Source organism: Epinephelus fuscoguttatus, linkage group LG4 (assembly GCF_011397635.1).
Source record: "Epinephelus fuscoguttatus linkage group LG4, E.fuscoguttatus.final_Chr_v1".
In the NCBI taxonomy this organism is placed as follows: Eukaryota; Metazoa; Chordata; class Actinopteri; order Perciformes; family Serranidae; genus Epinephelus; species Epinephelus fuscoguttatus.
This window is the reverse complement of record NC_064755.1, coordinates 13,383,046-13,484,312: the sequence shown is the minus strand read 5'-3', so window position 1 is coordinate 13,484,312 and position 101,267 is coordinate 13,383,046. Positions and strand designations below refer to the sequence as shown.

Below are 101,267 nucleotides of genomic sequence, written 5' to 3'. Positions count from 1 at the left end.
ACGTTTAATTCAGCGTGCCTTCTTTGAGGGAAAACTTCTAAAAGGATTAATACTTTTCATGTCCAGTTTGTGAATGTTTGTGAATCATGTGTACAGTGCTGAGAGAGGAGGGAGAGGCGGACTGTCAAGCTGAATCGGCACCCTGCGCTCTCTTCTCAAGGAAACCCAACACTCCAGGCCACTGAGACCAATGCTGAGAATGCCAAACACTCAGCAATACATATTCTTACAATTTTGTGGGTTCTCAGCGTGGCAGTGTGATATAAACAGTTGCAGGTTTCAACATGAAGCTATTAAATCTCGTAACTCTCTCAGGGCTGTTGGTCTTCTTGTTTATCTTGAAAGAGGAGATGGCAACTTGCTTTGATTGCTGCACTCTCAACTCTTTTAATCTTCCTAATACCACCGCTGAACGTGGCTGTGGCAAACTTTCTGACGAGCCGAATTGATTTCAGTCTGTCTGAAATGGCTTATAGGCCACCATTAGATGTAGGAGGAATGTAATTCAAATGAATGACATGGATTATTAACTTCAGAGAGATTATGAGCCTGTGGATAACCCATCAACACTGAATAAAACGCTGAACCAAATGCCACTAGAAGTGTTGGCATGGGGGGGGGGGTCGTTATTAGCCAAAATGTGAAAGTCTGTCATGAGCTTATGCTGGTTTATGTAAAGAATTTCCATCAAATCAGTGTGGTGAGGTGTTTTTTTTTTTATTAAAACATAAAAATGTAAACATATACAGTAAATATACATCTGATTAGGTTCAAGTGTTTGACACATTTGACAAACATTTACCACTGAAGACACATTACCATTTGAGATGAATTTCAATGGGCAGCTTGTTTAAACTTTATCTCTTCTACTAAAAAAAAAAGGTGTGTAAGCACCTGTGTAGTCACTCTTTTCACATCTTTGTCTTTAGGAACAGTGCCATCTGCTGTTACAGAGGTAGAGGGGAGGGACCACACACGTGCACACACACTCACACGAAGTGTGATCCTCACTACAACTCACTGCAATGCAGTATAAAAACACCTCCGAGTTGCTCATCTCAGCAGCAACGTCATTTGTCTTCGGGACTAGAGGAGCCAAGTTTATGTCACTTCTCTCTGGATAAATCGGCCCCAACTGTGAAGCCAATTAGCTCTCAGTTTAGACCACTAAATCTCATGCAATGTTGAACTGAGTGATCATACATTAGGACCAATTTGTGAACACCCAACAGATGAAATGTATTGTTGCCACAGGCCTCATGCTGTCCATCAAAACTAACAAAAATTGATTTAAAGTGGAGCTCTATGATGTTTTTTTTATAATCAATATACTGTTACTACATCCATTTATATGTTAACATGTGGTGAAAACACGATAAAAGTCACATTTAGCATGGCTGCTAATACAGTTAGGTCACATATGTCTAATTGCCCGTGCTGTTTCCATCCAGCTTCATCACTTTAGTAAACAAAACTGCTTTCACATTTACATTATTTTCTCCGTTGGTGGCATTTTCACTCTGTACCAGCGAGTTAAAAAAAACTTCACAAACGCGACACTACATCCTCCGTTAAGCCGTAGCTCGAACGTGCGTGCGGGGAGTTACAGGTCGCAGCTTTGAGGGAAAACTGGAATACTTGCAGCAGCAGCGGCTGATGTCATGATGTCATAAAACTCTGTCACCAGAACCACACCCGGGAGGCTTGAAATGATAATTGCAGCAGCTGCTTTGGTGAGCCACTGAATCCAGTCCTTTTTCAGTGAGACGTATTCACATCGCATGTTGCTTTGGAAGGTGCAAAAATAACAAGGCTCACCAACTGCATACCAGTGTCTCCTCTCATTTAAAATACTTTTTGCACCTCTACTGTAAGTGCTTTAATGCCACCACATTATGTTGACCCCATTTTTAATGAATGGGGCCTATGTGCTACTTCATCAAATCTCCTCTCCTCTAATCAGTTCCTGGAAAAAACAACAACAAAGAATTATAACTTTTGCATAATTATTAAAATAAATGAGCTCTGTTAGTTTGAATGCCTTGAGGATGCGATGTGGTGCATCTCTATCCTTCAGTGTTTTGAGGTGAGAGTTAGGGTGGAGGAGACACGGAAGATCTGAGGCAGCATGTTGCTCAACTGGTAGAACATCTCCTCTGAGATACTCTGTCAATACAGAAAAAACACACACAGACACAGGCAGGATTAGTGAGCAGCAAGGGACTGAGATTTGTGCAGCTCTAATGTGGGAAAAAAAACCCTTTTGTATGCACATATTCAGTCCACGCTGTGACAATGGAAGGCATCCAATGAAACCTTTTTTTAAACCCAGCTGAAATTGTGCCCATGACAACAAAACATACATCTGGACTGTTTGTGTACAGCCAAGTGTTAACAGCCCCTGCAGTGCCCTTTGGTTCAACATCACAAGGACTTTTTTTCTCCCCTAAGGGGAACAGTAGTCGAGATGCTGAAATAATGTGAGCTCCAGCAGCTGTGATTTTAACAGGGGAAACATACCGTGTCATTCTAAGGATCGCCACCCATCAAATAAGAATGTTAAGTATTAATCTTTAAGCATTTGCGCATCATTCATCCACACACAAACACAGAGCATATATTTAGCCACCGTGTCTCTTTGAGGCACAGAAAACAATGTTGTTTCAGAGGTGCTATTTTGAATGGTGCCTGAGCACGTAGCTGACAGGAAACCAATACAGTCGGAGTCCTTTGATGCCGCTGGTTTTTATCATCTTAACCTGTCAACATGAGATCCTGCTATAAGCTCTGCTGCCTTCCCGACAAACCACAAAAGCTATAGGTATACAACATCCAGCTAAGCCCAAAATAAGATAACAGTTAAGCTTCATCCAGCGCTGAGGTCAAAACTGCCTGAGAGTATGACAGAAAACCTTCGCTTCGAAGCTCAACCTTGAACATTTTTCCTCATTAACTTTTACCTTAAAATAAGGTTAGACCTGATATCCAAGTAAGTTCAAGATAACGCCTCAGTGTTGAAAAGCCATACGTTAATCCCACTGCTTATCGCAAAATTATATGGCTGAGTCTCTGAGCTTTCTTTTTTTATCACAGCAGTGTAAACACTGGTCAAGAGAGCCTAAAGCTCTATAATCTATCATTTATGGCATGCTTTTCAAACACTCGCTCTTCTCCGCCTGCATTCAAAGCGATGTAGTGCAAGGCCAGGTGTGCCTTTTGTGAGGTTGTGTATATGCAAGGCCTTGAGTATACATGTCTGTGTATAGAGATTTGCTGGCGAGCAATCGCTCAAAGGATAATTGTGTGTCGCCTGAGCTAAGAGTTGAGAAATAAAAAGTATAAATAGTTCATTCTGTTCTCACCTTCGGCACTAGAAACTGGACTGTCCGTGATATTCCGCCATCCCATGAGGCCATCTCCATCATGAAGCCTGCAAATAAAACAGATCGAAAGTACTTCACATACCAAATATCTATCTGTCCATGTGTCCAGTGTGTTTTGTAATTGCATTATTCTGTGTATCTTACTTCCCTTAACCCAGACTGTCTTCCTCTTAAACCAGAGAGCAACTGTTTAAACCAATCAATATGAATGTTTTGCTTCTTAGTTACAACATATTACTTTTTTTGATCAGCTTTGCATTATGGAAACTATACAATACAATCAGTGTTAAGTCTCTCTCTTTAAAGTAGTATTTCAGCCACAAAAATAAACCTTGCTCTTTGACTTTGAGGGAATGAAAACACGTGTCGTTTTAAAACTCAGTAGACTTGGGCTTGACAGATCTTTTTGGAAAAACTGCATCTCACTGCAAGTAGGCCCGTCACAATAACTAGCTTTGTTGGATGTCATACTGTCCGTGAAATATTGTGATAAAAGCTATTATTGTCATTTTAATAACATTTCATGCCACTGATATGATAATATAATGGCATATTAATGCAAGTACACCCTTTCAAAGAGCAATGAACTTTTAATTTGATCAGAAATGGCAGCAAAACATATTCCAGCATAGTTTTCTTTCTGTTTATTTGATTTAGGTGCTGTGAAAAATCGCTTAGGCGCTGCCTCGAGATCTCATAATGGTCTGGAAAACCCTGCTATTTATTCTGGCATCATGCTGGCAAAAATGTTGGTGCTATGCTCATGAAAACAAACACGCATGCAAACACAAGTGCAATGACCCTCGATCATTTTTGCTGACCTCAATAAGTCGATAATGTAATTATCATGACAGACCTAATCACAAATCATGATATTTACCTATGGGTGGTCACCTATGACAATATACAGAATACACAGCAAAATTGGGACAGTACAAAATACCTTTTAAATGACTGTTTTAACAGTGTTGGTGTGTGTTGGGGGTGGAATAATAGCTCAAAAAATAATGTCTTAACTTGAAATAATTTCAAACGTCCATCTTACCTTTGACACATTTGAATACCAGTTCGGCTCTCTTAAGACACCAAGGTATGGTCATCTCCTGCAGAGATGACAAGAGAACTGAGCACACTGAATTGTTTTGTTAGTTTGCATTCAAAAAAATGTTCAGCAAAAGTAGTTCAGAGTATAATATACTTGTTAGTTTGTTGACATGAAGATTGATTTTGCTATACTGGCAGCTTTTCATATACCTTGGAAGAGAGAAATTTACATTAAAGCTATTCAGTTATTCGTTCATGTATGTTTTTTTTTTTTTTAAATCTTTCCCATGCTGTGTATTACATCACATACATCTTTTGTTTGTGATTTTCCAATATATGTGCATGTGTTTTCTGTGTGTTTAAAAAAAAAAAAAAAAAAAAAAAAGGGCCAAGCAATCTGTGTTGGTGGTGTTGCACCTGTGTCATATTAACTGTTTAAATTGTGATACATTACACATACCTACTTAGGGAGTCTGAGTCCTACGCAGGTATGCAAATTAGATACTGTATATATTACCGATTAACTAGGTCACACGCAAAGTCTCCTGTCAGGTGACTGAATGTGCACACAGAATGTTTAAGTGAAGCATTGACACTTCTCATCTCCCTTCAGTTTTGAGTGCGTTTGTTCCCATGCTGCTGCACACAGTGACCTCAGCAGGCGGTCATCTCTGCAGTCAACTTTTACTCACAGCGTCAGATAGGTAGAGCCACAGTCACACACACACACACACACACACACATATAGCCTTACTCCCAGTTAAAAATGTGTTACACCCATGCCAAGTCACCGAGCTGGATCCATGAACCGGAGGCAGGGGTGTCGTCGTGGCCCATGTTTAGACCCGCGTCAACTGCGTCACCCACTAACCTTTTTGCCCTGGAGATAAACCGTGTAGGCTGGAGCAATGGGTGTTTGACGCATAAACAACAGGATAGTACACTCAATAGTTTTTTTATTATGACTGAGGCTGATACCAGTGCAGGGCTGGTGGTTGCCGTTCACAGGAGCAGTTAAGGCAGCTGTGGTCTTTGCCGAGCAATTGAGGTGACATAACAGTTGTCAAAACTGTGTAAATGTCACTGTCTGGACCCTGGCACTCTAAATTGGTTGACAGAGTTTTTAATTTCCTGTCTGCAAACTCTTTAAACATGTATTATAGTGTTATTAAGCAATTCTTCTGTGTCCCTTTTCCCCTTAAACTCTTACAAACTCATGGGAAAAAAGAATAACATCTAAAAATAAGAAAACGAGGCACAGCCCTGTTGTGTTTTGATTACAGTCTGCAGTTCATCTAGACAAACTTTGGCAGTCGTTTTCAACGCCAAAACACAAGAATAGGCTTGTACAAACAGGCAGCATCTCCACTAAAAGATGAAAAGATCACAGATGGGAGGTTCTGATGGAACCAGAAGCTATCAATTAAAGTTCCTCTGGTTCCTGAGGCTTCAAAGTTAGATGTCTTCAGTTATGTAAACAAAGACTCTTGATTAGACATGAGAAGAAAAATTGCACTGGGCATGTTGTGGCATGAGTGCACTGCAGACAGAGGCTTGATGAGAATTTACTTCCCATCTTCTGGGATTCTCAGTTAATTAAGTTTAATTTTGAATAGCTGAAGAACTAAGACAGAGCTGCTATTCAGGTTTGAAGAAAATCCCAATTCCATTATTTTTCAACAGGCCGAATTATCCAACATCCACCCTATTGTGACCGGATATTTGCCTAACCTCTGTTTGATTCAGGTTCAGTTCATCGTTCACTGAAAGCTGTCTCTGTTACTCTCCCCTACTGTGTGAGTACAGAGTGCCGCTGTACATATACTCAGAGTAAACAGAGGAGTTCACGACTCTCTACTTTGGCCTCCTGCTTTTAAACCTGGGAAATGTTAAGTTGTAGGCTGAGTTAACAGCCAGTGCCTGACAAGCCAGACCGCAGCTGAGGATGCAGTGCATAAACAGGGAGGAAGGTGTGACAGTGCCATCAGTTAGCGCCACAGAAACTTGTGTGGCCAGTAAGTTTTCTTCACCTTCAACCACAAACAATCACACACTACTGTGGCTTAACACTGAAGCACAAGACCAATGATGATGGTTCAAATGCTGAGTGTACCCCCTGAAGTGTTGTTGAGCAACAAGAATTCCATATCAGCGCCTAGGGTGACTGTCTGCAGCCAAACCTGCCCCTTGAACTCTGGGGAGGTCACCAACCTAAGCACAGGCCTGTCAGCGCTTAAGTTAGTTTGCAGTCATACTACTATCGCTTGGAATGACAGAAAGCTGGAAGTTTAGTTTACTATTAATCCAGGAGCAGGGATAGATACAGAGACAAGACAGGGTAAGTACAACAATGTTTAGTCTATTACATGAACAGAAAGGAAAAATAGCTAAGAACACCACAACTTGGTGTCACTCAGTAGGGACTTTAGCTAATAGACGGGCCCCAGGTGCTCTTGAAATTATTCTACAAAACAAATGTGTTTATTTCTAGCTCTCTTAAGATGTATCCTTGAAACTAGTTCCCTGAGCTATCTAAAGAATTATCCTCTTTGCTACCACCAGGGTCCTCTGAAAAGTATGTGGCAATGCAAGAGAGGCTTCAGAACAACTAAAGAGGGCAATACAAGGATCAAGTTCAATCTGAATATCAATACCAGGAGAAGGTAAGCTGACAAAAAGAGACAATCTTGGGCCAAAACCAAAAGGTATAACCTAGGATACCTTTTGCGGTGTTACGTCTGTAATAGATGCCAAATGCGTTTATCCATTATTTTTAACTACTGATTTACACCATTAAATCATTATTATTATCGGCTAACTATTTCAACAGTTTATCCATTACCTCTAGCGAACTGTTTAGATGTTTCTGCTCTCTTGCCAACTTTCCATGCACTCTGAGTCACAATACGTTGCATTTAGGTGTCACAGTTGGCTGAATGTGTGGTTATATCTTTTGAATCAAGTTGTTCTTTCTAAAACCCCTAGGGGACAAACGCCCCTGACTGGGAATCACTACACTAATACCACTTTTCCACCAAAATAAGCACATGTACGCTATCTTTTTAAACACAAGTAAACCTGCTAAAACTAGGTTATAGACTCCTTTCCCATTGCGGACAAGTATGTCTTTCTGTGTATGATTTTTTTTTTTTCGCATGTCACGCTCAATGTCACAGACAGGCATGAAAACAGGTTAGTAAAACGTAGAAAGCAGCATGAGGCTTGTGAAAACTTTTGAGTGGTTAGTTATTTTCATACCTCTCTTACTCACTCAGTCTCTCTCTCAAACTCAATGCAGACTAATCTAGAACGATGTGTGAGCACTGCTTGGGCAGAGATGGACGGTATGATGTGGAGGCACGTCATTGCATCTCACTGGATAAGGGGCTGAAGTGCATTCACTCAGCGCATTGCAGCCAATTTTCCCCAGTGGCCACTCACAGTATTGCAGCAACAAAAAAACAAAAAAGCATTTTCTCCAGGGACCACCACTGTAAAAGAGCCGTAAAACCTCAAACTGCAAACAAGGTCAATTATGAAGCTTTCTATGAGGGGTGTGCATCACTAGTTTCATCATGATACAGTATCATATTAATTCTTGGGACAACGACACAATATTTGTCACTATATCAAAGTCTGCTTTCTATAATAAATTTTTGATCAATGGAGGTTTTAGATTTGTAAAACCTTCCTCAAGCTAAGAAAAGTAATTTAAAAATCTGTGACATCATCACAATGTAAAGTCTATGAGCTGAGCAGTAAATAGCGAGCAAGCCAGAAGAGGAAGCACTATTGTGTATACTGGGTCTCATTCATGAAATGTTAGTAAATCTGTGTGTAGATTTGCACATAAAAGCCTACTCTACTAAAAACCTACTCCAGATTCAGGAACGCTGCGGGAAACTCAGATTTGATCGCAAACACGTGTGTATTATCATGAATGTCAATCCATCGTAAAGTGACAGCGCACTCCCGGTAATCAGCAATAAGCATAAATCCCCACCCATGAATATCCAATGACCACCATATAAGGAGGTGTAGGTGCATCAGGTCGACCTGTCAGTCATGGCGCAAAGAAAGAAAGAGAGAGAGAAAGAAAAAATAATTTGTCCGAAGCTGAGATCAAAATAATTTTGGGTGAAGTGGACTTAAGAAAAAACATTTTATTTTCTTCAGTTAGTAGTGGTGTGACAGGGACAAGCAAAGCGAAGGCCTGGAGGGAGGTAACAGAGGCTGTTAATGTTGTGTCCGTAGTACAAAGAACCATGTCAGAGGTGAAGCGTAAATGGTTTGATATGAAACTGGAGGCAAAGAAACACATAAGCACACACAAAAAAAATACAGCGGTCACCAAACAAACAGAAGATTCATTTGTGGGGTTTTGAATGAAGTGGGAACGGGAAACCAGAGATGTTTTGTGCGTAATGGATAAACTCTAAATCAGTGATGGCTGTCGGAATGTAGAGCTAATTAACATTTATTTTAAAAAATGATACGGATAACATATAACCTACAGCAGTTTTGTGTGCATCATCTTTAAATTATTTGAATCTTAATGGCCTAAAGCTCTGTTTAATACAACGTAAATGAAACATTTTTCAAATCAGATTTATTCATTCAAAAGATCGAAAAGCCACAAAACAAAACAAAACAAAACAAAACAAAACAAAAAAAACGTGTTGTCTCAAATAATTCTTTCAGCTGGCGCGTGCTCCTTCGTGGCTCCACCACCTGCTGCCCCTGCTGAACCCAGGCACCGAGGCCAAAGAGGCTGTGATCCGGCTGTCCTTACGGATATTTTTATTATCATCATTCAACATGTAGAAAGAAGGTGTAATCTATTGAGTCGATTTACATAGATAATTCACAATCATGAACCTAATCTGGATCTTGAACCTGCTAATTGCCAACTAATTTAACTAAATTTGTTATATTTTTAATATTTTGTCATGTTTAGATTACGTGTTTCAAAGGCATCTGTGTATTGTGTACATAACAGAGCGCAATACGAGTTAAAATTGTAATTTCCAATAGTGACAAGCAGTATTTATGTGATTTACTAAATTTACAAAAGCACTACGAGTGGTCAGGAGCAGGAGTAGATTTTGTTAGTAGCTACTAAAATATTGATGAATGCGGACATGCACGTAAATTTCCGTCTGCAAACAGTTTACACACAAATTCCTTCTGCTCATATTTCATGAATGAGACCCACTGTGTGTAAGCAAACCCAGAAGCTAGAAACTTTTTTGGCGTATGGACCAGGAGAGCAATTCCACCGCAATAAACAGACACCATCTTGCAATCCAGTATCTAGTTATTATTAAAATCTATGATAAATACCTGTGACTACTGCAGAGTCATTGAATGCGTGTGTGAATGCTGATTGTGCCATTTTCCGTTACATTAAAAAGACAAATGTTAGCTGATTTTTTGTGCAGTGAAAAAGTGAATTAAGTAACTAGGGTACCCTAAATTTAATTAATTTTGTACGCACTGAAGGTAATTGTAGGACCATTTAATACAGAGCTATTTGGCAGTAATTGACTTTTGTAATCTGTTCAGGTCAAGTGTTTGGTAGCCAAACAAATGCACTGTCCAACTCAAATATTTACCTCTTTATGTACTGTACTTTCTCCCTGACTATACTTCAACAGGAGATATCAGATTGACATTTGACACTGTTTTTGGAGCTGTACAAAGTTGTCTTGTTAACTTGTGTAGTTTGGGAGAAGGGGAAAGACAGAACTGTGGGAGCTGACTCGCTTTATGTTTGTTGAACAAACACGGGGATACTGACTTTTCAAACTGGGTTTATTTTTTCCTTTGAAGTAGGTATCATATTACATCCTTGTAATTCTTATGATGTGTGTGAGTATGTGTGGAGTCTGGTGGAAAAAGAATGTGCACGTAACATCGGCTGACAGTGCTCTCGGCGACTCTTACCTCTGACATGTCGTGGACCAGCAGCAGAGGGACGGTGACGGTGGTGACGTCATGTGTGCAGCAGACCTTCAGGATGTTTCTCAAGCCCATTATGGCCGGGTCCCGGGCCGTGATATTCCCTGAACGCACATTGTCATCCACACAAAGGTGGAAGACAACATGGACCTCTGACAGGTTGGAGTGCCGGGAGATGTAAAACTCACCTTGAAGGAGACGCAGCAGGTACAGTGTGTTATATTAAGAAAACAGTATTCATTATATGTGTGGTCGAATAAGAATACTCACTAAAACTGTGATTATTTTGCTCTATTAATCTGAACAAGAGTCTGTGTGCAAAATATAGTGACATCCATTACCTGGTAAGATGTTAGATGGATTTCTTTCAACATTTTTGCTCTTATCGTCCCCTCCATTCCTCGGAATCTCTGTAAGCATATACATTAAACATACAATAAAAACCAGAATGTAAAAAGCTTGATCAAAATATCTCATAAGGACACTTCATGGCTATGGCAGCTGGACTTTCCTTGAAAGGCTCGTAACCTAGAAAGAATGTTTCTATATACAGCTCTACTCTACAAACCACTCAACATGCTGTGATAAGGATCTGGACAGTCTCCGTCAATGCAGCAGCAGTAATGTAAAGTGTCTTCTACTTCCTGACTATTTAATCCCCGTCTCATACTGCTGGCATGTTGCTCACATTCTCCTACTCTGTGGAATGCTTTGCAGTGTATAGTTTCTTACTGCAACCCTGTTACAGTCATGTATGCTCTTTATTCTGTTGAAGAGAGCTTGAATTTTACACTGTACTCTGTTCCTGTTGACAAAATCAGAGCTACACTGTGCAGGTGCTCTTCTCGTCTTGCTAAATATCAAACTGGGTAAATTAGAGAATAACGTAGTACAACTACTCGTAGTTTCGTGTTTTTGTGACACTGCTAAACAGGGCCGTGGATAACATAATTAGTGAAGCATTTTGTAATGCATAGCTGGCTAAAAAAAGACTAATCAGTTTTCTTCAGCAGCATCTGTGTCCAGGCTTTTGATTCTCTGGTGAAATGTACGTCCAGGATGATTCATGGAAGCCACAGTCTCACCAGTCTTGCCTTTCTCTTTCTAATCCTCTTTGAATATTTGGTCTACATTAAAGCCGTAACGGAGCAGCCAAAAAGACTAACCAGGCTGTTCTTTCTGCTTGCTGCTCCGCTGGGCTCTGGCATACAGCACCACCTGCTGCACCTCGTCCAGCTGCTCCTCCAGACAGGGAAAGTGGAAGTCTGTACACTCCTTCGCCACAGTTGCAAAGTCTGCAACATAGAATAGGCCAGTGATGTAATGATGCATGAAGCCAAAGTTAAAATCCAGCCAGGGCTTATCTCTGTAATTATGTCACTATACTGTACTCCAACTCTTTAAAAAAAAATCCAAAGTAAGAGGTGAATGGTGTGCTCTGGTATTTGAATAAACCATTAAAACGGGGGTGAAAGAACAGTGTTATTCTCACAGTAAAGAGTCACAAGTGGGGCCACGAAATTAAACTTCACAGGTGCAAAAATCTGACAGAGCACTACTGCCAAACACAAAGTCTTATCTTTCTACAAAACAACAAGGTTGTTCAAGTGACAACATCTCCGTTTAGATCACTAAAAAATTCCCCTGACCTCTCTTGATGCCACTGTAGGAGTTGACCCTGTTGTCAACTAGCAACACCAGACCACAGAGCGAGGACGAGTAGAGTGAAAGTGCAGTCTGCAACCGCCTTAGTTTTGCTCCACCGCTGCCGTGCCGCCGGTGCTTACAGAAGTCCAACACGTCTGCCCGGACCAGCCGCAGGTTGTGCATCGTCTTCAGCTGTGCTCCTGATCACAAAAGATTTATAACATATACAGTATATTCAATAAATGCACTAAAGTACTGGCACACATTAATCAGAAATAATCAGTTAACATCTGTACTGTGTCAAAATGTTTTATGATCACAGTTACTGATGTTTTAACTGACACAAAACTGTACAAATATCTGGAGAGCATGTGAGAAGACAAGCACCTAAGTGTATGGTGAAACTCTCCTCCAGCTGAGGCTGCTCCTCAAACATCCTGGCTCCAGAATCTGCCAGCTCCGACAGCTGGCTGGGCTGCACCTTAATCTCCTCACTGGAAATCAATCACGCAAACGAATCAATCAGTAAAGATATCTATCAAAAACAGCACATCTGGTGAGTGTTTTATAGGTTCAAAGACAGAACTGACAGTAACAGAAGAGTTTTTATCACATGCAAGCAGACACAATATTTAACTATTTTCTAAAACGATTTTCATACTCAAGACATTCACATTTTTTTTTAAAAGAAGCCACCTGCTCATTTTGACGCAGTTTTTTGTGGCTTCTTCTTGGACAATAAATATCATAAAACAAGAAATAATGCAGTACCTATGTGATTATACAAGTCTCAGGCCTTAAGTCTCAAAAACTAAGAAACAATATCAAAGGAATCAAAAATACAACCTGATTCTTTTATGGCTACAGCTTTAAAAATGCATATTTACAAAGTGTTCAAAGTGCTGATGTGGAAGTACAAAGTTCCACCCACACATAACAAGATAATGATATTCATCATTAAGAAAAAAAATGATGCAGGGTCAGCACACTGTCTGAGAAGCTCTTAGCATACAGGTCCTGGTGGTATCTGTGTTTTGATGAAATATCCAATATATGCAGAGGGAGGGTAGGACCTGAATTTAAACCACCACTCTGCGGGTCCACATTACTGTTAACTACGATTATTTTTTCCCCCCCAACTCTTCTCCCAAGATGCCAGTCATAACTGATGCTACAAAGCTGACATCAGTCAAACTAAGATGAGTTTTTGACCTCTTGTAATCACTTCAATTTCTATGTAAATGGAGTCTGCACTTCAAAGGGCCGGCAGACGCGTCGGGTTTTGGATTAGAGCTGCAGCGCAAGTGCAGCTGTTGAGATCCTGTTAGTTAAGGGTTAGTTCGACCTCTTGTTAAGACTCAGTGAGACTTTTTCCAGAGTGAAATTCACAAACAGGGATGTTTAAAGGAGCAGTGCGTAGGATTTAGTGGCATCTAGCTGTAAGAACTGTGGATTGCAACTTGCTGAAACGTATTCAAAGTGCTAAATGTGAACTCCTCCTTCAATGTTTATCATTTAGGCTTTTTTTTTTTTTTTTTTTTTTTTTTTTAGCAGGAGCTGAATTATCCACAGATGTCTCTTCCTGTAACTACAGAGGCCGACGCAAAAATGCCCCCTATCTAGAGCCAGTGTTTGTTATGCATTCTGGGCTGCTGTAGAAACATGGTGGTGCTATATGGCATGCTCCATGGATCCACTGCCTGTGCAGATATAAATGGCTCACTTAGGGTAATGAAAACATTATGATTCTTTTTTTCAGGGGATTTTACACCAAAGAAAACCTACTGATTACTATACATTCCATTTCTGCCAATATGTCCCCCTAAATCCTACACCCTGGACCTTTAAAGCATTTCATTTTGTCAATTTTGCTTAGATCCCTCTTTAAATCACCCTGTGAGGCCAGTGTTTTAATATTCACTCTACTTCCATGCTAAATCACAGTACTTAAGCTGAACTTTAACTTCACAGCCCAGACAAGCCAAAGCCTCTGCACCAAAGCCACACTGTCAGTGATTAAAGATCAAAAAGTGCCGTTCTGTCGATGCCTTTTCACAATACCGCTCGGAGCTGCTGCATCTGTACATTGCTTTCATCCGTGTCTGCAATGCAGCTTTTCTTTTTCTACCTAACAAGAGTAAGCAGTTACACACCTGACTCCAGCCTTCATTATCTTGCATTGACTATTGCTTTACCCCGAGATCTGACAGAGTAATTCACACAACTGAAAGAGCCTACTCAGGTACATATGGGTATAAAGTAAGTCTGGAGATAGCAGCTGTGCATATTGTGCTTCAGTATACAGACAAATAAAAAATGTTAACAGTCTGAGTATACAGACAAACACATATAGGCAAACTCACTTAATTTGGCTGCTGTTGGTGGATTTCTGCAGGTCCTGGTGTAGTTTGATGACCCACTCCTGATACTCGTGCTTTTGAATACCGGTCACTTGCTTCAGCTCACTGGCCCACTTGTTCTCCAACACCTGCTCAAAGAAGACAAAGTCAAACACTGAGGAACTTAAATATAACAACAACATATTCTGGCTGGGCAGGCGAGGGCAAATCTGAATTTGTAAATGGAAAAAATTCACTAACTGGATCTCCTGATATGTCTGCAGTGAGATGATAACTTTGTACTGGGATCAAGGTGGACCTGCTTTTAACACTACTATAGAGCATCCCAAGTTTTTTTTTTTTTTTTTTTTTACCTGCTGAGCATCAAAGTGTTGAGAGGCAACTGTATTTACATCCTGGTCACTCAAAGTATTCCCCAGCTCATGCATCACTTTGTCCATCTCAGCTGCTTGCCTGCCAGATGGAAAAAGAGATACTATATCACCCATATTGATGACAGGTGACTGAAATATCGGTCCAACACAAACTGAGAAAACCAAAGGATGGATGGCTTAAGAAAAAGACGAGACTAAAAAGGCAAAAGTGAAAAAGTTCTCCATTTAGCTTCCAGTGTAAACTGAAACTTAGCAATCAGAACTAAAATGTGAAGATCAGCAGTGCAAGGAAATATCTAAAAAAGCAAAGAGTAAAGTTAGTGTCAAAGCCCAGAAACCACCGAGAGACAAAGACACATTCATCTGCTGATCACAAACAGATATTCCAATCTGTACAGGCTATATTTATACAAAAACATCTGTTAACTATCAGCACAAAAGGCCTAAAACAAAGAGTGTATTGGGCACATGTCTTCCTCTATTTTACGGATCTCAAATGACAAATAAAAACAAGTGAAATGCAGTGATCACACTGTAAATATCCCCTTTAAAAAAGTCAATGTGAACTTAAAGTGGACCAGAACCACTATGCAACAATGCACTTTTTTTTCTTACATCTTGGTCCAGACCAAATGAACCAAACCAAAATATGAAGAAAATATGTGCAGGAAACCCGCAGGCAATGATCCCTAACACCAACCTCTCCTGCAGCTTCTTGATCTCCATGTCTCTCTCACTGATGAGCTCAGAGATGCTGACAAAGTAGTTGTGCTCCAGGTTGAGAAGAGTGTCTGAAGCAGGGGAGTGGATGAGCTCGTGGTAAACACCAGCGAAGTCCTCATCCCAACTGGGTTCTTCGGGTCGAGCGTGCTCCAGCGTAGTCTGAAACAGTCATGGAAGAAAGAAAAGAACTCTTTTAAACTGGTAATTGCAAGTGGAATACAACAAACCATGCTGTGCGTTCTACAGAGGTGTAATGAATTATTTTTTTGGTCTAAATTAACAAGATTATTATCTCATGAATCCATGAATACCATGAAAAACATTTCTCATAATTATAAGATAATTTTCTCATTCATTCAGAAAAAAACAGGGCAAATATGCAAATATGTTTTCCCCCACTAAATAGTCTCTCTTTTTTTTTGGCTCTGCCCTTATTTGATAACACAAGTGAAGGGTGACAGGAGAGGGGGAGAGGGAGGGGGTGACATGCAGCTAAGGATCCCAGGTTGGAATTGATCCCAGGCTACTGCAGGACACAGCCTTAATATATGGAGTCCACGCTCTACCAGGTGAGCGAATGGGCACCCCATTATATTCTCGTTGACGCACTTTCATAGCGTTCCACATGGTATGGTTTGCTTCACTTTATCAAATGGAATCTGTCATTGTGGGTGATGGTGACCTGCTGCACATGCTGATAATAAAAGTGACCAGTGAGATGCTGACTTTCAGTCGAAAGTGCCGAAACTAAATTTCCCGTGGCCACAGGAAGTCAAAAGAGGAAGTGCAAATGAAACGTCAACACATTCTGAATGTTTTGCTCAGCTCAGTAAACCAGGTCAGTTAAGTACCCCGTCCATAATTAGTAAAGCAACAGAACAGTATTAGAATCTGAAACTCCTCTATTTATACGGGCTCAGGAATCTTCAGGCCACAAACACGACGGATACTGGAAAGCTTCCATGTGTATTTTTGTGTGACTGCAATAAAATGCAAACGGGTAGCTGGTTCTGTGCAGTAGGTCGGGGGGGGGGGGATTCACGACACGAGCTGAGGCGGTCCTTGTCTTTTTATAAACACCTGGGCAAGTGACAGCAGGGTATAGACTCCTGGACTCCCAATGATCTACCTGAGACATTAACTATCAAAGAAAAGTGTGGGTGAGAAGACTTAGTTTAATTAGAAAATAAAAAAAAATGTCATCATCCTGTTTTGTATTGGTCCATAATATAAAAGTGATGACCCACTCTCACATCTGTGCAACTGCCACCACATATTGGATCTTTGGGAAGAAAAGCATCAAAGTGTAACCGAGTGCAATGGAGAGACATTACGCGCAGCACGCAGGCTTATGTAATGAGATTTTTTTTCACAGGAACTCATGAATAATCAATTTGCAGATGCACTGCACTACTTCTGTTGAAATTACTTTAATGATCCATGACTGCCCCGAAGTGAGCGGGAGCACTCAAGGACACTCCTGAAATATTGCTCATCTTTGCACATTCCTGCCTAGCTCTTTCATTTAAACAGTTACACTGTGTACATATTTCTAAATAGTATTTTTTGTTATTTTAATTGCATTGACTTCTTGTTTTGTATTTTTGCTTCTTGTCTACACAAAACCTATTTGGCAATAAAGCGGACCCTGATTCTGCTGTGATACTACAGAAACATGGAGTAGTGGATATACGATCAGGGTGGGCTGAGCAGCCAGTTTCTGAAATTAACCTAACTGACACCTGCCAAGAATAAAACATGCTGTCCTCATTATTAATAGACCTTTTTCACAGAAATATCTTGCTAAAGCTTTTTTAGAAATGTGTGTACAGACTCAAATATAATCATGATATAAAACATCATTTTTGAAGTATAGAGAAGTTAAGACATTCTTGAAGTCTTTGAGTTTCTTAATAACTGTGAAAATCATGTAAGGCGTTTTTTGTAATAGACAGTAATTCTAAAATGGATATTTAAATGTAACACGTTGAGGACACTGATTAGTCACAGGGGCTTGAAACAAACAGGCTCTTTTTCAGTTGTGGTGTTATCCTCCAAACTAATGATATCTTACCAATAGTTATTATTTTTAGTCCATAACAGTTACAACTTTGTGTAAATTCAGTGACTGCACATAATTTACTCATGCAAAAAAAGGGTATTCAGCTTTAACTTTAGCTTTAACAGGCACCATGGCAACCATTTCCATCATAATCATGGGCAATGTGGTTAAATTCGAATAAATGACTCACTGAATCTGTCAATAGCGACCCATGATTACACTATGGACACTGATACAAGAGCTTGTGTTCTAAGCAACTAATATCTATTTAAAAAAAAAAAAAAAAAAAACTAAAAAAAAAAGCCAGTGTTTAGGCATAGTGACATACTAAAATGTTTCATCACCTCCACGTAAGACCTGGTCCACGCATTTGTGAGCTGGTTTACATCTACATCTCCCGCTGTGAGTCTTTGCAGGGCCAGCTCTGCCTCTCTGTCATAATCCAGGATGGTCTCACTCTCAATAAAGTTGAGAAGGGAGGCTTTTAGCTCTGCAAGAGGAAATGTGCACACACAGCAAAAACCAGTCATTTATAATATGTCTACTCCATCTGTTTACCAGTAGCAGCATGCTGACGATACCATCTCTTTCACAGCAAGACATGTAGAGAGAGATTATTTGAATAGAGTCATTTTAAACCAACAGAATCTGATGTTTCTTGTCCAGCTGTGTAGATTTGGTTGGAAAATGTTTAGAGGGTGTTGTTACCGAGTAGTTACAGGGTCCCATAAAAAACACCAAAAATAATGATAATAACCATTTTGCATTATGCTGGGGTTTTTTTGCACAAGTTTTAGGGAATTTAAATCCACAGTAATATGCCTAATTAAAGACAAATTATGTTGAAATTACCACTTGAAAGAATACAGCACTAAAGTGAGAAGTTAAAGATACCATTTAAGCAGTCACAAGTGATCAATTTAGCGTCTGTTCTATTCAATTCTGGTGCGTTTTGTAAGAGGACACGGTGATAAATATTGTCACTTGCAAATAAGAATACTGATCATTTTCAATGATTCGTTTAGGTGATATTGCTATCAATGGAGCCTGGCTGGAGAGATTCCTGCCATATCAAATTAAGGCCACTGACAAGTCTCCCCATTCAAATGCTTGTGTTCAAGCTATACAGTATAAGGCTAGTGTCTGCAAATAATGTCTTTGTTTCATTCTTTTACCCAGAGCGGCAATCTCACCATTTTCAATGTAGCAGGGTATTTTGTGTAGCAGCATCAGGCGTCCATGGAGGTCACTGATGTTCTCCTGAACAGGAAACCTCAGAGGCACTTTGAGGACACAGTTGTGTCTCCCTGCCTTAAACTCAAACACAAACTCCTTCTCAGCAGCACTGCTCGCTTTGCCTTTGGTCTTCTTCATGGCTGCTGCTGCTGCTGCTGCTGCTGCTGAAAAATAAGGGACAACGGTGTGAATGACTGTCTGAAAGTGTAATGGTTTATTATTACGTCAACAACCTAAAAAGCAATATGTAAAAAGGGAAGTCTATCATCAGCACAGACATGCCTGTTAGCACCATTCTCACTGTCATGTCAGTGTTAACCAACAGAGAAAACAGCGTTCCTGAACAGTACAAACAACAACACTGCTTCATCACTTCTTTATAAACGGTTGCTATCAAATGGCAAGTGTTTTCCAGTTGCTAGAATCAATATGTTCAATAGCTTATCACTACTAAGTCTCAGTTAACGTTTACCCTGTTATGTACATTTAGCTCCATGCTAGCTAACAGTGTAGCTAACGTTAGGTACAAAGCTTAAAATAATAAAAGCCAGACACTCTGTCGTGGAGATGCCTAGCTGAACATGGCTGTTTGTTTTGTTTTGGTGAACATATAAATCTTAGAAGAGGCAGATTTACCTGAGAATGAATGAATATGGTGTTTCCTGTGGCACAGACAACGCTGCTGTTTGGCTCAGTCAGCTGACTGCATCAGGATGTAGCGGTGTGACGGCAGAAGCACTTTCGCGACACCGAGGCTGGTCTGTGAATAATTATGTATTTAGCTGAGCATCAGAACTGCTAAAATATGTGTCTGAAAGATTGATAATGTGGAAAATCGTATATGTTTTTAATTGTATTGTTCGTTTTAACGTACAAAACAGATTTACAGATTGACGAATCTAATGACCCAAAACTAAATTTACGAGAGCGTTTTGTTTTTCCTTTGGCGCTACCGCCCCCTGCTGGTTAAAGATGAGCAAAACAGTACCGTCTTCGTTTTTAAAAAATATTAATGATTTGGTCCATTACCGCCACCAGTTGGCGTGGAGTGTGGATCAGAACCTATAGTATTTACAATGAATACATTTATAAAAGTAAAAAAATAAAGATAAAAACGTATATCTTGCACAACCAAAGAATTTCTGTACAGAGCATCAGAAAGTGTCTTAGGGACGCTCATCTACACGCTCATCATCCTCAGTTGTGAGGCTGGTTGGTTGTACTGCCAAATTAACGGGGAAAAAAGCCTTGGAGGCAGCTTGTGACAGTGAAATGAACATTCAGTTCACAGGCAACAGCTCTGGTGAACATTCCTGCAGTCAGCATGACAACGACGCGCTCCCTTAAAACTTGTGACATCTGTGTCATTGGGTTGTGTGATCAAACTGCACATTTTAGAGCGGCCTTTTATTGTGACCATCCAGACGTATATTTGTGTAATAATGATGCTGTGTAATCCACATGTTGATATATTACACCTGTGTTTACTAACACAGATTTTTACAAATTTGTGACCACAAATTGAGAGAAATATACCTATTGAGTGCATAAAAAATCTTAGATCTTTAACGTAAACCTGTGAAAAATGGCAGCAAAAACAATACTGTTGTGTTATAATTTTTGTACAGTGTACTTTATAAGAACCTCAGTTTATTAGATGCATATTTGCCAAATCAATTAAGCTGAATCTTTTTTATTTTTGAACTTATTTTTATTCTTCACACATAAACATATAACTGCCATACATACATACATACATACATACATACATACATCAAATACCTCACCTTTTTGTATCCGTCTTTTTTCTTTTTTCTAATATATTTATCTTCAACACCTCATCGACCTAAAATGTAATTAAAGATAGTTAAAGTTTTTTGTTTTTTTTTTTTTAATTTGTACTCACTTATTTTATGTTCTATTTATTTGTTTGTTTAACAGGATATCTATACTCTAATAAGTACAAGCAACAACTGAAAGCTATTTAAGTAAATTAACACTGGCTGTGTACTATATTTTACTGTCTTAGTGATAGCCACAGTCTCGCACTGACTACTACACAATCTAACAAAATATGAACGTGCGAAGTGACAAAGAAAAGCTTCCTACATCTACAATCCTTCCCATGTGTAAAAGTTTAACAACACCAATATTTATGAATCGAGTCAAAATTGTGTTTAAGTTTAAGTCTTTATTTGTCATATAAACAACAGTTACAGAAGAGCAGTCTTTGGCAATGAAATTCTTGTTCTCAGGCTCCCTCCAACAATGCTACCAGGTAACTAGGTATGTATAAAAAGAAAAAATAACAATAAGCAAGTAAAAATGAGAATCCTAAATATGAGACATATCGTCATAAAATTCAAACGATTATATAAATATAATAATAAAATACCACAATACTCCAAGATAATTGTTTTAAAAATGTTTTTTTTACTGGATATATCTGTCTTCTTGGCCATGTGCGTGCGTACGCGCGTATAACATGGTGTATCCGTGCACGCTCATAAACGCGTGCGTGTGTTTTCTTCAAGTTTGAGTAGGTAAGGGAACGTGTAAAAAGTATCACTGCTACGTACATCCAGATAACCCTTCTTTTAAAAAACTTAAAATGAAATACCACGTAATCCGTGCAGATCTTAAACGTTTAACCACGATGCAATAAATAGGTGGATTATATTATATTTATTGACTTCACGAGTTTTAATTAACACGCTCTTGTTTTTTAAGACGCTTTTGAGGCGGTGTGAGAACTTGCAGACCCTCCCTGCGACGATTGAACCGTCCCGTCATACCTAGCGTGGCCAACGGCTCTCTCCACCGAATGCTGCTCTCTCATTGAATTACCGCACTCAGCCTGTTCAGCTCGATTTAGTCATATAATTTGGAGCAAACCAGGTCGGACCGGCTCATTAAATACCTGCTATCTGACACACACTTCCCCGGCCTTCTGTTTGTCTGACTGCGGCGATTGGGCGTGCTTTCCTGGGCTCGCTGGCTGGGTTTGGTCGGGGAGGCAGGGGGAAGTACGGAGCTGGTCCCGAGTGATGATGGAGCTAGAGTCGGCCAGTACCAGAGGCGAACTGGGAGCTGTGGGTGACTCGCTGCAGCCACAGACTCCCAGCAGGCACGAAAAGAGTCTTGGGCTGCTCACGACTAAGTTTGTGACTTTACTACAAGAGGCGAAAGACGGAGTACTGGATCTGAAAGCGGTGAGCATGCAGCCTGGAGTCTTTGTTGTTAGCTAGCACATGTCATTCTGAGCCTGCCCGCTGTCGTTAGGTTACATGCACTTTCGCTAGCCTGCTTGTTAGCCTAGCCTAGCTGTGTGACAGGCTAATTTGAATGAGTGCTACTCTTTGCTTATAGCTTTGTAGTTTCTATTCACCTCGGTTACTTTCAAACCTCCGCTTAAACGTCGCGTCTTGGTGTTTTGGCGTTTCTCAGAGGGGAGCAAAGTGAGGTTACAAACAGAACTTTGAGGACACTGGTTAACTTTTACAGACTCTGCCCCCTGCAGATTCAAAGTTTAAAAAGTGGGTCAGCTTTTGTCGTTCCCTTATGAGCTAACGCTGCTGCATCTTCACACATGAACAATTTTTTTCTGATTGATAACGTCTTTGTCACTTAACGACATACGTGCACTCAGTTTCCAATACGCACTCAGAAGCATATACTTTTAACGTCAAGGCTAACTAGTAATGTTAGCTGTGCTCTCCAACACAGCCTAGGCCACCATCCCCTTAATGAGCTGCTCAGATGTCACATTAACACTCCACAAAACTATCGTCCTACTTCCTAAGCAGCCTGTTACTGTCAGAGCCACTGAAGTCACTTTCAGAAGTAAACTTTTAATAAGATGAATTGACATTTGGATTAACAAGCCTGGAATTCAGATACCATAAAATGGGGGTAACCTCCAAACCCAGACCTCTCAAAGCATGTTTTCATATTGGAATATAAATAGAGAAAAAATGCCAGCCATGTTTTTTTTTAGTCAACCACAACCAGTGAGCCAGATGGCAGCTTGAGCAGCCAAGCATTACTTTGTATAACAGAAAAGCTTATTTGTCACATTGACCTCAATGACCTGCCAGACAGAGTGCCTTCATAGCCACTGTCATTCACGTTGGCATCGTTTGTCTTTCTCTGTTTCTCTTCCATTCTCACCAATCCTTAAAAACACACTGCATTTTTCAATAATGACTCCATCTGACTTTAAAGAGTTGCATGAATCCTAGACAGAGAAAGAATAACTTAGCGCTTGTGCTCTATCATCAGATGTGAGCTCATTTGTTTGGTGATCGGTGTGATTCATCTGTTATGACACATCTTTTAGACTCTGTAAAGTTTGTTTTATAAAGAGCTGTTGTTTAAATGTGTATTGTCCTTATCGAAGACCGAAACTCTGCTTTGACTATCCATCTTGACACTGCTGGAAAGAGAAAAACACAACTAATGACATCCGGTGTGTTTCCCACAGCCGTATTGAACTGGGAATCCTTACATTTGTTTTGCATGAGCCATTTATGACATTATTTTATGTGAACTGTGAAATGAAAGGCCTTATGATTTATTAGCTGTCATTTAGTGGGTCTGTGACTGCATTGCATCCACAGGGCCTGGTGACAAAGCCTTTACTTATCAGCACCAGACATATGGTTATCATTAGTTTGTTATACACTAAGAGGTCGGGCTGGGAAGGAAGTCAAAATGACAATGTTGTACCCTACGACGGGTGGTTGCAGGGAACTCAACCTGTTGGCACAGATACAGCCATCTGCCTTTGTCTGTGTTGTTAGCTATGAGCCTTTTAAAGGACGTGGCAGTGATCTTTTGTATTTTTTATTATGTTTGTTTTTTGTCATTCAGGCTGCAGACACTTTGGCAGTGCGGCAGAAACGACGTATCTACGATATCACTAATGTGTTGGAGGGAATTGGACTGATAGAGAAGAAGTCCAAGAACAGCATCCAATGGAAGTAAGTATACTGTTAATTTTTTATTCCCCAGAGGTGGAAAAACTCTCCCTTCATTTAAAAAAAAAAAAAAAAAACCCAACTAAATAAGTGCCAATTTTGCTGCCTAAATGAATCACTCTATCTACATTTTGCTTCATCATAAGGCAAATGTTTGTCATTTTAAAAATTCTCCACAATTTGCACGTCATTAACTAATTAAATTAATATTTTGGAGTTTGTCCTGACCTGGCATGGCCTTCATCACCGAAATGAGAGGGCTGAACCATCTGAAACCATGTGTCTTTCAAGCACTCGCACCAATCCTCCCCATCACTTCCACTTTGTCATATAGCTCTTGCTTATCGTAGCCACAGAGAAATGGCTGAGAAACTGAATCATCTGAGGATCACAGCACTACTTGGAGATGTCACCTTATCCTTGTATGCACTTATTCTTGGTTTGTGTGTAAATGTATGTGTCAAACATGCTTATGAATCAATGACTAAATATCTCAGTCATAACAATAGAGAAATTACTGTTGAGTAGGAGAGTTTGAAGCCATGTGAAAGTAATTAGAATATCAGTTTGCGTGACATGTTCTCATTTTGGTGATAGAACTGACCACAGACAATGCATGTTGTGTTTGTCATCTTCCTGTACTTATTTGACAATCAAAAAGTTCTTGTCACTGTATAATCATTTAGTAACGACACTATAACAAAATGGCCTCAACAATAAAAGAACACTCGACTACAGCACGTGTGCAGCTGCATCGCCTTGGAGAACTTAATATATGAGATTTGGAAGAATGTCTGTCTGTCTGTCTGTCTGTCTATCTATCTATCTATCTATCTATCTATATCAATGGTATTCAGCATCACTTCGAGAAAATACTGTTGTGGAACTTGTTGAACCTCTTCATTTATAAACGCAGCAATAAAGAAAACATCATTTCAAGTGGTGTTGTAATCACATCACATCTGTCATGAACAGTGTTCCCTGTCAACGCAGCTGTACTCCTGATATATCAGTTTTGTCCAAGCTCTAATGGAAACCAGGCTGATCAGTAGCCAAGAAAAAGTGAATGAGAATGAATCTCTGGAGCTCTATTAATAATAAAGCACGGTGTTAATGAAAAACAGCATGAATGCTCTTTGTCTGCAGACTGCACATAACCATATTTTGTATTTGTCTTTGTATTACAGGGGTGTAGGTCCAGGATGTAACACCAGAGAGATAGCAGATAAGCTAATTGATCTGAAGGCTGAGCTCGATGATCTGGCTCTCAGGGAAAACGAGCTGGACCAGCAGAGGGTCTGGGTCCAACAGAGCATCAAGAATGTCACAGACGACTCTAACAACAGCCCATATCCTTCATTGCACAGTGTGTTTATGTGTGTGTTATAGCTGGGAATAGTTTCTTTCAGAGATGCATCCCATGGTCAGTGCTGATTTAATGTGGCAGTTTCATCAGCCATGAATTCATTCTGTTACATTTCAAACTACTAGCTCCTCCTTAAAAGACTTGTTCGTCAAGAAAACCCTTGTGACATCACTAGGGTGATTTTGTCAGACATGATCATGCTTCTCCAGAGCCCTAGAAGACTTTCATGTGCTGTTTTCATAAGTTGAGTAGTACTCCTCATGACTCGTAAACTTGTCTTGACGAGGAAAATTGTTGAGTTTTCCCTTTTATGTCCAATGATTTGAGTAGAGCTGTGGCAGCTATATCAAATTAATATGTAGGCTCATACATGTTGCCCAGACTTCACTATTCCTGTACAGGACAGACTGCCTGAGCAACAAGGACAACAGTGTCAAACTGTTTTGCAAACATGCCGTGATTAATTACTTAGATAAACTCATCGTTATATGCTTTATGAAAAGCACTCATTTTCAGTATTTAGATATGTGCATATGACATTCAGTGGCAGAGAGCAGCAGTATACACAGTGACACAGCAGTGAGACATAACCAGTCTCAACACCATTTAGTTTCAGAATTGGAATTCTTGAATCTGGCATTTTTTGAGCTTGACGAATCCCAGAGACAGGATAGCTCTGCCTCTGCTGTTACAACTTGACTATCTCTTCTTTTAATGTGTCTCTTTTGATTCCCCTTTTATTAAATTATGCAATGTGATGTTAGTGGAGTACCCTATTAATTAATCTCAGTATTCAGTAAGCCAACATATCCTCGGTGGTTAACCAACCATCCTGAATATTATAGGGCTTTTGCTAAAGACTCCACAGTCAGTCAGTCATGTGTAATACCAGTGTATAAAGTTGCATTATTGAAATGTTTGTCATTGAAGTTGGACCCTTAACACATTCATACTATGGCATATGTTAAACATGAAGACCTCTGTGGAGCTTTCAAAGGTAATTGTTTCAGATGCTCAGTTGTTAGACATTTTCTTTTCCTGTAACACTCACATTGACCGTCTCAGGCTGCATTCACACTAATACGTTTTTGTTTTAAAATGTGTAACTATTGCTATGTTTAAGCCTAGTATCCACACTACTCTGGAAGTATTTGATGCTATGATGTGCAGTCGTGTGTGCCAGTAGGTGTGCTCGCGATTAATGGTGCTGCTTGCAGTTGTGCAGATGGGTATATGGGTGGGAACTGGATACTGTCGAAAGCGCTACTGTGCAGATTGTGGCTTCCTTTATCTAATTAAGCAACCAACCGCAAAGTACTCAATCTGCTTCCTGTTTACATTGGTAAGCACGTGCCCAGTGTACGTGAATGTTTATGTGATACGTGTTTTCAGGCACAGAGATTAATTCTGAGACAGTGCTAAAAGGCTTATGTATATGTAGATCGTTTCAGTTCTTAACCGCTGTTGAAAGAAAAACCTGTTGGCATGGATGTGGCCTCAAACACAGTGTTTTGCCTGTCCTTCTTCCGTAGGTGACACACTCCTAGCAATCCGTGCCCCCATTGGCACACAGCTAGAGGTCCCCATACCAGAAGCTGTAAGTCATGTTTGTGGTTTGTTCATTTTTTTTATGCTCATGAGGTACAGTTTTCGTTTTGTCTCGCGTCTCAGACCAGGTTAATGTGTTTTTCTCAAGGTCCTTAATGGACAGAGGAAATACCAGATCCGTCTGAAGAGTTCATCTGGTCCTATTGAGGTTTTGCTGGTCAATAAGGACCCGTCCAGTGCCTCTCCTGTTGTTTTGCCCGTCCCTCCTCCAGATGACATCCTTCAAAACCTCCCTGCACCAGCACCTACCTCTCAGCTGCCCACTGCTGCCTCCCAGGTCCACACAGACATCAGCTTTCTCTATGCAATCGACTGTTCATGTATTTGATCTGTTTACCGTAAGAGAGTGGAGGTTCAGACATCTGTCTTTATTGAAACAGCTATGAGGAGTAGAAAAAGACATTGATGCCAAGACGTCAATATTTCTCAGTTTTCTTCATTGAGATGGCAGTTATATTTTAAATAGCGTTAATTAATGCTTAATCACCATGGAAAAATGATTCAAACACTGAGATCTGCTTTTATACACCTTACAAATTTTATTTTTCTCTCTTTTATCTTTCCACCCTCCAGGTCTCTAAAGCAGCTCCAGCAACGCCTACAAAACCTGCTCCTGCCATAACGTCAGTGACAGCAGCCAGCCAGACGGCCTCAGTGACAGGTACCAACAATTGCACCCACAAGACTGCAAAAGGCAGTTCTTAATGTTATAAAAACGTCTACATTTTACCTTTTATTGTTATATTTTACACAGTTGTGCTGTATGGTAACGCCATGGACCAACATTATTTTTATCACACTTTTTCAGTTTCAGAAGTGACGAGCACCACGCCACTCACCCCAACAACAGATACGCCTGCTACAGTTACTCAGCAACTACAGTCCTCTGCCTCGTTGGATGGATCTGCGTCCTCCTCTGTCTCTGCAGTATTTGAACCAATTAAATCAGATCCCTCTGAATGTGAGTTTTGCACGTTATGATGACTAATATTTAACTTCTGTGTTCAGTCTGACATATTGGTTATAAACCTTTTTTTTTTTTTTTTTTTTTTTTTTTTTTAAACACTTATTTTTATGCAAGGCTATGCGACATACAACAAGGACATTTTCAGTATTTTTATATTTAAAGATATCTTATCCAGGTGAGGTTGGGACTTTATAAAAACATAGTCACCAGGTGCCAGACAGTGAGCAGCATGGATCCAAGAGGAAACAACAAAATCACAGACACAGTGCCAGAAAAATGCAAATATATAGAACAACAGTGAATCTGTGGTTGGCTTTCACTTCCAGTGGCGATGTTACGAACTGTAACCGATAAATCCTGCACAGTATACCTTTAACTGTGAAGTAGTGACTGAGTGTATAGCTGAACTGTTTGCTGTGGTTTTCTTCTAGTGCTGGACTTTCCCAAAGAGCTCTCTGAAATGTTTGATCCAACAAAAGGTATAACTCCTCTAATTTATTACTTTTATAACATGTTTAGTTTTGTCCATTGATTTTGCAGTAGTTTCCTGTGTACCCCTTTCTCAGTGTCCTGCCGACTGATGGTTCTTTATTCTTTCTCTGACAGAGATCATGAGTGGAGACCTTTTGGAGGACTTGATGTCATCAGAAGGTGGGTTTGTTTGGACAGAGAAGAAAATGACAATTACAGAAAACAAAAAAATGTGAATTGATCATGTATGAAATGTATAACAGAAATTATTGCCCCTTTTTGCATCCTGCAAGTCTAATCAATTTCTCTGTCTGTTTCAACCCCAGTGTTTTCGCCTCTGCTCCGTCTGTCCCCTCCACCCAGCGACCACGACTACATATACAACCTGGACGAGACAGAAGGCCTTTGCGACCTCTTTGACGTCCCCATTCTCAATCTCTGACCTCAGAGATTCTTTTCAGAGCGGGATACAGTTTCCCAAACATGCTAATCTACCTTCATTTTCTCCAAGTTGTCCCCCTCACTGACAGTGAAGGTGAGAAGAGGTGCAGGAAAGCCGATATGATCCGATGAGCGTTCAAGGACACCTCTGCACTGACACGGTGAGCTCAAGCTGAGCTCAGTCAGACAGTAGCTCGACGTGCGGCCTCGTGAAGAAACCCAGGCGAGAACAAAACCTTTTACTTACTGCTTTTCCAAGGAAACCAACAAATAATTATTTTTTTAGATTGTCACGTAAACACGTAAAGCGTTGTTTGTGTGTCGGCTTACCCGTGTGCTTGTGAGCGAATGTGAGTAGACACACTTTACACAAGTGTGCCTGTGCGTCTGCGTGTGCGCTTGAGTTTTGTATTGAACGCTCTCTTAACTTGAGTCAGATGTCTCCAGGAGATAAAAGAGAAACCCATTTCCTATCAGGTAAAGAGTCATGGCAGACTAAACAGAGCATAGCCTTTGTCACCCGGCAACTGCTCACGCATGGCTTGAATGCGTCCAAACACAGCTGGTTAAATATTATGCACTGTCCTCAATGTACATAGAGAATATATATTTTGTATTACCAGCACACAAGACTATTGTGAAATATGAACTACATTTTTAACGCAGGCAGGGCGACAGTTTTGCAAGCAAGCAAAGGTTCCAGACTCAAATGATCACGCTATATGTATGATGTGCTTTGTTTTGAATCATGGGAATTTATCTCAATTAAACCTCCCAGTGTTGGAAGTGTTTTTGTGAACCAGTTAGGGAAAGAGGATCTTGATGTTGAGTTAGTGAAGCCAATAAACTTTGTGACGTAAAGAGCCAAGGACCAAAACAATGCAGGGTTAGGTGGGTGGGTCGGGGTTGTTTTAGAATTCTGCCTTTTTACATAAACACTTTTTAGGTCAACAAAGAGCTTTGAAAGTAAAATGTCTCCTCTAACTGGTTAAGATTGGCACTTCTATACCGACAGGTTTGATGAGGAAAAAAAATAGGCTTGCTTTCAGTTTCATTTTGCCTCTGGACTTTTGAACTTTGCAGATTTTTATTGGCTCTGATTAATATACAACTTTATTGGAGTACGTCAGAGAAATAGCTTTTTCCCCCCTTTCCAAAATAAGTTCTGTGGCGATTGTATTTCACGTATTATGTATGTATATGAATACCATTGTACTCAGTTCATTTGTATGTAAAAGGACATGTATGTATTTTTACTGATGCAGTGAATATAGTCACCACGTCATGGAAAACACTCCTGTTTTTGCTTGTATCTGTATATTTGGCACAGATCCCTATTAAGTTGTTTTATTCCGATGTTCTTCCTGTTTCTTGTAAATGAAATACTGCCTATCACTCTGAATTTAATATCGCAACTCTAATCATTTTCTCTGTGCAGGGGACAGTCGAGCAGCAGCTCAGGATGAGTTGTTTACTCGTCAGATTGTTAAAGTACTATATCGACATTATTCATATTTCTATTGCTTCTTCTTTTTGTGTGATAATGTCCTGTTTTGCCCTGGATGACGTGTATGTATGTACAGTATGTACTGTTTATATCCCTCTCTACCGCTTGTATAGAATAGCATTTATTTTTTATACCTGATAGATATATTATTACTGCTACTAATTTGGGGCTACACTTCATCATGTTTTTGGAATTCATCCACAGAAACCTTCCGCTTTACTGATGCATCCTGTCTCATTGTTGCACTTTACATCACTGTGGACAGATCGGTCGCTACTCATCCTCTGCTGATCAGTAGCCAGTCATAGTGTTTGGACAGTGTTGTGAGTTTGCCTAATTCTTTATTAGAGCAGCCAGGGAGTTCAGCAGTACTGGGTTGAATGAATTGTGTCTGTGTGTGATGGCGTGTGAGACTCAAACCCACAGACTGTTTTTAAGAGCATCACCATTGCTAAGCTGTAGTTGCATCAAATGAAACAAAATAAAAACTTTGGTATTCTTTGTGTATTGCGTGGTGTCCAATTTAAGTAATATGTTTCATTGCTGGTGTGTGTCAGGCAGGGTTTCGTATCATTGTATCCCGTTGCAGTAAATTCAGTTTAGAATTGTGAAATGGCGTTCAGATGCGTTAATGTGAGCCAGGGCTATTAATTATTTTAAAGGAAATGTTATCACTTGGTGAAGTCATTACTGGCTTACGTGTACATAAAAGAAAAGGTGCAGATATAACAATGTGACAACAGTTTAACTTGTGTAGCTTGCTTTGTGGTGCTGATAATTAAAACTGTTAAAGGTGAAGATAAGATTCTGAGCTTAGGGTGTACTATCCCTTAAACTCCACTGGTCAACATATAGCCAAGTCATCTGTTAAATTACACACAACAAACAGTGGATGTCTATATAACTCATGACAAAATCTGAGTTATATTATACGTTTTAAAGTTTCAGGTCTATTCTGAGTGTTCTGATAGTGTCGGTGTAGATGGAAGGGACACACACATGTACCCCTCAATATTTAGAACGTGCATTTGACCCCACCAGCAATAAAAATGTGAAAGGAGCAGATGACTTTGACATAATTTAAGATGTTTACCCCCTAAATTGGAATCTTAAGTATTGCCAATATTGGCAGAGGATCCCCAGACCCCCTGTTTTATATGTGTTCCCCCCCTAATGAAACCTGCACCCTTGCCTGATGGCCTCTGGGTTAAAGGTGCTGACCATGTGCACTAATTGCTAATTCCAACTTCCCCTGTTTGATTCCAATGTTGCATTCCCTATCTCTTCCTCCCTTCATTTCCTGTAGCTCTGCAATCTCATACTTCTATGACTACAAATCTACAGAGCAATGCAGCAATGTCTTTTGTACTCAGTGCAGTAATGTTGTCAGTGGTTGGTGCAATAAGCCACCAGGACACCCAGCTGACCATGTAGTTACAACAGGCCCGCACTGAAGTACCAGTGAAAAGTGTGTACAATATGAAAAAAACTCCTGGAGACTGAAGGGACAGCAGGGGGCGGCTGTAACCAGCCGTACCCGACCCGGAACTTTGATTTACTTCATCTATTACTTCTTGGAAATTTGAAGAAAAACTGGTCTAGCTCAGCGTAAGCAGCAAAAGCATTTCCACAACTGATATAATTTGTCTTTCAAAGTAAAAGCGCTGTATCATTCGAGGAATAAAATAATTTATTGGCTGCCTTAAAAGTAACATTCTGAAGGGGTTGGAGGTCAAATCTTACATGGGCGCATATAAGTGGAATAAATACAATAAATTAAATAAATAGCGACATTGAATATATCCTTAAAAAAAGATTTTTTTTTTATTTTAACACTTGCCAGTACGGGTTTTATTTTGAAAGTCATAACCGGAAAACGGTTAGCTAAATATAGCTAGCTTGCGTCAAACCCTCAACTGAACGACTCCAGCCAACCCGGAACTTTTAAGTCAACTAATCATTCCTGAAAACTTATTGCAAGGAGTTTCCCCCTGTTTTTCCGAGTAGTTCAAATGTTACTTTAAGCAAAGTCACTGCTACGGACTGAGTTAGCTCCTTCTGAGGGGAAAGAGACAGCTGCAAATGTTTCTCGCTCCGACTGCGGCGGTTGCTGTGGGACAGTAGCACTCGACTTGTCTTTTCAAACCAGGTAGGAACCAGGCAGAGAAAAAGCTGTGCAGCTGATTCTCACATTTCGCAACTTTGTCCTTTATCTTTTCACAAAGTTCTGGCAAATAGTCGTATCTGTTATGAGGTAGGACCAGTTTTACCTTTGCTTGCATTCATGCGTTTACCTCTAACTAAGTTACAGTTAGCTTCAACTTAGTTTGGTGGTTCACTTACACAGCAGCACATGACACTGTTAAAATCAGTGTTCAGATGCACTTAAGTGTGTAAGTTGTGTAAATCAACTGTATCATTGTAATAAATAGGTTAACATTTCATACTATATAAAAATGTGTATGTTATATGAACATTTTGATGATGATGAAGATAATCCCAGTAGTAGTGTTAGTCTTTGTCTATTGTTATTTCTGCATTTGAGATAAACTAAGTTTTGTGTGTGTGTGTGTGTGTGTGTGTGTGAGTGTGAGAGAGGTACCCTGTCAGGTTAGGAATGTCAGGCAGCTGAGAGCTTCCCCCTTTCTCACACTCTGTCACACACACGCACGCACACACGCACGCACGCACACACACACACACACACACACACACACACACACACACACACACACAGAGTCTTTCACAGACCAGTCTGGTCTGTCAGTCCAGGGGGTCTGAGACACACCAGTGAGTCAGCCGGCTAACAAAAGGTCTGGGCGTGCTGGTGGTTTTAAGCTTAATGAATCAAAGTGCTCATAGAGGAGTACGGGCACTGACAGCTGCTGGACACGGTGGACATTTTAATCATCACACTTATGTAAAGTCTAGGTTTTTAAACCAGTCTTGTTGTTTTGCCATGGAGGGGAAACAATCTATTTTATTTTCTCACTTGTTTACAGTAGCCTAGAGTGTGACACCTATGCACTGATGCCTACATGTGGTTTCTTTGTACAGTAGCTATCATAATTTCCCATCACTGAAATGACATTACTACACTAACAACTGGTCATGACTGTGTTATTATCAGTCTCTTAACAAGAGGCTTCTGTGTGTCTTGGTAATAATTTATATTATATTCTCTTAGAATAAATAAAATACATGTGTTACATATTAAAGGGATATTTTGAAGTAGGGTTGTATGGGGTATTTATTCATAGACAGCATATTACATACAGTAGTAGTAGCAGGCTGAAGTCCGACATTGAAGTTAAGCAATGTACTGCTGTGGATGAATCGACAACAAAACATATTTTAGCCACTGAAAAAAATGAATGTCAGTATAAGTGTACGCTTTATTTAGAATATTTTCACTGCTTTACTTAAAGGTCAGACAGTGATTTCCAACTGGAAAATGAAGCTGTTATATTGCTCTCTTCAGAGCCAGACTCCACTGAGAAAAACAGTGAATGACACAGGAGCTGGTGGTCTACCGCTGCCTCAAACAGTTTTATCGTTTTTTTGTTGTTGTTTTTTTATTGTGTGACTTTGGCATTTAAAAGGGTTGGTTCGGATTCACCAAAGTCACACATTAACACAAACAAACTAAGTGATTAAGGCAGTGGTAAACAAGCAGCTCCCATTTTTAGGGAGCTAAAATTGCTGTTCTTGTCAATTGAATCTGGTGACTTTGACAAGAGCATAGATGGGGAACTGAAGCTGTTAAAGGCTTCCGTGTCACACTGGGATGTCTGATGGAAAGGCAGAGTGGTGAAATGGTCAATATACTGACACTTAAACTGATATTGATTATTTTGTTTGTTTGTTTGTTTGTTTGTTTTTTTAAAGTGGGACTGTTTTAAGGGGCTAAATTAGGTTTTGTTGCTGACCTCCATCCACAGTAATACATTGCTTAGCTTCCAAGTCAGACTCCAGCTTGCTTCTCCAAAGTGGGGGCGTGACAACTGACATCAGGCTCTATGTAATACACTGATTATGGGTAAGTACCCCATACAAGCCCACTTCAAAAAATCCAAACTATCCCAAACTATTAATGACAGATTAATCGATAGTGAAAATGATAATTAGTTGCAGACCCTCTGTTTTTATTAATCTGACAGCTATTTAATTGATTATTTGTTTTATCGTTTGGTCTGTAAAATGTCAGAAAATGTGAAAAAATGCCCACCGGAGCCCAAAGTGGCGCCTTTAAGATTCATTGCCTTGTCCAAACGGAGAAATAAAACCAAATATATTCCATTTACTATCATAGAAACTAAGAAAAACAGCAAACATTTACAGTTGAGAAAACTGAACCTATATATAGAGTAGTGCACTGACACCTTAACTTCACTTCTGTGTAAAAGCAGACAGACACAGACAGCACAGGAGGAGTTTCAGCTTCCCCTCACCTAATTTAGGGGACATCGCAAACATGCATCGACAGGCACAGACATGGATAGACGCACTCACTGCAGCGGTTAACCGCTATGAATACTGTGATGAAAACCTCCCTTCACCCTTCTGCTGAAACATCAAACTGTTTTAACATTTTTAATGACCAGCATCCTCTCTGTTGACACTCACAGAGTGAGTTTGACAGTATTTAGAATGGAATGATAAAAATGTGTTTCTATACCTTTAAAATTACTTCTATATTTACATTCTGGCTGATGATGTTGTTGTTTAGAAGAAACTGGACATGATTTTGACCGAGTTTTAAATGTTTTAACATCTTATTTGCCATCTCATTAGTATTCCAGATCGATATTAAACCAATTTGATGCGCCAGATTTCAACACCTTCTGAGCTTGATTTGTTTTGTACTCGAGTAAATGAGCTGAGGCTCAAAGCACTATCTTAAGTTTATTTGTCTTATTGTTGCAATGAAGGGGAAATGTGAGTGCAGGCTGAGCAGTATCCAGCTTTAAAGGAGGCCTGAAGCGTGTACAGACAGGTCACGATGAATGTAGACTAATAGTGCTTCACTGTGAGGCAGTGAAATACAAGCTGCTGGCAGTCTTCACTGAATTTTTAGCTCTTTCCATTGCCCTTCTGAACAAACATCAACTCAAGTGTTCTTTTCAGCAAGTGTTAATGGCTTCATTAGTTATATTTCTGTACAATATAATTCAATGAGTGAGTGCACTAGAGACTGTGTGTGGTGGATACACACATCTCAATTTAGTCTGCAGTTCAGGAAACACGGTACTTATGCTTGTATTCAGAGTGTCTTTCTTGTAGAAAGTGAAAGTGTGATATGAGACATTAAATGATCTAGAATTCTGATGATAGTATCATGGAATAGTAGCTGTTGTTCCTGTTTTTCAAGACAATTTTCATAAATTATTAGACTCGATAGAAGTTGTGTAAATTCAGCGGTAATGTCTCTGTAAACCTCATCTGAAAGCACCAATAGTCATGCACGAAAACATTGTTGAGAAATCATGTTATTTAGTTAAAAACTTCTCAATAACATGTAGCCTAATATTTATAACCAAATAAACAACAATCAAAGTTCTAGTTTGGGACAACAACGCTAAGAGTCTACAGCCATGCTCACATCTCTGAGAGGCTGTATTAAGGCATAGCGGTACTTCAAGCTAGCTAGCATGATAACATTCTCACAATAAAGTGTAATTGTGTAAGTTATGTTTAGCAAGTATGTTTACCATGTTTGCCACCTCAAGTGAATCTGTTAGCATGATAACATTTGCCTATTAGTAGCATTTTGTCATTAACCAAAGTATTGGACAAATTAAAACGTCAACCCTTATTATTATCTGCAAACCATGAATGTTGTTTTGCTCTCATGTTTCACAGGTTTAAGTTAAAGAGATCTTTGACTCATTTCTCTAGATCTGATCTAAGAGGGTTTTTTTTTGCATGCAGTAGGTAGATTTCTCCTAAATGTTTGTGAGAACTTCTCCTTTTCCAAGATAATCCATCCACCTGACAGGTGTGACATATCAAGATACTGATTAAACAACAGCATTACTATACTTATGTGCCTTTGGATGGTCACAATAAGAGGCTGCTCTAAAATGTGCAGTTTGGTCACACAACACAATGACATGTATGTCACAGGTTTTGGGGAAGTGTGCCATTGGCATGCTGACTGCAGGAATGTCCAGCAGAGCTGCTGCCCGTAAGCCAAGTGTTTTTTTCCACAATCACAAGCCGTCTTTAATGTCTTGTCAGTGAGTCTGGCAGTACATCCAACTGGCCTCACAACCAAAGACCACATGTAGCCACACCAGCTCGGGACCTCCACACCCAGTGTCTTCACCTGCAAGATCATCTTAGACCAGCCACATGAACGGCTGATGCAGCAGTTGATTTGCACAACCTAAAAAATGGATGGATTATCTTGGAAATGGAGAACTGCTCACTGACAGTGATTTAAACAAATTTGAGAGAAATATTGAGTGCATGAAAAAGTCTTAGATCTTTAACTTAAACCTGTGACGTATGGTTAAAAAAAATTGTTGCATTTAATTTTTTGTTAAGTGTGCAAAAAATGTACAGTCCATCTAGTAGATTTTGAGATATTTCAGTCTGGACCAGAGTGGTGGAGGCCTAACAGAACGACCAATATAATTTGCTTCAGTGTTCAGTTTTCCAGCCTTTTCGTTAACTGGTTTTAATAAGTTGTAAGAGTCAGACTCATACAGATCACCAAATCACTTCATTCCCAATACAACATCCTAAAATGCAACTGTTGTAAAAGCCATGAGTTTTACAGTGTACATTTCAATAATAATACCCACCTGTGAGGAATTGTTTTAACAAAACAAAGCTGCCTCTCCTTTCACTCTTTGTAGTGCAACCAAAGCAATAATTTGTGTTCCTGGTTTCACATTCATCATTATACAGCTCAGACAGATACTCATCTTAAAACCCACAGGCAGTCTTTGTTGTTGCAGAGACATGACATGCCATTACCCCGAGTTTGGCCTTGAATTTGCTGACTCATAAGCCGCCCCAGAACAAATCTACATTCACGTCCAAATCTCTTTGAGATTAAGGTTGCAAACTCCTGTTGTTATTTGTTGGAGGGAAGTTGACCTTCAGCACCAGCGCCAGTGTAATGATTTCAGCACCTCAGGGTTCCATTGCCGTTTAGTCCATGTAAGTTATCCAAAAACAAACCTGATGTGATTGTATTTGCATATTCTTGTGAAAATCAGCAGAACTACAGCCTCGGCCGATGCTGCTGTAGAAAGATAGTCCACCCCGTTTTCATTCTTCCTTTAAAGACCTTCTTTATCAGGAAAGTTGCTGCCTCAGGGCGAGTGAGGTGAGTAGACACTGAAGGCGTGTGGTTGTTTTGACAGAGGAAGGCCCTTTGCTTTGAAACCTGCCATAAACTGTGAGCGCTCTTTTTTCAGACTGGAGTGATGGTATGTGAACTATCCAAGAGATGAAGCAGAGGGTGGGGGTTATTAATCACACTGAACACAAGCAGGCACAAGCTCGACCTATTTTCTTTCAGCGAGAGCTCATGAATGTACAGAAGAATTTAGGTCCAACTGTATTGTTTCCATGTGCTGAGAGCGAGGGAGAGAGACGGAGAAGGGCACGGGAGGGGGGAGGGTTGGAAGCACAACTGCTTCTTCTGTATCCTCTGGGAATGCTGTCTGAAGGCTGAGGAGGAAGTGTGTATGGTGATGTGTGAGTGAACTGGAAAGGGAGGAAGGAGTGAACGGTTTGTAGTGCGTGTTTAGACAGTGTTTATGCTTCTCAGCTTTACTCAGTGCACTGTAAATACACATTGAAAGAGGAACACAGTGTTCTACAACTTCATATTGAAAATGATAGTTGCATGAGTCATTCATGAAACAACTGGGCTCGGTGGTCCACCTTACAGAGAGACTGCTTTCAGGTCGATTAGCGCTCACGTTATCATGTTTTGAAATCACTGCTTTAATATTCAGTTTGACACGACAGCAGTGGCCTACGAGAAACGTCTCTAATGTCAAAACTAAAATCTTTGAACTGAACAGAATGACTCTTCCGTTTTTCTTTTGCCCAAGTTAAGACTATGCCTGCATTTTTTTTACCTAAGTTTTCACTTTGTTGAAACAGGACAGTAAACCTTATTTGGTTTGTTCACTGGTTTTATTTGTCTTTACTCATTGTTTATTACAGGTCCTTCTGGTACTCCCCTCAGGTGGCAAAGATCATGACACGTTGATTCAAGGGTTACATTGATTAAACTTCCCTCTGTCTTACCAGCACCCAGATCTCCCTGCTCATCTCTCAGCTCAAATCGATTTTTGCTGGCTCAATGGCTGTTGCTTGAAGTACAGATTGTACTTCCATATTTTCGTATGCCAGCCAACGCGGACACAAAGAGTATAGAAGTGGATCGAGAGAGAGAGACTCCTCTCAAAGTCAGACCGAACTCAGACCAAACAGTAAAACTAGGCAGTGCTGACCAAATACAAACCAAGATTCTGTTACTGTATTACCTATGTCTCCAGAAACATATTTTAGTGCACTGTTTGGCTGTAATACAAGAATTTGTGAACGGAAGTGGGTGCCATACTGTTTCCGGTGTTGTAAAAAACAGAGGTTGAAAAAACTGAGATCTGTGAACCAAGATTCTGTTACTGTGTTGCCTATTTCCCACCTAAAATGTCTCCAGAAACATAGTTTAGTGCACTATTTGGTTGTAATATGAGAATTTGTGAACAGGAAGTGGTCACTGTACTGTTTGCTCTATTGTAAATATAGAGGCTGAAAAAACTGAGATCAAATGGTAAAACTAGGCAGTGCTGACAAAATATGAGCATCTGTTACTGTGTTGCCTGTTTCTCACCTAAAATGTTTTAGAAACATATTTTAGTGCACTGTTCAACTGCGATTCAAGATAGTTTTTACCAGCTGGTAGCCATATTGTTTCCTGTGAAAAAATGGACAAGCTTGCATTAAGTCATCCACCAGCAGGAGTGCTTCTGGTTACAGTGCGGCAAAGTGCATTCTAGTGGTTGTAGGTTTTCTGCCTCTTGAGCAAAAGCAAATGCCACAGCCCTTTTTCTCTGTTTTCTCTGGTATATATTTGTGCCTCGTTTTATGACATTTACCATTTTTCGAGCAGTGAAAAACTTCTTCAAGGAAAGTATTGTATGTGACATGAGATGAGGTACTCTATTTTAACACTTCTATCTCTTTTATTATCAACAGCCAGAGAGTGGTGGAGTGAAGAGGTGCCAACATGCCTCAACAAAAGGACATAGTGAAGATAGCCATCCAGATGCCTGGGGCCTACCCCCAGCTCATACAACTGGACCAGGTAAAGCACACACAAACACTTCAAAATGGTATATTATTATAGAGCCTTGGGTGTCAGCCTGTTCTTTTTGCTCAAGTTAGCTGCTCTATGCTCTGATAGTGAACCACCATGAGAATTTCTTGTCCTTAGTTGAGCTTCTTTGGGTTGCACTTCCTCTTCAACCACCTTGCTGATCGTGTTCAACTCAAACACCACAGCAGTGACCTCAACCCTAACCCTGAAAGGATGTTCAGATATATGACAGAAGTTAATGTGAGTTTAACAGGTAGTGATACCAGGGCGTGAATGTTAGCTCAGGTGCTCTGTGATCTGAGAACTTTGTGGGGTTAGTTAGAAAAATTTTTGCAGCCACAGCTGTATCTTAAAACTTTTCAGTTTGGTGATGATCATCAGTCTATCACTACACACGAGAGCCTTATTCACTGACGTGTCACTTCAAGCTGAGACACACACAAGTGTTGTAGTCTGTGTGAGGTTTATTTTTAAGTATTGTTCTGTGTCTTGAAATATTTTTGTTTCACATGCTCCTGCTCAAGCTGCCATCTCCTAAGTTGATCTCTGACCACAAGACTGCTTGTCTGAGTGCCTCCATACGGCTAGCACTCATCAGTTAAACCTAACGCTAACTACTTTTTTGGAGGAGCTTGATAGAGATGGTTTGCAAAATGGGAAGCAGCAGTGTCTGAGAGGCTAAATTCAGATCAAAATGATGACTCTGGCTTGGTTATTAGTTTTTCCCCCCATGCAGTAGCATTAACTGCAAGTTGGGTGATGTATTTCAATGAGCATACACTGTATACTGATCAATTTTAACTTTGTATTGCATATACACTAATGTGCAGTCGTGTTTTTCAGGTAAAAAATTCCAACCTACATTATGCACTTACTTGGCGTGAAAAGATTTAATGTATTGTTTTGGAAAAGAACAGAGGCATTGACCAAATTCAAACAATGGTTTTGGGGACCTTTTTGTCTAAACAAATCTTTTGCTACATTCTGAGTGATTGGAACGAAGTTTAACACTAATGTTACAACTCAAATGCTGAGGTTATTGTTATTGTTGTAACATTGAAAACCGAAAGAGGAGAAGATGATGTTAGTGTTATAACATGTCTGGGTGGTGTGTGTGCCAACAGAGGGTGATAATCCCCACTTCCTTACAAGTGTGGTTTGATACAGCTGCTGCAGCATGACATATTTAAAATAGCCTTAGTTGCTGCCAAGTCTGGTGATTATAATAATTGTTTCTGATGTCACTGACAGGTTTAGTTAGAGTCCCCTTTTTAACATATTATTTTTGTTCACTCCCCCTGCTGCTTTTTAATCACCCATTTGCGGAGCCCTAAAATGTTCAATTTTAAATATATAAATATGCAGGCGTATAATAAGTAAATTGAGATTAAATTGTGTAAAATAGCCTTTATATTTGAAACAATATTTTGTGAAATTACCTAAAGAAATGATTCATACTCAACTCATTATTATGATAGGTCATGTCATCAGTCTTATTTTCATAATAACAGACCAGAGTTTTACAGTTCATTTTTGTTTTATGTCACTTTTATTGCACATTGACAAGCCAATCACAGGCCACCTGTCTCTTGAGCAAGCTAACTCAATACCTGCCTGCAGATTTTACTTCTTCTAACTATGACAAGAACAATGTTGAAATATTTTTAACCAAGTAGGGGCTGCTGCTATTTACAGTATTTAGCTTGACAAGACTGCACATGCTATCTATATAGCTGGCTAACTAGCTAGATGGAGTTACGAGCTTGGTGATGAGACAGTGTTTGTGGCAGTAGCTAACATTACAGTCACCATAGCAGGGTTTGGATGCTAAAGATGTTCCTCGGTAAACGAAACTCAACTCTGTGAAGATTTAAAAAAAGACATGCACTCTCTCTGTGGTTGCTCTAGTCAACAGGAGTGTGCAAACACTCTGAATACTGTTTAATATCAACGCTCACAAGCCGGCTGAGCTAGTTAGTTAGCTAGGTAGATAGCATAAGCATCCATGTTGAGTCGAGTTTTGATAATTTCCTCATTTGTTTTTTCACATTTTTGGTTAATTTATTTATCTTACACAATTTATTCCCATGATTGTCATGTGAATCAATAGAATATTGAACACGTTAGGGTTTTTCTTTTTCATCCAGTGGTTTTGTTTCTTCAGTTTCCACTAAAAGTGATTGTGGGGAAGTTTTCCAAGTGTTTCCCAGAAACTTTGGGGAAGTTGTACTTCTTTGCGCAAGACACCACACATGAGTAGTTGTTCAAGCTGTATCCCAGACAGCAGGGTGTGTGTGTTACACAATCACACGCTGTACATCACTTGAGAGGGTTTGAACAGAGAGAGAATGGATTTAACAGGTACACACTCGACTGGTTATTTTAAGAGTTGGAAAATGCAGCACAACAGAAAGTAGGATGAACACAGATCCCAGGTCCACACACTTTTCTCCCAATACTTCAGTCAATATTTTCATGATTTTTTTGTTGTGATTATAAGAGCAACACAACAACTGGACTTTTAGGAGTGTTGAGTTGGACAACAATATCCATTCGCTTCTCCAAACGTGTTCATTTTACATCACAACCAATCCTGGCAGTCTCAAACAATCCCTCAAAAATATCTCATTGGCCCAGCTGTCTCCACGACACACATCCGATTGGTCGACCTTCTTGGCTGCCACTAATAACAGAGCAGCCACTGGGTCTACCACAGAACCCGAAGACATTTTGAGTGGTTGACCGCAGGGCTGACCACTAATAGCAGGATAGCTGAGAGTCAGACATGGAAGTAGTCTGGCTTTTATTTACGTACAAAGAGAAATCTGGGCACTGAGGGTAATATTATTCAGAGAGCGTTGGGGAGCTCTTGGATTTCCTCTCACAGCAAACAGGGTTTGCAGCCAGAAGGAATAGCTGTGGTACTGTGATCCCATAACAGTGTGTAATTACTGAAGCAGCTCCCTGACAGAAAAAAAAAATACTTTGATAGTAGAGTTGTGTTGTTGTGACTCACATGAATGCAGCAGGTGTGAGTTTTTAATGTTGTGTGACTATATTGCATTCGTATGTATCTGACTACATGCTGTTTTGTTGTGTCTCTGTACAGAAAAAGCCTCTGTCTGCTGTAATAAAGGAAGTGTGTGATGGGTAAGTTGATGGTTAGTCAGATTTGTTTATTTGTCTCAACGCGTTCTGGACATTACCAGTGTGGTCTGGTGGTTATTTCATCATCTGTGTGTGTGTGTGTGTGTGTGTGTATATATATGTGTGTGTGTGTGTGTGTGTGTGTGTGTGTGTGTAGCTGGAATCTCTCGGGTCCTGAAACCCACGCTCTGCAGTATGCCGATGGAGTGCAGACATACATCACTGAATCGGTGAGTCACATCCACTGTATGTTCAAATCAATACAAATATTTATTTACACCAGGAGATCTTCCAGTAAATGTTGAGCCCATCTTGAAGACATTGAGGAGCAGACCTGAGTCAGCCCTTCAGATCTTTCTATGTTTGAGACAAGAACTGCTGTAAATCTCTTTTTAAGATGTGAAAGCACAGCAATGAATCAGAGAATCGCAACTTTGTCAGCACTTTGTGACCTCTATCCGCTCGTCTGAGTATTTCCCTTGAATCTAAGTTGAAGTCCAGGTCACACAGTGTGATCAGTGCTATTAAAAATGAGTGTGAGGCAGACTGAAAAAGCAAAGGGCAGAAGGAGAAAAAGAAGAATACAAAAACAGCTGGAAGCACACTCAGCTTCTTGGTGTCAAGTGACCTTTTAAAAAGATTACCACTGAAGGCCCTCCCCTTCTTTAGGCTCAGGGCATGGCTGCAGAATCCATTACGATGCTATCGGATAGATGCCAAGAAAGACACTTTATTTACTGTAATAATACTGCAGTGAGGCTGTCATAAGTGTGCTGCTGTTTAGAGTGTGAAACACACAGCAGGCTTTTGCTTTTAGCACTCCTTCAATTGGTACAGGCAGGTTGACTTCAAGACTTTGAAGTTGGTGAGTTTGCAGTTAAAGGCAGATGTTTCAGTCAAAGAGCAGCTTCTCAATGAGTCAGGGGAATACTCGGATTGATTGCATACAATATAGAAACCATAGACTCTTTAAAATAATGGATGTAGCCACTGTGATGTCACCTGTTGGTTTGCAGACTCCCATTTTGAAGCCTTGAGTTTGGCATCTTGGGTTTTTGGAGCTAGAAGTGACCATATTTTGTTGAAAGGGGGGAGCTAACCCTAATGCTGGCTGCTAGCTGGGTTAGCAAGGCGCATTTACAATCCATGTTAACTGTGTTAATGCTAATGCAAACTTATGCTAGTGGAAAACAGGCTTAAAAACCATAAAAACAAAATGTACTTCCAGGAATAACAGAACATCCGACTCCTTAGATATTCTTTTCTTTTTACTTTTAACCAAACACTGAACAAGACTTCTTTCAGGTGACCAAAATGTTACAATGGACTTTCATCAGTGGTTGCAACTATACCCTGTGATACTTATCCTTAGTAACATGAAAACGGGTAAGTTAAATAAAGAATCACTTCCCACACAGTTGTCATAAATGTTGAAATTAGCCATAGAGACCAAAACCTTTTTTGTACCAGGCTATAAACATGTAACTTATATTTCTGCTGTGAAGTCGATCATGGATGTATAAAGAGACCTGGATACAGCATTGTCGGGTGGGGCCCCATTCATATCTATAAAAGTTACTCAGTTGTGCATGAAGCCCAAATGGTTCACCTGACTAGTATAAAATTACCTGGATGATCAGGCACGGGTTCCGCACTTTGTGGCCCATAGAACAGGCGTACTAGAGACCTACACAGGCTGAGCTGTCTATCTTTCTGGTTTAGCACAAATAATTTACTGTTGTGGCTCTTCTAGACTCCAAATTTTATCGGACGGAATGGATTAAATCTCAGTAGTGACATGAGTCATTTCGCAGGGGTTGTGATGCCCAAAATAATGTATCTACTGATTTACAGACGTCTCTTTGGCAGTGTAAGTCAATGGGAAAAAGTCTTTTTGGCCGCAGGGCATCACGTGACAGACCTGGCAGTTGTAATTCCACTATTTGGCCACTATGAAAATTGGCTTCAATGCCCGCCGCACTTCCTGGGGGCCTTATCCACCTTATTTTTCACGGAAACACGGAGGCAAAACAGAACGCAGCCAGCTTCCGTTTTTTTGTGCGACACTTCCGGTCCAGCACTCTTACCACTGTGTAAATGGGATTCGCCTTGTTTGCCTTGCTGAGTTTAGCTATATATATGTATATATCACATTTTTCACGGCACTATATCACCGTTTAGACTAATCTGATGTTTGTAAAGTCTATAAACACAATGACTGAACAAACATTAGTATTTTCTCTGTGTAATTAATAACATGGTTATCGTAGATTATCTGGGCTAACCGTTAGCTGTTAGCCGTGTCTGTAATAACTCACTAAACTCACAAAGTGGCCCGTGAAAAAAATTTCTTCAGCGGATGTCTTAGTTACAACATGATTGAGCTAATTGGAGTAGTTTCATGTCGTATCCGACAACGGGAGGCTTTTAATAGATGGCGATCCTGATGTTAGCTTTGCTGCTGGTGTAAACGTTAGCTGCCCCTGCCAGCTGCAGCCACTGATGCTTTCTAGACATCGTGATTTCCCAAAACTGAATAAATACCACACATAGCAACACAAAACTGCTTTGCTAGCTCAATCATGTTGTAACGGCTGGATGGTTGATGCGTACATGCAGATTCAGGTGCTATCAGAGCCGATCCGCGCATCACTATGGCTTAATAATCAACCCGTCCTGTGTTAGGAGTGTATGTCGCTGACAGAAAGAAAGAAAGAAAGAAAGAAAAGGGAAAAAAAGATAGAGAAGCAGTGTACACCTCACATATTTATTTTTCACAGTTGCGCACACGTTTGGCTGGCATGCAGAAGCACTGTCTGTGTGTCAAGGGTGCGAGCCGCAGCTTCAGCTGCTCAGGTAGAGGCTGTGTAGCCCGGTGTGTTTTTTTGCTGATTCGGTTCTGCAGGTTCTCTGCTGGTACACTGGAGACGGGGATCAAGCAGTTTGTCTCACTCGGGATAGATTGTGCTTTTTTGGTTCATAGTTTATGATTGACGTGTGATTTATTCGCGTTTAGAGGGAATAAATTTCCGTTATAACGGAAACGTGGACACAGTTAACTATACAAAATACACAGACTAACTAACTAACTGATTGACTAACATAAACAACTAAAAATTGAAAAAAACATAGCTTGCACCGTTAGCTCCGGTAAGGGAAAGCATGAGGGAAAGCGGCTGACCGGAAGTCACGCACAAAAAAACGGAAGTTGATCACTATTTACTTCCGTGTTTGAAAATAAGGTGGATTGTAACATGAGGTCAGTGAGGTTTGACTCGCTCTTGGAGCCAACCTCAAGTGGCCGTTTGAGGAACTGCAGTTGTTCATTGTCATTCAATTTCGAGCTCTGGAGGGTGCTGCTTGATAGAAATGTGATTATTTTCTGCTTCCAACGACAATTTGATCACAGAAATATGTCTTAAGTGAGTGAAGTGGACAAAAACTGCAAATGTCAGCATAAGCCACGGCAGCAAAGACACTGACTGTTGGAATTTTGGTGACCAGATGTCCAAGCTCAACAACCCAGATGTGAATTATGTCAAATCAGTTTTGAATGCATCCACTGTTCACAAACAAATACTTAACACATATTTATATACTCATACACTTTTGCACCTATGTTTGCAATGAACACATACAATACAATACAATACAATACAATACAATACAGTATTTACATCCACACAGTCTGCACACAAGTGTGAAAAATGGCTTCAGCTATAAGATAGAAACCCTAAATGAAATGCATCTGTTGTAGATTAAATCTGTCTTTTTCCTATGTAGAAATCTGTATTGTGTCTGTATAAGATACAACCTAGAAATGAGGCTGGTGGATAAATGTTATTAGAAGAAATACTGGATCAGCAGGTTGAGTCTGGGAGTCCAGGGCAGCTTCTCTTCCAAGAAGGCTGTTGTTGGAAAGGAGGTGCAGAGCTTGTTATTTTTCTGCAGCTCACACACAAAACTGTTTTATCCTAAACACTTCTCTCTCTTTTAGCAACCGTAAGTAGAGTGTCAGTACTAATTAGTCCTATATAGCTTTTTCTGCAGTTTATAGGCGACTATATTTGTCCAAGTGTGAGCTTGTGTTTGAGTTACTGTGTGAAAAATTCTTATATGTAAATCCATGTGTGTCTGACCTTCTTTACCTTGTGGTCTCTTTGTTAGTGTATATGTCAGTTTGTTTTAGTTTCAAACATTTTAAAATACTTTAATTTCCTCTGCATACTGTGTGTGTGTGTGTGTGTGTGTGTGTGTGTGTTTGTTTGTGTGTTATAGAATCGTCTGGACATTAAGAATGGCTGCATTCTGCGTCTGACCAAGGCACCGGTGAGTCTGCATCAACCAGGCTCTCAGCCACGCTATTCTTTCACCTCCCTCTTCTCACATTCCTCCAGCTCTCTGTCTCTCACTCTGTCACTGGCTCGTCACTCTCTCATTTATATTCAGCATGCAACCAGTTTACAGAATCAGCTGCATGTACAGACAATAGAGAAAGTCAGCACTGATCCATCACTGCCATCACAAGAAGCTGAATTTCAAAGAAGAGCAGCGACATGATATAAGATCAACTATTAAAGGACAAAATTGTTGAGTATTGTGTGTGTGTGTGTGTGTGTGAATATTTGTGTTTTGTTGATGCTAATGAATGCAGGGCTGCTGTGCAGAGGACTTGTACAAGGGCATCCAGAGTTTGGACGCAGGCGTGCGCTGCGCTGCGCTGAAGGAGCTGGCGAGTGTTTCCACAGACGTGACCTTTGCTCAGGAGTTCATCAGCCGAGACGGACACCTCTTATTGGTCAAGATAGTAGAGGACTCTAATGAGTTAGTACTCAGTGTGTGTGTGTGTGTGTGTGTGTGTGTGTGTGTGTGTGTGTGTGTGTCTGTGCTTACATATTTACCATGGCTAGGATGGGACGCTGTTCCTCAGATAGATATCAGTGGTGCTGAGGCATGAAGTGGGTCCTGCTTGTGTAGCAGCATATCCTGCTGAGCTAAACCTGTATAGAAAAAAAGAGTGTACCTCCTGAATATAAATAGTAGACTGTATTCAGCAGCAGGCAGTTTGACCTTCCAGACTCTCTTTTTCAGCTTTAGCCTATTTGTTTATTTTGAGCAGTTTCCATGATCATAGATAACACTGACAAACTTTACCGTGGTACGTAGGGGCAGCACAGTGAGCTCGATCACATGATGGAAATGTTTTAAAGGGAATTATTATAAATATTTACACTTAAAACCAGTAACTGATTTACTGAAAGGATTCCACACAAACAGGCCATCTGAATGGAATGCGTGTGTGAGTGCATAATATTTCTTTGTATGTGTGTCTGCATCACTCAGGAGTAACATGATCATGACCCACACACTGACAGCCTTCATGGAACTGATGGATCATGGGATAGTTTCATGGGAGAACCTCTCGTCTGTCTTCATCAAGAAGGTGCTGTATCTGCTGCTCTCTATCTCTTGTTTTGTCGCAGATTTGTTTTTCACTGTCAGTAGCTGTACTCTTTCTAACTATTCTTTCTTCTCTCCTTCCCCTCCTCCTTTCTCTCCTTTCAGATCGCCAGCTTCGTCAATGCCAAGCCAACTGACGCATCAATACAGCAGGTGTCCCTGGACATCCTGGAGAACATGGTGCTGAGCAGCCACAGCCTCTTCCTGCAGGTCAAACAGGAGGTCACCATGGAGAGGCTCATCACTCACCTCCAGGTGTAAGTTGCCGATTGATATGGACTGGCTTATTTCACATCCAACCTGCTTGCTTCATTTAAAATGAACTCAGGTCCGTTTGCCCGGTTGGTGTAGTTCATTTGAGCTGGTATGAAAACTGTCAGTCAAACCAAGGTGAGGACCAAACAACCAAACCGAGACCACCTGAAAAGTTGGGTCTCAGTCCACTGTCAAGCAGACAAGCAGTTTGTGGTGTAAAAGCAAATCAACCAACCACAGGATTCTGTGATGGCATATGTGATTTTTGGCGTGATTTCAAAGCTTAACTAAAAAATTGCTAGAATTTTTTCTATCTCATTAAGTCCAAAAAAGAGTATTTGACAGTGATTTCACAGCATCACAGCTGGCAGCATCTGTTAACGTACCCATTGCAGTTTACAATAAGAGAATATCTTCTGTGTTGCTTTATCGAACACAGAGGGTGCTGTTCTTCTAGATCAGTGATCGTCACTGGCGGCCGCCAGTCACAGCCCGTCAAATCCTCCCATCCAGCCTGCAGAATATTACTCAATTCAGAAAATGTGAGGAGGAAAAAAATCTGTTATTATTTGGTATTTTTTCCCTCCTATATTGGAGCAACCTCCAAAAAAAATAAGATGGAAAAAGTTGTATCAGGACTGATTTACCAAAAGCTCCATTTATGTGCATTCTACCTGCAGGTACTAAAGATGTTATAATTCCATCTGTCAGCTTATTAGGGAGTGCAAGTGGTGAGTCAAAAGTGACACAGTCAGCGTTCAGAGTAAGTTATTAATAGCTTAACTTCCAGAAACATTGCGTGCAATAATTGACTTTCCAACTTCTCTTCCCCTCTTTCTCTCTCTGTCAAAAATGCACATGCGCCACAGCCCTCAGTCCCAGTGAGTTAGGTGGAGTGGACACATTCAAAGGTCTGGACCCAGGCAAATATGTTAATGCAACAATGGGGACAAACTCTTATTAAACATCTGGTTTTATTTATTTTTATTATTGAATTATTTTTATGAATTATTTTTATTATATTAAACAATGTCAGGCTTGTTAGGTCTAAATAGACTCATATTTTTTCTTTCTGAAAGTCCAGCACTCACTATGCCTGCTAAGAAAAATTCTGGCCCTTGAACAAATGTAGTTGATGACCCCTGAGCTCGATTAAACCAATTTCAGAGTTTCTGTCAGTAACAGATTGTGGAGGAAACAAAGGACAGATGAAAAATAAATCACATACAACATGTTCAGAATGTACTGTTCAGCGAAGTGAAAGAGAAAAACTCTGACAGTGACACATCAGTGAGGCAGTAGGGTGGGGCGGTGATAAGTGGCAGCATTGTATCTGTAACAGGAAGTTTTTAAATATGTAAAAAACTAATGCTGACAATACCACTGTCCCCACCTTGTCTCAAATCAAGATTTCACAGTTAGTTAGTGTTGATTTGACAATCAAAACCTTTAAAACATTCTTTAATTTCAGCCTGTTTTCCTTCCTAAACACACCTTTTTATTCTGCTGTGTAATAATTAAATTATGTTTGTCTCACTTTTGCTTTTCTCCTCTCTGACCTCTTTCAGGACAAACCAGCAGATACAGACCAAAGCCATGGCCCTACTTATGGCACTGCTACAAACAGCCGGGGCCTCAGACAGACAGGTGCTGCTGCAGTCCGTTTACTTTCTAACACACTTTATCAACTTCCTCTTCTCATAGCTATTCATACTTCTAAGCATGCAGACTAGTTGGTATTTGCTTAGTTTCAGGGCCTTCCTGAATGTCTGATACTTCAGACAGCGGGGTCTACAGCTGTTAATCAGTATGCGCTGTGCATACTGAAACATAGCTGATGTTTTTCATTTTCAGTCATCTTAACTCTTTACGATGGTGCATTAATGCACTGATGGGAATCCTGTGTATCCCAGGCTGAGAGTGGCATGCATGCGACTTGGGGTGAAGCGTGGTTATTTACTCCAGCAGGTCATTATTGTACATGCGAGTCAGAATCCTGCGGGCCTCACTTCTTACAGACAGCTGGCAATGACCCATCTAACTCATTCTGTCTGCTCATCTCAGCTTCTCTGCACACAGTCGACGCTTTCTCTCCCTCTGTTCTGTTCCTGCTCCTCTCTCATTGTACGGAAACAGTTCGTTCATTCAGCCCTCCGTGTCCTTTCTCTCTGACTCTCTTTGTTACTCACACACACGCACACACACTTCCTCACTTTTTACTGTAGGTCAACAAACCCACCCTTCTTATCAGCAAATTAGTCCTGCACAAAACGAGGCAGGGCTAGAGATGAACTTACCAGCAAGTGATGGTTTCGTCACAGAGGTCAAAGTCCCACATGCTGACGCTATATCGCCACCCGATGTTTGAGAAATGCCACTGCAGCCCAGTAACATTTTATTTATTTTATTTATTTACTTTGTTCTCTTGTTCCTTGTGTTCTGTTTTCCAGGAAATGTTTGCATTCCTGAATAAGAAGAATCTCCGTCAGTACATTTATAAAGTAAATTATCTCTTTATTTTTATTTATATTTCACATAGTTTTCTGTGTCCCAGTCATGACATGATGAATGAAGACCTCATTGTTGTGTAGAGGAGTGTAAGTAAAGCAACACTCTGGCCTTTTGAAGAAAAATTGTGTATTTGTTGCAGAACATCATCCACAGTTCTGGTTCAGTCCAGGATGAGATGGCGCACTACCTCTATGTCCTACAGTCCGTTACCTTGAATCACCTGGAGCCGCGCATGAGGACACCTCTGGACTGTTACAACCAGGTGAACGATGAGATCACAAGTCAAACTCAGAGTGAAAACTCCTGCTGCATGTTCTTCTAAGTTGCTGTCACACCCACACATCTTTTTTTTAATTTAATTTAATTCAAATTCAATTCAGTTTTTTGATTCCTTAACCATGCGCACACACCCTTAAGGATTTATCACCAGTCCTGTTCGACCTTGATAAATTATAAAACAGTTTTGAATATATAAGTGGAAAGAAGCAGATACAGCAGATGAAGAATACAGTGGTGGAAAAAAGTTTTCGGACACCCCATGCATTTGTGAAATATTGCATTAAGAATCACTCTAGGTCTTCAAGTGCAGTTTCTTTGAGTACAGTCACAGCCAAAATACTAAATAAATCCTAAAAAAGCCATTAAAAACTTAAAATTGATTGGTTCCATAAAAATACATAAGAAATTTTGAGTATTGGGTCATTTTGGTACCAGTGATGAAGGTCGTTCTTTTTATTAAAAGACACAATTTTTGTTGCCAAGCTTCATGTCTACATAAAGCCAGCACATTTGAAAGTTCTTCAGACACAAAAATGGCTAAAACAAGGAACCTAACGCACTAAACACGCCTGAAGATAAAGATTCTCAGCCAGGAAGGGTACAGCTGCTGCCAGATAGCCAGGAAGTGCAGATGCAGTCCTTCAGCAGTTGGATACACTCTGCAGAAATACAGACGAACCAACAGCTTGGAAGACAAACCAAGATCTGGGCGTCCAAGGATTTCTTCAGCAAGAAATGACCGCATCCTGATCCGCATGTGCAGGCAAAACCGCCGAATGACATCACAGGAGCTTCAGCAGCAGTGGTCAAACCAAACTGGTGTCCAGTGTTCCACCCGCACTGTACGTGGCCGACTTTTAGATCATGGCTTAAGGTCCTACAAGGCTATCAAGAAGCCCCTGATCAATGACAGACAGAGGTTAGCCTGGCGTCGTTGGGCCCAGGCACACAAGAACTGGACAGCCAGGAATTGGAAGATTTTGTGGTCAGATGAGTCCAGTTTCCAGCTTTATCTTCCTCCTACTAATGTGAGGGTACGCAGAAGGCCAGGCGAAGCATTATCTCCAGCATGTACAGTACCTACTGTCAAGCATGGTGGAGGCAGTATCATGGTTTGGGGATGCACGAGTGCTGCTGGTGTTGGTCATCTCACTGTCTGTGATGGCACATTGAACTCTACCAAGTATTGTACCATTCTCGAAACCCACATGCTCCCTTCTGCGTGCACTGTTCCGTCAAGGTAAAAACTGGATGTTTCAACAAGATAATGCCCTTGCCACACATCCAAGGCCAGTAGAACTTGGCTGCAGGAGCACAGTATCCAGGTCTTAGAGTGGCCAGCTCAATCCCCGGACATGAGCCCCATTGAAAATCTGTGGTGGATTATCAAAAGGTCTGTTTCAAAGCATAAACCAAAGAATTTAGAAGAATGAAAAGCAGTAATTCAAGAAGAATGGGACAAGATTACCCCTCAACAGTGTGAAAGGCTCGTGGGGAACATGCCAGCCAGGATTAGAGCTCTACTACGTGCCAGTGGCAGGACTACTAAATATTAATTTGATGATGTGATGGTTTATTTATTTTTTGTTCAGTTTTGAACACATTCTCTGTTATTTGTTGACTCTGATACCGACAATGTTGAGAACTGACATATTGAAACTGTCAAGAATTTAGTTTTGTTAGTTTTTCTTGTAAACAATAAACAAAAAAATATAATTTGTATTTGTTTGTATCTGTCTAATGCAGCCACACCTTTTGACACCCAAAAAAGATTTTTCCACAAATATTTCATGATAATATTTGAGATTGTGTAAAATTTTAAGGGTGTCCGAAAACTTTTTTCCACCACTGTATGTGCTTGGCGTTGACTAAAGTGCTAAAATACCATTGTTTGTTTTGTTATTATCCTGATTGTCTGTTAGGTTCAACTAAATAACAGTTTGAAATATTGTATATTACACTCAAAGATGTCCACTCAACATCCATCTCTGTAGTAAACATCCACCTTTTTCTGCGTCCTCCCCTACAGGAGCAGAGAGACATCCTTCACGGTTTGCGGCAGGCAGCATTCGAGACAGAAAGCGAGAACAGTCTGAGCCACGAGAGACGACGCTCACTGTGCGCCAAAGAGTTCAAGAAGTTAGGCTTCTCTGTAAGTGTCTATAATATTTCTGTTTACTGTAATCATAATTATCCCTACTTTAGTTATATTAGTTTTGTTCTTCATATTACTGTGATTAATATTGTCTTTGATCATTTCAGAACAATAGTAACCCTGGTCAGGATTTGGTGCGAACGCCTCCTGGTCTTCTAGCTTTGGACACCATGTTTTATTTTGCCACGCGCTATCCTGATGCCTACAGCAGGGTGAGCTTAATTTATCTGCTTTTAACTTGACAATATGAAGAGCTCGCCACTTAAAATTATATACGGCTCAAGGAAACATTTCTCAAAACATTTTCAGACTTTGACACTGTCATAGCTAGCATTGTGTCATTGCTCTTGAGTAGTATATAATTAAACTCAGCTGTCCTGTATTTGAAATAAAAAAAGACTCCATGAAAGTAGAGATGTTTCTGCATATTGTCGTGTTCTTGTTGTCTGTGTAAGCTCTATGACAGTGGCATCATTTCACTACAAACTAAAACTTTTTAGTTTTTACTAAACAAATTGCGTCTGTCCAGTTTGTTCTGGAGAACAGCAGTAGGGAAGACAAACACGAGTGTCCATTTGCCAGGAGCAGCATCCAGCTCACACTCATCCTGTGTGAAATCCTTCGTATCGGAGAGCCCCGTAAGTTGAACCAACCTATAGTATAGCTGCTGTGACTTTGTCTGTAACCTTGTGTCAAACCAGCTCTACAACTAATAGTCTTGTATTGTTTAACTTTTGTTCTCCATCTTCTCCATCCCTTCCCCTGTTGACAGCCTCAGAGACAGGATCTGACTACCACCCCATCTTCTTCAGTCAGGATCGGCTGATGGAGGAGCTTTTCTGTGTCTGCATTCAGCTGCTCAACAAGACCTGGAAGGAGATGAGAGCCACACAGGAGGACTTTGACAAGGTACAAAGGCAGAGCAGTCTTCATAGACTGAGCAAGAACTACTGTGCCATGCAGGAGGATTTTGACCCAGCAGGCTGTCTTTAAACTCACCCAGCTTTCTTTTCACTTTGAAAAAACTGTTTAAGCTATGTCAGAGAGGATTCCATGTCAGTGTGAGGTGTGATGAAAAAAAGATTAAAAGATCCAGAGGTGTGCTTTTTGGCTCTATCACATATTTAGTATACGTATTTTGATATTTACAGTGTTGAAGCACATCTGTGTTCTGATATCTGTATTAATGTCCACTCAGGATAATCTAATTAAGGCCCAACCGGAGGAGTGCTGAGTTAAAATGCAGATTACTCAATTTGTCTCTGTTTCTAAACACACTTTATGTAACATTGTCTACTGATTACAGTCACTGCATTGACCAATAACTATTAAGTAGCTGGTTTAGCATGGCTCAATAGCATGTTGACTGCTGTGTGTGTAAAAAGATGACACAGGGTATTTCAGATCCAGGCCTACCACTGCCAGAACAGGCTTGTAAACTGCAAATCTTGCAAACAAATCCCGTGACATAGCAACGCTGTGCTTTCCAAAGAGTAATTGGACCCAGTTTGTGTCTGCCTGTCGGACAGGCCCACCCACATATACACTTCCATAAATGATGAAATAATGTTGGCATTGCCTTGTATCCACCTACTGTTTCACTTCTTAAATGTGTGATGTTTGTCAGCAGTGATTACTTCATTCTATTATTAAATCCTTAATTTGCTGGTTATTATCTTGAACAGCTGCATCATGAGTCGTGTATACAACTGAGCCTCGGCAGCTCTGAGTGAAAGTTGTCTCATCTTACATGCATCTTTACAGGCGTTGAAGCATTTAACAAGATAATTTAAGTCCACTGTGAGTTATGTTAATCAACTATGAAGGTCTTAATGTAAATTCAGATTTAACAAAAGAGCAAGCTCCTCCAGACACACAGTTTAACTTAAGTGAGAGTTTTTTTATGATGGATTTGAGTAACTTTGTACTTTTATGACTTTGTTTAGGTTCATTCTTATGCTAACTGCTCCAACCTGCCCCCACAGACAGAAGTGACCCTGCATTTGGAACACACAGTGACCTTACAACCATAATGTAGTACTTGTACTATGGTAATAGGCTGAGCCAAGCTTTCAGCAGCGTGGTCTTGTCTGGGAGAAATATTGAAAATCTAGCTGTCCTGAAAAGGAGAGTGGTAGAGCTTTTGTCCCGAGCCGCATTTGTACATCACACACATCCGTCCGGCGTCAACAAAGTGCTCTCATGATAGTCCTAAAACTCAGTGACCCTTTGACCTTTCAGGAGCGGGCCAGTGTCCTGTGAGCCGGGCCAGCAGGCCGGCCTTTTGTTTTTGACCACGGCCCCCTACCCAGGGTGCTTTGGGGCAAGGACAAAGGGGCATTAGGTGGACAAAGAGAAGCGTGGGGGGCGGCAGAATCAGAGGGAGAAGGAAACGAGGAAAACAAAGCGCCCAGGGCATGAGCAGTAATTACACAACAACAGAGGGAACGTAAAACCTATGGAAACAATACGAGAGGGAGAGAATGAGAGGGCCGGACTGCAGGGAGCAGAGTGGAAGAGAAACTAAAGAAAAAGAGAGGTGGTGGTGGTAGATGTGAAGTCATAAATCTGGGTTTTATTAATTAAGGAATGCATTGGATGTATTGGTGTTTGTGTGAGTAATACTGCGCCACACACACACACACACACACACATACACACACACAATCTCCATCCAATCATGTGAACGTATTCCTGTAGCTCTATACACCCCCTGTCATAACGGTCATCCTACACACACACATACACACACACACACACACACACACACTCATTTAGTATGCACATGCTGCGGGGTTTTAGGGAACAGACACAGCTGCCAGTCATTGCTCCTATTGGCCGGTTCAGCTAAATGACAGAGGGGCTGGACAGGAGGGGTGTGTAGTGTATGAGAGTATCAGGGTGTCTGTTTACAAAACACTCACAGGCCTGCACCTCTCCTGTCATGTAGGTGATCTGTGTCTCTCTCTCCCTCTTTCACCACTTGTCATACCCGTCACTTTGCTCTGATTGTTGGCGACAGGTGGAATTCAAAGTTGGGATTGAAATATTTATCAAAATAGTCTGCTCTGAAGGAAAAAAAGATGGAGGTAAGGCTGTTTTTAGTGTTATTTCTTGGTTGGAATGTGCGTTAAGAAGTGTGTGGTTTGTTCTTTATTGATTATTTAATCGGGCAGTCGATATCAAGTGTTCCAGGTGTAGACACAAAGTCAATTTTCATCCAAGTTCCAAGGCTCAGCTGTTAAAAAGGTGAGACTTGACAACAGAAATAATTAATAGCTGTGAGTTAAGATGACACAACAGTGTGAAGTGGCTGTCTGAGGCATGTGTCATGTGAAAGTGGCTGGCCAGTGTGGTTATTTTGGCTCGGGGGGCTGTGCAGGGTGAAACTTGAGTCGCTTGTTTTGTGTCCCTGCATGTTCACACAATATAAAATGACAGTCTGGATTCCACCATCTGTACTTCCACTGCTGCCAGACGGATAGGCTCGGCCATTCTCTGTGGTCCTAAGCAGTTCGCTCACATTAAAAACCTTTGTAGGATGGTAACAAGCGCTATCAGATTGTAATGAGATTAAGCTCTCTGCTTTTCCTTTAATTTAATGTGAGTGAATTACGTGTTATCAGATACTTTGTTGTAGCAAACAGTTATTTGTATAATAGCACATCACTGTGATGGAGAGAAATGTCTGGACAGAGCTGCACTGAATGGGTCAAATTACACTTTAGTCACTGATTGTTCACAATCAGTCAAATTGGGTGTGAACAGGAATGATCTAGGTCAGCAGAGTGTGTGTCAGAGAAGCGAGAGCTGGATCAAATAGTGCTGGAGTTAGCTTGGTCTCGTAGGCACTATAGATTTTTATATAGATTTTCCAACTGAGGCACGTATACTGAAAGGAACTATAGATTATACACATATGCACTGTTTGACCAACTGCCCTAAGATCTATCAGGGCACCCGGGGTCACCCAGTGTCCCTCTGTGTGAGCGTCAGTTTAACAAGTCATGCAGAACACACACAATCACATGGGTCTGCCAAACGCTGAGTCAGTGCTACAGCGGCTCTGTCTGCAGGGACTTGTTATTACCTCCGCCAAGGAGGTTATGTTTTCGCCGGCGTTGGTCTGTTTGTCTGCAAAATAACTCGAAAAGTTCTGAACGGATTTTGATGAAATTCAGGAAAAGGTTGATAATGGGACAAGGAACAGATGATAAAATTTTGGTGGTGATCGGTTGAAGCGAAGTGGATAAAATAATAAAATGGCGGGAAATCCGAGCTGCTTGGCGGAGGTCTGCGCTCTCCGAGTGCTCTAGTTGTTATTTGTTTTTAAATTAAATGTGTTCAATTTTTCAAGCACGATTTTTAAAATTTATTTTATTAAACCTTAATTAAACCAGGAAGTCCCTTGAGATTCCAACTTATTTTTCAAGGGAGACCTGGTCAAAATTGTACACCATTACAAGGTTGCATAAAAATGATCAAATACAGCATGTTAAAAACAGACAGGCAGAACAGATATATAAGAATGGACCCTGTATTCGTTCAGTAAAATAACTACCCAGTTTGTCCATCATTGATTGTACTAATTGAGCATGGTTGTTACGAGGGTGTTGGGTGGATGTTGCAGATAATTGGGTTAATAAATAGCGCACTGATCAATGGCTGGCTCCTGGGTGGGTCATGTGATTGGACACTGTGCACCAGGAGGGAATCTTTAACTTTAAACTGATAATAGAGAAAGGCGGGATAATACATGAATGAATCCAAGGGGTGTGGCTTAGAAGGAGTAGTGAATGAAAGAGTGGAGGAGAGGACATGAGGTTGATTGAGCAGCCGCCAAGCTGCACTTACCAGTCCATGAGCTGTGTTCTGGGCTAGTTCAGAAATCAGAAAAAACTTCCTCATGTGGGTTTTGAAGGCTCAGTGTGAAGGATTTAGGGGCATATATTTACCAAAATTGAAAATAATGTTCATGCCTATGTTTTCATTATTGTATAATCACCTGTAAATAATAACTGTTTCATTTTTATTATCTTAGAATGAGCTGTTTATATCTACATATGGGGCAAATCTCTTAGATGCAGCCACATTGTTCTACAGTAGCGCATTACAGACAAACCAAACACTGACTCTAGACAGGGCTATTAGCTTTATCGCTCACAGGAGAAGATTCAGCTGGTTGCTGTCTGCACACTTTCTGCACACACCAGACTTCTAAAGGTCAAAGGCACTGTACAGTGTGTAACCTCTCTCTGTCTATGGGTCTCTGTCCCTAGGTGATGCAGGTGGTGAGGGAGCAGATCACCAGGACGCTGTCCAGTAAGCCGACCTCCCTTGAGCTCTTCAAGAACAAAGTCAATGCCCTCAACTACAGCGAGATTCTTAAACTGCGGCAGACAGAACGGCTGCACCAAGAGGAGACTCTTGCTCCACCTGTACTGTGAGTAGAAGGATGTTAACAGACTAGATACCTCCCTTTGATGAAGGTTCAGAGTTTGGTTATTCATGTGGATGTTTTATTTTCTCACAGCAGCTATTTTGGCTCCATGGTCCCAGATCAAATGACACTAAACAGGTTCAGATTTCTGTCATTTAAGTTGTTTTATAAAATGTAGAAAAAGTAAAGCAACACAGGCTCAATAGCACAACCCAATCAGCTACTTTATTGATGACTCTAGATAGTTTCCACCCCTATGGAAGCAGCTGACAGGTCAGCAGCCGTACTGTTCTTTATCATGCTACTGTTTGTCACTAAACACTGAGTGTAGCAGTGTGTTGCTGTCACACTGAGGGGTCATCCATGCAGGCTGGACTTACTGTCTACAAAAGTGCTGTCCATACTGTGAATCCCCGTTTGATTTCCCTTCAAATTAATGATGAAGAATGATGTTGTATGAGTTCTGACGATTGTCCTGGCTAGTGATGTGTTTTATTTTGCCTTTTATGTCTTGTGTTCAGGATCGTGAGATGCTAATATCTTGTGACGAAGTATTCCAAAGCATTTTGTTGAGCATGTGTTTGTGTGTTTTTCTTTCCAGTGAGCTCAAAGAGCGCCTGAAGCCAGAGCTGCTTGAGCTGATCCGCCAGCAGAGACTCAACAGGCTGTGTCAAGGAACAATGTTCAGGAAAATCAGCAGCCGTCGCAGACAGGGTGAGAAAACACACACACGCACACGCACACACACACACACACACACACACACACACACACTTAAATAACATTATACTGTGTTTTTTTTTTTGTTTGTCTAACCTCTCTGATTGTTTTCTCAGATAAACTGTGGTACTGCCGCTTGTCGCCCAATCACAAAATGCTTCACTACGGTGATGTGGAAGAGGACACGGACAATCCACCAATTGAAACACTGCAAGAGAAGAGTGAGTTGAAGCTGGGATGGGCCTGGGCAGATTTACAACTTTTCTGTCTTTTAGACAGATAAAAAAAGATTGATTAAAATTAGTTTTAGCCCTGATTTACTTATTTGAATTAAATTAACCTACTGAGATGAAAAATTACACAATTAACAAATAAATAAATACAAACTAAATAAAATAATAAATCCTGAAATGAATACAGAAATACAGTTTTAAAAGTGGAAAAATTAAGAAATAAACAAAGGTTAGGACCACAGAAGTAAATAAATAGAAATAATTAAATACTGAATTAATTATGGAAATAAATAAATACAGGGACAAGGCCCTTCTACCTCCTCAACATACAGAAACAGAAATAAATAATGTAGTTGTACAAAAATTAAGAAATAAATTATGTCCTGCTTAATTAGGAGCTTGTATTTATGCATTTATCTATTTATTTCCACATTTATTTCAACATGTATTTCTTTATTACTTTACGTATTTCAGCATTTATTTATTTTGTTTACTTCCATATTTATTCATTCCTGTATTTATTTATGCATTTATTTATTGATACTTAAATCATTTTTCATCCTCCATAAATTTGATCCTCTCTGTTTATTACTCGTTTTCTCTCCGCTTTCCTCCTCCTTCAGTTCCAGTTGCAGACATCAAAGGCCTGCTGACGGGAAAAGACTGTCCTCACATGAAGGAGAACAAAGGCAAACAGAACAAGGTCAGTAGCGCTTCTTGTCTTCTCACATGATACTTATTATGCTCACGTCTCACTGTGTTGATATGTGTGTTTTCGGACGTGTCCCTCACTGCAGGAGGTGCTGGACCTGGCATTTAGCATCACATATGACGTAGAAGAGTACAGCCTGAACTTCATCGCCCCCTCTAGAACTGATGTGAGTCTCTGAACATGTTCCTCTCCATCAGCTTCTTCTTTTCTGTGTGCATTATAACATAGAGTAAGAATATAAACCGAACACTCACTGGCTTCCTCTCTCTGACAGTTCTGCCTGTGGACAGATGGACTGAGCGTTCTCCTGGGCCGGGAGATGAGTAGTGAATCCATGCGCAGCGAGCTGGATATCCTGCTCTCTATGGAGATTAAGCTCCGCCTCCTGGACCTTGAGAACGTCCCCATCCCCGACAGAGCGCCAGTCGTCCCCAAACCACCGAGCAACTACAACTTCTGCTACGACTTCAGCCAGACGGAGCAGTAGAGCGTGTGCATTCGCTGGAGTGCAACTAGAACGTGTGAATGTGTAAATATATGTGTGAGTGTGTGTGTCTGAAATAAGAGGTGTGTGTGTATGGTGAGATCTGACCTGTGCTTCCACGCACTTATTCCTATAACACAGATTTAATACATTATATTTTTCCTCTGTGGCCGTGCCCTCTACATCCAAATGAAACATCAACCTGTGGAAAACTACAGTTGTGGTTGTGGAACCGCTACCAAATGGCTGTTGACTGTACAAATGCTGCAGATTATCTGGGAGTTCGTCTGTACATTCATGTCTGGAAACGTCAACACAACTCCAAAAACAACAGACACTTGGCACAACGACATTCTTCTTATGCAATACAGCCACTCAAGTAATGGTACTTTAATTTTGTTTTGTAATCATTTTATATTTCTAAATATATCTAAAACAATGTATGATACATGGATTATTCCTGTGTGCAAGGCTTGACCTCATTGGTCGAGTCGTTATGCTTTGACGTTTGTCTAAGAATGCTGGTTGTGCTCATTTATACATTTCTTTTTTGTTTCTGTTGCTTTTTTTTTTTTTAAGGGCATTAACTAGGACACAGTGCTTTCTCAATATGTGGTACATGTTGGACTCATTTCCAACATATGAAAGACAAACACAGTACATTTTCAGTGTTGGACAATATTCTGCTCAAGTATACCTTTGGGTACTGGCCTTGGTACGCATCCCAGCAGCACAATATGATTACTGTAGAGCAGCGATGCTCTGAAAAACTCTGTTAAACTTTAATTTGTTCTTACAATGATGCAGATCTGCATTAGGTACCAAGCTGACTTTTTTCAATTAGAAATTGTACCTTTGCCATGATCAACAGTCTGATAATGAGAAAAACTTTTATCAGGTTTTATATCCAGCTCGCAATCATCCCTGTAAATCTGTACGATGCAATCAGTGGTCATTTTTAGGTTTTCATTAACTGTCTTGGATCAGATCCAGAATTAATTTTAAAACTGATGGATTTTATACGAGGTACTTTGTGTGATACGATGGAGGCAACATGCTACACTCAGTGGTGACACTCGACGCAGCAACACAGTAACTGACACAGGTCTACATTAAATCACACGGTGTGATTGAGTGTTCTCTGCCTGTTTTTGGCACAGGGTTATTTCATGACTGTCCTTTGCAGTGCATTCCTGACGCCCAACCCTCTGTGATAATATCGACTTTGAATCACGCGCTTGGGGTGACTTCACATGAATAAACAGTTTGATTTATACTGAGAAAAACAAGCATATGTGTGTGTTTTGCTCAGAGCAGCCAAAGTTTGCTTTATTCATAAAATCGTGGATTCTTGATTTTTCCTTCTTTACAGTGTGTAATCCTCCCTCTGTCATAGTGCAGCATACAGTTACAGCAGTACAAAATTATTCAACAATGCACACATAATATAAAGGAATATTATTTCTTTAATTAGGCCACAGTGTTGGGCCAAGACAGCAAAAAAAGAAACGGTCCTTCAGATGAATTCAAGTAAGTTCAGCACTACAGTTTGTGCTGTGTGGTAAGCTTGCAGCATCCAGTAATAACAGCAGATGCACCGATTTTCATAAAAACAATATTGTGGCATGATTAGTCTGCTATGTGTGAGATACAACTCCCTTCCAATGACTTCCTTAAAATTTGAGACTCAGTCTGACTGCATACTTATCAATGCTGGCAGTTTTCACAGAGCCCTTTAATAATTAAAACGTTTGAGTTAAATGGAGGCAGGCGAACTGCTGACATGCTCTGAAAGAAAAGTCATTCCCCCCAAAAATAATGTCCAACTCCTGAAAGAGAACGTGCAAATAAATGGCTTGCATTCATTCACCTTCGCCTCAAAGTGATAGGCCTTTATCTTGGTCTAAATGTTGAAGGTGACAAAACTATTGGAGGAGCACTATTTCACCTCACATCCATCTTTACTTCTACTTTAGCCACACAGATCATTCATTGTTAGAAAAAAAAATATTTCTGTTCAGTTAAAAAAATAAATTATCAAGAAAATCAAAAGTCACCAAAGCTGTTCAGAACACAGTAGGATTTTTTTCAGTTTAGGAAAACAAAACAAAAAAAAAATACGAAGGTAGTCCACAGCTTACCTTTCAATTTTAGCTACACCGGTTCCAAATTATTAAATACATAAATGCATTTTTATATATTATATAAATGTCCTTTCATTTTTTTTTCTGCTGTAGAAGTATTTTCTGAGATACCTTTTAATTGAGATAAAATCTACTATAAGATGTTCAATATATTGAGAGAAATCTGCCTCCTAAAAACAAATGTACAACACAACAACTCATTATAATGAGACGTGAGAATACTTTCTTCTTACTATGGCAGCTATGTGTCAGTTTTCAGAGTTTCTTTTGGTTTTAACAGATAATTGTACACAGGCTTCCCTCAGTGATGATGCACCACATAAACTGATCATAAACATTACATCCAAACTTTTCCCCCCTGGACTCAGTTAATGATCTTTGAATACGGTGGTTAGTGGTTTTCAGTCAGATACACTTTTGCCTGCCCTGTCTGGATGTTTGAATCCAAGCATGAACAAACATGAAATGTTTACCGTACACGCAGAAGTACTTCCACATTGGTTTCATACAATGGTACCAGCCTCACACTGAGGAGACTTGTATAAATAACTCACAGGGTGGTATACAGGTGACAGGTTTTACAGTAGTTCCCACTCTAAACTGACAACTCATCATTTCCTTCACTTCTTGTACAAATTGCTGAAATGTGCAGAGGCTCAACTCTTGGAGCACGATTTGGTCAGCAGGTTTTTGTTATTTAAAAGGATCTGCAGTCGTCCAGGATTCAATCAGTCGGTCAGAGGGTAAGGTCAGCCCCACCTATGAATTTGTAGTGGACATTTTCCAAGAAGGGCAGCTGTGATTGAAGGAGGTCCACCGTTGTTACCGAGATGTTTTTGCACCTTGAAATGTCGAGTGTTTGCAGACGTTTACAGTGCTGCGCCAGAAGGAACAAGGACCTGCAGGGTTCAAAGGTCAAGAGATAAGAAATTCATTCCTTAAGGGACAATTCACTCCAAAATCAAAAATACATTTTTTTTCCTTCCTGTAGTGCTATTCACACCAAAATAATCTAGAATGATAAACAGCACTACAAGTAAGAGGAAAAATATGTATTTTTGATTTTGGGATGAACTGTCCCTTTAAATCTGAGACTACAGATACAGATTTTATGTCACTCACCTGTCAGTGATGTTATTACAACAGGAGAGGTAGAGATGCTGCAGCCTGTGTAGGTATGGTGCAGCCTGTGCTACTCCTCGGTCACTGATACCTGGGCATTGGCTGAGCGCCAGGCTGGTGAGGCTGCGGCAGTGCCAGCCTACCGACGCCAAGCTGGCGTCAGTGATCTCCGGCAACATGGAAAGAGACAGACGGTGAAGGTTTGGGTAATGCACCACCTGAGGGGAGGAGAGGAAGTTTTTTCAAATATTCTGCATTTCTGCTGCGGACTGAAACATTTGTCTCTCCTCAGTTTCCCACCTGTGTGATGCTGCTGTCAGTGAGTTTGGAGCAGGCGGAGAGGTCCAGCTCCTGCAGCCTGTTGAGAGCTAAAAGTGAAGCTCCAGCCTGCTGTCTGAACTGCTGCAGGTCAGTCTGCGTCACCAGCTTGGGTCGCTCCTCAAACGGCAAACGAGGAGGCTTGAAGAAGCCCATGTTGCCGAAGGTGCGGGTGAACTTGGGACCCTTGTCTCCCTATTGAGAAAAGAACATTAATATAACAGCTGTGACACTTTTACTACTTTACGTCTAATATCACAGGTACTGTACACTCTCATATGTCTGTGGTTCTCACCATCTCCTCGTCAGGCTCACATTTGGTTGTTTCCACCATGCCCAGCAGACCCCAGTCTGTGACTTCTTTACACCAGCCGAGCCGCAGGACGACCAGCCTCTGCAGGTATGTGGCTATAGCACGCACAGACAGGTCAGTCACATTGACACATGATGTCAAATCTAGCTCACGGAGAGTATCCCCAAGGAGCTGGGTGACAGAGAACACGGCAAGATCCTAAAAAGAGCAGAGGACAAAGCTGTTTTTTCTCCATGAATGTTTCCACACAGACACAAGTAAACACACACATACTGTACGAACACACTGTCTGACCCTGATGTAGGTGCAGCTCTTGAGACTGAGGGTCTCCAGCTGTGCTCTGGCAGCACTGGGGCCCGTCAGGCCTTTCACTATCTCTGTACCACTGACGTGCAGACACTCAGACAGATCCAGACTCCTCAGGGACGACACAGACAGAAGGTCAGCAAGGCCTGTGGATGACACAAAATTATCACTTTAAAGGAGAGGACATTTTCTAGCAGACAGGAGGCTGGGGTAGTTCATTTGCAAGGGGGTTGTTAAATAGTAAGACATTTCACAGTTAACAAACCTTAAAGGGATAGTGCACCCAAAAATGAAAATGCAGCCATTATCTACTCACCCATATGCTGACGGAGGCCCTGGTGAAGTTTCAGAGTCCTCACATCCCTTGCGGAGATCGGCGGGTGGAGCGGCTAGCACACCTAATGTCCAAGGACGTCCAAGAACACAAAATTGAATCCACAGAGTACCTCCATACTGCTCATCCATAGTGATCCAAGTGTGCTGCAGCCGCAACATAAAAAGTTGTTTCAAAAAACGTCATATGAACTCTGTTTTTAGCCTCACTGTAGCCAGTAGCTCTGACTGCTTCTCTGTGCTCCGCGCTCACGTGTGCGCGCACTCAGGGTGATTGGTGATCTCTGAAGAGCAGCAGTCTCGTCAGTACTGATGTCCAGATTCTCAAGTGCAGGCATCGCCAATTCCCAGTCTGAGCAGCAAAGACTTTCCCCATCCGAGGAATGCTTTGCATTTGAAACAACTACACCACCAGGTTTCCAGTGCTGGACTCCGGTATTCTGCGGCTGGCTGAGGGTTAGGCTCATGAGCTGCGGCAGCTGCTTCGTCCAGTAGCCTGAGTTCCGTCCGTAAATTCAGGCTCAAACAAATACAGCTCAACAAAGAAATGCTGTTCCTCCTCAGTTTCAAAGTCTTCAGACATGTTGGGCTGTCTTTTGCTAAAAGACCGTAGTGCAAATTATCTTTTAGCTACTGTGGTTACTGTTGTCCCTGTCACGTGATGTAAACACGGGTGAGCAAAGCTCAAGCTTTCGCTGGTCTCGTGCAGGCGCGCACACGTGAACACGGAGCACAGAGAAGCAGTCAGAGCTACAGGCTACAGTGAGGCTAAAAACAGAGTTCATATGACGTTTTTCGAAACGACTTTTTATGTCGGGGCTGCAGCACATTTGGATCACTATGGATGAGCAGTATGGAGGTACTCTGTGGATTCAATTTTGTGTTCTTGGACGTTAGTCTGGGGCGCCGTCTACCATTAGGTGTGCTAGCCGCTCCCCCCGCTGATCTCCGCAAGGGATGTGAGGACTCTAAAACTTCACCAGGGCCTCCGTCAGCATATGGGTGAGTAGATAATGGCTGAATTTTCATTTTTGGGTGCACTATCCCTTTAAAGGGTAACAAACTAAAACAAAATAAAGCTCACAAAAAGCATCTCAGTTCATCTCTCCACTGTTCCAACAATCACCAACTCTTCTCTGGTTGAAATAAACCCTTAATTCACCACACAGTTAGATGTGAAGATATACTGGCTCTATACATGCTAAAATTAGTTTATTTAAACTTGTGTCTTGTGGGTATGTAGGAATGGCAATTTCAGGGCTGTCTCTGATTCTAACTCTTTAACATAAAGGCCTGTCTCTGTAGGGAACCCTTCCATAATGTTGTCAGACACTTAAAATAACAATCTGAGCCTATCAGTGACAAAAACAAGCACTGTTAGTGGACAAACATTGACTGTGCAGTGATTGCCCCAAGTGCTTTTTTGCTGCTGTTAGTTACAAAAATTGTTTTCATTAGTCACCTTGACACAAAAACATAGAAAAATAGGGTCCAGGTTTTAAGAAAAAAAATAAAAATAAAAAATACAGAATTTACCATTTAAACTGATTTTTTTTCTTAGAAAGTATTGGCCAGACAGCCTAAATATTTATCATGAACATTCAATATTCCCCAAATAATAATCATCGTGATTTCAGTGACCTTCTGAACCATCAGGTCAAATATTGCCCTTGACTATCACCTTGATCACTGATATGGCTTCCAGAAAACAGTAGTTGGATTTTGTCTCAACTATGTACAACAATATCTCATATTCCGATATGCTGATTGCCATAAAATTTGCTGAGCATCTCCATGCTACCAACAGGATACAGCATTTAGTTTTGAATAAGCTCATGACCTTTTCAATAGTGCAGGATAAATATATTCAGCCCTACTACTGACTAGGCTTCTAGCTACAGTACTAGAGTAGCTATTGATCAAGTCTTTTGGGTTGTATTGAAACTGGATTTCTAATGGCTGAAAAGCAAGGTGTTAGACTGAGTTTTGCTATGTTTACAAATTGATTTTTAAGTTGTCAGGATACATACAAAAATACAGTATATGCACCTTTTTCTGTGATCCTCCAGTCGCGGGACAAGGAGAGGTGCGTCACTGACCTCAGGCCCTGTGCTATGGCCTCTACAGACCTGCTGGTCAGCTCAGTGCAGGCACTGATGTCCAGCCTCTGGAGGCTCGGCTGGTGCTTCACCAGAGCCTCCACTGAGTAATCAGTCAGCTCCTTACAGCCATGCAGACTCAGTTCCTCTAAGACCAAACCCTGAACCTGGAACAGAAGAAATATCAAGAAATTAAAGAAGACCAAAAATCCAATGACATGTTTCTTCTATGAGGACAAACAATAGAAACTCTTCATCTTTATAGAAATTAAAGGAAAGCTTCTACATCATAAATGAAATCTTAACCAGTCTAAAAGCAGACTATTGCCTCTGTATAAACCAGCACACAGGTACTGAGACGTGAATTGAACAGTTCAATTTATGAAGAATCATTCCTTGCTGCTCAAGCGATAAAGAAGCTATCGCAAGGACTGAAAGCATCCTGACCTGTGCAATAGTGCGTAGTGACTCAGGGGTGATCGATGTTCTGCTGAGGTCCAGACCTATGAGGGTGGATTTCTGCTCTGTTAACAACTTCCTCAAGTTCCTTAGTGACAGCAATGCTGACGAATCCTTAACGGCTCCCACCGGGCACCCTCGGTATGGGTCGAATTCGAAGGCAATATGGCAGCCGGCCAGCGAGAGGCGACGGAGGCGTGGGGTGCAGCTGGTGAGCCGATTGAAGGTGAGGTCAGAGAGGTAGCGCAGGTCGGATAGGTCCAGCTCTTCCAGACCGGACAGAGCTGACCTGACCTGGAACAAGAAGATGGAGTTTGACCTGACATTGGTGCATTACTGCGGATGGAAAAACAATAAAGCTGTGCTGCAAACACAAAAGCCATAAACATTTAATGAAAGGTTACTTTTGTCCGCTGTAATACTGACTGAAGTGCACATCAGTTAATCTCATGATTTTTATTTATATTCACTGCCGATGCCTTTTTCTCCTGGGAGGACGCACATACAGAGAGATACTAATCCTGGCCTGATACTGAGCTATACCAGTACAAATGTAGGAGAAGGCAGATTCAATTTGGTGGGCAAACTGCGTAACAGATAAAAAAACGCTATAATACTTTCATTTTATGCCTTTATAGGCTGACTGTATTTTATAAAAAAAAATAAAAATAAAATGAAATAAAAAATAAAAACAACTACACAGTGCAAAAAAGCAGTCACTACCCTCTGCAAGTTCAAATGAACTAAATGTATAAATTACTTATCTTGCTAAGTGCCTGTCTGTCCATCTATGGTTAACATTTATTTTGAAAATACAATAATTAATAATACAATTAATGAGTTTAGAATTTAATAGACTTAAATATGTGATTTTAAAGGATCTTAACCACATCAAATTACATGAATTCCACTAGAGTCCAAAGCTAACATGGTAGTTACTGTTTCTCTGCTAAACTAGTTACGTTAGCATTAGCAGGTGTTTAGCTGTGGGGTTTTCTTCATTGTGATACAATTTTGATTCTGTCTCATTTAGTTATTCGGAGTAACAAACTGAGTTACCACGGTGTTAGTACATAAAAAGTAATATATTTTCTTTATGTAGCCTACAGCTGGGGAGAAATCCATGATTATTTTAGCTAAGTTGAGCTGTGGCTATCTTAAAGCTACAGTGGTTAACTTTTTAGCATATATATATATATATATATATATATATTTACTAATTGTCACTATATCCTGACAGTACATGAGGCAGATAATCTGAAAAAATAATTCTCCTCTGCCTCCTCGTAGCACTCCTAATGGCATTCGCAATCATGAATACAACCAATCACAGCAGAGGAGTCTCTAATGCAGCTGTCAATCATGTCAATCACTGCTCATGAGCTGCGGTCAAATTGTCAAACTAGGCAGAACTAATCAAATATGAATCAAGACTGTTACTGCATTGCCTATTTCTTGCCTCACACGTTTTCATAAACATATTTTAGTGTAATAAGAACGTTTGCTCCGGCTGGTGCTTTGTTTCAGCTTGACTGATTTCAACATAACGGTAAGGTCACAAACCTTCTCAGTTTACAGCTAAACAGTACACTAAGGGACACCCAGTGGCTTAGTAGGTAGAGCAGGCGTCCCATATACGAAGGCAATGGCCTTTGCGGCAGTGGTCGCGGGCTTGATTCCAGTCTGTGGGCCTTTATTGTATGTCATCCCCTCTCTGTACCCCCCCTTCACACTTAGAATATCCTATCCAATAAAGGCAAACAGCCAAAACAATAATCTAAACAGAATGCTAAAATATGTTTCTGGAAACATTTGAGGCAAGAAAAATGCAATGCAGCAACAGAATCTTGGTTCACATTTGATCAGAGTTGTGTTTGACAATGTGACTGCAGTTCACAAGCAGTGATTGACATTACTGACAGCCTCTTTCTCTGAAAATGACCTGTAATTACCCAAAGTCTCCCGTGACGTGCTACATTCTCTAAAGATTGAAAACAGAGCCATGTGGAGGTGCAGAAGTCTAGTATTCTCTCAGACCACTTGCATTACTATAGGTTCAAAGTTTAATATGGCAATTTTTCTAAATAATGCCAAAATAAATTGCCTACCCAAGCTTTGAACTAATGGTTGCTGTCTCTCTGTTACAGAGGCTGCAATCAGTGCGACAGCAGCTTCAAGATTACATAACTACAACTGAAGTTTTTACATGCTGTTTTCATAGAATATTACACAAAAAAAATATGTTACCGGTCCTGACTCAGTTTTGACCAGATACGTAGTTACTCTTTTTGACTCTGTGTGACAGAGTACATCTGTACAGTCCTTTGCATCTGCAGTCTCATTGGCCCAAGTTTTTTGTTAATATTTCCCTGATAATTCATCTCCAGTGTCCAAATGTGGATTACCAGAAGATATACATAAAGAAGGAACAGGCTTCAGGACATGGTGCCAGCTCATGTCATACTGAAACAAAGGTCAACCTCCACCCACCATCCCACCTCTACATCTGTAATACCTGCTGTCTGTGCTCCTCCCTGGAGAGGAAAGCTCCAGACATGAAGAGACTGTCCAGGCCCCTGAGGTCCAGCCTGCGGAGGGAGGTGAGGCGAGGGAGGAGGGCCAGCAGAGAGGCCTCTGTTATACTGCTACCAGGAAGTGCCAAGCTCTCTAACTTAGGGCCCAAGCAGAGACCCACCTGAAGAGGGGGTAAGACAACAAGAGATAGCACAGACAATCATGCATGAGGCAACACAGACAGAGAGAGGAAATTATGACAATTCAAAGAGAAGATAAACAGATTGGATTTAATTAAATATGGAAGCAATGGAGAGGCAAAGATAGCAGGAGGACAAAGAGAGTAATTTGCTGCCTCCTGTTTCCATGCTTTAAAAAATGACATTTGGACAGTGTGTGATGGTTATAGCATCAACTTTTCCTTCAGTTTCTTATATTTCTGCGGTTGAAGTTTTACAATTTGACAGATGACAAAATCTTTAACAGGAAATTCCATGCTTGCATGTTCACATGCAAATTCCCACACACATTATTGTGATAAGGATCAATGAGAGATTATACTCCTACAGCTGCACTTTGGACTACACCGTGAGTAATTATGACTGTACTACACCCTGGTCAGTTTGACGGGAAACTAATATGATAAGAGCGATATCATGCTAATGCAAATACTCAAGATGATGTGCATTGGTTGATATCACACTGTTAGCTTTACAAGAGAGGAGACATCTGTTCTTGCATGATGACAGTGTGTTTCTGAGCTGAATAAAATAAACTCAACTTGGGTTTGCTCATATTTTTTTAAAGGCCTTCATAAAGCCCTCGAGGTGGGAGAATCCTCCCCACCAACAACAAAGCGTGTGATCATATGACGTGAAATCACAACGCTTATTAACATCACATTAGCTAGGTCTTCACATGACAGCCACAATATTGTTTCTACAGCAAATGCTACTGTGGTGGTAAAGCGGGAAGACCTATTTAAACACAGACAATCAGAAATTATTATATAAATACATGTTTCATTCATTATATGTGCTTCTAATTTGTCTTGTTTGGCCTTGCTGTACCATAATGAGGGATTTATTTTGGATCTATAAAGGAACTTCATTGCTGATCTTCTCAGCTTTCATCTTCAGTAATAAAAAGACCTGAGAATCTCAGTAAGTGTTAGACAGTGACTATCGGCACCCAAGCTAACCCAAGTAGTGACATGCTTTTAATCATAACAGGATACTGCACCTCCAGAAGCAGTGATCTGGACATACTGAACCCATCCAGCTGGCTGATAATCAGACTGCAGTGTGACTTTCGGCTCAGACCCCTGATCAGCTCCAAGGACGAGGCTGAAGCCGGGAAGCAGAAGGTGACATTTTTCTGCACAACGAGAAACAAACAGAGAGTCAGGAAGGGATTTTCCTTTGCCCTCAAGCATTCACACTTATGCAAATCCTTCCACGGTCACCTTTCAGTCAGTCAACACTTTCTAAACCTTCTGACATAGTTACTGTGCAGATTTATCTTGTGGTGAGCTCTGAAGCAGTTTACCTGAAAGTGCAAGTCCTGACTAGCATGGTACCAGCTGCGGCAGACCAGCGAGGCTTCCTTTCTGTCTGAAGCATGAAGAAAGCTCAGGATGTAGACTATGATCTGCAACGAGGGACAGTAATACAGCATTAGCTTTTTTTAAAAGTGTGATCCATTAAGAGAAAAGTCCACCCCAGGGTAACATGACAGCATTTTATTTAATCAAATGGCAGCATACTGTATGACAGATTTTATTAATGTGTGATGGCGGCAGCCCCCATAGTAGCCATTTTATTGTAGCGAGACAATTTCTGTGAAACGGACATCACTGTATAATATGACCTACAATATTGTGACCTCTAGGATAATCACAGCCTCATGAATGTTGACTATGAAAAACTGAAGACCTTCCACACCCAAAGGATGTATGGCTGCTATTGATAGTAGGGGGGTCTCATGGCAGTTTTCAGCACAAAATGCTACCATCCGATCACCGAAAAATGATTCTTACAGAAATCTCCAAATGTTTTATGGAAACCAAATTTCAGCATGGATTTTTCTGTGGTGCTCCGCAAGGTCTTGATGCTTTAATTTAGGATTTTGGAGGAATTTTCGACCATTTCAAGCAATTCTCTGGTGGTCAGCAATGTTTAAATTTAGAATCAAATTTGTGTAACAAATGGCATCAACACAAAAACTGCTGCATCAAAATGTTCTAAGCCCTTGCACAATGTAAAATTTCCAAGTTTAAACAGGTGTCTAACCAAAACATAATGTTTGTAACAGATTTTTGACAAGAAAAATTTGACACACAGTGCTGGATCTCAAATTAATTTTCAAATTTCCTGCTTTCAGATGATGTATACCACTTATATGTGGCTTAAACTGTTAAGTTTAAGTAATTTGCATATACATGTTTATAGGAAAAGCAAAGGTAAGAATTTAAAATGTTTTAAGATTGTGCTGGAGAGGTTAGAAGCCAAAAAGGCTTGTTAAAATACCTCCCCTATTAAACAGCAATATTCATTCATACATGAATAATTTAATGATCCAAGTTTCAAGACTAAGAGGTAATACAGAATTGATAAAAATGTACATAAAAAATACCCCAAAAGTTTGTATTTACAAATTCAGACGCATTGCAGATGAATCAATGAAGTGTCATGAGTGCAAATGTAATCACTATCAAATGTTTTTTTTTTTTTTTAAACAATAATGTAAATGTAGCACCTCCTCATCCACCAGGAGAGGACTGTCACTATACGCAGCTCTCATATGCGTGTGACTGTATGAATATGAAGCAGGGTGTTTCTGTAAAAAACAAAAAACAAAACAAAGCAAGACAAGCCAATTCTTGCATTTTTTTTTTAAACCAGTACATTAACTCACCTCCAGAGGCAGCTCGGGTGTTTCTATAATGTCCTCCCCATTGCAGTTTTCCATCTCAGCCTCTCCCTCGTTATAATAAAACACTCCAGACCATCACAAGAGGCTCAACTAGCCCTTCACTAGCTAGCTGCACAAGTTGCAGCCCTAAGTTCACTAACGTTAGCGTTTCGGCTAATAGCGGCTAAGTAATGAATAGCCGTTGACTCGTGTCATACTTATCCGTTAACTTATCAATAAAATGACCAGTTTCAGCTCAGTGGGGCCCAGTGAGGAGCTGTGTTACCTGCTGTCATCTCCCACTAAGCTACTTTGTACTGTATCGTTACCACAGGCGGTACATTTCCGTCAGTTGCACCAGCTGACAGGCGAGAAAGCACTGACGTCGAAGCGAGGCGGGGCATTGTGGGAAATGTGTTTTTCTTCATGTTCCTCTACCTGTCGCAGGAGGTATGGTATGCTTCTTTTACACCGCAAAGTCAGTAACTTGACCTAAATAAGTGGAAAATGTTTTTCCCCATGTCGCTGTGGTTGATACTGGTGCTGCAAAGTACATGTTGGCATTTAGCTACCTTCAAACAGAAATAAACAAGACGTTGTTACCGGTTTAAAACAACAAAGTACCCCAAAAATGTCCAGTCTATGTAGCCTATGGCTGCATGAAGTTAACAGCATTGGCGGATGAAGTATTCAGATCTTTTGCTTGAGTAAAAGTAGTATTACTACAGTGTATAAATACTCTGTTACAGGTTAAAGTCCTGCATTCAAAATCTTACAATAGTATTATCATCAAAATATACTTTAAGTACCAAAAATAAAAGTACTCATTTTGAATTTTAATTATTGACACAGTCGAGTTCATCACTTTAAGTCAGCTCTGTCTTTACCAGCTGCTACATCAGATTGCTCCATATGCTGCTGGGGGCCTTAACCTGTAAGAATACATTATTACCTATTTGAAAATTTTGTTTCTTGATACTTAATATAAATAAATTAAGTAACTAGGGTAACTAAAGCTTTAAAATAAAAGTAGTAGTGGAGTAGAAGTAGAAAATAGAATAACATGGAAATGCTCAAGTACAAATAGAAACTGTACAGTACCTGAGTATGAATATTGGGTTGAATTTCACCTCTGAATAACAGTATTGTGTTTAGCTGGTTAAACCAGTAACCATATATCTTTAATCAGGGCATCATGTCTATAAATGTTGCTTCCTGTTTTCAGTCGGTTTTCATTGCCTTTGTTTGTGGTTAAACGCACACTTTGCAGTTTGTCAAGTAGGTTGTCAGGCTTTTTGTCCATCAACTGTCATCGCATGTCAGACACAAAACTCAGGGCAAAAATGTGCTGAAACGGGTCATTTATTCACAAAAAAAATCATTGACAAAATTTGAAGTGTAAGGGCATTATTATACACACACATTCGAGACCATTACACACTCATCACTCCCCTCACACACACACACACACCATACACACAAAGGAGAAACAACATTGCTAATCCTTTCTACAGATTGTCTGGCAGTATGGTTAGCTGGTTTATGGGCCTGTCTTCTGAGGCTGTGTCAATAATCAAACCATCTATACAAAAACAATCAATCTTACATCATCACTGAGTCCTAAACACATTTACAACACAAATTAAACACCTAGCATTATTAGAGTGTATGTACATGTCATGACACTGTGAAGCAGTACAGTGATTTTAGATTAACCGGAAAATGTGACTCATCTAAAAATCAAAAAATATTTACATTATTGTACAAAACAAACAAAAGGAAACGTGAACATAAAAACATTAACTGTAGTTGTAAAACATGTAAAGCAATGGTATTGCATGTATCGATGGCTACATTTTTAATGATTAGTGATATATCAAATGCTTTGAGATGACGTATAATATATATTAGCATGTAAAATACAGTGTTGAGGTAATAAGATTCTAGATGATGCTTGAGCTTGCAGTGCTTACAGCTATGACGGTCAAAGACAGACTGAAAATCTCTATAGAATAAAATAGGATGACATCACTTTGACCTGTCGACATAATTTTAACATATGTTTTGATGAAAGTGTGGATGATCATGTTGTTACAGCCTTAAATACAGCTTTACTAGGTCTGTGCTGTTGTTCAAACCAACTCATAAAAACATCAGCAGTGCAAGCTACTCACACCAACACAACACAACAAGGTAAATAACAAAACATATAAGGCAAAATGTTCTTTCAAGTTTACAAAACAATCTGTAAACAGTCAGCAGACAACAACAGCAAAAACATTTTTTTATGAGTAAGAAAGACAAGATGTTCACCGTTAAACCACAGCTTATCCTACAACAGATAGTTATGTCGATATTTGACACAGACGTGAAAAAATGTAGTGGGCTACAGGGCTATAATGTATAAAATGGGTGCATGTGTCACAGGTCAGTGTGGAATACAGTACTACCTTGGTATTTTTGCAACGAAGCTGTCCCACACAACTCCCACTAGCAGATCAGGCTGACATCAAGATGTGACAGTTTTGCACACACATTCTGACAGTTTAAAGCAGATATACTCAGCAATGTTCATTCCTTTATCTTCCCTTTATTCCCCTTTGATCACACCAATGTCTCCTTTTCTCTTAGTGATTGTCGTCCAGTGCTCACTTTATGATCTCCTCCTTCCCTTGTCCTTCAAAGAACTATCACAGCTTCTTTTCTTTCCTCTTCCCACCCTCGCTCGCTTCAACCTCACTGACGTCCTCCTCTCTTTGGTCCACGGTGGGCATTTCGTCTGCGTTGCCATGACACTGTGATACAGAGTGAGGCGTCGCTGAGTTGTTGTTGCGGCAACGGGAGGCAGAGTGAAATGTTGCGGAGCTGGCACACATGGGTGACGGTGGTGTGTCCACGTCTCTCTCAGGTCCTGAGCTGGAGGTGGGAGATGGAGGAGGCAGGGAGGAGGAGATGGAAGGCTGAAAGAGAAGAGAGGAGATTAACCTTATATAAAAAGTACACCCTCTTCTTGTCACTGCCACATATATGTTTATTCTTTGGTTGTTCAGGTGTATGTTCACCTGTAATGAGACACTAGACTTGCTGGTGTTCTCTTTGACTTTAGCCAGAGCTCCTTTAAGTCCAGAGGATTTCTCTGTCATCTCCAGGGCTGCTCTCAGCAGTCTGGGGGTTTCCGTCCGCACAGGGGCCGCCGGGGCCTGAGGGGGATCCTTAGCCTCCTCTTTGGGCTCAGGTTTCTTTCCCTTGGTAAGCATCTTCCTGTGATTGAAACAGTAACATGCTTCAGTAATGATTACAAATGTGCAGACAAAGCAACAAAGCTCTTGTATAAGTCCATTTTTGATCTGGTGGCCCTTCTACAATCTGTACAAGACAGAACAGAGACAAAAAGAGAGGTGGTTTCAAGATGATATTTGCTGATGTGTCATTGATTAACCTGGCTTTCTTCCGGAGCAGTTTCTTGGACTCAGGGTAGTGGACCAAGATCTCATTCAGGTCTTTCTTGTCCAGGATGAAGAGATTAGCAAACCCGTGGGCGATTACATTCGCTGTGCGTCTGTTACCCCCACCTACTGCAAGCAAACTGCCAATCAGAGAAATTATGGTTGAAAAAGTCATTTTCAAACACGTCTGACATTTTTAATTTCAGGAAAACAAAGTGCAGTTTGAATTTTTCATGCAATATTTTTGGAATTTTGTGCAAAAGATCAGAGATGGAAGCTTAGATAGGTGAGAAATCCTGTTCCATTGTGGAAAATGTTTAGGCAATTTTTTTTAAAGAAAATGCCTACAACTCAACACCACCTGGAAAAATCTCTTCACCTGATCTCTCCAAAGACCGATCCTGCTCTCAGAGTGACAAACACTGTCTTCCCATCCGGTCCTCCAACCACCTGCACCTCCCCTGCCTTTATGATGTACATCTCCCGGCCCACTTCGCCCTGAGCAAGAAAAAAGAGAGAGGCAGAGACATGATGAGAGAGAGAGCTAGACACATGTCAAAAACTGAAAATAGCTGTCGCATGTAGTTTTCCTCTACAAACAAAACAGGTAAGTTTGCCGTCTACCTTTTTGCAGACATAATCCCCAGGCAGGTAGACAACAGAGCGTAGGCTTTTCAGCATGTCAAAGATCATCTGTCTGTCGCAACCCTGTCAAGAGGGAGCGCAAAAAAGAAAACACTGAGCTCTTGTTGATCTCTCTCTATAACTATCTGTACTGTAGGTTTTAGATTACCTATCTGCATGTATCACACTATGTATACTGTGCTATTCTTCACATGTGTTTTTAGGAATTTCTACCTGAAAAAGAGGAACTTTGCTGACAATGGAATAGTTGACATCAATAGCAATGTCCAGACGCATTTTATCTGGCAACTGAGTCAGCAGCTCCTGCTCATCTGGAAGGCAGACAATAAGTTGTACAGTATGACTGAAATGTCCAGTGTAAGAGATACACATGAATGTGCACAGACAATGCTCTCCTTACCCAGCATGCCTTGTGATTGCCAGGTGTAGTTGTACCAGGTTTTGACACGGTTCTGCACGTCTTTGGGGATGCGATAGGAGGACATGTATTTAATAGTGCTGTCCACACATGTGCGGTAGTATGTCTGACCCGCTGTGGCTGCACCGACCACATCACGCATCTGAGAGACAAAACGTGGTGTAAGTGTTTTTGCTGCATCAAGTACATCATAGGAAAAGAAACATACTGAAGTGTTTGATGTTAAATACACGTGGAAGGCACAGATGTCTCCGTTATATTTATATACCTGTCCAATCATGATAGAGAAGGCAAAGACTCCAACAAAGTAGTTGATGAGTTGGAAGACAATCTCGAACAGAGTGGTGGGGTCTGGCAGACCACCAATGGTGATCAGGGTCTTCACCGCAAAGTAGTAACAGCGTATGTAACTGAGGAGAGACAAAACAGGAGGCATTAGAAAGAGACGGGACAAGAAAATGGCTTTAAATGAACACGACTGGTAGGATTTTTAAAATGAATGAGATGTAAAATCACATCACTGGGCTTCACTTCTGAATTTTCTGTTTTTATCTCAACAGTTGTGCACCACAAATCACTGTCGTGATTTTCAAAAGCAGTCATGTGTGTGTGTTTTGTGTGTGTATATGATTATCCCACCAACCTGTTGCCCTCTCCATTGTACACCCACTTAGTTGATCCCAGTCCTGTGAATGCAGAGCCCCAGTAGTACAGACAGGCATTACAGTGGAGACAGTAAAGAAGGTAAGTGGTGGTGCGGATCACCCTGAGAGACAGAGAGTGACAGAGCAACACATTTGCATAATTTGAATACCTAAAACCAGTTGTTTGTTAATGTGTGTTCAACTCAACAAAGGAGGACAAAGTGAAAAGAGGGATACAGAGGTAGAGAGAAGGGAAGTTAGTACATTAAGATACCACCAGGCTGCAGCTGACCTGTAGATGTAGGCTTTGGTCAAGATGGCCTCTAAACGCTCATTGAACTCAAAGAAGGAGTTGATCTGAGGAGACATTGATAGGCAAAAGAAAAATATTTAAAGTTTATTTTATTTTATTTTTTTTAATTTTTTGACATTTGATTTCCCCAACAGATAAATAGAGACTTGGAAGTTAGCTTTTCTTTTGTACTTTATTTACTATACTTTACTATATATTGTGAGTGTAACATTGCTGTGTGTTGCTCATAGACTGTATATAAAGATGAACTACATGACAGCTCTCCAAAAGTGAAGCTGAAGCACCTCGATCGTCCACTGGTGGCTGGCTGTAGTATCGGTCAACATGACTGACAACCATGTAAGCCAGTCAGTGGGCTTGCATTTAGTCACGATTGGTCGGACAGGTGTATGGGTGGAAAATTTGATACCGTGGAGACTGCTACTGGCAGACTCTGGCTTTGAAACACATTACCAGAGCAAGATGGCAGCAGCTGTATCCAGGATATTTTAGCTTAACTTCTGTACAGTGGGGGTAAGTGGAGACGTGTCATCCATCTTTATATATAATCTACAGTGTGGCTTAGTAAATTTATGTGGAAAGATTCTTAATGTATGCAGGACGATAAAGGACCTAAGTATCAATGAATATATGAATGTATATATAAATAAATAAGGAATGAATAAATGAACAAATGCTGAAATAAACACAGGATCAAATAAATATGGAAATAAATAGATAAATGTATAAAAATAAGGAATACATACATACTACAATAGATACAGGAATAAATATATAATAATAATTACAATACATTTTATTTAAAAAGGTGCCTCTAAAAACACCCAAAGTCACCTTACAGAGTAAAAAAATAACATACAGAGAAACAGAAAAATATATAAATGCATAAGAATAAATGAATAAATACATAGTGAAATAAATATGGAAAAAATGGTTAAATGCATAAATAAATACATTTGGATAATTAAACAGGACATAAACACATATTGTAAATGTATTTCTATATTTTTGTACAACTACATTTATTTATTTGTCTTTCTTGTCATGTCGTCATTATTCCTGTCTGTATGTTAATGAGGTAGGAGGTCCTACCCTTTGCATTTACTTTTTTATGTATGCATCTATTTTTTGTATGTACTTAATTCAGAATTTATGTATTCCTGTATTTTATTTATACATTCATTTATTTATAAATACTTGTGTCATTTTTCATATTTCATGGTTGCCAAAATGCTAATACTGTAACCTGTTGTAATGGGTAAAATTGTTAAATATTCAGTAATAAACCTCACCTTCAGCAGCCTGGGTAAGCGAAGCAGAGGGTTGATGCCAATTTTGAAATAGAAGAGCTCGAGGGGAAGAAGGCTGGCTACATCAAACTGAAAAACAGGAAGTTACAACCTCACTGTCTGAAGTTCTTCAGCTGTTGAGTCAGTGATTAAAATGTGAAGAAGAAAAGCAAATACAGTCAAAATTTAGTGACTTACTTTGAAGCGTTTGGTTTTCATGTAATTCTTTCTCATTTCTTTTTTGTCACACTGTAATAAAAACAAAAAAACTGTAGATATGAACAGTGATCCTGGTAGATTCAATATTATGGTTTTAAAGTGACAGTTATTACTTAAAAAAGTGATCTATGTATGTGTAAAAAAAAAAATCATAATCTTAATACACATTAATGTCTCAAATATCACTTCATCTGGTGATAACTAAACTGATCATTTATTTTTTGTTCACTATAAAACAGTGCTTCCTTCGAGCCTGTGTCCTCTGACAAATTTCAGATTCTCACTATGAGATGGCACTCATTTACAGTAACCCAGCCTCCCACTCACCACTATGTCCCCTCCACGAACAAACTGCAGGCGCGGCTGGAAGATGGTGATGTCCAGGATGTAAATAAGGTCACACAAGTAGTCAATCAGCAGCCAGTAGTGAATGTTGTCTGGAGTCTGGTAGGGGAAGGCCCAGCGCACTGGGATGAACCATACGTTCCAGTTCCACGCCAGAGAGACCAAAAACATCCACAGCACGTACATTAAGTCTGAGGACAGAGACGAAGATGAGAGGATGAACAGAGAGGTAGAGGACAAACTGAGCGAATTAGACAATAGGAGAATGAAAGTAAGGAGAGACTGGAGTCATTCAGCACTCACTACACAAGCACCAACTACCATTATATGATGGGAATAGGAGCAAATAAGCAGGATCTAATCTGTATTATAAAGCAAAACTTGTTGTAGTGCTAAAGGAAAAAAGACTGGTGAGAGAGAAATAGACTGGCTCACAAGTCCCTGTGAATGTGAAAAACAGGGAAGAGAAAAGGTGTAAATGACAGATGATTAGGTACAGTAACAGGATAGTACAGTAGATTCACCTTTACCCAAACATTATGGCACTTAATCATTGTATCCTGGTCTCAGATGAACACTACAGGTCAAAAAATATTTCTTGAGAGTTTCCTCAGTTTCCTTCAGGATGAGCATTAAACAGCGTACAATTTAATCAATGTGTTATTTTATAAATTTGGTCAGAACTTATTAATTTCTGAGTAGTTTAGGTAAAGAAGATTCTACTGTACTGTACAGTACAGCACCGAGGGTGGCAGCGGGTGGCGTATTCGGCTGGTTTCTCACTGGTGAAAGGGTCGATGCTGGCGGGGAAGCGGTAGTGCATACAAGCTCGCATCCACCGTGGAGTTTTCACCTTGCAGCAGCGGCTAGACTGCTCCTCCTCTGCCTCACTCTCCACTTCCACTCCTCCTTCTCCTCCTCCTCCCGATGGACCTGCTTGTGCCTCCTTCTCCCCGCCATCCACTGGCTGAGCTGCAGGAGCAGGCTGAGGAGCTGGAGCCTGAGGAGGAGCTGAAGGGACGGGAGAGGGGAAAGGACAGAAGGTTAGAAGGACTCCTGTGAGAGATTTTAGATAGGACGCAAAGAAAAAGTTTTAACATCTCAGTCCTGATCGGAGTGCTACAATTATTATGGATACAAAGGTGTAGCTGAATAATGCAGTGTGTGCTTGCAGCAGATGATGCAGGCTTGTGTTTGCCTGTGTGTAGTCTTTTAAAGGGCTTTTCCGTGCCACAAATGCATTAATGTGAACTTCTTAGGAAGCAAATGTGTTATCTCTTGGCTCAAAATACACAACAGCACAATCCAAGTGAATCTGGAATCTTAATTGTTAAAAAAAGTTAGAGCAGCAAGAACTGTGCTAAGGATCATATCCTACTAATGTACACTTAGGCCTACACTACAGCAAACGACATTCTGACAGCAACAGATGGGCCAGGCTTAGGCACAACTAATACATGTGGAAAAAGAGAAGTACTGTACTACAAACACTAAATTTAACTATCTCTAAAGTCTGTATTATAACAATGTAATGCAAATGTTTGGTCCACAGAGACCTTACTGGTTGTGCATTAGTCCACTGTGCATACTTCCCCTTTTCAACGGCAGGCTGCTGATTTTGTCCTGCATTCTTTCCCAACTTAGATCTGCACGCCTTCTCTACTGCTAAATGTGTGCTATTGTGCTATGACTGATGGCTGGAAACAGGCTTGTCAAAATATTCTTAATTTAGGACTATCTAAATCAGTGATTCCCAAAATTTTTAAAGCCACATCCACCTGTTTCAGCTAGAAATGACACTGTGTAATAAAAATGTGTCTTTATGATTCATCATTTGCTCTGACATTTGCTTTTTCTAACTGCTGTACACAAGGAAACCTCCTGTGCCAGAAACTACATTGTGGTACTGTCAATTAAGCTGTAAACTGCCAGATCACCAATCATATCTGCGGCATAACTGCATACTAAAAATATTTTCAATTTGGTAAAGGCAATATATATTGCTTATTTCTTACATTTTGATGTTTACAAAAAAAGGAAACATTTTCTAAATGCAAATGTTGCTTTGTATTTTATATGGGGAAAGGGTATTAAAAATGTACTGCAAAAAAAGTGTCAGTGAACAAATCTTGAGGCACCCTTACAGCACCCACTTTGGGAAACACTGATCAAAACACTGAGGGTGAATGAGGGACACTGGTAATACATCTTTCAGGGGGAAGGTGGGAAAGAAGCTACTACAGCTACTTCTCACCTGTGAGTGTCTGTCAGTGGGCATTTCATGTTTCTGATGTAGCTTTTTGTGTTTAGGCAGCGGTCCAGGGTGTGGCGGGTACTGTATGACTTAAATGAGCAGACATTTTCTGGGCTTGACTCTTCCTGGAAATAAAATACACCATAACACACGGCTGCTACAATCTAAGTACCACCTTTGTATGTTAGGATGCAAGGTTTTGTGCTGTGTGTCCCTTGCAGCACTACAGACCAGCTCAGTACGAAAGACAAAAAGGACAGAGAATCTAACTCACAGGGGATGATGCTGTCTTCATCTGAGCTGTCAGGGTCAATGAGTTTCTCCTTCGCCTTCTCCGTTCTCTCTTTGAACATCCTGACCAGCTCCTGAAGACGCTCATTTACCACTGTACTGGTCTGACTGGCTGAAGATGCTGGTCGCTCTTTCAGTCTTGGGAAAAAAATAAAATTAGATGATGCAGATGTTTTATTACTGTGATTGTCTGTATATTACTGCATGTCAGCACTTTAATTAAAACTCCAAATTACAGCAAGTACTCACACTTTGTCATTTACAACTGGTACAACTATACGTTTATTGTCATTTTGTGTATGTGTGTGTGTTTACAGTTCTCACATGTCATCTGAGCTGTGCAGGCTGGACTGGCTGGGCCAGGCTCTGACAGGGATGCTTCCTTCATCATCATCATCTTCACTTTGAGATGGAAGCCTCCTACTGTTTAAGTACACAGCAACATCGTTGGTTCAACTTTGAGACAGTGCTGCCTTCATTAGATTATTGTTTCCTTTACTCAAACTAAAATCCACCTTGATGTGGCTTCACTGTACATCATGTTAAGCAGTATTTGTGATGTTGAATAGACACAGAATCCAATTAGTCACAATTTTCTGCCTATAAAATGGAAAAATGTCTAAAGAAAAACACAATAAAAATGCAACACGTTTTTGCTCCCATTATTAAAATAAAAGAAACTTCTGCTGTGCACACAACAGGCTTAGAATTCTCAAATTTTGCTCACAAATTTGTTAAAATCCATGTTAGTGAGCACTTAACCAATATAATCCATCCACCTGACAGGTAAGGCATACTGTATCTAGATGCTGACTAAACGACATGATTACCACACAGGTGTACCTTGGGATGGTCACAATAAAAGGCCATTCTCAAATGTGCAGCTTGATCACGCAACACAATGCCACAGATGTCGCAACTTTTAAGGGAGCATGCCACTGGCATGCTGACAGCAGGAATTTCCACCAGAGCTGTTGCCTGTGAACTGAATGTTCATTTCACTGCCATAAATCGCCTCCAATTTCTGAGAATTTGGGAGTACTTCTGTCTAGGGAGTCAGCCAAGGACCTCCACATCTCTCTGACGGATTGTGCAGGAATTCTTTGGTTGCGCAAACAGGCTGTTGCATCAGCTGTCGGGTGGCTGGTCTCAGACAGTCTAGCAGGTGAAGACGCTGGATGTGGAGGTCCTGGGATGGTGTAGGTACATGTGGTCTGCAATTGTGAGGCCTTTTGGATGTTCTGCCAAATTCATGGAAACAACACCGGAGACAGTTTATGGCAATGAAATGAATATTTAGTTAATTGGCAACAGATCTGGTGGACATTCCTGCGGTCAGCATGACAATGGTACGCTACCTCAAAACTTGTGACATCTGTGTCACTGTGTTGTGTGATCAAACTACATGTTAGAGCGGCCTTTTTTGAGCATCATCCCAAAGCACACCTGTGTCGTAATCTTCATATGCAGTAACTACCAGGTGGATGGATTATGTTGGCAAGTTTTTTTTAATTTTTGTTCAGTGTATAATTGGGAGGAATGCAAATTAATGAGCACTACAAATGAAATGATTTATTGAGCGAATGAGCAAAGACTGGGCAAATCAAATGGGAAAATGCAATAAATTAATGAGAGGTGATGGATAAAACATCAACTGGGCCGCACAATAACCTTCACCATGAATAACGAGACAGATGGTTACTAGATGAGGCGATGCAGTATTTAACAAGGGTTGCTTTCTTACATCTTTGTCCAGACAGTCCTACGATTCCTTCCACTACTGTCATCGATGGTCAGAATAGGGTTTGAAGCGAGTGTGTGTGTTCAAGAGAGAGGGACGGGGAGAGAGGAGGTTTGTGTGTGGTGTGTGTGCCAGGGAAAGCACGACATTAATCCAAGGAACACATTAAAGAAAATCACCTACAGGCAGGTGACACAGTGATGATGCAAGTGCAAGATTGTGATGCATGCATTTATTGACTTTTGCTACGTTATGACAACATCCATACAGTAGCCAAAAGCACAAAAACCCGTGAAAGCCATGCAACATTGAACAGAACATCACAACACAGAACACTCAAATCCACATTAATACACATAAAAAAACTGTGTTCTGCATAACCACTATGTGCTGGTTTGCTTGTTTGGCCCTTAGTGTTGTTTATGTGCAGCAAAGATTTTGTAACCTTGGGACTAAACTGATTTTTTTTTTGGGATTTTCCTAAGGAGCACATGTGATTTCTGCAGGACACTTGAATACAGACAAACCACTGTGATGCTTCTACCAACTGTGAGTGTACAGAGGACAGCAGAGGGCAGTAGATCCATATCAAACAGCACTAAACAAAGGGAAAATGTGGAGAGTTTCACTCCAATATGACACATGTAATGATTCATTAAAACCATGAATGATTATAAAACATAATTCTATGACTTTAATTATTTGTATTTTATCAGCAAATGTTTTATAACTTACAATCTTCAAAATTGTGTGTGTTTTGCCAGCTACTAACATTTAACTTGATCTCATTTTGGATGAAAACACTCCACCTGCCAGCAGAGAAGCTTGCACCTTTACCAAATATCACATCCTAGTGATGTTACTTTGCAATTCTCTCTTGAATGCATATAAGCTATGCATATGTTTCACTGGAGATTGTTGGAAGAGAATAACAAGCACTACAACTCAAAATATCCATGCAGTTTTCTTACTCTTTATCTCCTTTACTGTAGGTGAAAGCATGAGGGGGGAGAAAAGGATTAAAGGTTTTTAACACCTACAGTTAGCCTCACATAATCTTTTATAATAAGACATGAATTATCCATTGCTGGTGTTTCCTTATAATACATCATAAACCACTTGGTTAAATGTTAGATGTGAAGGAAAAAGTAAAACTAAGATGTGTTGCTGTCCTAATAGCAGGTTATATAAACTACTGATAGTAGTGTATCTCACCTTTGTCGACCTCCAGAGGGGGTCACAGGGACAGTGAGGGTTGTAAGTTTGGGATCCTGGGGGGTGAGGATTTGGGGGATTTTGCTCTGTTCCTCCCCTCCTCCTCCTCCTCCTCCTCCTCCTGCTCCTCCTTTACTTCCTCTCTCATGGTCTGAGTCAACATCCTCTACATTGACAGCTGGATGGAGGCTGAGGCTAGAGCTCTCTGGAGAGGATGAAAGGTACAAAAATGTTTGATTAATGAAGAGCATTGCAAAACTGTGAATGGGCTTGCAGTGAGGATAAAAGGACTGCAGTGCAGAACTGCCAGGGGCAAAGCAGGTCTGTGTAAGGGGGAAGCAGATTTACCAGGACCTACAGTACATCGGGCTAATGCAAGACGATCCACCTGTGAATTAGGGCATGTATAAGAGTTCCCTGATAGCTGACTCATTTGGCAATCCATTCAGTCTGGCTAATCAGGCTCAGGACGCACTGGCACAATTCTGTCTTCTTCATTAAAGACAAAAAGTGTCAGCAGTCAGTATGCCGCTTTCTCTTGCAAATTGTGTACAGTTTGTTCCAGACTTTATCAAAGCTAGATGGAAATGGAGGGCAGCCATAGTATGACATTTTAACTTAAGGAATAGTTTGAGAATGTTGGCATGTTTACCTCTTTTTCTTAGCTTTTATCTTGTCCAACAAATTAACTGTGGTGCTTTAATCACATCCCTCCTGAGTTTATTTGAGAAATGACAGACTGAGACAACACACAAAACTCCACCAACACAACGCTGCTACTTTTCTTTCGTCTCTGATTATTTTTCAAGAGATTTAAGGGGCCATCAGCTACTTTATACTGATGCCACATACTGAGTTCAGGTATTCATAAGGACTCTCACAATGGTACAAAGTTAACCTTCCACTGCTGCAGATTCACCTGCGGGTCTTATTGCTGGAATGTCTGAGTCATCTTCAATGAAGAACGCTGGGTTAGAGAGACCTGACAGCTGGCGGGACAGTGAGTTGAGCTGTTTTGATGGAGGGCTGACAATTGGCGGCAGGCGTGGGTAGGATGGCACATTGGGCAATTCGAGGGTGCTACCGTTGGGGGAGGATGGAGACGGGGAGCGGGACCGGAGCTGAGGTGGAGGGAGAGGAGAATGTCGGACGAGCCGGTTCAGCTCGACATCTTGCTGATTCTTGTCTTGCTTCTGTTTTTGCTGCTGCTGCTGTTGTTGTTTCTTAGGCATCTTGAGGCATAAGGCTGTTGAGGCGGTTCTGCACGTTGAGGAAGTACTGCTGCGTTCGGCTGGGGAACTGGGAGAGCTTCTGCGGGATGTTTGAAAAGCTCTGGGAGAGATTGGACAGACTGGGACCGACTGAACCCTCAGAGTTTTTGGGCAAAAGTTCAGTCAGAGTCTGGGCGATATTTCGTGGGACCTGCGTGAGTCGGATCTGGGAGAGCTCCTGGCGCAACTCAGGGGGTAAAGAGGGTAGAGAGGGCAGGTACTTGGTCACATCAGAGAGCTGGGTGGGTAGCTTAGGCATGGAGGGTATTTTGGGAGTGGAGATGCCATTCTCCTTGAAGAACGCGTTGATGTTGCCAAGGCACTCAGAGGTGTGGGGAATGCGCATCAGGCAGCTCTTAAATGCATCGCAGCTGACTGGAGCTATAGAGGAGAGGAGACAGGTGCATAAGCAGATATACAGTCAGGTAGAATATAAGCAAGGTGGGACATGGGCTCAGTAGTCAGTCAAACAGCAATGTCGTCAGTCAGACTTCATCTAGACGAGAAGATGGATAATGATCTTGGCAGACAGTCACCATGTGACATGTACACAAACAGTAATTAAATTGAGCAGTTGTAGTTATCTGGATGTCGACAAGTATGTCACACAACAGCCAGTTAAGCAGCTTGTGAGTTCACAACACAGGCAGCCGGTCAGAGATACAGGAATGAAACTGCTAATTAGGGCAGTAATATAACCGCTCTAACCCCAGTCAAATATAGAACAGAAAAACAAACATATGAAAATAGAAGAGCACGTACCACCACATTCATCCCCAGAAGCTTCCTCCTCCTACAAAAACACAAAGCATATGAATGAATGACATCAATCACACATCTGTTCGTGATAACTGATGAAGCAGAATTGGGCCTGGTGGGTCCCGACCTCGTCTTCAACTTTTAGACTACTTTTGCTCTTGTCCAAAATAAGTATCTTTAAAACCAAACACTCAGCAGTCAAGGAATCACTGGAGACACGTAGAAGTGAGCGCAACTGAGTTTAATGTGTTCACAGGCAACAACACATACAACTCAATGAGTCAAGCTCTGGAGCAGGACTGAAGTTTTGCTGTCTGTGCTCTCTCTTTTATGCTCTTCTCTTTAATCCTTTCCACATAAGCCCGAACACAATGGTGTCATACATGCACATCAAATCCTATCAGATCCTAGGTACTTCCCACTTCCTTGAACATCAGATCCTATCAGATCCTGCATCCAATACAATACACCAATGAGTGTGTGTGTGTGTGTGTGTGTGTGTGTGTGTGTGTGCGTGTGTGTGTGTGTGTGTGTGTGTGTGTGTGCATTATGTGGATACATGAAACAATAAACTATGGTGTGACTGGTTATGATCAAGCGGAGTATACTGCCTGGACATGTAATTTTAAAGGTCAACTGATACTAAAGCATAAGACTAACAGGTACATTACACTACAGACTAAACAGGTACATTACACTACATAACAAACATTAACAAACAAACATATGCATGATTTAAATATTTTGCTAATTATTTATTTCTGAATTCTCATGAATTCTCATTCTCTATTTATTTCTCATGAATTTTCCCTCATGAATTGATGCAGAAAAGGCACAAATTGGTGAAGGGAAATTCACCAAAACCAAAAAAAATGACCAGACCAGCCTTTAATATGTCTGATTTCTCATTAGAACTGTAATGAAAATTCTGCTTTGAGTTCTTCTGATTCAAAGTTGTTTTTGAAGTAAGACATATAAGAAAAGGATAGGGAAGGAAAGGAAACAAAGATAGGGCGAGTGGGGAGAAATAAAAATGCTATAAAAATATAAAAGTAATTGATACATGACAATGATATTCCTAAATAAGTTCAGGCCATGCAGGAAGTTAGATTAATTAAATCGTGGGTATTACAGTCACATAAGTCACAAGCTGAAATATTGATAACTGCATATTCAACCGACTGACATTACCTTTTCACCAGCTTTTTCAGCTTTGGTGCTTTGACCGTCTTCCTGTGCTTTCTGCGGCTGCTGAGTCACAGGCTCAGCTTCTGAGTTGGCTTCCTCGGTCTTTGCCGCTGGTTCTGCTTCTGTTTCTGATTCAGGCTCCTGCTCGGGCTTAGGCTCAGGCTCGGGCTCCTGCTCGGGCTCGGCCTCAGGCTCCGGCTCAGAGGTCTTAACTGGTTCAGGACTTGGAGGTGGCGAGGGGGAGGTCCGCTGTGGCTCTGCTTCCTCCTTTGGCTCTAGATTTTTTGATGATATTCACATATTAGAATACACAACAATGTTGATGATGCAGATATCATCAATATACATTTGTGTATAACATCTGTTTACTTTGATTGTGTGACTCTTTTCAACAACAATCTTATCTGCAATCTTGTTCAAGTGAACAATGCTCTAAATCCAAAAGAAATAAAAAAAAGACTGCGACAGTGTGCAATGGTGGGCGTCTGCTCTCTGTCCTAATCTCTACCTGGTTCTGTGGTGATAGGTTCCTCAGTCTCCTCAGCAGCGCTCTGTTCCTTTCTGCAGAACAAGACAGGGAACAAAACAATTCATGTATAAGGCTGTCCGGCATTGAGGGACCCCACACTGAGCCCACTCAGTTGGGTCAGTGCAACTCGGTCCATTAAATGACGGTTGCTTATATAAAGAGTACCGCAGTTGGGATAAAAATGTTGGTATTTCTAGCGAAAAGCTACGCTTATACATAATTTATACACTTCAAGCTATTTTGGAAAGTAAACATTTACAAACACAGACAGTCATTTTCCAAAGTAATGAGACATGACTAATTAGAGTCTATTTGCTTGGACTCATCCAACCTTGTTTGCACCCCCTGAAAATATTTGACTGTATTTGGACAGGTTGAAAACACATTTAAGTGGTTTGAGTGTAAACACGAAAACTGGATGTGGGTCACTTTATACAGATGATAATGGCTATGCAATAAGGACATAACATGAAAATTATTCCTATCAGATTTTCTTTATTTTTAGCACTACGTTTTTGCAGTATGGAGCACACATGTATGTTTCCACACATTTAGATAGCATGTGACATGTTGAATTATTAATGCCTCAGCCATAGATGTGGTAACAATGACTCATTATTTTAAAGCACTTATGATGATTAGGCTATATGATGGTTCTTTATTCTTTACTGAAGTGCCAACGAAAGACACTGAAACACAAAACCCAGGTTACAGACTGTCACACTTTTCACTTAATACTGACAAATGTAGAAGCATTAACTTTACTCAGTGTTAGCTAGTTGTTAGCATATAACGGCTAACTTGTTGACTACCTGTTGCTAACAGACACACTTATAACGCGATTTATCTGTTTACATCCAGACAGTAACAAAGTAAGGGTTAAATTTGAGGTCAAACACATTCATTTCATAACATATATTAGTCCACTGCGTAATAAGGATGTTACCAGAAGATACTCACTTTCTCTGTCAATGTTCACGTACATTAATCGTTAATAGTCCCGACAGAAAATGCCCACGAGCATCCAGTCACGACAAGTAACACGAGCTCGGCTGCAGGCTCGTTTAAACCAGATCAGGAGATTTTAGAAATTTTAGAAAAACAACCGTGAAAATGTTCCATAACATCTCCGTCCATTATTTTCCCTGCGTCTCCAGACGTGAAACAGCAGCAGCACCAGCAGGTGCGCGCTGTTACCGGGGGAACCGTTGAGAGGGGAGGGCGCGTGTGGGGGGTAGGAGGTCGGCTGTTGCCAGGGGAAGCTGTGGTTGCTATGACATGGTGAGTGTGATGCTGAGGCAGCGCGCGGCGAAGATCACATAACGAGACCCACGGGATTTAGGACCTGACAGCCAAATGAAACCACTGTGCTGGATCAGCATGAGACTGGGAACTGAATTCATATGACTGGCAGTGGAACTGGGCATACTGGGCATACTGGGGTCTATAGTGGTGGAAAGTGACCATAACTGTACATAAGTACCTTAATATAATTTCAGATATTGGCACTTCCACTTAGAGCTTCTTACATTTCTCAATGTCATGCTACTTTACAGCCTATTCTATTCCACAACATTTCAGAGTATTGTACTTTTTACTTCACCACTGTAATCTGATTGAGTTAAATCTGATTACTTTGCATGTTCAGATTTAACAAAGAAAACACCATCTTGTTACAGACAGGGGCATCATAGTGTGGGCAAAAGTGGGACTGATTACCCAGGGCCCCAGTGGGAGGGAGGCCTGGAATGAAAAGTTTGTCTGCATTTTTTATGTGGCAGTAATTAGTGCCACAGCTAAATTAATACTGGCGGGATAATCTGTTGAAAGGCTGAACTTTGTATAAAAAAAATGAAATATCTGAAACTTTGAGGCCGCTCTCACCCTTTTAAAATGATTGATGAAGATTCCTCTCTAAAAAGTCATGCTGTTCAAATATCAACGTACGCTGCCATGTCTGTACTCAAGAAAGGGAAATCTGGGTTCCAAAAGAGAAAGAAAGCATTTTTTTGAAAAAACAAGAGTGATATGGATCCAGAGAAAAAGGCCGAGGAGTATGGGGGGATGCATAAGGCCCAGAATCTGGTGCTACGCCCCTGTCTTCTAACACTGAATTTCTGCTATATCTTCATCTGGTCAACAGGCTGCTGAAGACACTGACAAGAGGTGGAAATTTCCTCAGTATAGTGTGTGAGTTTAGCGCTCTGTTTCTAAAATACCATTAATATAAACACCCTTATAAGTGCAATCTAATAGGCACAACGTAAGAGCATAATCAAAGTTAAAGACTATATAGCCTAAGTTTAAGGTTCTATAAGGACTACAGCCTCCATGTTTGCATTCTTACCCTGTGACATTATTTTGGTCCTCTTCGCTTTCCTCTTCCTGTGGCACTGGCAGCCTGGACGCAGTGAACAGTAAGTGTCACAACACGTCACAAGGATGCTCCCATTGCCAAAATGCACAAATACAGAAATACAAACACTAATTGAGCACAAGTTCTTACTCGATTTCAGGCTCCTCATCCAGGAGTTCTTGACTCCCCAGTGAGAGTTTGATGGACTGTCCCTCACTGGCCATCTGTCTAATGGCCATCTCAGCTGTCTGCCGTGCCACCTCTTCAGCCATACGGGCCATCTCCATGCGCTCCTGCAGCAGACTAAAGAGTGACGGGAAACACTGTGATCGTGCTGTGTGGTAAATGGTAGTAGTAGTATATGGTAGAAGAAATTTTGGATATGACACGAATTGTCTTTCTTATTGCAGAACTTTAGATTCCACATCAGACTTAACACCATACCAGGTTCATTTAGCCTTAGCACGGTTTCTATCACTGTGTGGAGCTGTAGGTCTTCATCTACATAACAAAAGGGCATTTACATCTGACTGCAGCTCTGACCACCTCCAGTCTTCTGTTCTCTCTGACCTCTCTTACCGTTCCTCCATGGTAGCCAAAGCCACACCTTCCGCCTCCTTCTTGATGTTTTCAATGAATGGCGTCCAGCGGCCCGTCTGAGTCTCAGCATCTTCTAGACTTTTTGTCCCACTCTGTGACGGCTCTGGCTCTGGGCCAGCACATGTCTGAGTTTCCTTTGCAGTGGACTGCGCCTGCTGCGTCAGTTCCTGCTTTTGGCTAACTGTCGGTGATGGTGGGGTCAGTGATGTGGATGGTGCTACAGCTTTGGACTGCAGTTGTTTCTGCTGGCTTTCGTTGTCTGAGTCCACGTCTTCTAGTACCATGTCAGGTTTGAGTTTGAATGAAGCTATGAGAGGGTGACAGGCATGTGTAAGACTTGTGTGTGAGAGAGACGTGGTTGAGAGTGGACATGTTGGTGATGGAGTTGGTTTTGGGTTTGGATACATGAAAACAGTGTACACACAATACAAGTTGGATTTGATCTTACGTCAGAATGAATATATATACAGTACATATTATACAGGGTTTCGGGCAGGACTATTTACACTACAGGTATACAAGTTTACTCAAGTGTCTACACACTCTATCACCTGTGCATGAATGTATGGACATAATGGAAGATGTTATTAATAAGACCACCACATAAATAATTCCACTGAATCTTTATTACTCCCGTAATATCCTTACATTACAGCATGTAACTGCAGCATGTACTCTACCACCATCTTTGTATAATAGTCAACATATTTTCAATAAGAGCGAGTATGGTTCTTTGAAATCAAGTCAAACCTTCTGAAACAATATAACATCACTTCCCCAGGCCACAGTTCACAGTTCAAGGCCAGAGTAATCTATCAAGTGGATCAAAATAGACCTACGCTTACATTTGTGTTGTGCAACTTCAATTAAACCTGTGGAAATGAAACGTATCAGGACCAAAACTGAACTCAATAATTACCATATTCTTATGGAGTGAAATAACCAGTTGTTACAATTTCCTCTAAATATAAAGTATAAATACAGATATAGTTTGAACTTTGTCCACAAATAACACAATCATAAATGAACATAGCTGCCATTTAATTATTATTTCCAGATTTTGTGAATTGTGAAAGGAAGATTAGACATCTCAAGCTGAAATTCTTCTAAACAGAAATGCTTTTGCATTTAAATGAATGACAAGCATATCGTGATTTTTATCACCTATTGCTCTTTTCCTGGATATGAAAATGGCATCATGAATATAAAGTGTACATTGCCATAAGTTAAAGCACGGTAAGGAAACATCAAAATGTTCAATCTGCAATCTTTTGTGAATGAAACCTACAGTTGTTTCAGATAAATGGCATTTACTAAATGTTTCTGTGTGAAACACACGATGTGCAAAATTCACATTACAAACACAGAAGACAAAAACTCATCTAAGTAGCTATAGAATATACAGTACATATTTTAGTTATGTCTTAGTGCATACACTTTAAGAATACATTCATATAAAACTGTATTGAGTACAGTAAGGTGAGTTGAATATATCTTTATATTCTTGTAGTATTTTACAGCTGCCTAGTTTCTGTACTGAGCTGCATGCTGCACAGCACCTGTAGCTCGCCCAACAGTACAATATGTCTATTGGTATCTGTCTGTCTGTGTGTGTGGGAATCAGAGCGTCCCCCAGTTGTCTCCTCCTGCTGTTTAAGGGGCTCGCAGCGCCTTCCCCCCTGAAACAGATGGAGAAGAGGCACTGAGTTAGGCTCCGACCGTCCGACCAAAACACCTCTTCAAAAACTATGGGGGGAAAAACAAGAGGGTGCTTCAACAGAAAACACATTTACGATACTTTCCAAATATTACACAGATCCCCAGGAGTTACTCAAAGGGAGAAATGAGTGGTGTATTTCACCAGTGAAATAATGACTTGAATAAAAAGCACCCCATGTTATTAAAGAGATGTTTTCTGCTAGCTGTAGGCATCAATCTCCAGTGACTAAAGAAACACTATGTGATATAGATCCACTTGATTGAACTGTGAATTGTGGCATTGGGGAACAGTGATACTGGCAACAACATGGCAAGCAAATGGTTTTCTATGATTACAGGAAAGTATAATTAAGTGAATAAAACTTAAACCCACCTTTCTGTAGGACTTGAGCTGCATTCTGAGGGAAAAAACACAACAGCATTGGAAAAAAGAAATTGCACAAGTTGAATTGCTATCAGATCTAGAAATAATACAGTGACAATACATGGCAGAAAAGAAAGGTGGTAAGAAAAGGTTGATGAGGTGAAAGACGAGAAGACAAGAAGGAAGAAAGACAGATTTATTTATTCTCTAAAGTCACCTCAGTTTCATCTTTAGGTGGAACGACAGGCTGAGGCAGCTTCAGACCCAGACCTGACACGAACCAGCCAACCACACTGTCGGGAAATAAACACATTAACAGTTAGTGTAAGTGTTGTTACACACCTTACACACACATTATACATTTTACTGTTTGCATTGAAGTATAATTTTAGCTTTTATATTGTCTTGTAGAAAGAGAGGGATTTAAAAAATTCAGTGGTAGATTGAACCGTACCCAGAGGCCTTGCTGTCAGTATCCAGTGAGATTCCACTGAGAGATTCAGGTGGTGGAGAAAAAACTAGAGACGGAGGACGACATGAAGTTCAGTGGACAATACACATGCCCAGTGATGAGCACTGGGAGAAGTGTACTTTATTGTGTATGTGTGTTGGAGAGGGAGAAAGATTGTGTAGGTACTTTTATCCAGGGAGGAGCGGTTGGACTTGTTTGATGGTTCTGTAGGTACGGCACCAGGGGGCAGTATCACTGGCTGAGGGACCATCTGCTTTATCCAATTCACCATGCTGCAGCAGACAAAGAGAAATGTCAGCTCCTCACATGTTTATAGCTCTTAAAACTGTGTGTGTGTGTGTGTGTGTGTGTGTGTGTGTGTGTGTGTGTGTGTCCTTAATATAGTTTGGAAATGTCAGATGCTGTTGGTGGGTAAAAGTTCAGCTTCACTCGCTGTGAATGTGTAGTAAGAGGTGGGTTACACTCACTTGGGAGGAAACTGAGTGGCTGGCTCTACCTCCTCCTCCTCATCCTCTGACAAGATTTCCACCACAGGGATGTGTGGGAGGGGATCAAAATCTGGACAGACAGACAGATCAGACAGCAGAGATCAGCTCAGCGGACAGGATTAACGATATTTGATCATTAATTCACTTTTGTTTAAAAAGGAAAAACTTGTAGACAAATAATCAAGAGACATACCTGGCATTGTTGCTACTTCATAGACCTAGGAAAAAAGGGATAAAAATAGTCAACCCGATTTTCTTACATTATTCTGAAAGCACATTAGGGGTTTTTTATTATGAATAATAATAATAAGATAACGATCAGTGTGAGTGCCACAGAGGTTAATGGTGGTCTGTTATCTGATTGTACAGACAGAATAAGCCACGTGTATCTCCCCATACAAGCCCCTGGGGTGGGCTACAAATGGTGCTCAGTAGAGCAATAAACCTTACGTACCACATGGGCCCCTTTTATGTCCGTACCCACAGCGCAGCACGTGGACTAAAAGCTCTGCCATGGAGTTGAAATCCATTATTTTTCTACCAGATTTATCTTTAATTTAAATATTTCAATATATACCTTTTGGCTCCATGACATAAAAATGTCTGGATCATGTGTTTCCTGCAGAAATCACAGAATATTACAAACATTTTATCTAATTTGTTGTGAGTTGTCGTCTGGATGCTTATCAGTGCAGCAGTGAGACCTCCAGGTAAGAAGGTTGTCACATGAACAGACCTGTTTCAAGGCAGTGAAGTTAATGAAGAGGGGTTTAATCTGGCTAAACTCCCTGTAGATTCCTTTATAAGCCTAATCCTTACACATGATTAGTCTCATAAGCCTGTGGGGCAGTATTAAGGTGTTTGAGTCAAGTGTCGCTCAGTTCAAAGATGTAGATTTCCTTGATGTTGGTTGGCTGAATTACTTATTAGAGTTGTTGCTCCTCAATGTTTCGACATCATAGGAATATTTTAAGGCACTAATTCTGTACCAGTATTGATGTAGTTAAGATGTTGTTGTGTTGTCACCTCGGTGTGTTCTTCCTCGTTGTTAGTCTCTTTGTACTTCTCGTCAGGCTGAGGCAACACCTTGGTCAGACCCTGAGCGACCCAGCCCATCACTTTAGACCTGGGAGGGAATATTAATTGAATTAACTTTTGAACAATGTATTTAGCAATAAAAATTAACTCTGATCTGATCATACTGCACCTTTCTCCATCTTCTCCTGGCTGGTGGATGGTAAAGAAAGAAACAGAGAAGTGAGAGGGCACATGCCAAAATAGACTTTTGTGTCATGTGCAGACAACTGAATAAATGTTGCTGTATCCCACATTAGGTGAGTCCATGTGTGTGCTCCATATTGTAGTTTTATCAAAACACGATCACCTTTGCGTAAGGTATCTACTTCACTTTGAAGGAGAAGTGTTTAAGAAGGACATGTCGGGCTGACATCTGGCATTTGATAAAAGCCAAATATTGGCCATTTTGTCCCATCAGTTTTTCAGTCTGACCCTTAACTAACAAACATAGATTAAGTTCTCATAAAACAATAAGTAGAAAACCTGATGTCAATCTGAGTGGGCTATCTATACGTAAACATCTACATACTCACCCTGGAATCAGAGCCGAGTCGAGGGGAGCCAGAAGGTTGAGGTAGGGCACTGACGAACCCATTAGACAGCCAGCCTAAAACTCCAGTTTGGGCCTGGCTGTGGAGGAGGTACTAAGATGTCAGTATGTTTATACACATACACACACACACACACACACACACACACACACACACACTCACACTCACACTTGACATATAGATTAACTAGCAGACAGAGAGGTCTACCTGTCCTCTGAATTCTCGTCTGTGTTTTTCTGTGAACTCTTCCCTGTGGGTTGAGCAGAGGTCTTAGCAGCGTCATCTGTCCCAGGAGCTTCAGGGAGTTGGGGGACCACTTTCACCACCCAGTTAAACATCCTGTTGAACACACACACAGACACACAGAGTCAGCCCCTCAAAAAGCCCTTCATCAAACATTAATGATAATGCTGCTGATAATGATAATTCATAATAACTCTTTAATAATGCCTTTATTGAAGCAGCCACTTAATCTCTCAAACAGAGAGCCCTTCACCGGAGCTAATGAGGTCTGATGATGATGAAGGACGTTCACCTGCCTCTTCTTTGCTTTTATGCTGGGGAACATTTTCGGCCCATTCTGAAATTTCTCTCTCTAAAGTCTTGACCATTTTTTTCACATGAATCATAAAGCTGTCTTTAGTTTCTCATCAGAAACTTTACAGTGTTATGTGGCGCCTGGAATATGAATTAGAAGATATTTGGTTATACATTAGTCAGGGAAAAATTGGGATCTTATATAAATGAAAAAATGAGTTTGAAAGGTGCAGTGTAGACTGGCCTTTCCAATCTGCAAATTAACCCAGAGAAGAGACAGAGATCAAGAACCTGAATCAAAATTCAGACGGGACTAAAAGGTGAAGAGGCAGAGGTTAACACAGGGAGTAGTGCACCATAAGCTGCTTTACTAACAGGCTCCACGGGTGACAGAGGGTTAAATTAGGCGGAGAGGGTGAAATCAGTCACAAATTTACATGAGGAGGAAAACTGAAATGGCCCAGCACAATGATTCAAGATGGAGATTGACAGAGCCAGCAGGAGTGCCACTTGTCTGACTTAATCTCAAATTGTGTGCATTATCCACTGTGACAGTTTATCACCCTGTAGAGATAATCCACTTCAGCAACAGGGAAAAGAGCCACTGAACCTGCAAGATGTCCTGCTAACTGACCAAAGCAGACAGGTCAAGGGCAACCAGGATGGCTGTCGAAGAAATATTTCATTTATCACTACCATAGACTTCCCCAGGGCATCAAGTGAAGTCTACAACACACACCTCTTGTATGTTCTGAGCGAAGAGGATATTTAAGAGAAGCCTCAAATAATTTAGTGCCCTGCAATCCATGCTTCTGTCTGCCCATCATACACCTTATTTCATATACAACTAATTTATAACGCAAACCAGAAATGTCAGTGTCTTCTCTCTAATGATACACTTTATTCTTGCATCTACACTAGATTTTTTACATGTCTGTTGGAGCTATATGTGCACTAAAGATATGAAAATTGCTCCAGCATAAAGGAAAAAGTGATGGCCTTGAAGAAGTTACACAGCTCTCAGAGTTCCAACATTTTCTAGCCGTGGGTTTGGTTATATGTGATGAATCTGTTCACAGGAAATCCACATGCAAGGCTTCTTTACAGAGCTGTTTGACCTGTTGTTGTGATCCCAGTGTGTGATTCCTGACACACTGTCCCAATCAGCAGAGATCAGAGGAGCCTCTTTCCTGGGCTGATCTCTAATTCGTAGCATTGGATTAAAAAGTGCGGCTTGGTCCCCAAACTAAGCCTTCCTTATTGCTTAAAGGCCTGGATCAACTCCTGACATACGTCCTCATCACATGAGATCATTCTCAGTCATCGAAAGAGCATAAATCAGAGGAGGGCACCTTGATGATATAATTCTTTGTCTACTGATTGTGTTTGTAATTTGGTCCTCACATAAGTCAGAGTCAGAGTCAGAGAAGAATAAGACCTGGCCATACAGTTTTACAAAAGCAAGTCAGAAGCTATAAGTAAACACATCACATCAACATTTCTGCTCATATAAACACTCTATCTCTGCAGCACTCACTGTCTCTTAATCAACACAAAGATCATTACAATGCGTGCCTCAAATCAGCACTCAGGTGTTCATTTTACCACTCAAGTAATCTATGTGTTAAATCATGTATTTTCCTACCTCTGTACAGAATAGCAAAGGCTCGTTTTTCTTACCTGTGTGTCTACAGGTGGTTCTGCATGCCGGTGGTGTAGAGATCCAGCACAGCCAGCACAGGTCTGCTGGGATTTCCACAGTGGCTGCCTGGGACTAACGGGATTACCCAGCACCACCTGAAGGTCAGGGCACAATCCTAGACCGTGAGCCATCGCAGATTAACGGCAGAGAAACGTATCGCCAGGACCTCATCCCTGTAACCTATAAACTGTTATCACCCCACCACCAGGAAGACAGCAACAAGCAACAAGTGGTGACTCCCACTTCACATAACCCCAGACTGCAGGGATTTGAAATAGAAAGTGCAACTCTTCCCTCCAGTTACAGACTGCAACCATTCAGACATACTGCAAGGAGCAAGCCAAATATTTGTAGCATTGCTATTTGGATCATAAATTTTATATTCAGTGTGTTACATTCCGCTTCACTGCCAAAGAAAGGACCTATTTGTGATGTATACTGTCTCAAACACAAGATAATTTGTTTTACTATATGCACAATGCACTTGTTGAATATGTGGCAGCTAGAATCCCCCACACCTTGTCATCTCTGTTCCCTCTTATCTCCCATCCCATCCTAATTATAGTTTTATCCCCAAGTGACGCAGGGGCACTTGCAGACAGGCCAGCAATGAGCTATAAACCTTTTGACTAGATAACAGTCAGGAGGAGACAGGGGGAGGTAAAGCTTATTAGTTAGTCTCAGGTCAGGGCTCTGATGATGTACTTCTGGCTTGGATCTACAACTGTATGAAGACCATACCTTTATTAGAAATGGCTATGAAAAGCTTTTCTTCTATTTGTGTGTAATGCAGCCATCCATATCTCAAGTATGGCCTTAGAAGCTTAACAGCAGAGGTGGAAACAAAGTTGGTCTATTGTAGCTCTCTGAACCGTCTCTGGTGGAAAGTAATTAAGTAGCTGCAATTACTTACGTAGCCACTGTAGGCTAAATACAATTTTGAGGTACTTCACTTGAGTAGCCTAGTTCAGTTTCCAGCTACTGTAAATTTCTACTTTACTATAATGTTACTACATATTTAGAGGGAAGTACTGTACTTTATAAACTATACGGAACTAGTTAGCGTTTCTTTTATATAATGTTAGTTAGTTACTTTTCAAACTTCACAAAAACAAGGCTAACGTCAGTGTATGAGTAAGAATTTATCAGCCGTGGTTAGCATGGCTATAGCCATAGCGGTTTGAGCTAAATGCTAATGCTAACATGATGGTGCTAACATGCTAATGTTCGTGTTAGCATCCCAGTCTATGGTTATCATGCTAATATTTGCTAATTAGCGTTAGCACCGAACACAAGGTAAAGCAAAAGGCTGCTCATAAATTTGGGCAGGTAAAGATTATTTCTATCGGATGATGGCACAACATTTAAGTGAATGAAACAACAAAGTTGTATCCAATAGTTGCTAAGATGTTTCAGTTTGGACCAAGTAGGCTAGTGGA

General features: G+C 40.6%; 5 protein-coding genes across 8 annotated transcripts; 2 read left to right on the top strand and 3 right to left on the bottom strand.

Annotated features, from left to right (window-relative positions):
• Positions 1–871: 871 nt before the first annotated feature.
• On the bottom strand, positions 872–19,503 carry lg4h12orf4 (linkage group 4 C12orf4 homolog). Of its 4 annotated transcripts, none has more exons than XM_049573101.1 (14): positions 19,427–19,503; positions 18,748–18,951; positions 17,899–18,044; positions 15,470–15,651; positions 14,749–14,848; positions 14,399–14,523; positions 12,423–12,529; positions 12,038–12,235; positions 11,555–11,683; positions 10,730–10,798; positions 10,374–10,576; positions 4,429–4,486; positions 3,363–3,430; positions 872–2,166 (listed from the first exon to the last, which is right to left on the bottom strand). In XM_049573101.1, the coding sequence occupies exons 2-14, from the start codon at positions 18,926–18,928 to the stop codon at positions 2,074–2,076; spliced, it is 1,659 nt and encodes a 552-aa protein (XP_049429058.1). In that variant the 5' UTR covers positions 18,929–18,951; positions 19,427–19,503; the 3' UTR covers positions 872–2,073. The 4 variants fall into 4 exon arrangements, with proteins under 4 accessions (XP_049429058.1, XP_049429057.1, XP_049429056.1 ...); XM_049573100.1 differs by having other exon boundaries at positions 18,748–18,954; positions 19,427–19,492; XM_049573099.1 differs by having other exon boundaries at positions 18,748–18,957; positions 19,427–19,484.
• A 2,088-nt stretch (positions 19,504–21,591) lies between these two features.
• On the top strand, positions 21,592–30,185 carry e2f4 (E2F transcription factor 4). The gene is made up of 11 exons (XM_049573104.1): positions 21,592–22,002; positions 23,663–23,772; positions 24,957–25,118; positions 26,089–26,132; positions 26,668–26,732; positions 26,832–27,020; positions 27,317–27,404; positions 27,552–27,704; positions 28,142–28,189; positions 28,317–28,361; positions 28,508–30,185. The coding sequence occupies exons 1-11, from the start codon at positions 21,838–21,840 to the stop codon at positions 28,621–28,623; spliced, it is 1,185 nt and encodes a 394-aa protein (XP_049429061.1). The 5' UTR covers positions 21,592–21,837; the 3' UTR covers positions 28,624–30,185.
• Positions 30,186–32,029: 1,844 nt separating this feature from the next.
• Positions 32,030–61,575, top strand: elmo3 (engulfment and cell motility 3). Its single transcript, XM_049573094.1, has 21 exons — positions 32,030–32,278; positions 39,358–39,466; positions 42,588–42,628; positions 42,783–42,855; positions 46,904–46,954; positions 47,280–47,449; positions 47,969–48,068; positions 48,191–48,342; positions 49,909–49,987; positions 50,791–50,841; positions 50,991–51,113; positions 53,160–53,282; positions 53,393–53,497; positions 53,815–53,923; positions 54,058–54,194; positions 58,565–58,728; positions 59,327–59,439; positions 59,562–59,666; positions 60,302–60,381; positions 60,476–60,556; positions 60,665–61,575. Exons 2-21 carry the CDS (start codon positions 39,389–39,391, stop codon positions 60,875–60,877), a joined length of 2,148 nt encoding a protein of 715 aa, XP_049429051.1. The 5' UTR covers positions 32,030–32,278; positions 39,358–39,388; the 3' UTR covers positions 60,878–61,575.
• A 491-nt stretch (positions 61,576–62,066) lies between these two features.
• On the bottom strand, positions 62,067–73,735 carry lrrc29 (leucine rich repeat containing 29). Its single transcript, XM_049573095.1, has 11 exons — positions 73,399–73,735; positions 72,031–72,132; positions 71,725–71,859; positions 70,484–70,663; positions 67,957–68,262; positions 67,460–67,676; positions 65,066–65,223; positions 64,754–64,969; positions 64,441–64,653; positions 64,141–64,358; positions 62,067–63,917 (listed from the first exon to the last, which is right to left on the bottom strand). Exons 1-11 carry the CDS (start codon positions 73,450–73,452, stop codon positions 63,755–63,757), a joined length of 1,962 nt encoding a protein of 653 aa, XP_049429052.1. The 5' UTR covers positions 73,453–73,735; the 3' UTR covers positions 62,067–63,754.
• A 1,020-nt stretch (positions 73,736–74,755) lies between these two features.
• Positions 74,756–100,173, bottom strand: LOC125886824 (cyclic nucleotide-gated cation channel beta-1-like). Its single transcript, XM_049573150.1, is given in 38 exon segments — positions 74,756–76,355; positions 76,458–76,656; positions 76,835–76,981; positions 77,221–77,339; positions 77,466–77,549; positions 77,700–77,797; positions 77,887–78,046; positions 78,173–78,314; positions 78,548–78,670; positions 78,841–78,905; positions 80,154–80,240; positions 80,349–80,399; positions 80,697–80,905; positions 81,498–81,725; positions 83,243–83,397; positions 83,584–83,682; positions 85,004–85,039; positions 85,972–85,986; positions 86,216–86,420; positions 87,135–87,435; positions 87,437–87,867; positions 88,249–88,279; positions 89,437–89,708; positions 89,942–89,994; positions 92,310–92,363; positions 92,469–92,621; positions 92,898–93,225; positions 95,011–95,035; positions 95,219–95,294; positions 95,456–95,519; positions 95,639–95,745; positions 95,941–96,031; positions 96,155–96,179; positions 96,988–97,087; positions 97,169–97,188; positions 97,572–97,668; positions 97,797–97,928; positions 99,807–100,173. Coding segments are annotated over 37 exon segments (4,851 nt in total). The 5' UTR covers position 97,928; positions 99,807–100,173; the 3' UTR covers positions 74,756–76,085.
• Positions 100,174–101,267: the final 1,094 nt, after the last annotated feature.

Coding starts and splice junctions, on each gene's coding strand:
- lg4h12orf4 (XM_049573101.1), bottom strand. CDS start 18,928: ATGAAGAAGACCAAAGGCAAAGCGAGCAGTGCTGCTGAGAAGGAGTTT. Junction 18,045..18,747: donor ACCCTGCTACATTGAAAATG/GTGAGATTGCCG, acceptor TTCCTCTTGCAG/AGCTAAAAGCCTCCCTTCTC. Junction 10,799..11,554: donor CAAGCAGAAAGAACAGCCTG/GTTAGTCTTTTT, acceptor ATATGCTTACAG/AGATTCCGAGGAATGGAGGG.
- e2f4 (XM_049573104.1), top strand. CDS start 21,838: ATGATGGAGCTAGAGTCGGCCAGTACCAGAGGCGAACTGGGAGCTGTG. Junction 25,119..26,088: donor GACGACTCTAACAACAGCCC/ATATCCTTCATT, acceptor ACACATTCATAC/TATGGCATATGTTAAACATG. Junction 26,733..26,831: donor AGGTCCCCATACCAGAAGCT/GTAAGTCATGTT, acceptor GTTTTTCTCAAG/GTCCTTAATGGACAGAGGAA.
- elmo3 (XM_049573094.1), top strand. CDS start 39,389: ATGCCTCAACAAAAGGACATAGTGAAGATAGCCATCCAGATGCCTGGG. Junction 42,629..42,782: donor ATAAAGGAAGTGTGTGATGG/GTAAGTTGATGG, acceptor GTGTGTGTGTAG/CTGGAATCTCTCGGGTCCTG. Junction 50,842..50,990: donor TCCGTCAGTACATTTATAAA/GTAAATTATCTC, acceptor TATTTGTTGCAG/AACATCATCCACAGTTCTGG.
- lrrc29 (XM_049573095.1), bottom strand. CDS start 73,452: ATGGAAAACTGCAATGGGGAGGACATTATAGAAACACCCGAGCTGCCT. Junction 65,224..67,459: donor CTGGAGGATCACAGAAAAAG/GTGCATATACTG, acceptor TGTCATCCACAG/GCCTTGCTGACCTTCTGTCT. Junction 64,654..64,753: donor GTGAGCCTGACGAGGAGATG/GTGAGAACCACA, acceptor TTTTCTCAATAG/GGAGACAAGGGTCCCAAGTT.